This window comes from Genypterus blacodes, unplaced genomic scaffold, assembly GCF_046128005.1.
Source record: "Genypterus blacodes isolate CSIRO-AG114 ecotype Tasmania unplaced genomic scaffold, CSIRO-AGI_Gbla_v1 ptg000156l_1, whole genome shotgun sequence".
NCBI lineage: Eukaryota > Metazoa > Chordata > Actinopteri > Ophidiiformes > Ophidiidae > Genypterus > Genypterus blacodes.
Genome location: NW_027466957.1, coordinates 9410179 through 9548998, shown reverse-complemented (window position 1 = coordinate 9548998; position 138820 = coordinate 9410179). Strand labels below are relative to the sequence as shown.

The following is a 138820-nucleotide window of genomic DNA, read 5'->3' as shown; positions in this document are numbered from 1 at the left end:
TACAAATCCTCCACAGTCTCAGGAAGCTCTGGCAGGTTGGAATGGAGTCATACAAGGTGAAACATGGAGCCCACATGCATTGATTTTGGTTATATTTTATCGATATCCTCATGCTAAATTGTGAAGGTGGTGTGAAGGCTATCAGTCTATCCAGGGCTGGCCCTGGGTGATTTGGAGCCCTGGGCGAAAGTGTAAATTGGAGCCCCCTCGCCCCCCGCCCCCTCATTCAAACCAGCAATGACACACAAATAAATATTTTTTCCTTTTTTGTATTTATATTAATAACACGTCACACAACCTATAAAAACTTAACAAAGAATGATAAATAGATAAATAAATAACAGTGCAAAGTAGAGTGCAGTGCAATTGTTTTGTGCAAACTGAAATTATGTCAAATTATGTGGAGTCATGTATGATATTAAAAATTGAAAAACAAAACTAATACAAATCTAGATTTCTTGTAAACTCTGGTGGTCATTAACATTATTCACACATAACACAAACAGTGTGCAAAAAAGAAAGTCTCTTAACTAACAAAATAACTTTACCATAACAACAAATACTTAAAACTGTACACGCCTGGCCGCCAATAGTCGCATCAAACGACAGCTGCCTGGACACTTCTTGATTAATACTTATAAGTGCAAGTCCATTTAGGCGCTCTTGAGACATTGTGGACCTTAAATAGTTTTTTATGAGCTTAAGCTTGGAGAAGCTTCTCTCAGCTGATGCCACAGTGACTGGGATGGTCGCAGCTATTCTGAGTGCTACCCAGATGTTGGGATAGATCTCCTTGAGTTGTTTTTCCTCAAAGAAAAGTTCCATGATAGTCATTTTGGGTTTTGGCCAGGTGGGAAATGACTGCATCTCCACTACCAGTTGTTGCTCATCTATGTCTGACTGGTCTCCACAGGTCAATGTATTGCACAGTTCTTTGGTTTGTTTTTTTACTTCATCTGGAGGCAGATTGGGAAAGTTGATGAGCACATCGAAGTTATTGGCAACATCACTTATCCTCTCTGTTCTCTCCCTCAATGATGCAATGGTCATATCTACAACTGCATTGAAAAAGGTCACCTCCATTTTTTTCATGGCATCTGTTAGGGATTCATCTGGAGCCTCATAAGAGAATTGCCTCTTGGTAGTTCTCAGTCTCTTTTGTTTCAGTGCAGCAACAACATTCATCTCCTCACACAGATCTCATCTCGCATGGGCAATAGACTATCTATTGTGATATGAGAGTTTCCAGGAGCTTGTACCATAAACAGTGTTTCTTGGTGCAAACAAAAGATTTCAGGGTCAGTGACTGAAACTTCACACCCACACAAGATGGGAAAGTGAACATGTCACCACAAAATGTAAACTGTTTTCGTTTCTTCCCACTGGTAGTGACTTATACATTGAGTGTGTTGAGGTGACTGTGTCTGTTTTGTCTCCTTTGTGCTGCCAGGTGTTTAATGATCCCATCCATGGTCATGTGGCGTTCCACCAACTTCTCATCAAAATCATAGACACGCCACAGTTCCAAAGACTTCGCTACATCAAGCAGCTTGGAGGAGCTTCTTTTGTCTTTCCTGGAGCCTCACACAACCGCTTTGAGCACAGCATTGGGTATTTATTCACACACTCTCTGTATGAAAGTGTGTGTTTACAATGGTTATTCGTGGACTAAATCACAGGAATCTGTTTGCAATAAAGGTCCCATGGTCACAGTAATGTGGTATATGTCGGGACAAATAAGTATTGAACACGTCACCATTTTTCTCAGTAAATATATTTCTTAAGGTGCTATTGACATGAAAATTTCACCAGATGTTTTGATATACAGTATATCCAAGTCACAAGTATGGTCGGATTACATTTACATTTGTTTCAGAACTGTTCCAGTTATGGGACTTTTGTTGTGCTTTGTGCTGGTGCAGGGTGGGGCACCTTGCAGGTGAGCTTGTGAAGGCTCTGCAAAAGAGGCAGCCAGAACTCGATATCGATCACAGGGACATCCTCTGTGTGCAGATCGCTGGTCTGTGCCATGACCTTGGTGAGTGAAACACTGGTGACAAGTGAGAATGGAAATTTTGTCATTGTTTTTTTTTAAATGTATTTCTAAGTGATATGAAACACAATTCTCTGTATCCCTCCATATCAGGACATGGGCCCTTTTCCCATATGTTTGATAAGAGTTTCATCCCCAAAGCACGTCCAGATAAGAAATGGAAGGTAAGAACGTCTGCCATATTACCAGCACAAACAGAAACTTGGACAGTGTTTGTTCATTTTTTTTTATATATATCATAACATATATTTGGCACTTCGCAGCACATTGCCCAATGCCTTTGAGGCACTGATCGAAAAGCCGGAGCTTTGGGCCTATGAGATATTGTATGTGATATCGGGTTATAGAAAGTGACTTGACTTGACTTGAACACTTTATGGCATCAAGGAGAAATTGAAGGAAAAGTCTGTATGAGTCGTGCCAAAAATGAAGTTTGGCACTGACGGATTGGACTCTACCTTACCATACTGTTACAAATTAAACTCTAAAAAGAAATGGGTAGAGGTGCCACTTCTGCACAAGGAGGCTCCGTCATTTTATTCAAAGTATTAAGGTTTTATTGTGTGCTACCCAAATAATGTTGCAAGACAAAATCAGTTAAATATAGAGAGAATACAGAATATAGACTGTGAACATGTTTTCTTTTTGTCTACATGTACACTAATACAAATACACTACTCACAAAAAGTTAGGGATATTTGGCTTTCGGGTGAAATTTCAGGATGAACCTAAAATGCACTATAACCTTTACAGGTGAACTTAATGGGACCTTCTCTAAACTATTGAATGCACATGTCCAACTGTTCAATGTTTCAGTACTTTTTGCACAACTTGCTGTTCTCTAACAAGGAGCTTAACGGTAAAATTCACAACATGTGTTTGATCCATGAATCGACCAATAAATGTGCAAACCCTTTGTACAAACAAAGGGTTGTCTGGTGACAACAGTGGCTGATGCATAGCGCTCTCCTTGACGTCCCCAACATCTTTGGCGGCCATCATTTCTGCTCAAGGTGAATCGACTTTCATCAGAGAACAGCACTAAGGCCCACTGGTCCCTCGTCTAGCGTAAATGCTCCATGGCCCATGCCAGACGACGCCTGTGCCTGGTGGTGTGGTCAGGTACCCTTGCAGGTCGTCTAGCACACAGACCACGCTGATGTAAACGGTTTCGAATGGTCTGACGTGACACTTGGGTGCCTCTCACCACCCTTAAATGTGCCTGGAGTTGAGTGGCATCCATCCTCCGGGTTCGCAGGGCACTGTTGACAATGAAGCATCATCAGTGTGGGATGTGGCTAAAGGACGTCCACTTCTATGCCTTTCTGTGACTCTTCCAGTCTCTCTGTATCTCTATTGCAACCTGCTGATGACACTCTGTGACACTCTAAGCTCAGTGGCCACTTCCGTCTGAGAACATCCTGTTGAAGCCTCGCAATGGCGAAGTACTGTTGATCAGTTGTTAGGTGTCGTCTTGGTCTCATGATGTCAAAATGTGAACAGCATGATGAGGAGGACTGTTTAAATACCAATTCTGATTGAACCAGGACATATTGGTCGATTCATGGATCAAACACATGTTGTGAATTTTACCGTTAAGCTCCTTGTTAGAGAACAGCAAGTTGTGCAAAAAGTACTGAAACATTGAACATTTGGACATGTGCATTCAATAGTTTAGAGAAGGTCACATTAAGTTCACCTGTAACGGTTATAGTGCATTTTAGGTTCATCCTGAAATTTCCCCCGAAAGTCAAATATCCCTAACTTTTTGTGAGTAGTGTATATCTATAAAAGAGCAAGTAGGCAACATGTCACTCTGAAACTTATGACCGCAGACCTGTTGACGCAGAAACGTGAGAGATAAGAGAGCCTGTCTAAGCTCCTTCTGTTTGTCCTGTTAGTCATTTTGGTTTCATTTTGTGTTTGTAAAGGGCCATGTCCCCATACTAACGTTTCTGGTTGTTACAGCATGAGCAGGCCTCTATCAACATGTTTGACTACTTGGTGGAGGATAACAACCTGAAGCCGGTGATGGAGCAGCATGGCTTGGTGCTCCCGGAGGATCTGGACTTCATCAAGGAGCAGATCGCTGGACCCATGGACACCTCCTCATCTAGGAGGAAGAAGGTACCGGTCAGTCATACCAACATGACATCAGTTAGTCAGCAGCTACACCAGCCAATCTCATTTTTTTTGCCCTCATCTCCACAGTGGCCATATAAAGGCCGTCCAGAGGAAAAAACCTTCCTCTATGAAATAGTGGCCAACAGAAGAAGTGGCATTGATGTGGATAAGTGGGACTACTTTGCCAGGTAAAGCTTATTGATCCCCGACATTGGCCCCAACACAATTACAATATTCATAAACAAGATTCAGCATTTTCTGTACCATTCTGTTTTGTGCTTCTCCTTTCTTAGAGACTGCCACTACTTGGGGATCCAGAATAACTTTGACTACCGACGCTCCCTCATGTTTGCCAGAGTGATTAATGTGGACGGTCAGAATCAAATCTGCACCAGAGACAAGGTGCTGAAGATTCATTTCTGCTGTAGGATTCAGTCAATTAATTCAGATGTGAATAAAGTAACTAAAGGGGATTGTCTCAACAGGAGGTGGGCAATCTGTACGACATGTTCTACACAAGGAACTGCCTCCACAGAAGAGCCTACCAGCACAAAGTGGGCAACATCATAGAGTTCATGTGAGTCCCTCTCCATGCTGCATATGTGTGCCTGATGCATCATTCACTGTGTAGTATGATGAACACTGACCATGTGGTGGGTTTGCTCATCCAGGATCACAGAGGCTTTTTTAAAAGCAGATCAATTCATCCAGATTAAAGGCTCCCGGGGGAAGATGTTCTCTCTCTCCACAGCCATTGATGACATGGAGGCCTACATCAAGCTGACAGGTCTACTTTGAGACATTTGTCTGTTTTCTGTTCTGCCTATAGTGGAGGATATGTGTTTGTGTGCCTCTGCTGTGATTATTTATACTGTAAATTGTGAAAATCACAGAATGTCTTTGTGAGCTGGATGGTGATCAGCCTCTCTTCATCCTGCAGATCATGTGTTTGAACAAATTCTCCACTCGCCTTCCGAGGAACCTGACATGGCTGAGGCCAAGCAAATTCTGCAAAACATCGTCCATCGACGCCTCTACAAGTGTCTGGGCGAGACTCAGGCGAAAGAACCCATGACTGTCACCCAGGTGTGTGTTTGTCTTTGTCTTGATGTTTTCTGTCAAAAAGGATTTTAGCCCCACCCCCCATCCTTCTCTTATGCTCTTTCCTCCCAAAGTAGACGATTGAGAAGTGGGAAGCTGATTTGGCTAAATCCTTCCCTCAGGGTGAGGTCCAGCTGCAACCGGAGGACTTTGTAGTTAGTGTAAGGTTTGAGTTGAATTGCTTTGATTCTTATGAAGTCCATTTTCTGATCATTGCAATGATTCCATATTCAGTTTTAGTCGTTGAAGCTTTTCCCTTCTACCTGCTCCTGTACCTAGATGAATATATAAACAGGCATCTTTGTCTCCTCCTCCGTCTTTAGGTTGTTGTGTTCAACTATGGAATGAAGGAAAAGAACCCAATAGACAAAGTGCACTTCTACTGCAAGAATGCTCTCACCACAGCCTATCAGATCCCGCAGGAACAGGTATATATATGTATATATGTACATGTATATATGTGTGTGTGTGTGTGTATCCCACACACAGACTCTGTCACAGATGCCTTTCTGTCTCTGCTCATGTCATTAGTGTTACATTCATGGCTTTGTTTCAGGTTTCTAGGTTTCTCCCAAAATGCTACATTGAGGAGGTGATCAGGTTCTACTGCAAGAAGAGAGACCCCAAGAGCCTGGAGGCAGCCAAGAAGCATTTTGTGCAGTGGTGCAGCAACATGAATTCCTCAAATCATCAGGTAATTTATATATACATGTGTGTATAGTAATTTACAGGCCCTCAATGGTTATTTGGGAAAGTAAAAGTTGCTGTGTTAAGTCCAGAATCGGCCCATGAGCAGGGAACTAGCAATTCCAAAGTTACAATTATCTCAAATATCTCAAACTCTACACAGCTGTCACTACTGCTGCTCTGGGCGACGTAAAACACAAATCTGCTGGTCTAATTCATTTCTTTTCTCACACAGGATGGAGACAGCTGAGCTGGTGGCAGTTTGAGTGAAAACATCTATTTTTCTACCAGATAAATGTTTTCCTGAGAAGGTAAAGGTGGGTTTTACCTCAAAAAGAAATTACATGACAAATAAATAATAATAAATAAATACAAGGGGTGCATAACTATACTTTACTACTTCAGGGCCTTTTTTATATTGTGTGTTTTTAAATACACAAAATAGATCTTTGTTTTTGTTTGAAATCGCAGTTATCTTACTCAGTTCCTCCTCTGTCTTTCTCATTTTAAGTCCTTGTTTGTACCATGTTGGAATCAAGGTGTTTCATATCTCATAATATAATATCAAATTATAATATTCATCCAACAATCATGTTCAACAAAGAGTTCTTCTCAGGTTTTAATAATGTTCTAAGGAGTTGTGTGCATATACTTTGAGTAGTTTCATGATACTGGTGGTGGTAGTCAGGCATTTAAAATGAGTATTTAATCGGGGGCTTTGGTTTGGTTTTTACACAAGTTTATGTTAAATGTTAATAAACTTATTTGGCCCATGTACGTGTTTGAGGTTTTTCAGGTAGTTTGGTGTGTGTGTGCTGCTTTATTTATTGTACTTGTGTTTCCAACAACCTATCCTCATCACTGGCTGTGGTTTTTGTTACATCATTGATAATGTTCTGCTACCAAAACGTACCAATTTGGTTAAATTGCGGTTGACTGTTGCACTATTTTCCCTGTGTACAAAAGAAATATATTTTTGATGGAACATTATACAAAATCACCAAAGTGGAGATTACATTACATTACGATCATTTGGCAGACGGGTTTGGTGCCTTGCTCAGGGGCACCTCAGCAGGGACTTGAACTGTTTAAATTGATCCATCTAATGCACATATGTCAAACTCAAGGCCCGCGGGCCAGATCCGGCCCGCAAATGAATTATCTATGGCCCCCGGGATGATATGTAATTACTATTAGAACCGGCCCGCGGCTGCCCGCTGGTGTTTTGCACGCACCAGCGTAACACTACATTCCCCACAATGCACCGCGAGCGAAAGCGTTTCTGTGCGACATCACGAGCCATCTTAATGTAATGAACCTGCAGCTGCAGGGACGGGGGCGCATCATCTCTGACATGTTCAGTACAGTGAGGGCGTTTAAACTCAAGCGTTTAAACTCAAGAGTCTGTGGGAGACGCAGATGCGGAAAGAAAACTTGAGCCACTTTCCGAGCTGCCAGACCATGAAAGAGAAGCTCTCAACCGCTGTTTTCCCGAGTGCACAGTTTGCTGATAAACTCAGCGTACTTGCCGCCGACTTCCGACGCCGATTTGCTGACTTTGAAGCCCAAAAAAGCAGGTTTGAACTGCTCAGCAATCCTTCTGCAGTTGACATGGAAAGCGCACCACCAAACCTACAAATGGAGTTGATTGAGCTCCAGTGTGATGACGCACTGAAGGAAAAATATGAGAGAGTGGGCGCTGCTGAGTTTGCATGTTTCATCCCCGACACAATGCCCCAGCTGCGCATCCAAGCGGCTCAGACGCTCTCTGTTTGGCAGCACATACCTGTGTGAACAACTGTTCTCTTTGATGAAGCTTAACAAAACATCACATAGGAGCCGGCTTACTGATGAACACCTTCATTCAATCCTGAGGATTTCCTCAACTCAGAGCCTGACCCCAAACATTGATGAAATTGTACAAAAGATGAAACACCACCAAGTTTCAGGCTCAGCCTCAGACAAGTGAGCATCACAGAGCGTTAACATATTTTCAGTTTTTAATTCAGTTAAATGTTTACATTTGTTACTATTTTCTCATTTTACTATTTGAAAGCAGTGATTGGTGAGGATCATAGAGCAGTACAATAATGCATTTTGGGTTCATAATGCATGCAATTTCATTTCTGCATTTATCTTGTTATCTTGTTATCTTGTTAAGGAACATATTTTGTTTTTGAAGGAAATTTACTTGGTTGCTGTTTGCCTGTTGAAAAATGTTTCTGTTGAAATTACTGACAGAGCCATAAGAAAATATTGCTTGATTCATTAAATGATTCAATAATATACACTGTGTGAGGTCTTGGTTCAATAGGCTATGTGCAATCATTTCAATATGTTTTAATAAACATTGAACCAGTCCGGCCCTCGACTTGTAGCAAATGTAGTTTTATGGCCCTCTGTGTATTTTACTTTGACACCCCTGATCTAATGCATCATGCTGTTGCTGTCTTATACGCCACTTGCTTAGGGCGCCACCTGCAGTCTAGACACAGCACAGGTCACAAAATATAAAGACAGTATTGCTCATCAAGACAAGCATTGAAAGAATGTCCTTAATTTGTGATACCTTGTATTGGTGAACATATACACACACTCTCTCATTACACTAACAAGATGTATCATATCTCATAATTTAATGTATAGATGATGATGATGATGATGACTAGGTCCATGCAAAACCATTTTCCCCGAACATTGCAAATGCTCATTAGTAATTATTACAATAATGACGAAATCTGTTCAGATTAACTTCAACCAAAATTTCAAAACATGGGGGGAACGCTTTACACATCTTTAAATTCACATTTCATTTTCTGCCTTTAAACAAAATACAACCAATACCTTCAATACAACAGTAGATGGCGCTACCACATTTACCTTGCAGGTGAGCTTGTGAAGGCTCTGAATGAGAGGCAGTCAGAACTCCTCATCTCTTCCAGGAACATCCTCTGTGTGCAGATCGCTGGTCTGTGCCATGACCTTGGTGAGAGAAACACTGGCGAAGAGTGAGAATGGAGAGGAAATGTTTGTCTTTTTTTAAATTGATTTGTAAGTGTTGTGATACAACATTCTCTGTATTCCTCCATATCAGGACATGTGCCCTTTTCCCATTTTCCCATTTGATAAGATGTTCACCCCCAAAGCACGTCCAGATAGGAAGTGGAAGGTAAGAACTTCTGCCATATTACCAGCACTAACAGAAACTTCATGAACACAAACAAAACACAAATTGAGTATCTGTAATAATGACAAAAGTGACAAAAGTGTCACTCATGATGCTGCAAAACAGACAGAACAGGAACCACCACAACAAAGTCAGCTTGGAAACAGCTGATCCACACATTAAACACAAGTAGCTGGAGTGTTTTGGCATTTGACAAGACAATATATTTGGCACTCCCCAGCACATTGCCCAATGCCTTTGAGGCACTGATTGAAAAGATAGATTTAAACACTGAATGGCATCGAGGAGATATTGAAAGAAAAGTCTGTATGAGTCGTGCCAAAAATAAAGTTTGGCACTGACAGATTGGAATCTGTTAAACCACCACTTCCCCACACCGGATGTGGTGAGGACTTGCTACCTTACAATATTGTTACTAATTACATTCTAAAAAGAAATGGGTAGAGGTGCGGCTTCTGCACAAGGAGGTTCCTTCATTTTATTCAGAGTATTAAGGTTTTATTGTGTACTACCCAAATAATGTATAGCTGCAAGACAAAATCAGTCGAATATAGAGAGAATATAGGAGGCAGTAGTCGAGTGGGTAGAGCTTCCGCTTAAGATTCGGAGGGTTGCCGGTTCGAGTCCCTGCCGAGGTGCCCCTGAGCAAGGCACCGAACCCTCAAGTGCTCCCCCCTCTGCGAAGGGTGGTAATATAATGTAATGTAAGTCGCTTTGGATAAAAGCGTCCGCCAAATGATCGTAATGTAATGAATAGAGACTGTGAACATGTTTTCTTTTCGTCTGTCTACATGTTCACTAATACAAATCTAACTGTAGTGGCAATCGAACAACAAAGAAAGGCCACTTCAAGGAAGGAATTTGAAGGCATTTCCTACGCGTCATGATGCAAGAATGAGGTCCGCCATTTGATATGCGTTTGACAGTTTAATTTGATTTAGATTGAAGAAAGTTTTACCCAAAAGCACCGGGCGCACTGAATATAAAGTCGAGCTCGTAATGTAAAACAAACAAAACCACTAACAAACAACAGGACCAAGCCAAAACCACATCCGCACCAGTACGGTTGTAAACTGTAAGCTTCCTAGTTCCTAATTGCCCGGCCGTCACCGTTCACCTGTGACTCTCCCTTATAGACTACCTGAAAAATTACCTCCAGTGCCCTCAGGTGCGCAAGTGGAGCAGCAACAAAAATGAATACTTACACAGCTTACCACACGCACACACGCAGCATGTAGCACACATCAAATTGACTACAGCATTGGCCTTGCCAGCATATCAGACGCTCTCTAGTATAAACTAAGTCTTATCCGCAATGCAGTTTGCTTAGGGCGTCACCTGCAGTCTATACACAACACAGGTCAAACAAATATAAAGACTTTGACCAGCATTGAAAAGTATGCTCTCGAGTTCAGATAGTGGGACTTTAAACATATACTAGTGAATGTTACATGGAATATTTCCCCAATTCTATCAGAGGGTTGAGTTTATTTGATTTTACCTTTCATATTTTCATTTCTCTGACTGTGATTAGCATATTTTATTTCTATTCATATAATGTGTCTATTAATTAGTAATGCTTTTCTCCCTGAAAAGGGATTCTATCAGGGTTTTTTTCTCGTGGTGGATGGGAAATGACGTTTGAAAGAATGAAGAATAACGCTTTCTCTATTCGGCCTCATGATGTTACGCCTGTTGAACACTAGAGGGAGCCACACACCGCTGTTTCTTCAGCAAGTTGTCCAATCGCCACTGATCCCCTTTATTTAACAACCGATTTCTTTAGATTCAACACTTAATTCATGGGTTTATTTCTTTTAATCACTCGTGTTAATTATTTCCCTTAACACAACATTAATTGTGTATTTATTGTTGACTGAAGGGCCTCTTTGCATGTAAAACTATGCAGACAGTACACATATGAATTATAGTAGCTGTGTGTGTGTGTGTGTGTGTGTGTGTGTGTGTGTGTGTGTGTGTGTGTGTGTGTGTGTGTGTGTGCGCGTGTGCGCGTGCGTGTCTCTGTGTCTGTGTGTGTCTGTGTCTGTGTGTCTGTTGTGTGTGTGGTTTATATATATTTTAAATAGTGACTTTTCTGGACTCACCTATAATTAATATAAACATGGGATGCACCCCTGTTGTTAAACCAGGAAGGTCATCTCACAGGATGTATGAAACGCACCACTCTCACATACACACATTCTCTCTCTCTCTCTCTCTCTCTCTCTCTCTCTCTCTCTCTCTCTCTCTCTCTCTCTCTCTCAGTGTTACATCCTGTGGCACTGATTCACCATGCTTGCTCTCTCTCAGGCAAGGCACCACACACGCACACATACACACACACATACACACCCACAGTGCTCAGGCCGGACCAAGGCCAACTGGCTGCTAGTATTTTTATAATCTTCATCCTCCCTGACCTGTTGCTCCCCTCCTGGCGCCAGTGGTCTCAGCCTTCCCCCTGCGAACGCACACACACTCACACACACACACATATACACTTACACATGCTCCTGTACACTCACCAGCCCCTTCGCGGATAATTGAGACCAGCTGTTGCAAGGTGCCTCTTCCCTCGACCCTGCACCCCTCATTCACCCTCCTGCTGCACTTGCCTTTCTGGCAGAATGTCGCCCCCCCCTCCCTTTCCTTTCTCCCTCCCTCCAGACACCATCCCCCTCTTCATGCCTCTCAGTGTGTTTGTCACTTCCCATCACTTGTGCTGATTGACAGATAGGCATGTATTTGTTTTTTGTTTATTCATTTTCAGATATCAAGTTCAAGAGTTTATTGTCATATCTGCTCTATCTGCTCTATCTATCTATCTATCTATCTATCTGTCTGTCTGTCTATCTATCTATCTATCTATCTATCTATCTATCTATCTATCTATCTATCTATCTGTCTGTCTATCTATCTGTCTGTCTGTCTATCTATCTATCTATCTATCTATCTATCTATCTATCTATCTATCTATCTATCTATCTATCTGTCTGTCTGTCTATCTATCTATCTATCTATCTATCTATCTATCTATCTATCTATCTATCTGTCTGTCTGTCTATCTATCTATCTATCTATCTATCTATCTATCTATCTATAAAGGATACATTATTTAGGAGATATGTTTCCGTCTCAACGCAGAAAAGGGCAGATCACAAATGTAGAATCTGAAAAATGACATTTTACAACTGACTTGTATTGGAAACGGGTAGAAATGATGATGCTAAGTAAGTGTAATTTGTACTGAGAAAATAAATGATGCTGCTGTGCTGGCAGATTTTCTTGAGTTTTAAGAAAAAAAGACCCTAGATTTAATTTGATGATGTAACTTGATAAGATGGAGATTTTATTCAGGCACTACACGACCCACCTGACCTAATGAGTGTTATCAGATATGAAGTTCTGAAGTCTCTCTCTCTCTCCTCCCCCCCCTCCCCTCCCATTCCCTCTTTGGATTAAAGTATAGTTCCTGAGGTGAGCATTCAAGCCCTGACACACACGGGCCAGTGGTGACGGCGAGCTGTCCCAGCAGCCGCTGCGCTGCGACTGGAATGCGTGGAGTTTGGGAGAGGAATGGAGCAGGCGCAGAGGAGGAGGTGGAGCTGGGACAGGCATGTCTGACTCTCTTTTCCAGCTGGTCCTGAGGGGTCAAACTGTGTGTGTATGTGTGCGTGTCATGGCCTCTCATTAGGGGGTGAGACGCTGCGGCTCCAGACCCCCATGGTAGGATTGCTGGGTGAGTCTGCAGTGATCCTGCCACTTTGATGCCCCTGACCCCCATCCCCCCTACCAGGAGGTTAATGAGCCTGAGTGAGATCTGTAGGCATGCTGTTATTGAGTGTGTGTTGTTAGATTGAAGGTGGGGGCTTTAAGACGAGGTTTAAGGAACCACCAGACGGACCACTGATATGCTTACTGTGCTCTCTTGTGGTGGTTAGATAACCAAACTATGTATGTTTGGGCATGGAGCAGAATGTTAGAATATCACTGAAACAGCAAGCCCAGCACCCATTTAGTGGTGTTGTGTGTACTGTATATGGCCACATACCAGGGGAGGGGGAGGAGGTCAGAGGAAAGACACAGGATCAGGATTTCTTCTTAAAGTCTTAAAAACATAAATATAACTACATAACAAACAGTATTTTTAGATTAAGCTTCTCCACCTTTCCAAACCCAAACTATATCTCAATAAGTAATAATAATAATCACAAAGACACTTATTCTAACGTCAGTGAAAGCAAACCTCATATCTTTTGACATTGAATGATACTGTATCTGTCAAATTCCTAGTTAAACTTCTGATGTCTTATTTCAGCATGTCCACTAGAAGTCCAACAAACATATTAAAGACAAAATAAAGAAGTCTTTATGTGAAGTAGAGGTTAACATCTCCCAATTCTTAGTGTAATACAGGTTTGTGTGCGACATAGTGAGCCATACAAACACACAAATACTGAAGTCATTCTGTTCAGGAATTCATGTTGAAATTTTCATAAAAGGCTTCCAAATGCCTTAATCATCCCATAATCTATTCACACACTCCTTAATATGACCTCATAATCTGTAAGATTAGGGTGCAGGACATAAAAATTAACCCAAAATTCAAGTTTTAAAGTTCAAATCGGTTATTGACTCTAGGACATAATCACCATTTAGAGCCTCACTTTAGTCTTTGAAGGATAGCATATTCAGCTCTTTTACCTGTTTATGTTACCTCTTTAATGTACAACCCCCCTTTTAACTGCATATGAGCAGTAAAAAGCTAAACTTGCAAATATTGCTGTGACATTGTTGACCGGTGCACCTGTGTTCTGGGCCACAGTAGATTTGGCCGTTTATTTGCAGCTTTGATGTCTGATGTTGCTTTGACATCTCTAAACTCTGATTATCAGAACTCTTATATAACCGCCAAACGCTGCTATCTGGCATTCAAGATAGATGACCCACCTTTCCACCAGTGATTGTGGTTAAATCAGAGTCCTTATCCACGCACTGTGCTCTGGCCATTTTGTCTCCTCCCAGCACACCTCAGCCTCATGCTTCTGTAAGGTGAACTAAATTCTCTTTGGTCCTGCATGTGATGTTTGATTTACTACCTTAAACATCAGTAATTACAAACCACCATCATTGCTCCTGCTTGACTTCTTTTCCTCCCCATTTCTGTTTATACCCCTGACAATTGACCCCAGCGCTGTAGTTCACATAGCCGAGCAGGCAACGAGATGTGAATGCGTCGTATTGGGCGGGGCAGAGCAAGCCCAGGCCAGCAAAAAGAAAGGTGCTGGAAGCCCCAAAACAGGTGCTTGTGCTCGCTTTTTTTTTTTTCCTTTCTTTTCATCATCCTCTGTTTTTCACTCCCATAAGCCACTGGCTCTTCCCCTCTCTCTGGTCTCCTCCTCACACCTGTTGGAGTGCGAGGACTCACACTGTGTGAGCCAAGGTTTAGCTGTGCTGAGAAGGCTGGGGGGGAGGCGAGGCACAGCGGGGGTAATTACTACGCTTGTGTGCTTTATCTGGGTTGCCACCGTCTTTCTTCCACTAAAGCTTAATGTGAGGTGTTACTTCTGGGATGATTGGATGTGTGTTATTAGGACCGCAGGAGGCAGGGACGGGAAGGCAGAGGGGGGAGTAAGAAGAAGTGTGTTTTTACAGAGGAAAGCTCTTAAATAACTTATATGTGAAGAAGTTAGACTTTGGGCCATCTAAGGGGACATGACATCATCTGTCCTGTCTCCATAAACACTGTAGAAATCAAAATGGCAAAGCAGGATCCCAGAGATTTGACTCCAATCCCAGTATTTTTGTAAAGTCTTACAACTCCTGTCTGTTGTCCCCATGACATGGGCACAGATTTACCCAGCTGTTTAGCGTCAGCGTGTGTGCGTGTGCGTGTGCGTGTGCGTGTGCGTGTGCGTGTGCGTGTGCGTGTGCGTGTGCGTGTGCGTGTGTGTGTGTGTGTGTGGAGAAAGAGTTTTATGATTGTTGAACAGTTTGAAGCTATGAGATCACACAAGAGGCCAATTCAGTGAATCAAAATGTACTTCCCCTCTGTAATTCATGTGAAATGATGACTAGTTGAGGTTTTCAAATAGGTCAAAGGTTAAAGAAACATGTTGACTCGCATACATAAAGGGGAATTAGGGATTCCATGTAGATATTTTCTACAACGATGATGTTGCTTGTCTTTAGATTGTCATTTCCGGATAACACAGAATATCATTTCATAATAATTCCATGTCTTTGCCATCCTGACGCTGTTCACTACAAATGTGACTCTGCTGTTAGTCACAGAGTGTATTTTCATCACGGTCAGCAGTTATTGGTGTCATGCATTCCTGGATTGCCACAGCTCTCCTTTAGGTTCACCCCCTCAGCTTCTTCTTGAAAAATCAGACAGCATTTCACTCTCCCTTCTCCCAGCCTGATGAATCTCCTCCTCCTCTTCACCATCCTCAGACTGTTTTCTCTCCCTCCATTCCTCCCCTGCCTCGTCAACTCCCCTCCAACTGAGTGTTTTCCACCAAATCGACTTAAATCTATAATCCGCGTGTGGGTCTGCTCCTTGATTACAAGCTCAAATGTTCCTGCTGAGATGGACATGCTGCCCTGTGATGACACGCAGAAACATTTCTCATTTCCCAAACTTTGCTCCTGGTTTGTCTCTTCCACCGCTCCCATTGCACCGTTCATACGCAGGAACGACTATGATATATGCTGTTTGTAGCTGTTGCCAGCACTCACTTGGTAAACTTATCTATAAACTGACAGAGCCTTTGTACCATCCCACCACTGGTAGCTAAAACAGAGATGTATAACATAATCACTCACACATACAGCTGATAGTGTTCCTCTGGTATTTGAGCGCCCTGACTTAAACACAGTGTTGCATTAACCCAATCATTTTGAATGTTTCCAGAGCTTTTACCTAAAACCCTAATAATTAAACTGAATACTTATAGAATATTTCTCACAAAAGTAAACAAAAACAAGAGCACCTATTTCAGTAGAAGTTTAAATTAAAATGAAATTACTACGTACATGGATGGACAAAGCTGTGGCGCCTTGGTGTCTTGCTCCAGGGCACTTCAGCAGGTTTTAGTTCCTAACAAGCAGTCAAAAATACATTAGCATGAACCAAAAGTCGTCTGTGACCTACTGAGATGTAGATTGCACATAAAGTAGTTCAATCAATCAATCAATTCCATCAATGAAGCTGAATCAGTCACTCAACTATTGTGGAGTTTGATTGATGCCCTCCTTTGTTTTATTAACCATTAAAGTGCTTATGGTCAGATCTAACAGTAAGACAGTGAAATGGCATCATTCCGGCTAAACTGAAGTTAAGACATCTGGAAAGGCTCTATGAGGAGCTGATGCGGTGACATGGGGTGTGTGTGTGTTTGTGTGTTTGGGTGGCACTGGGGGCAGTCATGTGGGATTCCTCTCAGCAGTCTCTATAGGTGGTTGTTTTCTTTGGGTAAGAAAAAAAAACAAGGACTTGGGGTAATGACTTCAGGGTGCTGCTGTGTTTTTATCTGATTTAATCCACAACTTCTGCTCATACAGGCGAAGAATGTCAATATGCTCCGTGAACCTGCAGCAGCACCCACACACACAGCACGCTGACATGTTGATGCTCTCCCTCGATTGTGTATGTGTGCGTGTGCGTGTGTGTGCACGCATGCCATCCTGTTCTCCTCTCATCTAGTCGGGCCCTCTAGCTGGTAATCTGAGCATAGAGATTAGAAAGAAAAACAGCAGAGAAGAATGTCTTTGGTTGAGCCAGCGAGGAATTTACAATGGTCTTCGGGCTGCTTTGACCTCTCCCTCCCTTTCTCTCCCACTCTCTCTCTCTCACACACACACACGCACACGCACACGCACATTCGAAGACACTTAAGGAAAAGGTTGTTGCTGTTGGACAAGAGAAGGTGTGTTTTGATACATTCCCATCTGTTGCTAAAGACTGGCAGTCACCGTGCATCTGGAGACGACAGCACATTAACAGGCAGACAGGGAGTTTAAAGCCGGCGCTGCCTTGGAGTTCTAGTTTCAGATGGACAGCTGTGCGGATACTCAAAGTGGCCACCAGGCCGCCTGATCCCCCATCGCTCCGTCACAGTCCAGCAACCTGCCCTCCTCCCAGAAAAGCCACTACTGTGTGTGTGTGTGTGTGTGTGTGTGTGTGTGGGTGGGTGTGTGGGTGGGTGTGTGTGTAGGGATATACAGGTCCTTGCACAGACGAAGGGGACAGGTGTTAGGGACAGGAGGTGCCGTGAGGCCCGGAGGTGTGGTCAGGTGGTGACACACCTGTCCCTACTTGCACAAGAGGTTCTTGTTACACACACTAACACACACACATGCACATCAGTCTGACCATGTGCAGTGTTGGACTGGCTGTCCAGGGCTGATTGTTGTTTTGCCAAGGAAAACATGGCAAGCTCATCTCTGCAGCTAACTAATGTGATGTGATGTGATGTGATGTAATGTGATGTCGTGGTGTGAGTGGAACGTGACAGTAGATCTTATTTCTTTAGGGTCTGTCATGAGTGCTCCAAGGGTTATGTGCCAATTTTCATACATTGGTATGGACCAACCAGGTGTATGGACCTGGTTGGCCTGATGGTGGCGCTGCAATATCCCAAAGTTCATCGTACGTCACCTGGATTGCTTGCGTCTCTCCACCCTCACTTTCCCTCTCTCTTGGCGTTTTAACTGGCTTATAAGAACGCAATTCCAATCTTGAATGTTTCATGTTGATTTTAGTTTCAGCATTCGGAGACACAGTGGACAACATAGCTTGATGTCCCTGTGTGTGGAACCCTTTTAAAGAGTGTAAGGGGACACCGGAGTGTGTGGCACATGCAGCGATTCTGTAAAACCTTTAGAGATGGGGGCAGATAGGCGTCTGGCCCTGGGGTGTGGATTTCAGGCAGGTGCATTTGCCTGCCCTCCGGCTCCTCCAGGGACAGGAGAAGATGGGACAAGACGGGAGGAGGAGAGGGGAGGCAATCTGTGCTCTCTACATTCACACCACACACAGACACACACACACACACCCACACACACATACAGACATACACACAACCTGCAGCCAGTTCCTCCAAACTCGAATTCTGAAAGGCTGATCTCCCACCATCTTCACCTCCCTGTACCCCCCCACCTCCTCTCACACACACACACACACACACACACCATACCCTTTATTGATTGGAATGCGTTGGGACAATAGATGTGTCCCCGGTCCTTTGCGGGCCCCCCCAACATCCCCCCGGGCCCATACAGGCCCTGACAGGAGAACAAAAGTGCACCTTGCACCTCTCAGCACAACCAGGAGCACCCCAAGGGCAAATACCTGAATACCTGCGGTAAGAGAGAGAGAGACAGAGAGAGAGAGAATGGATGAATGGATGACAGAAAATTAAGTGAGAGAATCGGCCCAAAAAAAGGGCAGCACAGGTGATTTTCTGCCCCCAGCAGCCAAGTTTAACACAGACTGATCCAGAGTTCCAAGCACAACAAAATATCATTCTCGACCTTCCTATTTTGACACCCTCCCTCTCTTATTATTTTGCCCCCCCTCCCGCCCCCTCACTCCGCCCGCCGGTATGCACTCCCCTGCAGTCTCGCCTGTGTTCCCTTTGCTGTCGTTCTCCTCCCCACCGCCCTCATGTCCTGACTTGCTGGCCTCAGCTTGCTTCACTCCGTGTGTGGCTAGATGTAAGCACATTCTGCCCTGTCACTCCTCTCCTCGCCCCACGTAGTCAGTCATAAATAACGCCTGTGTCGTTTCATAGTGAGGACACATCAAAGTAGCTACTTCCCCTCGCCCCCCCCCCAAAAAAAAACTATCTGCATGATGAGAAGTTAATGGAATTATCTAATCACTTTCTGAGCGAATTCTGTATTCCCCCCTCCTCCTCCTCCTCCTCCTCCTCCTCTGTATGAAGTTGTACTAGTCAATGAAATGAGCTGTGTTAAGACATTACCAAATCACCCACCAAAATCATTTGGTTCCACTTGACAAACGTGGGCGTAGTGGAAAGTACCAACAACCAGCTGGTACCACACAGGGCTGTTTCATCATGAGGTCATATTTCATCAGCGCTTGATCCTTTGAGTACAACCTAATCAAAGAAAAGCACTCACACTGAGGGAATACAACTATAATACAACTCAATATAACTGATCTAAGATGTATTTACAATGGGAATCACATTATTGAATTAGAACCAAGCAGTATGAAACTAATAAATGGACTGGATCCCATTATAGGATTATACAATCTACTCTAGTTCACTGCAATACAACCACCTAGTGTCGCTTGGTGTTTTCATTGTTGATGGTGTGAATGTTAAGTGTGTCCGTATGGTCAACTGAGTGTAAATCACCAGAGACAAAAATGCCACGTGGGTGGATTGCTCCTGTCTTGTGCATATAGAAGCAAGTAGGAAACAGAAGTGGAGCGCAGCCGTGCCTTTACACACGTAGGCACACACACACACACACACACACACACACACGCGCGCGCATTCAGCCCAGGCTGGATGGCACAAGGTTAGAAACCTCTGTGACAAACAATGTATCTGGTGTGTTTACCCTCCTGTCCCTTTATGGCTCTTCCTCTACCCTCTGACCCGATGGGACACAGAGGGTCTGTGTTTAGGAGGAAACAACAGCACCAGCCATGTTACAAACACACACACACACACACACACACAACACAGAAGGGGACAGCAGGAGTGCGGAGGTGGGCAGGAAACGGCGTGTACCCCCTCCTAGAGGCCATATCCTGTCCTTGGGTAAAACTGTTTTATTTGTCCAAAGATCTGAGCACTTTGTGTGTGTGTGTGTGTGTGTGTGTGTGCATGTGTGTGTGTGTGTGTGTGTGTGTATGTTCAGATTCTTGACGGTGTCCAGAATTTGACCAAAGGGAAAGCGGGGCAGCATCTTACAGTGAGCATATCTCTCTGCCCTCAGAGCACATGTCATTGATCAAGTCTACATTGCAACATGTGGCATTCCTCAGCAAATTCTACTCCCCACTGATTTGATAAACAGTTCGCAAACAGACTCACTCATTCTTCACCCGACACCTCCCCCCCTCCTCCCCCCTGTAATGTCCATTCTCTTCCCCTCAATCTCTCCCTGATTGCTTCACTCGTTCCTCCTCCTCCCATTATTATCTTCTTATCCCTAGTTCACCTTCTCTCTCTCTCCGTCTGGCTCGGCCGTCTCGTTTGTGTCGTCACACGCTCCAGGAGAAATGTGCTCATTCCGTCGCATGATTTGAAGAAATCTCTCTCCTTTTCGTGAAGACAAAGGCAGGTGATGGATTGATGAGACTGGGGGACATGGAGGCTCCAGCAGAGGAGGTTGGCAGGGAGGATTTGGGCAGCGCCATTGTGTAAGAGCACTGCTGCTTGTAAGAGGGTTTGAAACTCTAACCCAATGACTTAACCCTCCTGGCTTGAACCTGATCCTCCAGTGATTCAGCTCTCCAACCTCTGCCAGCGCCGCTTCCTGCAATACACTCTCTCCTCTTCGCTAACAGCCAGGCTGAGAGACACCTACGCTCACAGAGACACATAAACACACATACGTGTCCACACACAAACAGCTGTAGCCTCGCCCAGATGCTTTATATCAGCACTTTTTGGAAGGGTTGTGTTTATGCAAGACTGACAGGCTACTTCCTGTGTCCCAAACATTAACACACACACACTGACAGAGAGTTACACAGAATTTCAGCCCTCTGAAAGTTTCTTTTTGACATACTCAGCTCCTTTTACAGCTCAGCTTACAGATCAAGAGAATGGATCTTTTCTGATACACACGTTCTGACTCTACACTGTTTAGCATCACGTGTTTGACTTTATCTTGTGTTAAAGTTTAGAGGAGGCGTGTATTTTTTCTCTCAGAAATGACGGCATTCTATTTCAAAATCCAGCTGCAAATTGTCAAACAAGCAGCTTATGTGTATACAAAAACCAAAACCAGAGTATCCATTGTGAATGAAACAACATCCAGGGGGCGAACTGGAAATGACCAGACTATCTGCACAAAACAGAACTATTTCATTGTTATTGTTTGAATTTATTAGCGCAAACAGTTAAATTTCTCCCCCCAGAATAACGTGTGAGTTATTGAATGGAATGGTAATCCCCTCTTCTCTGTAATTAGGTCAGCATAACATTATTTCCTCTTACAGGAAAATGTAATTATTAGTTTGACTCAAAGTGTGTGAGGACCATCTCTCCTCTCTCTCTCTCTCTCTCTCTCTCCTCTCCCACCTCTCTCCCTCCCTCTCCCCCCTCGCTCGCTCAGATGGCAGTATTGTGTGTCTGTCACTAATGGCTCAGGAATGTCACATTAGTCAGGGGCCGCATGCGTAACGTTGTGAACATTAAAAACACTTTGAGGAGGCCGATATGATATTACACGCGTGCACACACAAACACACACTTAAAAAGAACACTGACAGCTTCGGTGATCTCATTGCCTCAAAGCTACAGGATGATAGACTGCCTCCTACGCGCCGCAAAAACCCAAATATGCCCCCTGAGCTACATGTCAGAGTTAGATTTCAAAAAAAGACTGAAACATATTGAGATGACAGACAGGTAGTAGCACAGTTTTGTAATCATTTGTATCGAGTGTTCAGGGGGAATATCATCCCCATGTGCGGCCATATTGAGCATTTGAACCATCTTTTTCATCTACCGACCCATCCACACCTGCTGCCCCTTTTCTGTGCCCACCATAGTGACTGTCGGGGGGTTTGGAGCCGACTTCAGCCCCCTCTGAGTCGCTGTCTGCGTAGGTGTGCAGAAGCCAAACTATTCTCTCACCTCTCGCACAAGAGCGAGACACAGGAGCCCACGGAGGTTGATAGACAAATGAAAAATTCCCCTTGATCTAAGTGATGCTCTCTATTCACCTCAGTGTGTGTTGGTGTATGTGTGTGTGGTAGGTGTGGGTGCACATCGGCTTGTGCATGCATGCAATGTGTCTTTCGGGTGCTGTTGACACTGGACAAGCTAAGTCATGCAATCTGATCCCTGGCTCTTTTTCTGAGTGCCTCCCCAAACCCCCTTTACACACACAGACACACACATTTACCTCTCAACACTGTTACCTACACAAGACCTACGGGAGGAAACACGTTGTTACCTCACTAAGACATGTTGGCGTCAGCTTGAGGGTCAGCGGGGCAAAGAGGGGGGGGGGGTTCTTTGGAGACACATTGCAACCATATGTGCATGTTCACTCTCAGCTGGGCTCATTAAGAACAGATTGTGTGCAATTGTGTAATTGTGTACATGAAGCACAGAGTGTGTGCGTATGCGCGAGTGACTTTCCATGCTGAACTGTCCAAATCTGGCTTCTTCAAGGTCTGTTAGTAGGTCCCGGGCCGAGGTTCCCTGCTTACATCTGGAGCCCCGCCTGCAGCAGGAAGTGCCTCGATAAGATAGCCACAAGCTAAATTTACAGCAACTGCTCTGACCCGTCCTTCCTCAGCATCTTCCTCCTGTTTTTTGCCTGTACACTTATTCCCTATACTCACCTGCCCCTGCACTGTCCCCCCGTCCAACCCACCCCAAAGCTCTCAAAACCTATTGTGCATGTGTGTGTGCCGATAGGCTGGCAGGTGTGTGCAGGTGTTCCACTCATCAGTCATTAGTACACAAACCCGTCCCCGTCTACAGAACAACGCACGACTCTGTCTTCCCATTCAGACGCTGGCACGTCTGTCCAGATGAACTCATATGGAGAGAATGATTGACGCTGAAATGTTTGTTTACGTAAAAAGAAACAAGCACAAGGCAGGATCATTTTAAAAACATCTTTATTATTTACAAGTGGAAAGACAAATTGACAAAGGTATCACATCATGGTTTCAATTAAAATGGCTTGTTTTTAAAAAGATGGTGCATAAAATTTGTATCCGCACCACTTGCAACAAAATGTCCCGTGTTTGCAAATCAACCAAGAACAATGTCACTGACATATAAAGGCAGGTTGCAGTTTTGGTCAATTTCAAGTGGTCCTTTCATGTCCAACAACAGTGTGTGTTTGCTGGGAGCAGAGGGGGCGAGCGGAGGGTCACCTGTCGTCGAGGTCACAGCTAACGCGTCTCTCAGCACCCTGCCTCCCCAGTTCGTCATACGCAGACAGCTGTCTCAACACAGGCGCACACACACACACACTTGCTCATATACACACATGCCATGTATGTATAGTATGGTGAGGAATGACATCCCCAATACACACACACCCCAAGCAGCTGCAACATGGCCAGAGTCCCGGACCGGCCGGCACCGATGGGAGTTTCCTGGGAATTAACTGCATGTCCAGCTGCCCTCACACACACACTTGACATAGCCCGGCAGAAAAGTTCCAGCCGATATCAACGTCATCTAAAAATATACAGACTCCTGAAAAATTTAAGGCACGTTAAGTCCTTTCATGAAAGCGACACAACAGTTTTGTTTGCTGTCCCGTCATGGCTTCTGTAGATTCTTCTTGCACACTCACACACACACACACACACACGTCAGCTGGCCCCCAGTTAGTGGGGAATCTATGGGGCAGGGCAGCATCCGGACGCGTTGTGTTTGTGCAGCAGCGACATGCGGCTGAAGGTCCGGGAACAGGAGCCGCACTGGTACTTCTTCACCTCGGAGTGGGTCTGCAGGTGGGCGCGCAGGTTGGATCGGTCGGCGAAGGCCCGGTTGCAGTGTTGGCAGGAGAAGGGACGCTCACCTGGACGCGGGAGGAAAAGGAGGGAGAGATACTTGTTAGCCTCAGGGAACCATCAGCTTAAAAAGTCATTTACAGTCCAAAAGCTCAGTCCTCTGGTCATTGTTTTTCAAATGTCACCTGACAGCCAAACAAAAGGATTCCAGCCGCTCACCTGGGAGCTCTATCCTAACTGCTGAGGACTGACTTTACCAGGCTGGGGTGAAGATAAGATTGTGTCGTGCTAAGCAATAACATTTGCTCACACCTTAGGGGACATCAATGAATATCAATGACCACTTGTTGCGGCCGACTGTTACATTTACAAGCCAATAGATCTCCACTCAGTGATCAATGTGAGAAAGAGGTTTGTTGTTGTTCTTACCTGTGTGTGTGCGGATGTGTCCTCGGAGCAGCCACGGTCTGGAAAAAGCTTTCCCGCAGGTGGGACACACACATGGCAGGGTGTGTGAGCGGATGTGCATCTTCAGGGCCCCCAGGCTTGTGTACTCCTTGGGGCAGTGTTTGCAGTAGAAGGCCGGGCGCGGTGAGGCCTCGCTGGGCAGAGATGGCGTCTGCGTCCTCTGGGCACAGTGGGAGGTTTGGTGACGAGACAGAGAGGAGAGGCTGCGGTAGCTCTTAGTGCACTGCATGCAGTAGAAGAGGCTCTGGATGGACTCTGTAGGACTGGGGGGGTCTGAGGTACGCCCGCCGTCCTCTTCCTCCTCTCCGCTGCTGCTGGACGGCGAGCTGCTGAGGTCCAGCGGTGCCGTAGATGAGGGGGACAAAGCGGGTGACACAGGAATGGGGGAAATGGGTGCAGGCAGGATGTCTGGGAAGATGGAGCTGGTGAGATAGCAGGTCAGGGCAGAACTGTTGTTCTGGGTTGGAAGTTCGGCCAGGGGGTAGCATTCTGGAATCACTGCTGCAGAGAGACAGGAAGTCAGGTTAATGTATACTTGGGACAGATAATGTCAATGTCGAACATACAACTAACTTCTTTCACAACTGTCTTTTGGCCTGATTCACACTTATGTGTGAACCCATGAATGCAATTAGTTCAATTCCTTTCCACTCCACATTCAATTCAGCAACAACTTTATTGCATGATGCCACAACATCTAAAACCTCAGTCCTTCTCAACTTGATCATGATTGAGTTCCAGATCAACTTACCAGTCTGGCTCTCCAGATGACTCTCTCTGTAAACCGTCCTTTTGTTGGAAAAATATTTCTTGACAAGGAAAGACCTCGGCATGTTAAGATCTTAAGATTCTCGGAGGGAGTGAAACAGATTACTTCCTCCGAATTCCTTCTGATGCTTTTCGTGCTGCCCTTCCTTCTTGATGAATTTGCAAACCACAAATGGTAAAAACCACTGATAAAGCTCTGCAGGCAAGAACTGCGTCTTGTTTCAGGGACCGTAAAGTTGCCTCCTCATATACTGAGCAGAGGGGAGACGGAGTGGGTGTGTGTGTGTGGGGGGCGGGCAGGTCTCCGCCCTCAGACACACCCCGTGCGTCAGGGTGCCACCAGCGCCTCGCCACAGGTGCCCAACGTGCCAAAAGCCCCAGCGACGCACAATCAAGCCTCTAATGACTCAGTCGTCACCTGGAGGCACAAACACATTTGAATGTGAATTGATGATCAAGCTATTCAAACCCAAATCTGCTCCAAATGTGTGACTTCAACAGAAAAAGCAGCTTTGTCTCACGTATGACACCAAAACAGGAAGTGTGTAGCGTCATTTCTGTGTAAAAAAAGAAGAAAATTAAAACGTGGAAGATCAAAGCGGATTATATCAATGTTTTTAATTCCTTCATCATTCCTGCATCTTCTTCCTCACTGAAGTCCAATGACAAATTGAAGCTGCAGCGCCCTCTGTCGGCTTTGTCCTAAAATCTTTATTCTCTGTAATTCTGCTACACACCAACCAACATTTAGAGAATAATCCTGATATTTTGTGAAATAGTTGCGAGCTTTGATGTGTTATTGTGACTTCGTTACAACCATGAGCTCATTGTTTACATCCCGTGGTACAACTTGTGGGAAATGTCTAATTAAGAATCTAGCTGCAATGATTTGATTGTTCTGAAAAAGATTTATGAGTGTGTGTGTGTGTGTGTGTGTGTGTGTGTGTGTGTGTGTGTGTGTGTGTGTGAGAGAGAGAGAGAGAGAGAGAGAGGGAGAGAGAGTGGCAGGAAACAGATTTTGCTCACTTTGCTCCCCTCTCCACATAAAACTTCTCGATTCGTCCCGACTGCTGCTGTCTCTGCGGGAAACGATGTTTAGATAAAAAAAGAGGGCACTGTTCTCCGGGTTCTCTCGCAGCGGGATCTGAAGCAAAAATTAACCGAGCCTAACGTAACAATGAGCTGCTGTAAGGTCGGAGCAGTAAACCATAAACCCCCCCTGGCACCGCGACGCATGATGTCGCCCTGAGGAGAGAGGAAATCCACTCCGGCTCCCCCTGTGCGTAATGTGCGCAGATCTGTGCGTAAAAGTGGCAAGTAACGGTCATATTTCTGCACCAAGCTTATCGTTCATTTAAAACTGATCGTATAGCAGTTTATCATCGTAGTTTAGCGGAGCAAAGGCGAAGAAAATGTTTTTAAAAATCATCATTAAGACATTAGAAATGATGGATCCGGGAGTGTGGAGTCATTTTGGGGGGGCTGATGTGTTGCTCGTCGGGTCTGAAACTCAGGTGTCGCGCATTAAAATGCAACGTGACCGTCTTCAGTGGTCCTGTTTAGCATTACAAGGGGAGTCGACAGCTCTTCGGCGGTGGACTGAGTGGTGGGTGGCGGGTATGTGCACCTGTCGAAAGGCGCCATTGTCACTACGTGCCCAAATGTTCACACGTCGTTAGATCGCTCGTTGACGCCGACGCCACGTAGACTGGCCTGGGTGTGTGTGGGGGGGGGGGGGGGGGTGTCATGAGGTCAAGGCAGCAGGAGAAACAAAAGGCACTCAGCAAAGACACACGTGAAAGTAATCTGAAGGTGTAATTGGGCTGCTGTGGATGAAACTAGTGTCACTATCTGACACCCTGTATTAGATTTATTATAGCGCTTTACAATCTGTGTGGTTCATCGTAACACACAAACACCCACACGCACACAAATGACCAAATGAACACCCACCTGACCAGACAGACACAAGAGTGAAAACAGCTGATTTGTTCAAGCAGAGTCAAAAGGCTCGTGGTGTGACTGGAGGACAATTTGTGTAAGGACAGGGGTTTGCGCGACCTCGTGACCCGGAGGACGTGAGGAGGTGACAGGATTGCTGCTCTGAACAGATGTTCTGTTCTCTGGCCTGGGGGACAAATCAGCCTGCGTTCACACACTCACTCACACACACTCACTCACTCACACACACACACACACACATATTCAAACCTCTTCTTCTCACTAAAAATAGAAGACAAATCTGCTTTCATTCTAATCTTAGGGAGGATTCATACACTCTTGCCAAAAATGTACTGCAATCAAAAGCAAGTCAGAGTGACTCTTTGAAATTAATGATGATGCCTTCAGGGGCGTAAGAACATACTGTTAACTGGCTGAGAAACAAGTGCAGCGCTTACACTAAATGATGGCAACAATTTATTGATTACTGAAGAAACCTTTGCTCAGATCAATGATCAATGGCCTGGTTTTGGGAGGCAGTAGCTCAGTGGGTAGAGCTTCCGCTTGGGAACCGGAGGGTCGCTGGATTGAGTCCCTGCCAAGGTGCCCCTGAGCAAGGCACCGAACCCTCAATTGCTCCCCCCTCTGCAAAGGGTGGTAGTGTATTGCAATGTAAGTCGCTTTGGATAAAAGCGTCTGCCAAATGATTGTAATGTAATGTAATTTTGGTGCTTAACTGTAACGATTAGGTCATCCTTTGACAATAAAACTTTTTTTATTTTGAACCTGTTAGATTTGTCTCTTTAATGTGTTTTAAAAAGGTTTCCTACAAAACATTTTAACAGTAAAGGTATTCATGGTATGGTGAGATTTTATCACAAGTATTATATTGATATACACTTTAGGATTGAACACAAGTAAAAGATGTTAATGATAAAAATTTAATTGTGAGGGTTTTTTAATGAAAGTGACATTTCATCACATCTTTAATTTCATTTCCCTGCCGTTCTCTTTTTAAATCAGTAAGTTCATGTGTGTTGTTGCACCTTTCAGTTTGACCTTTGCTGATAATCCCCCAGCACTCAGTTGCATTGTTATCCTTCACTTCACCGAGACAAAAGGTGACGACCACTCAGCTGCATTTACATCTACACATTAATGTGTATATGCCTTTCATTGTGCAGACCGCTGTGGAGGTACGACCCTCTGCATAGCTGCGTCCTGACATACCGCTCATCAATGCACACTGAGCTCGCTGCTCAGAGCCCCTTTCAAACATCACAACACCTTCATTTGTTGTTCAAAGGAGACTGCTCAGCGGAGTGGGTGGGTGTGATGACACGGCCATCTTCCTGTTGAATCTGAATGAAAACAGTTTGTTCTGATTAGCTGCCAGGGCTGTTGGACTCTACCATCATCTCTTCCAGTTCAACCAGTTGTTTCTGGCCCCCACTTGCTCATTTCTGGCTCCTGTTAAATTTGTGTTTAAGGGTAAATGCAGATATGGACAAAGTAAGATTTAATCATCACACACAGCACCATGTTCTATTTTGGAAGCTGTTTCTTTCTGTTGTGGTGTATCAAATGTATGTATCACTTTGTTTGTATGTTTATTTGTGGCTATGTGTGTGTGTGTGTGTGTGTGTGTGTGTGTGTGTGTGTGTGTGTGTGTGTGTGTGTGCGCGCGTGCATGTGTGTGTGTTGCCCTACAGTTCAGAGGTCCATAAGCCCAGCAGGAGGGAGATAAGGTTATCCCTGAGGAATGCAGACCTGCTGTATGGATACACACACTCCCACACACATGCCATGTACATTTGCACACTTACACGCTCATTTTCAGGCACTGTCTTGATCAAAGATGCTTGAACCATACAGAGGGCTGGTGATTCTTCATGAAACATCTCTCTGCCTCCATCCTCACACATTCTGAAACAATAGAAGTACATCTGTACACTCCAGACTGTAACATGTTCATTCAAAGCCCTCACAAGACCGAGCGTATACGTACAATACCTGAATATATTTTTTAAAGACCAAATCCCTTTTACTGATTCTTTCTTGCTATGCTTTTATTGAGGCGCTGTGATGCTTCTGTCGACTGAGCGATCTGCAGAGACCATACGAAGGTCGGAAATTCAGCCACTGATGTTCACAGAAACCAGACCCTTTGACCTCTGAGCTGCCAGAAAAATCTTAATCCCGGCTGTCTCTGGTGCTGTTTGCTGCAGTGACCCCAGAGGAGGATAGTGGGGAACATCATAGGCTTTACCTGCTGTCACATCTCCCTCTGTGCCCATCTGTCTGCACTCTGGCTTGTAGAGCAGAGCACGGCTCCTGGAGTGGAGGAGGGAGGTGATTGGTGATTTGTGTATTTGAGTATTGGCATATAAGATTATATTATATTGTAAAGAATTCAGTGAGATTATTTGTTCTTGATTGTGGTCAAACGTAATCACAGTTTATTTCCAAAATGCTATTGAAGCTGTGACATATATTATTCAATTGTTAGAGGAAGAATTAGATGGAAAAGCAGTTTATTGTTTCTTTTTGTGTGCGTTGTCTCACTGTGACGAATAGATTTAGCATCAACAGCAATATTCGATGCTGTGCACTTGTTTGTGTGTGTGTATGTGTACATGTGTGATAAATTGTGGCTCTAATGAACCTCTGCTCTGTATTCATCAATCACCATGAGATAATAACACAGTACAATATTTGTGTGTGGTCGGAGGTCTGAGTGTGTTTGTTGCATGAATCAGTCCGCACACATTTGGCAGGATGACATCAGGCGAACACAATTGCAGGCGGAAAGTAAATATTTCAGTTTTATATTTGAGGTGCTGAAAAGCTGGTGTAAATTTAGGACACAATGTGGAAACTTGAGACTTAGAGCATCTTTATGGTCAAAAGATGAACATTCACAAAGAACTGCAATGTTTGTTTGTCTTTCCCAAACCTCTCCAGGAAGGCAGATGTTGCTTGGGATGGAATTGTTTTGTGTGTGTGTGTGTGCGTGTGCGCGTGTGTGTGTGTGTGTGTGTGTGTGTGTGTGTGTGTGTGTGTGTGTGTGTGTGTGTGTGTGTGTGTGTGTGTGTGTGTGTGTGTGTGTGTGTGTCCATCTCCAGTTTGACCTTATCTGGACAGCAGACACTACAGACTGCAACCTTTGAAGTAAAGTATGGCACTATTAAAGGACATGTAATGGCCAGGAGGTAATTAAAAACTCCTGATTACAAAATGTGTGTGGAAAACATCCTTCAGTGACAGGATTACTGCTACAGTTAGTTTAGTTACAAAATGATTTATACTATGAAAGTTCAAGAAAAGTATCACAGTGGACAGTTCTATCATAGCAGGATTACAAAGTAGAAAAATGATTTAGAATGTGGTAGTTAAATGATAAACTATAATAATTAAAAGAATAAGTAGATTTGACAAGTCAAATTGAATGAACTGTATGTTTCAAGAAATTATTATTGGTATTTTGTTTTTATTTTTATCTTGATGTTGGATTTAAAAGAATTGATAGAATCTTGATAATAAAAAATAAAAAAATAAAATAAAACTGAAGTAGTCACATCTTTACTGCTGTGACAAACCAAAAGTCTGACAAGAATCCTACATTTCTAACAAGTTATCATTTCTAACATCATATCAAAAATAAGCCTTAAAAAGAAACTCAAATTAAGCCAGATGTGTTTTTTCAAAACAGCTGGTTAAATACTGTACCTAAAGCTCTATTGTGATGATTTTGGAACAAATTATGAAGTGGTGACATCTGGCGTTCGCATTTTGAACTGATCTATTGAGTGTTATTTTCTACTTAACCACAAGAGGGCAGTCAAAGCTCAACAATAACCGAAAAGGTTACCGACGTGGTGAGGAATTGGGCGGATAAAGAGGTGAGCAGAGGTTAGTAGAGTCACACCCGCGATGCTACAGTCACAATATGCAATACGAACTACAGCTGATGCATTTCCTTCAGTGACATAATGTGTCTAAAAAACATCTTGCTCGCAGAGTAATGATTCAAAACTCGCAGAATTAGAGAGGCAGTGTCGCGTATAGTTTGTGCAGGGTTGGCGTTAAATGTAAAGGCAGGCAGGCACAGGCATGAATGGTTTGTTTGCTCTATAGATGTAGTACAGTAACAAAATTAATTTATTTGAGTACACTTCTTCACAATAACTTCTATTACCTTTGATGTATTTGTAAAGTTTACTCCCAATCCTTCTGCAAATGTACATGTTCCATTTCTTCTGTGTTGAACTGCTGTATTGCACATTTTTTCAGAACTGGGTCATATGGGCTCACGTGTATCCTGCAGTACAGTACTTCACCTCTCTCTTCAGTGAGTTTGTGTAACCAGTTATGGTCCTTTAAACTGGAGTTTTAGGTCAAGACGTTGACACAATGAGCAAGTGGGTTAAGGAGAAATGGTTAACCCACACGCTGAGATGGTTATGAGTGGTGCATGAGAGGGTTTGACCCTCTGAGTGGTCTCATTTCATTGCAGATACTGTGTCCCCCTGTGCAGACAGCCTCGGCTAAAATGCTCCTTGCTAAAAGGAGATGACAGTGTCTATGTCAGCCTTATTTTGTCTAGGCTAGGACTTTGCATTGCATTGACCACAGGGTTTCTGCCTGAATCCTTATTCCTAGAGTTTGATTGTTGTCAAATTGTCAGTAAAAACATAAATCTGTGATTATACCTGCAAAATGTGACCCTGGTCCTTTCCTAGACAAAAGAAAGTGGACAATGTGGTCATAATTATGTTTAGAAAAAAAAGTACTCTCTTACTCGGTGAAGAAAATTGAAAGATTCCATTATATTTCTTAATTTTTCCCCCACAAGCGAAAAGTATTCCATACAAATGTGAAAAGGAGTGGAGATGCCGGGGATTGAACCCGGGGCCTCATACATGCAAAGCATGCGCTCTACCACTGAGCTACATCCCCTACTGGACAATAAGGTGCTCTGCGGCCTATATAAAGTACTGTAACACGCAGCTTGCGCGTAACAGGAGACAGTTGTTGAACAGGATATTTCTGCTCGCACTCAGAGCAAATTATGTAACATGAGGTTTATCATACAAGCTTCAACCCTTGAACTTTTCCGTGTATTTTGAGCGCGCGCGTGTGTGTCTTTTGAACACACACGCCGAACAGACAGCTTTAATTTGCCCCACAGCAGACAGAGTTGATTTGGGTCGTGACGTCAAACAGGTATTAAATGTCACATTAAGCGAATAAAGACTGGCAAGAACAGTGTTGAACATGTTGATTTTCTCAGCCCAAACCACATTATATAAGGCTTACCTAACCTGTCCAAAGTGCACTAGTTTAACAATGAAAGCCTGTTTTCAAATTTATTTCATATTTGTAATGAAATTATAATTCAAAACCACATAAAACCAGATAAGTCCAGGTCAAGACCACCACTAGGATGGGGGTTGCACTTGTCAAACCTTGACCAAATATACTTTGAGAGCCCTGCTGCAGCCCCGCAACAAATCTGAATTAAGTGCACAAGGTCAAGAGCGTCCAAGCTCTTAAGTGGCGGGGTGTAAACAAAGGCCTGAATTAATATCACTAGGAATTAATGGAAAAGTAAAAAAGGTATGTGGCTGTTTTTTACTTTGATTTAATCCTTTCTGGGGGGCTATTTTTAACCCAGGCTAAACCCTGACCATGTTGTGGTCCCGAGTTAGGGGACACAGCTGAGCAGGGGGACTCATCTTCCCACGCACCCTGAGTGAGAAACACTGTTAGTAACAGAAAGAACATACACACACAAATGCACATCTACATCGCACGTGCATGAAGGATATTTGAGTTCTGAAATGTGTCTCTTCTCGTTAAACCAGTATCCTAATCCGTGTATAGGGAGATTATAATAGCTCACTGGTTCAGTTCCATAATATCCTCCAGGGGAGCGTAAACGAGGGGCCGTCCTCCCTCTCTAGAGAGCACAGCCTGTCCTCGTGCTGTGTTTTGCTGCACACCACTGCCAAGGACACCATTTCCAGGCCCTGTTTGTTTTCGCCTTGTAGGGACAGACCCATGGGATGGCATGAAGGCTTAGGAGGGCTAAGGAAATGAATGGGTGAGAGACTGACTCCTTCCCTGCCTTGTCTTCACCTCTGGCTGCAGAATGAAATGCACCTGCAAACCAAACTCTGAGGGGATTCCCAGGAGGAGCAGGAGAACAGCTGGCTGATATCAGCTGTGTCTATGGATGGAATGATGACACGAAATGATGAGTGTTTGCTGAGTAAGACGCAGCAAAATGTAGGCGTGTGTACAGAGGGGTCATCTAAGGACAGAAGGGTGGCAGTAGTATGCGACATGACACCCAGCAAGAAACATCTTTATCCAAAACCTCAACATGATATTATCAAACCAAAAAGGAATGATGAGGACAAAAATTAAAGTTATGAATTGACACTGTCATGCAAATCAAGTTTTGAAGATGCAAATGAGAGAGTTTTGGTTTGGATTCAAGCTTGTTTACATGAATAATTTTGTAAATAGAGCAGAAAAGCAAATGTTTGAAAGGACAAATCACACAAAATGACCCTTTTCCATGAATTAATATAACTCAAATGCTTCTCTTACTTATGTGAATGTACAGGACATCATACTTTTTTATAATGAATAATTAACCTGAAATCGCCTCTGAGCCTATGGTGTTTGAATTAACAGAAAGTTTGTATTTGCATGCCTTTTGTATTTTCCTCCATCTGTCCTTTGACATACTGCCTTTGGAGTAAACCTGGGAAAACAGATGTCTGACACACAAACACACACAAACAAACATCAAGGGTTTGCAGCATTAAATGCTCCTTTTTTTGGCAGCAACAGCCTTGAATTGGCCATTGAACTTTTAGCGGATGTTTCCCCCAATTTCCCTCTTTGTTGTCTTTTGTGGTCTCTTGGTTTCTTTTGCAAAGAATTGATCAGCTCAGTGTTGACTTGGAGATGCTCAAAACTGAGATGCAGATATAAAATATGTATTGATGTTTGAAATCGCAGTTTGCTGTGCTGTATGCAAGTCATATATTCAAAGTCCGAACTGTAAGCCAGTGTGAGGGACAGGGAGCAGGTCTGAGCTATCTCCTGGGGCCATCTTCTTATCATCTATCGGCAGCCAGTTATGCTGGCCAGAGAGAAGAGGAGATCAAGAGGCACCTAATAAAACTCTCTCTCTAAAGTATTAGTTTCTGAACATAAAAACATATCCCTCAAATTTGGTTACAGGATTGCAACTGTCAAAACTGTGACTGTTAAAAGTAAATGAAGCTAAATTAATAAATGATTTGGTAAAAATATATGCCTCCGTATTCATATATCAATGTGTGATACAATAAATCAACAATGGTAGTAGAGCAGCACATTTGTATATTCCAGCCTGTATGTAGGAATGCTTTTTCATTGCACATTAAATGCGTCCTGATCAATGACAAAAAATAGGCCACAAAAACCGAGATGACTGGAGGGGCCTTTACTTTATTGCTCCCAGTGTTTGTTTTATCTCTTATTGCTTTTACACTTTGGTGGATTGGCTCCTCCACACACACTTCGTTTTGCTCAGAAATAAGGAAGCAATGAGCTGTCGGGTGACTTTAACAACAAGCTACTTCACTGTTTGTTTGAAGTGACGCCACCAAAAATGCCTCTGAAAAATGACTTCTGAGTCATCCTGACTGTCGCCACACCTCCACCAGCTGTAACCACAAGCAAAATAGCTGTGTTTACAACACAAGGTTAGAATGGAGGCTCTTTGCCACTTGCATGACTTAAATGTAGTCCAGCCGGGGCAAGGTCAGGCATGCCATGGACACAAGTGCCACAAGTCACATTCATGAACATGTACAGGAAGAGAGGGAAAGAGAGAGGCAACTAGAGGGAGAGAGAGAGAGAGAGAGAGAGAGAGAGAGAGAGAGAGAGGCAGTGCTGTGACCTTTCACCTATTTCTCCAAGCAGCCTGGGAAACTGCAGGATTCCTGTGAGGGCAAGGAACTTCAGTGAAAGCGCTCCTCTATCTGAATAATGTAAAAGGCACAATAGAAAACCACATTACATACTGTATCAGTCTCTTTACTGTGTCTTTATACTCACCCCAAAAGAGGTGAACACCATGGTGATGATTGTTAAAACGGCACTGCAACTGAAACATTAAATCACATATACACTATAGATAACTTAAATTGTAATTGTTCTACACTACATTTTTGACATGTCAACATATGCCATGAATAAAGGCGGTAATGTGTTCCACCTGGCCTGTCATCCCTGATTCATTTCAAAATACAAACATTAACTCAAGCACAGATGCACAAACCGTTCTTGCCAAATGTTTGTGTTCACTGTGTTACCAGGGTATGGGTGTCATTATCAAAACAGGGTGCACTTGCACACTATTGCCGGTGTGTGTGTGTGTGTGTGTGTGTGTGTGTGTGTGTGTGTGTGTGTGTGTGTGTGTGTGTGTGTGTGTGTGTGTTTGGTGTGTGTGTGTGTGTGTGTGTGTGTGTGTGTGTGTGTGTGTGCGAGTGCGCGTGTGTGTCCAAGCACCTGGTAACTGTAGAGGCTGAAACCTTATCATCCTGCCTTAAGAAAGCTCACACTGTGCTGGACTCTTGGTATCGTCTCTCACTGACGTCGTAAATAGCACGACAAAGGAAAAAAGCAGAAAAAGAAGCTTAGTAAGGAGTCTATGTGAGTAAGCATGAGCTGTAGACACAAGGTGTGGTTCATTTGTTTTCAATTTGCATTCATGCAATTCAGTCTCACTCAGCAATCCTTCTTCGCACAAATACTTCAAATACTTTGTTCTGCTACAGCCTTGTGCATAGATTTGACCAGCTAAACCATAAATAAGACGGATTGATCAACCCGGATCAAGTAGAAGGTCTTAGTTTGCAAAAGCAAAACCATTGCACATCTCAACATCAGTCATTCTGGCCAAATTGTGATAATAATTTCACTTCACTTCAAAAATAAGTTTGGTAACAACTCATATAAATGTGCTGCTGCAGTCGCACATGCACACTGAACATAAACATTGCACACACTGCATACACAAGCAGTAATTATAAGCTACAACTGTACCCCAAAACAAATATAGAGTTGAATAACCCATATACCATACTGCAAGTAAAATAAAATGCAGTGACACTCGCACAAACACACACATAGTTTTATCAACAGTCACCAGTGTGGATCTTCAATAATGTCAAGCAGTGGGTACCCTCAGACTGCAGAGTGGAAAGTGACCACCAGGGGGTTTCGAAACCCCGTTGCAGCTCATTGGTTCCTCAAAATGCTGCATTCAGAACATAGTATCTCTGATTGGCTGAGAAATGGTGAGTGGCACTTCAACATCTTGCCCACTGGGGGGGGTGACAATGTTGAGGGGGAGGGGAATAGAGAGTATTTACAAATAATATTCAAAGAAACATCAGTGTGGCGGCTCATTTAGATCTGGTTTGTGATCAAAATGTATATTCATGGACTACATCAGTGTTTGCTAGTCTATTGAAACTATGTAAAAGGAGGTAAATACACATTCTCTTAATTGTAACTATATTAAGATATGATAATCCTTCATCCGTCCCACAACGGGGAAATTTACACCTGATTGTCAATCAACGCAAACTGAAAATGATGCACTCTGACATTTAGGCACACGTTTCCACAATGCAATAAATGCAAATGAAAGGCAATTGCTGAGCTCTGTGGATCAAAGTCTATTCAGAAGGTGAATCTATCAAGCGACACAGCGGGCTTTGTTCTTCTCTGTTTGTAATTCAATTTGACTAATTATACCAAGCTGAAAGTTTTCACCACCTTGCTTTCAACAGCTCTTCATCTTTCCTGGTTTTCTTTGACTCCAGAAGGACACAGACCCAGGATCAGTTTACCCTCCCCCAGCAATGACCTCACACAGCTGAGAAGGTGAGAGTGCAGGCTGATCACAGATCAGACTCCATGTAATGTCACCATCTTCATCAGGGTGCAGGTTGACAGCTGCCTTTCCCTGCCCCCATCCCGTCACCAAGAGGCCTGGGCTCTAGCTTGTGTAATATTCTGATTGGCTGTTGGCTCGGTATGGGCGTGGAAAGGGACGGCCCACAACATATTGTGATCTCACAATCAGCTGTTTTGTACGTTCTACATACTGATCCGACGATCAGCTGGAGGAGCAATAAACAGAAGGAAATTCTGCAGGGGGAAAGACCGAGAGGAAAAGCTGCAGATGTCATAATCTGAAACATCCGTGTAAAATTTTTACATCGAGACCTTCTTCTAAGAAGAAAGCCTTTTATTTTTATATTTTATGGTGTTATAGCTACCTCACTTTAAGGCTACCTAAAGCTATGCTTTAAGAATTATTGTCGTTTCTACTGTGTCTCATCACGTTTACAACTTGAATTACATCGCAAAGGCAGGTAAGACATTCTTATCGACGCTTAAATATGATGCTAAGGGTGTTTTGTGTGAACTGGGCATCCAAGTAGATCCAAACTACATCTGTCCGTGGCAGTGGGAAGGATCTGGTGCATTCCTCACACATCTGACCACATAAAATGTCGTCTTTCATAACGAACCATTGAACCTGCATTATCCGACCCTTTGCTTGTTTTTGCCTTTGCCTAGGTTACATCGCCAAAAACAGATTATACTGTAGCATTATCGATTCGAAAGCAGACTCAACCAAATGTCGTAATGTTCGGGCTCTTTTCGACGTCCTATAGTCTGAAAAATGACACCAGCCCTGCACACGTAGCTTTATCATAGATGATGACAGCCTTTTTTAAGATCAAATGCACCAAATGCTGATGTGGAGTCGATGGCGGATGTTGACGTTTTTCTGTGAGAGGGACGCTGTAACTATGGTGTTTACTATAAATACAGCCACAGTAGCTGCCCACTAAGGTAAAAATGATGACGGTATTGTTGCAGGTATTTATCTGCTCGATGGCTTGCGAGTACCGCCGCTGAGCCAAACTGTCATTGCTTTGACCCTTCAGCTTATACGGATAATTCAAGTTTAGCCTGGATAACCTACAGAAAGACGTCAATTCCATCGACTGTAGTGGATAAAAGGTCGTTGATGATATTTTAATTTTATGACATATGTTGAGGGTGTCTTTCGGTGTTTGAACTGTAAACACTGCTTGTTGTGGGGTTTTTTCCCTTCATAACCTCAATAGCTTTTCAAATCCAGACGAATAACCACTGACATCAGCCTCATATCGCGATTCTTCGGTGTAACTTGTCTGACAAATTGCAGTTTAGATGCATCGGCATATACATATAGGTTTACATCACCAGAACATCTTATATTTTCGCTTATATTTGCCTTTTAGACATTTTTTCCCCCTCTGTTCGCCACATACACCGAAGCCTCTCTGTCAGCGTCAATGACGTCAGAGGCGTCTTGTTTTTATTTTGTTAGTCCCGCCTTCTTTCCTCACTCAGCCCCACCCACCCTTTTAAAGGACCATTGCCAAAAGAATGAGCCAAAGAATGATTCAGGCTTGCGTGTCAAGAGCATTAGCCTTGTGTTGGTTTAAATAAAGGATGAGTGAACATGTAACATGTTACTAAAGTGTTCATTTCGAAGGAGACCCATTGACACTCGGGCATGTTATATCATTATATTCCTGGTGTGAATGTATGGATATCTGGCCTGTATTGCAGAATACCTTGTGTATATACTGTATATTGGTCTATGTCATACATTGTTTATTAGCTTCCGTTTTATAAAATAAGACAACAAATATTTATTGGGAATTCTTCTCAGTAATTGTCTCATTTTAACCACACTTTGGTGAGTGTATTGCCGCTATCAATGGCTATATTTACACAAGCGAGATAGCACCAAATTAGCTTGTATATGCAGGAAACTGATAAAAGTTTGTTTTATCAAGGAAGTACTCGATGGCAGTTTCTAAATGAGTGTGTGTGGGGATTGGTGGGTTAATCTAGAATGCTTTATGTCTTTAACACCTCTCTCTCCAAACCTTTCTCTAAAATTAAGTTTTTTTTTTGGATTTGATTTCGTCCTTGTGACTTATGACTCACATCTGTGACTGCAGGAATGCATTAAAAACAATCGGCAGCAGCTCAGCTCACCTCATATGAGGGCTTATAACCATACAGGCTCTTGTTAGTCAATTGGTTCAAATTCTAGCACATGACTTATGAGTGACTCCAAAAAGCTCAAGTGACCCTCCATATGAAAATAAACAGCCTGCAATCAAGTAGGCACATGATTTCCATTTGCAGCTCCTTTTTGATTTGTCTGCCCATTCCTCTCTGCTTCCTTCCTCTGTCCATTCCTTTCTTGCCTTCAATTTTTCACAACAGTGTCATAGACAAATAGTATAATTGCTAATGCAATCGTAGCAAACGCCTTCAGAGAAAATGGAAGTCACTGAATCTGATGTGAGAAATCTTAGGGTCCCGTGTGGTTTTCCATGTCAGCATCGCCATGGCGACACTCCAAATAAGGACAGTATGTGTCACCTTCCAAACACACATCCACCCATATTCCCTTTTATGTCTCTCCCAACAAAAAGCTGTCCTTTGCATATATTTCATCATTGGAATTCAAATTAATCAATGTCTTTGTTATTACTAATTTAGTCTTATTTACCAATCAATCATTTCACCCAACTTATTTCGTAGGTTACCGCTGTCAGTGACAATTGGCCTTGCCTTGGCTGTCTGTGCTCCTTTTTTTTGAGATAGCGCCTAATATTGATTGTGTTTGACAGTTGCATTCATCATCACAAATTAACAGAGCATAAGAGACTAAGCAACAAGACAGCCAATCGTGCGGAGGTAATAGCACACAATTGTGCTAGTACAAACTGGCACAACAGTACAAACACTTTCTACACTCGTACAATGGAGGTTGTTGAAACATCTGTGCCACATTACATCATCATTCTCATATTGAGGTTACGTAGCCCTTCTGCCCTAGTATCCCCTCCTTTCTTGTATTTCAACATAATGTACATTCACTTTGCTTGACTTTTGAGTCTTTATTCACCACCACCACCCCCCTCTCCTCTGGCCTGTCCATCTGCCCAGGGGCTATGCTGATTGGTTGTCAAAATTGAAATGGGGGAGGGGAGTGTAGGCATTGTTCACTTGCCCTTTTAGGTTACTTATTGTAGTTTTAAAGAAGCTTACTTTATCCATAAAATGCCTATATGCATTACCACATAGTACCACCTCTATGCTGCTGAATTCTCTTAAATAAACCGGAAAAACTGCTGCTTCGTACAAGCAGGCTAAAGATTCAAGTTACTAATGATATTGCCCCAAGTAATATATTATGCAGGCTACACAGCAAACTGTGGAAAATCAACACGAAACAGAAAAACAGGTTGCTGTTTTCATTAGCCTTTGACACATTTTGTTTCATAAGCAGTATTCAGTCTATCTCTGTTGTCTGATGTTTGAACTTGAGTCTATTGAACAGGTTTCTACATGCTGTAATGTGCCACTGGCCTTATCTGAAAAAGTTTGAATAAGAATGTAGGAAATAACCCAGACTGACGTATCTCTTATTTCAGAACTGGAGTGTGGGACAGTGAAGTGGTGTGGTTGTATTTACACTGACCTGAACACTATCCCCCCTCTCTCCTTGCAGGCCTTTGCTCCAAACCAAGTGAAACCTTACATTTGCACTAAAGAAGCCTGTCCAGTCGTGTTTGTCAAACCTGAGATCCAACTAAGGGCTTCAAGTGAAAGACGAAGAAGAATAAGTACAACTATTAGTACAACTACAAGTAATAAGTAAACACAATTCAAAGGCAGCTACAGCTTAGTGCAGCGCAGAGGACATACAGCACCCGAATCACCAAGACTTCGACCACAGTCATGTTTCAGCGCCTGACCAGCCTGTTGTTTGGGGAGGTAGAGGAGGTGGCTGCTGAGCTGAAGGGGCCCAACCCCTGTGTGACGGAGGCCGACGAGGAGGGATGGATGCTCGTCAACCTACCTGGTGAGTCTCCCAATAGGAGTGAAGGGTTGGAATGGTGGTGTTGGCTCTGAAAATGTGCATACCTCCATTCCCTCCTGAATAATGTTTGAATTTTAGATGTGAGGGATGATGGGAAGCCAGGGTGCAGGTATACTAGTGCTTAACCACATAGCTACCATTTGGAAGGTGTTGTCTGTCAGATGATGGAAACACATGCATCTCCCTACCTCTTTGTTTATGATTGCGATCATGACAAAGGCGTTCGTGAAATTTTCCATTGGTGTCTGATCCAAAGCAACTAAACAGCACAAAAATACTTTTCAGCAGAGTCGAGACAATGTCACTGACATAATCACAACCTTAGAGGGTCAACACAACTAACAATGTGACGCTTATGTTTTGTGTTTCCCTACCCCCTCCTCTTCCCCTCCTCCAATTTAAAAAAAACACCCCCATATTCCCCACACTGGTATGTGTGCGCGTGCGTATGTGATCCCTTGAAAAAATGTGCCCTTTAACCTGCATGTCATTTTTGATCATGTTTTTTGATCAACATCCCTGTCCCACCGTAAACATTGGTCCTTAAATGGCCATCCCACCCCTGATTCCACTGCTGCCATGTGTTCAGGAGCATCTGATTGCATGATGCAGGTTGAAGGGGAAACCGAAGCCCCACTGATTGCACAATCTTTTCCAGTGACTTATCAATCAAACCATCAAGACACACTTATAAGAACTGAGTTCCCAAACACTGTTTCCCATCCACCTCACAAGCGCCGTAGGACACATAAAGGTCGGGCACGAGGTGCAGTAGTAGCATCAGACCCCTTGTCTTGTCCTAACGCTAGCCCATCAGACTCGGGTGCCACTACACCCGTGATCCCGAAGAGACGGGCCAAACTAGGCACGCCCTCCTCCACCCCGTCCATGTCACCTGGCTCTGGGAGTGAACGTGGAGGCAGTGGGGGTAGCAGTAGGGCAGGCTCAGAGAGAGGCTGCATGGATGAGAGCTGGTTTGTCACCCCTCCCCCCTGTTTCACTGCAGAGGGAGCAACAGCGGAGGCCAGCCCAATGGAGGATCTCCTTATCGAGCACCCCAGTATGTCCGTCTATGTCTCCTCGAACAACCTGTCCATGGTCTCCAACAGTAATCTGTCTGTGTTGGGAGAGGAAAGCATCGTTAGCAGCGTGAGGTAAGAAATGTCCCTCTTTCACTCTGAAGTGCTTCCACCTCCAACTTCTTTTCAGTATAACAAACAGCCACACATTGATGTTTCTCTCCTCCTGCAGCAGAGTAGCTGAACCAGCTGCTCCTCCAGCCACCCGCACCTCTCTGCCCACCAGGGTGAGCCGTGGAGCAGCTGCACAGGCTGGAGCTCTGGCCAAGGTCACTCAAGTCGCCAGGGTTCAGCGTAGCAAAGCTCGCTTGGAGAGGCGCAATCTGAGCCGTAACCGCATCCAACGCCAAAACCGCACCAGGGAGCAGGTTCCTCGCCACGCAGGCCTCGCCAGAAACACTTTCCTTCACCAGCCCAGCAAGCGTAACGTCTGCCACTAAACCCTGCCGCAGCCAGGGGGCATTGTTTACTCTGAGGGCATTAGCAGTGCATAGTCAACACACACGTCGAAAAATATATACACCCACAGAAAACTTGCTTTGAGTTATCCACATTATATGAGTAGTTTTATGCCCCGTTCTGCACATATGAAGCCCTCTGAGATAATCAGGCAAACTTTCTTTGCTTATTGTCCATTGCAGTATCCAAACAACAACAAAAAGTCTTTAAAATATTTATGGAAGTTATACTTAGTTACAATTATATGTGAGGGGAAAAACAAAAAAAAATTGCTCTATTAAGTTCCTCTTAATTTCTCGTGAGATATTCTCTTTTTTCACTTTTCCTAAAAGCATGTTTTGAATTAATATTTTTGATCCCTGAAATTCTAAATTTAAAGATAATGATCATTTTTAATAATCCAGTATACTTCACTCTGACTGGACAAACAGACTTTCTGTTGGAACCAATGCAAGACAGAGACATTTTATGCCTTTCTGTACAGAGAAAACATCTCATCATGTTCTATAAGGTCAGAATTAGATTAGGTGGAATCAATATGTACTTTCTTTTTGTTTGGAAATGGTGGAGGTATACCGTTTATGATAAGTGTGAGATGAAAATCACTAGACTTTAGTTTCGCTTGACTTTGGTCTGCTCATCAATGTTTACATTGCAACAGGCTGTGATGAAACACTGAGCGACCAATTTCATCACAGGAAACAAAAGTTGAGAATTTCTCTCGTCTCACTTTATGAAGGATACAAGCAAGTAGAAGATGGTGAGAGGATGAGCAAAACAGACTAAAGAGTAAAAGATAAGACACAAGGAATTACACCTTGATAGTACTCGAAGGAACGTGATAAAAGGAATTTTGGTCAAGTGTACTGTGACCCTCTGTGCAGCCTCCAAGCAAGTTTGCACCTTGTTACACCAAATCACCCTTGTAGCTTTATATTTAAAAATCAATTTTGTTACTATGGCTACAGGATAAGTTAAGAGAATACGAGGCTTGCCTTTGGGTTACATGGTATGGTAGGTTATTGCAGGTGCAGAGCGGTATTGATGGTAACTCTTTATTTTGTTTTGTTACAGTCTTCTTTTCATGTTGCTTGTTACAACCAATTGTATCTGTCTGCATTGGGTTCACGCCAAGAATAGCTGTTCTGCAAGATCAGAGGGAAGTAAGCAACTAGTGAAATAACTTCCTTGTGAAGTATCACAGCATGATGAGCATTGTAAGAATGAAAAAAACGTGACTGTGTGTGCTGTGACCTCATATTGTACATGAGAGGATGCAGGTATTATCCATATTCATTGGTCACTCACTCCCTAAAAGGGCTGGGAAATGTCCCAGGAGCACACAAAGAAACACAATTTACTCCCAGAAACACCTTGTTTATGGACATGTGTGTGAACCCATTGCTCTCTTTTATTAATCATTTGTTCCGCCCTTTACTTTCTGCCTGTCCTCTCTATTTGTCTCATTAGCACATCCAGCCCTAACAGTGTCCACTTGAAGATCTAGCTTACTGATATGTATTCGACAACAATAGTAAACAATGGTGCTGAAATGTATATGACTATATACTAATGTTTGTAAATTATTTGAGACATGGATGTAAGTTTGCACTTGTCATACATTTTGTGAGTCCCAAGTTTTAGCTGTGTGCTGTGTGCTCGAAAATATTCTTTTCTTTTTGTTTCAAACTGTGTGTGAGAATGTGTACTGACAAGTTAAATGCTAAAAACTCTCAAAAACATGAATAATTGTCATTTATTTCTCTTGTAAATATTGCAGTACAGTTTATAATACTCTGTTAGATGTCAAAGCCTCTCAGGACTTGAGTCCACAAAGTGGTGTCCAATGGGACTGATGAGAATCCTCTCTCTGCCTCACCTCTGTGCTCATTATCTAACCAGGAGGGCATTCTGATGGCCAAACATGGTGTCTTTGCCCCAACTTGAGTCTCATTTCTGTGAGATGGAAAGAAGTAGACTCAGAGTTTATGTGCCATTGGCAAATATTGCCCTCCAGGGGGCACTATAGCACAGTACAGCTGTTTAAATTCGGGTGGGAATACAGTACATTGGTTATGGGTTTAAATACAATCATGTACTGTGTGTTTAAAGGACAAAGAGTGTGAGGATTCAAATAATCTGTCTTGTAAGATCATATTGATAGTTGTACTTAATTATAAATCACATACTATTATTTTCCTGTCAATAATCCCTACGAATAGCTGGTTTATTGAGAATAGTTAGTTTATGATAAACCTTTGAAATATTATATTGGTCAGCTTGAAAGATGACTATGATTATGTTGCTGTTGAATCCTCATTCGTCTTTCCCCCTTTTCACTCTACTCCCCAATGTCATGTGAAAGTAAATGTGTTCTCAGTATGTAGACTGTGTTTACTGAAAGGTGTATGGTCACTGCTAGAGGAAGTCGTCATCAGGTGTGTTGAGCCAGTGTGTTGTTAGAGATGTGGGCAGGGAAAGGATCAGGCAGGAAACAGAGATTATATATACATATATTTAGAAATGAAACTAAATGTTTGAACTTCTTTAAATACAACACAGTTGTAATAGAAAATGCTTGTATTTTCCCATATAGTTTTTAGAACAGTGGTTCACCATAGGATGTTTCAAATGAAAGCTGTTGAATGTGTGGGGAGTCTCTTTATGTTGTGCCCTGAAATAATGGCAGCTTAAAAACACATGGGGTTTGTCCATGTTTCATCTCAATTAGTGCACCCCTCCCCTATAAAAATGACATATACTTCACATATAAAAAAAACAAGGTGTATCTGATATCTATGGTGATTGTGCCTTTCACTATTTCTGCATGGTTTTTGTGATGTATTGATTTTTCCATCCCCAAAGTGGACAGACATCCACTGAAAGGCAAGACCTATGCAAAAATCAATGGATGGGTTTTCCAGCATCCATTCAGAAATCACAGGTACCCGCCAAAAAAACCAACAACAATAAATACTCAGGTTAACGCCTGAATCTTGTGTCATTATTTCATTATGGGCGACTGGAGGGAGGGGACGGCCTTAGAACAAAGGGTGCGACGTGTATAAACACAGGATGAACTACCTCAACGGACAAAGGCGTGTTTACAGTTACTTCTGGTTATAAGGGGGACGTGATAGATTGGAAGGGAGAAAATCTGAATTTAGAGCGATAGTATAACAACAAATATATGATAAGTGAGTCAAATGTTGATAACATCTTTATTGGCTTGGGCTGTAGCCTTCCCAGCTGAGGGTGTTACCTGGAGCTGACATCTGACCTTTCTGTGGGGACAGGAAAGTAGAACAAATGTACAGATAAGATTTTGACACATGAGAATTATCTTGACAAGGAAGACAAGTATGTTGTAATTGGAGCCGGTATGCCAGAGCGTTGCTCAACCAGTTTATAAACGGGTTAAATCTGTTTTCTTGACGCACGAGTGAAGTCTGGTAACCCAAAGGGGAGGCCAGAAGGGAGGCTTGATGCAGAACTCTATTTGCAGGTGAAAAACATTCATTTGTTGCCCGGAGTTAACAGGACATCCGTGTTGGAACTGACATTAACTGAGTCTTGACGTAAACCAGAGTAAAGCCAGTTTGATATTGGTACATAGATTCCCACTTATTTTGGAACTAATGGGAGACAAAGAATATTAAAAATAATACAATAAAACTACTATATATTTGGTTGTAGCAACAATATAACCTGGAATAAACATGTAAATACACCAAGAATCAAACGGGAGAAAAGCGCGTTTTATATTCGTAATCACCGGTACTGCGTGACGTGTTGCGAGGAGGACTGTCGTGACATTTTAAATCAAAACAATTCGCAGTCAGCTCTCGGTCATTCAGTCACAGTCACACTTACAATAATCGATCGACTGACAAATAGGTTCAATTGTCCAGTTTCCTCTCGTTGAGCCGATTCTTGTCATGTGAAACTAGCTTCCCTCCGCTGTGACGTCACGGCCCGGTAGCGAGTTTGTCTTCCCCGGCGGATATTCCTCAATTCACCTGCTTCACATTTATTCCAGACACTATCTAAAAAACAACAGCTGATTACGCGAATGGCACGAATGGTAAGTTCGTACAGCATTATTATCGGTTGAACTTATTTATTTATTCATTCGTGTTTTTATTTATCGTCAACTAGACACGCGAGATACGCCGAATCATGTTGACATCCGCATCTTGAAGGTCTCTGGTGTTTTGTTGTGCGTGGAAATTGTAATGCTGCTTATTTCAGCATGACAGCACTGTACAAGGTTTAGGGATCTGTTTCAGAAGGTGTGCCGCGGTCAGGAGTGGCGTCGTCCTGTCAATATTTGCACTCGTCTGTGTTAACTTGGTGTTATGACTATGCAGAGCTAATGAAAACGATCCACGCAGGGAACATAACCCCTGTATTTTGTTGTATTCCACAGAGACTAGCGGGGGGAATGCATCATCATCACCCCCGAGTTTGGGCCTTATGAGAGTTAGATAACATCCTGCAGTGATTCTGGAAGCAGGCTGAGGATATCACAACATACCTACAATCCTCAGAGGAGAAACAACACCCACATATCAGAATATTACAGCGATTTCCCTGATTCAATACTCAGTAGTTAGTGTTTTTATGATCCCAGATCTGAAATATTTGTGCTCCTGGCTTCACTTCCGGAGTGATTTAGATTTAAATTAACTGTGTTGCTGTGAGATTAAGAGCAGCCATGCAGAGCCCCTCTCATGAAATTGCGACAGGGTACCCTAGTGGAAGTGTGGCAGATAAAGATGCCAATCCAGAGATCAGCTTCGGGGGTGCTTACTCCCCTGTAGACTACATGAGCATCACCAGCTTCCCCAGGCTGCCAGAGGACGAAATGCTGTCTGGGGAGAACACGCTGAAATCCCGCAAAGACGATGACAACTTCCTCAGTGAACAAGATACAGGTCAGTCAGATCCAGTTTTGCAAAACATGCATTTGCATGTCTTCTCTGAGCTACAGGATGCTTGAATTTCTTCTAAGGGATGAATCAAGTATTTCTCTCTCTATCTCTCGCACCCACACACACACACACACACGCACACGCTTGAGAGTATGTTTATAATTTATTGATTAATATTATAATATTTATTTTGACATGGGCAGGATCCAGCATGAGGAAAATCATAACATGTAGGCATCTTTCTGCTCACTTTTACTCCTCCTGGTACTATATATTTGGAGTTGTAACATGATAATGCTTCGTATTAGTTCAAGGATTGGGTGTGAACAGCTTTTGGGCGTGAACTGCTCTTGTGTTTGATCTGTCCCATGAGTAAACTTTAACATTTAACCCTAGACCCAGATCTGTTTTTGAAGTCGGCTCGTCTACAGCGTATCCCATCCTCTGCCTCTGACCTGGCTGGTCAAGACATGGCATCTCTGCGGGAGACCACCAAAGATCCCTTTAAGGAAAGCTGTGCCTGCCAGCAAGATGGACTCACAGTAATCATCACAGCATGTCTCACTTTTGCCACAGGAGTCACTATAGCTCTCATTATGCAGATTTACGTTGGAGACCCACAGGTAAGAGTGTGTGAGTTATTTATTTGTAAAAGTGCATTTCTGAGATGATTGTATCTCTTCCTTCATTCCTCATTTCTAAAGTATTTCCATTGAAGAGCATTTGGCATTGGGCACAATGCACAATGAGCATGTGGTTATGCTTTCATGCATAGACAAGAAAAGAAAAGAAAAGAAAGCCATAGGCAATGGTACACATGAAGAGGACAGAAAATAAACAAACTTCACACAGAACATGATGTGCCAGCATTTAACAAAGAATCCTTCAGTCCTGCAGAACCTGTAAGTCTGTGAAATGTGATATAAAAGGTTGCCATTTGTGGAAAAACACATCAGTTTACAGACCTGTAAACGTGTTCCCATTATGGCAGACATTTAAATAACCAGGCCAAAAAGGATGTCAATATGAGGAGGAACACTAACACTCTATCACATTTATCCTCTACTTCTGTGTACATTTCAGATAAGGCAACAAAGTTATAAGTCATTTACCTCCAAAGCCAAGTTTCTCCTATTTTTGTCAGGTCTTTAACCAGGGCGCAGTGGTGAGCGATGTGGCTCAGTGTACATCTCTTGGCTTTGCTGTTCTGAGGAAGCAAGGGTCCAGTGTGGACGCTGCCATCGCTGCTGCACTCTGCCAGGGAATTATCCACCCTCACACCTCTGGCATTGGAGGGTGAGTCATATCACAAGGTCTCACTAAGAATACAAAGAGTATTTTATATTTTCTTATCTGCTTTGTTGACTTTTTCTACAGCGGTGGCGTTATGTTGGTGCATGATATCCGAAAGAATGCGACAAGGGTAATTGACTTTAGAGAGACAGCCCCATCTGCCATCCGTGAGGAGATGTTGCAGGCAAACCTTCCTCAAAATGTAAGGCCTTTTCCATTTTCCATTTTCCTGTTTGTGTTCTTAACTCTGGCTGATCTGTGCACCCTGTCCTTGTTGTTGCATTTCAGCCTGGCTTGCTTGTGGGAGTACCAGGCATGCTCAGGGGGTTGCAGGAGGCACATCAACTCTATGGCAGGTAATGTAACCCTCACTGAATCATCTTGATCTTCTGTGTACCTCCCCTCTGACATTTGTTATGTCACATATCTCTTAATTTTGGATGAATGTGTCAGAGATCCAGATACTGTGAATGTCTCCTTATACAGAAAGGCAGTAATGCTGTTATCAGTGACGATATCACCAGCTGGGTGCAAAGAGAAAGAAACGTGTGCTCCTTTTCTTTGCTGGGCTGCAATTACTCTGAATCTGTGTAATTATGATGCCTAGGTTGCTAGGAGAATGACGTCACAGCACTAACAAAAGCTCTACATGTTAATCCAACGCTAGACCGTTATGAATGATGAACCGAACAGACTAGTCTCTTTGAATAATGTAATGTTGAGTTTAATTACATGTCAAATAAGCCAAAGTTGTGTGACCTTATTTTTTGCCAGAATGCCATGGAAAGATGTAGTTACTATGGCAGCAGATGTGGGCAGAAATGGGTTTAATGTTACTCATGACCTAGGTAAGTATTGTGTAACATACTAATCACTACACACTGACCTCAGTGTATGTAATATATGATATCAAGTTAACTATTATAAAGAAACATCTACCACCACACATGAAACTCTTTCATTAAAGCAGATGCAGTTTTGTTTCACTTGCCCCTTCCTGCTTTCTCCCTGCTTCAGCTGACGCTCTTGATAAAGTCAAGGACCAAAATATGTCGGACACATTTCGAGACTTGTTCCTCCCCAACGGCCACCGTCCCCTCCCTGGGCTGTTCACTAGACGCATTGATTTGGCGGCCATTCTGGATGCTGTGGCAGCCAATGGGATATCAGAGTTCTATGATGGAAACCTGACGCAGGAAATGACAGCTGCAGTAAGGAAGCATGAGTTTTTAGCAACTTCATCTGTAATCATCTATAATATTAGTCATGGAAATGGCATCTCCATTGGGATAGACTGTAACTCTAAATTGAACTTTACTGTGCATTTTTTATAGGCGCAAGCAAGAGGCGGAGTGCTGTCAGAGGAGGATTTTGGAAACTACGCCACAATCACACAGGAGCCTGCAGAGATCACCTATCAGGGTAAATATTCCTATGAGACCAACAGAGCTCTCTCTCTTTCTCTCTCAATCTCAGAACCCATTTCTCATCACAGTTGTCAGGGGGTTTTCAAAGGAAGTCACACAGCACTTTAAATGGGTAAATGCTTGGCCTCTCTAAGCAGATGGGGCCCTGAAAGAACAGTTTGTAAGAACTGACCCTTCCACCTTCTGGCTCCAAGTGGTCTCTGAGATAGCTTTCCCAGGTCTGAAGAAAGTAGCCTTGTACAACTTGACCATGTTTGGCTCTACATTCAACTGTGAGACAGCTTTCTTCACAATGAACATAATCAGACTAAAAATGGTTCCAGGCTCACCAATGAGCACCTCCACATGTGTATGTGAATGGTCCTGACCCCATTCTAGCACAGATTTGTTTTTAAATCCTGGCAGGACAAGCTAGAGCTCAATTCTCTCACTGAGCAAAAACGTTTCTCTAACTGGACCTCTTTAAATGTTAGTTGAATACCCCTGCTCTAGACACACTAGGTGAGTTGTATTCTTGTCAAGTTTGGGCTTGTGTTGGCCCAGAAATGCTAATACAATTCACTTTGCCTTTGTATATGTTCTTTGACCTTCTTCACATCGTTCCCAGGTTTCTTATCTGATATACAGAAAAATGCTTACATTGTTATTTTCTGTTATTAATGCCACACATTTGCTCCACTATTTATTTATTTTCAGCTTTTCATGATCTCATTATAGGGTTTCCTTCAGCCACTGACATAACTTGGTTTGTGATGGATTTTCTTGCCTTCTATGTAGGGAACCATGTGATGGTGACTCCAGCCCCACATGCAGGAATCGCCCTGATCACTGCTCTCAACATCCTGGAAGGTTATAACATTACCAGCCAGGTCCCTAGGAACATCACCTACCACTGGATTGCTGAGGTACTTTACTAAAAACTCCCACCACCTCTCAAAACCATTGACACTGTAACAAAGTGCAATACATCATGTGGAATATACTTCCATGTTAACACTGTGTCACTCGTCCAGTCTGTGAAGATAGCTTTGGCCCTGGCCAGTGGGCTTGGAGACCCGAAGTATAACACGTCTGTCTCAGAGATTGTCGCCAAGATGTTGAGGTTGGTTTCATCTTGTTGCCTGTTAATACATAAAGTAAATGTTAGCCCTCCTAATTCAGTGCATGATTACTATTGAACCCAGCATTATTCTTATCTCCCAGCAAATCCCAGGCATCCCTACTTCGCCAGATGATCAACGACTCTCAAGCATTCCCAGCAAGCCATTACACTCCACCGTTTAGCTTGGAAGAAGGTGCAGTAGCTTCTCAGGTCACAGTCATGGGGCCTGATGACTTCATTGTGTCAGTCATGAGGTATGCCTGCTATCTTGTAACTGCTATTGCACATTTTCTATTGATGCAATGGTGGTTAAGTATGGGTGGTTGCTACTGTCTTCAAAGTCTGTTTTGTTTGTTTTAGCTCCTTAAACAAACCATTTGGCAGTGGGATAGTGACTCCATCAGGCATCCTTTTGAATAGCCAGATCTTGGATTTCTCCTGGCCTAATAAAACACAGAGCTCATCTCCACCTAATCCAGTAATTGCACCTTTGACTTCATTACTTCAATACATTTTGTGCTGTCTTTAACCAACATTTTAGCCATTTAAGAGACTTCAGAGTTTGCTCTCAGTAAACTGGATGGAAGTCTTTGTGTTCCTCATGGGTTTTTTGCTCTTTGTCATCATAGCATAATAGAATCCAGCCTGGGAAGAGGCCCATGTCTTTTCTGATGCCCACAGCAGTGATGCCTGCTGTGGGGCAGTGTGGGACATTTGTGGCCCTGGGCTCGTCCAACGGAGACACAGCACTTAGTGGCATCACACAGGTTGTTATTGTTATTAGAAGTTTACTATAAGAAATACTTAAATTCTTGGTTGATTGTTGCTATTTAAGAATATTCTAGAAATGCATTTTGGTTTCATTCCTCTTCCTGTTAAATTTCACAATAATGTATCTTTGTTCTTCTATGTTCTAATCTCTCACAGGTGTTGGTGAATGTTCTGTCCTCCCGTACAAATTTGAATGACAGCATAGCTTTTGGGAGACTCCATCCACAGTTACAGCCCAACATTCTTCTGGTGGACTGTAAGTTCTTCTTTCAGATATACTTGTTTATTTTGGTCTTTTTTGGAACACAGGTTTTAAGGTTTTACTCGTTCAGAGACTCTTGAGTTTCCAATTCCAATATTCTTTGACTGGTTTTAATGGTTTCAGTGCAATATGTATCTGGGCATACAATGTACATTCTGAAAACTACAATAGTACCATTCTGATCACATTTGACACATTATGAAAGCAGATTTAAGCTTATCTTGTGTTATTCCCCTCAATGCCCCATTCTCTCCTACAGCTGACTTCCCAGAGGAAATTGTGGAGACGTTACAAGCCAAAGGTCACAAGGTCGAGAAGAGAGATGTTTTGTCACTGGTTGCAGGTACCAGGAGAACCAATGATCTCATCATTGGGGTGAAGGACTCACGCAGTGCCGATGCCTCAGCTCTCACTATGTCCACCATGCCCAAGTAGCTCATTTCCCATATACACATACACAAAATGAAGTAGGGATCAGAGTGTACAGTAATAGGAATGTGTTTTGTAGTTACACAGCAACACATCTGTGAGACTATGGAGTAAAATGATTAGTCATTTTGTGAAATGGAAGTAAGAAATGTTGTGGCATTTGAGGCAAAGTGTTGAGTTGTAGGTGGGTTGTACATTTGTTGCACTGAAATACTGTATGTTCAGGACATTGTAAGGAAATGAATGGAACTATACAATATACATACAGTAAGATGTTATACCACTATTTATTGGACCAATGTTTGTGCTTTTCCCATTATTGTAATTCAGACATTTAAGATCATGTGGAAAGATGAAGATTGTGATCATGTGTAAGCCTGCGGTTAAACCTTGTGATGACACACCCACGCTAGACTGCCCTAAACTGAACAAAGAGGCTAAACCATTTACTTCCCTCCATTTCATATGGTGCCTGACTGTGCTTAGATGTTGTTTGGTACAATTGCTTATGTTTTAACCTTTTGCAAACAATCAGTGGTACCTTGGGACCACGTTAAGATTAAGACATATAGAAGGATAATAATATATGCCCTAGTTGTTTTCCTTAAACAAAACAGTTCAGTTGTGTGTTACATTTTAGTAACTGTAGACTATGTTTGTGTTTTGTTTGTATATATTTAAGAAAGGTTAAGTTTTACAATGATTTTGCTAATTTAACGTTTGTGCATTTTTATTTTTTGAGAGTGAGGATAAATGTGTTTAGGAAAGGGATGTTTGATTGATTGTAGATGGAATCAGCTATCTTATATTAACATTTGCTGCGCTGTATATATAATTTGTACTGTTGTTACACAATGTGAGCATTTGGGACTATTTTGAATATGTTGTTTTATTTTGTTGTGTGTTTGTGAAATGTTTTTGTCCAGTTTATAGTACAGCCTTTTATAAAAATGGTTCAATACAAGTCCAGAATATCTAATTTTGACAAATCAAACATTTCGTTCTCAATCTAACTTCCTCTCATATGGTTACTAGTGCATTTGACTGTTTGTTTATGCTTGTTACCTTTACCGTACATTTAATTGCATGGGGCACCTGGGTCTTGTTCCAAATAGCAGTTTTACCAAGTTATCTAGATAACTTTGCCAATCAAAACCCAGAACTGATGTAAAAGCACCTTTCTCAGCATGCAGATGACTTAGTAAAACTGCCTGTTGGAGCAGGCTGTCTTTTGCACAGCACCTAATGATCAAACCCACTTGGATGTGAGTGTCATCAAAATCAGCACTTTTCAAGAAATAAAATGTTTGAGCACATCTTACTGTTGACTTACTGTTGTGTCCGTCTGTGTTTTTGTTGCTTCTCATATGGGCATTTTGAGCATCTGACCTACTTTGTGAAGAATACTAAATAGATAATTCCAGAATTGTTGACAACAGAACATCTACCTGCTGGTGCTTCAATTCTGCAGTGTACTGCCTGCACCCCTGCAATATTGCAGTTATCCCCCAGCCATAAAACACTGTATGCGTTTAAGACTTAAAATTTAGTGTCCAGATCATAGAAACATAGATACGTCGTTGATACGTCGTTTTCAGTTGAGAACAAAATGTTTATTGGAATATCATACAATAAATCACATTTTATTATTTTGTACGGCTTCTTTTTTTAAATAGCATTGGGGTCATCGTGCACACTCAGATTTTACTGTGAAAGTTTAAGCCGGAAGTAGTAATATTTCATTCCGGCTAGCCTGACCGTTTTATTCTGTTTTGTTAGCTAATATAGCTAGCAGATGTCGAATGATTGCACTTATTTTTAGAATAATATGTGTGGTAAGGCTTTCTCTTTCCTATTGTGTAATTTATTACTGATTGTATCAAGCTCGTTAAAGAGTCCCAGACTTACCCGCTGGCTAAACAATAAGTTGTGTTTCAGTGTGTTCATGATGGACTACAGCACTTAGCTAACATTTGCTAACTGGAGCTTTTTGAGGACCCGCCTTGAAATGGGCTTTATCTGCTTACATATCGGCTGCGAACGCATGAATTTGGGTTGTTCATTTATCATGTAATACTCGTATCTTTGTGAATTGAAGTATTTACATCGTTAATATTTGTACGCGCCGTGCGGATTTTGATGGCTTAATGTTTGCCTAGGTTTTACGCTAAGGCCCGTGCTGCCCGGCCGATCATGTTATCCAGTCGGTTATCATCACTCAAGCTGACGGATACACAGTGTACATTATAAAACAGCTAATTTAATGTGATAGTACTCAAATGGTGAAATCTGTGTCGGGCTCTCAGGCTGAACAGACTTGTCAAATGTTTGACATGTCTGCTAATGTAGCTTCAGCACTAGCGGCCATAGTGATGCTGTCATCCCTCCGCATGTAGCATGGACTGATGCGTGCGGTTACATACACTGTCTTGATGATGAAGAGAGAGAATTCGTTAAGTTAACGTAGTCTCAACAGAAATGTAAATCACGGTTTGCCAGTTAAACGTAGCGCTTTTAAACTCTTAACTGTTTGTGTACAGGCTACTTTGTCACCTCTGCTGTTTGTTGTCTGTTACAATTGAAGTGAGTACTGATGTTTGTCTCTGTCTCTGTATTTTAGCATAAACGGTTCAGACGCCACTCCTTATAACACAGGAGGATGGCACAGCCACACACTCCGCTGCAGCTCACCCAGGGGACGGTGTTCCTGGAAGGAAATAATGATTCCAGGGACTCAGGCGTTGGAGATGATGCAGTAGAGGATGCTGACAGTTGCCATGGATGCGCAGTAATGCAAGATGACCAAGTCAACATTCAACATGGCAAAGAAGAAAGCAATGGGGAAGGAGAGGATTTCATCGTTTTTGTCGCTTTTCAAGGAAACATGGACGATGAGGACTTCACTGAAAAACTTAACGCTGTTCTCAGTGGGATCCCAAGCGTGCTAGACATGGGTTAGTGTTTTTGTAAAATTCATCTGGAGCAGCCTGGTACACAAGATCTAGCTGGTTATTGAGCAGCCACTTGAAATTAATATTAGTTAATTTATTCTCTGCTCAATTGAATATATTCATATTTGAAACACTGCCCTACTTCTCTGACGTCACACGTCCCAGTCACATTTGCAGAATTTATTATACTCTTTCATATCCCTGTATTAGGCCCAGAAAGTTTGCAGCCACAGCATGTGGAGCCATGGAACAGTGTACGTGTAACCTTCAACATTCCCCGGGATGCTGCTGAGCGACTCAGACTGTTGGCCCAGAACAACCAGCAGCAACTGAGAGACCTGGGGATTCTATCTGTGCAGATAGAAGGTACAGAACAGCTTTGAAGAAACTGAAGCTCTTTTTTTTGTCTGTGATACTTGCAAATATGGTAAAAGCTTGTTTGTAAATGTGTATTCATCTTCTCTCTGTTCAGGAGAAGGGGCCATCAATGTGGTCACAGGACCAAACAGAGGGCAGGAGGTCAGAGTCAATGGACCAATTGGAGCAGCTGGCCAGATGAGAATGGATGTGGGATTTCCAGGTCAGCCAGGCCCAGGTATTGCTTTAGTGATTATAACAATGGTGATGAACAGCAACCTACCTACCTACAACAGTGCCTTTCCCTTACCGGCTCAATTTGTTAAAATGCACAATTTTCAAGGTGACCGGAAAGACACCCTCCGAATTAGATTGAATTCAGTCTCTACGATATTTCAAGGCTTGTTGTGAACCTTATTTGACCGTACTCACAAATATTTAAAGATACACCTATTTCTTTCAGGAGGAGTGAGGATGGCTAATCCATCAATGGTTCCACCCGGACCCAGCATGGCAAGTCAGGCTATGGTGCCAGGCAGCAGTGGACAGATGCACCCTCGTGTTCAAAGACCGCCTTCACAGACAGGTTGATGTCTTTTCTTTGTTTATCTACTGTATGTATTTTATGTTTAATAAGATGCAGTCGTTTTTAATATGCATTCATCCATAAAAATATTATCTTGCTTTGTCCCAGATGTAATGGATCCAATGATGCCAGGCATGTCAGTTCAGCAGCAACAACAAATTCAGCATCAACAGGCTGGCCCCCATGGCTCAGGCCCCATGCCTCCTCAGGCTGCCCATCACCTGCAGGCTCTGCAGGCTGGGAGACCACTTAACCCTGCTGCATTGCAGCAGCTCCAACAACAGCATCACCAACAGCAACAAGTCCAGCAACAAGTCCAGCAGCAAGCACAGCTCTCTCAGCTTGGACCCCGACCTCCATTCAACCCATCAGGGCAGATGGCTGTACCCCCTGGCTGGAATCAACTGCCCTCAGGGGTCCTGCAGCCTCAAAATGCCCAAGGAGGCCCTGCCTGGAGGAAGCCTCCGCCCCAAGCACCAATGGGACAACGGCCACCCAATCTTGCTACAGTTCAAACTCCCAGTCACCCTCCACCACCTTATCCTTTTGGCAGCCAACAGGCCGGGCAGGTATTTAATGTGATGGGACAGGGGCAGTTACAGCAACAGCAGGCAGGAGTAGGTCAGTTTGCAGCACCACAGCCTAAAGGCCCTCAAGCTGGACCAGTTGGTGTCACAGGGCCGCCCAGGCCACCACCACCTCTTCCACCAACTTCAGGACCACAGGGTAACCTTACTGCCAAGTCCCCTGGTTCATCCTCATCTCCTTTTCAGCAAGGTTCACCAGGGACTCCACCAATGATGGCTCAGAGACCTACAACTCCACAGGGTTTCCCACAAGGTGTTGGTTCACCAGGAAGAGCTGCCCTTGGACAGCAGGGTAACATGCAGCAGGGATTCATGGGAATGCCTCAGCATGGCCAGCCTGGGGCACAAGTGCATCCAGGTGGGTTTCTCCCCAGACAGAAATGCATACTTAATGGGTTGTTTATGGTCATTGTGTAAAACTGTCCACAATGTTGAAGTAACAGCTGTAAGACAAGGGTTAAGATAAAATGAGATTCAGGGGAGATTACAATGTTGTAATCTCATTTTAATCCTCTTACTACTACTACTAACTCCTCTTACAATGTTGTATGACAATTGAATTAATATTGATTACAGGCATGCCCAAGCGTCCTATGGGTTTTCCAAATATGCCTGGAAACCAGAACTTTGTCCAAGGTCAGGTGAGTGCCAGCACTCCAGGAACCCCTGGTGGTGGGGCCACTCAGCAGCTACAGAGCAGCCAAGCAATGACTCATACAGGTAAAGTGACGTTGACACAATATTTGTCCTGCCTTCTTCTTGCTGTCATTGAGGGTAACTGTAAATTCTATAAAACAAAATTAGACACAGCCACCACAGAACGTATACATATCTTCTTCTATCTTCTTTTCTATCTAAATCTTCTTTCTTGAGTGGAGATGGTTTATTCATATCAGCTATCTCAACAGATGTGGAATTGACAATCTGTCACCCAATGAAGCCTTTAGCTTTGCCATTACAAAAGATAACCTTTCCCCTATGATTTTTCAGGAGGACCTCAGCCATTGGCCTCTACACCGAACACAATGCAAGGTCCACCTCATGCTCAACCTAATGTTATGGGTGTCCAAAGTAGCATGGCTGGCCCACCACCTGGTACAACAGCTGGGCCTAGTATGGGTCAACAACAGCCTGGCCTACAGACCCAGATGATGGGCCTCCAGCATCAGGCCCAGCCCGTGTCCTCCTCCCCCAGCCAGATGGTTCAAGGCCAGGGTGGAGGTCAGACTGTCCTCTCAAGGCCACTGAGTCAAGGGCAGAGAGGAGGGATGACCCCACCTAAGCAGATGATGCCTCAACAAGGCCAGGGGGTGATGCATGGGCAGGGTCAGATGGTTGGAGGTCAAGGGCACCAGGCCATGCTCCTACAACAGCAGCAACAACAACAACAGCAGCAGCAGCAGCAACAACAACAACAGAACTCCATGATGGAACAAATGGTTGCAAACCAGATACAAGGCAACAAGCAAGCATTTGGGGGCAAGATTCCAGCGGGGGTCATGCCAGGCCAGATGATGCGTGGCCCTTCTCCAAATGTTTCAGGTAACATGGCTCAGTTCCAGGCCCAGGTTGGGCCACAACAGCAGATGACCCCACAACAGCAACAGCAAATGGTTCAGCTCCAACAGCAGCAATTGCAACAGCAGCACCAGTTACAACAACAACAGCTTCAACAACAACAACAACAACAACACCAGCAAATGAGCCAGCAACAACCGCAGCAGGTTCCAATTACAGGGAATCCTAATCAGGCTATGGGCATGCATGGACAACAAATGAGACTCCCTGCAGGTCATCCTCTCATTCAACAGCAGTTGCAACAGCAGCAACTCCAGCAGCAGCAGAAACAGCAGCAGCAGCAGGCCATGTTGCAACAGCAGCAGCAGCAGCAGCAGCAGCAGCAGCAGCAACAACAAGCTGCTCAACAGCACCCACATGCTTTGGGAGACCCCACTGGTGGGACTGGAGACGTAAGTGTCCAACAGATGATGCCTGATATGCAGTCACAGCAGCAGCAAGGCATGATAGGAGGTCCTCAGCACATGCAGATGGGAAATGGCCACTTTGCAGGTCACAACATGAACTTTAACTCACAGTTTCCAGGTCAGATGCCAATGGGGGGACCCTGTGCACAGGCTGGTGGCTTTCCTGTCAGCAAAGACGTAACCCTGACAAGCCCATTACTAGTCAACCTGTTGCAGAGTGATATCTCTGCCAGCCAATTTGGACCAGGAGGAAAGCAAGGAACAAGTGGAGGCAATCAGGCCAAACCCAAAAAGAAGAAGCCAGCACGAAAGAAGAAGCCTAAAGAGGGAGAGGGACAGCAGCAAGTAGAGGGACTTGGGTATTTGTTACTGTTTACTTTTACTTTTGCCATTTCTGCTGCATGTGTTGAAGAAACATGTTGTTACATAATGTATTTAATCCAGTTTTATACATTTTACAGGGGCCTTGATGTGGCTGCTGGTCTGGAGGATTCTGATCTGTCAAATATGGGAGGGGATCAGAGTTTGGGCATAGACAACTCGGGCCCTAAACTCCCTGATTTTGCAAACCCGCAAAGGCCCGCAGGTATATCATGACATTGTTTGCGCAATTGTACAGAGCCTATTTGCATATTCTAGAATTCCAATATTCTATAACACACCAATTTTTGTATACATGTACAAAAACTGTATTCTACTATTTTCTTAGGCTTTCCTGGCCCGCCTGGAGACCAGAGGGTTTTACAGCAAGTGCCCATGCAATTTATGCAGCAGCAGCAACAACAACAACAACAACAACAACAACAACAACAACAACAAATACAGCACATGCAACAGCAGCAGATACAGCAGCAGCAAATGCAACAGCAGCAGCAACAAATGCAACAGTTGCAACAGCAACAAATGCAGCAGCAGCAACAGCAACAGTTACAACAGCAGCAGATGCAACAAATGCAAATGCAGGGCCTCCAGAATGCTCAAGGGCAGCAGGGGATGACAGGGCCACAGGCTCCAGGGCAAGGCCAGCCCCAGATACACCCTCACCAGCTGCAGCAGCAGCAACAACAACAACAGCAGCAGCAGCAGCAACAGCAGCAGCAACAACAACAACAACAACAACAACAGCAGCAGCAGCAGCAAGCTCCACCGCCACACCTACAACAGGTGGATTCATTAATTAACTTTTTATTATTAAATATAGTTATTACACCGTGTAATATGTATCACTATAATAGTTATTGATTTCTCACTAATTTTGGTTCCCATTTTATATTTCAGCAACAGCAGATGATGCTGATGCTGAAAATGCAGGAGCAGGCTAAGAATCGAATGTCCATACCTCAAGGAGGGCAGCTCCCTCCTCGAGGGATGGGCAATGCGCCTGAGGTCCAGAGGCTGCCTGTCTCCCAACAAGGCAACATGCCTGTTATGATCAGCCTTCAAGGACATGGTGGAGTACCGCCATCACCTGACAAAGCCAGAGGGATGCCCCTAATGGTTAACCCACAGGTGAATATTGTGTCCTGAAGCATGTATAAATATAATCTATGCTAAATATGGCATGCTTTAAGGTTACTTTATTTGGGAAACCTGTATATATGTTAATGTTATATTTGTTAATGTATTAGAACAACTATTTTTAATCTCTCTTCATCTCTCTAGTTGGCTGGAGCAGCACGGAGAATGTCACATCCTGATGTAGGACAGGGTCCCCAGGGCACAGGACCTGAAGAGGCCCCTGCAGGGGCCCACCTAAAGCAGGATAGGCCTGGTGGCCCAGACATAGGGTCACAGCCTGGAAATGGGACTCAACCAATGATGACCAATCAGGGCCCCAACCCTCACATGCTGAAGCAGGGCTCTGGTCCACCAACTATGCCCCAGCATACTGGAGCCAGTCCCCAGCATCAGCTACCCACTCAGCCTCAACAAGGAGGCCCCATGACTAACCTTCATTTCCCCAATGTCCCAACCACTTCACAGAGCTCTCGCCCTAAAACCCCCAATAGAGCTAGTCCTAGACCATACCACCATCCCCTCACACCAACTAATCGCCCACCTAGCACTGAACCGTCCGAAATAAATCTTTCACCTGAGAGGCTAAATGCTTCCATTGCAGGGCTGTTTCCTCCTAAAATCAACATTCCGCTGCCCCCAAGGCAACCTAACCTGAACAGGGGATTTGATCAGCAGGGTCTCAACCCAACCACTCTGAAAGCCATTGGACAGGCCCCTCCTAGCTTAACTTTACCAGGCAACAGCAATAATGGTAGTGCAGGTGGAAATAACACTAACAATGGTCAGCAGTCTTTCTCAGCTGGAAGTGGGGCAGCAGGTGTAGGCTCTAAGCAGGACAAACAGTCTGGAGGGCAAGGCAAGAGGGCAAGTCCGAGCAATAGCCGAAGGTCAAGTCCAGCCTCAAGTCGCAAGTCGGCTACTCCAAGTCCGGGAAGGCAAAAGGGAACTAAGATGGCCCTAACTGCTCCTCCCCACCAACAGCAGATGGTCAACCCTCAGGGGCAGACCATGATTCTAAGCCCTGCCTCAGTACCTGCGAGTCCTGTATCCATGCCTTCTCAGGCTAGTGGAAACATGGAGGCACAGCAGACCCAAAGCCCTTTCCATGGGATTCAGGGTAATACTGCCGATGCAGTCAGGGATAGTCAGGGAATGATGACAGCAGAGCAGCGTCAGGTGCCTCAGCCACAACCACAGTCCCAGATTTTGAGGGAGTTATCAGCTCCCAGAATTGCAAGTCCCCGTGTCCCAACAACTCAGGAGCCTAAAGCTGGCTTAGAACTGCAGACTGGGGTAGCTGATAGGCTACCAACACACACAGCACCTCTGCAGGATACTGAGGCCTCACCATCTCTCAGGGAAGCTCCAACCTCCCTCAACCAGTTATTGGACAACACAAGTATCCCAAATATGCCTCCACGGCCCATACAGAGTAATATTGTCAAGGATGTAATGGGAAAGGAAAGCCCTAAGTCTACTTCAGATCCTGATAGACCAATCCACAGCAGTTCCCGAAGCTTAGAAATGCCATCTCCTATTGCTGCTTTTTCCACTTCTAATGAATCGGAAGCAAAATCCAAACCTGCCACCCCAGTCCCCACCAGCAATCCTAACTTGCAGCCTGCTGCGATTCCAAGCTCACATCCTAGCACTAATGTGAACTGTAGTACTACACCAAGCTTTAACCAAAATCATGTGTCGACATCAACGGTTAACCCTAGTATGAATGTCAATCCAACACCTACCCTTTGCCCCACGCTCAGTACTAACACTAATACCACCCAAAGTGTAAGCCCCAACCTTGTCACTTCTGTTCAGACTAGTTCTGCTTCAACTGTCAATACTAGTACTAACTCAAGCTCAGCTGTAGTCTCTAAACCAAACCCCAGTTCTAAACCTGTGGCCAGTGTTCACTCACTCATACAGATTCCTGCCTCATCCAGCACAATTTCACCCAGCCAGATCACTGTTTTTGTCACGTCTAACCCTATCACCTCTGCCCCCACCACCCACCAAGCACCCACACCCATGGTCTCCACCATGGTAGCTGTGCCTAATAAGAACATTAGACCTCAGGATGTCCGGCACCAGAACCCTGTCCCTCGACCCCCTCAGTTCATCACAACTACCCCTGTATTTATTAATCCAATTTTCCAAGTCCCTGGTGCATCTGTTCAACCTAACACCACAGTGGTTTCCCAGTCACTTACAATGGTAGGGCCTATCCAAATGTCCACTACAAACATCCAGCTCTCTCCTGCCCCAGGATCCACCCAGCACTCAGGTTCTATCATGACCAACACTCAATCTGTAAAAACAGCTGTTGGGCAGGTCCAAATTGCCACTAGTATGCCATCATCGCTCCCAGCTGCCACCCTCCCAACTCCTCAGCCAACTAACCCAGCAACTCTCAAAGCAGAAAATGTAGGTGAGGTAGCTCCTGCTCAGAAATCTAGTCCCCCAATCAGGCAGCAATCTCCACATCCCAGCCCTTCTTCAGCATCATCTCCATTTCAGCCCCCTCTGACTTCTCCCTGCTCCAGTCCTGGAGTTGTAAACACCCTCAGAAAGAGCCCGCTGTCCCCAACCTCTACTGCCCTGGTGAAAAATAAGCCTGTTTCTAGCACTGGTGACTCTCAGCACGGCTCTGTAGACAGACCCACTGGAGCTGTGCCACTCCAGGCCTTTCATCCTCCTGCTAGTCCTGCTGTTCAGGCAGACTCGCTACCTCTCCAAACTCCCGCTTCTGCTCCGAAAATCATCACTCCACCTCCAGTCTCCTCTCCAGTCCCAGCTCCTGTTCAAACTGCTGTCCCTGCTCCAGTCGTTAGCCAGGCTCCGTTACCTGCGCCAGCACAGCCAGCAATTTCTCAAGCCCCTGTTGTAAATGCGGCTGTTGCTAGCAGCATTGCCTCCTCTGCCATCTCGCTGACCACTGTTCTATCGGCACAAAGTTCAGCACCATCTATTGCTCCCGTTGTTGCTGTACCTGGGCCTGTTAAGGATGCTCCTCCAGCCACATCCTCCCCAGTTTCTACATCTAGCGGAGTACCACTTGCCCAATCTGACCGACCACCCTCGGTACCTCCTGTGCTGCCAACCACTCAACCCGTTGAGACCACTCAGAACACCCCAGGTAACTACACAAACATGAGCTACTTAGTTACCTGCTATATATTCAAACTGAGTATTACCACTGCTGTCAGGTGAAGTTGCTCAATGCCCCAGGAACATGTAATACTGGACAAAGTTGTGTTTCCAGTTTTTACTGGTGCACCTCTGGGGAGAAAATTCCCAAACCAATTCATCCAATGCCTTCATTGGCAGCATGTTTTCACACGTAGTAGCCACATCTGTATTTACTACTTGGTGATAAACCAGTGTTACATGTTGCACCCTGACTGGAGCATTGTTTCTCATATTAAAACTGAACTATCCCACTTTTCACCAGCACCCATTCAGCAAGAGGTTTCACAGTCACAAGAGCCTGCTCCCAGTGAGAAGATGGGTAAGTGATGTTGTTCTGAAGAGAGTAACAATGCCGTAAGCAACTACATGTTATCAGCTATAAATACATCTCTTGAACCTTAGGTGACATTAAAGTAATATTTGCTCTTTATATTGTAGGCGAAGAGGTCTCCACAGGTTCAGAGCAGGGGTAAGATTCTTTGTTTTCATTCTTTCAAGTGCTGTTTTGGTGAATAACTGTGATTTGCCTCTTGTGCTGGGGATTAATCAGGTGTTCCATGCTATTGATCTCTGAAAAGTTGGCCTAGGATCAATTATGCTTTTGGAGGAGAAACACTTAGACATTTCTAACTCTACTGAAACTCAGGGAGTTCATTTGGTTGGCCAAGGGGGTACATGGTGCAATCAATAAGCCACGTGGCCTCAGCACTTGGTATGTATAATTAGCATGCCGCAATATAAAATTACTAATGCATGTCGGAAGATAAAACAATCTCTCGCAATCAAATTCTACCGCCCCACGGACCTTTATGGCTACATCTCTTCTAATTGGGATTGTCATAATATGGTGGGGGGAGTGAAGCCTATTTTTGAAGCACAGTTTATAGTTTACCGCTGTTTTTCCACTTCTATCACAGATGGGCAAAGAAAAGAAAGGCGCCCATCAACTTAGTCTCAAGGTATGTATGTTAACACTTGTTTGTGCTGCAAAGACACAAGCAGTGATCATGTCGACCTAGCGGATGCTGTCAACATGAAGACTGACAGTATCTGTGGTAGACGAGGAAAAACAGCAGAGTCCCGAGTGGTATTCCATCTTTCTCCAAGTAGAGCAGAGTTGACTCGCACCCTTGCATCTTGAGTAACGCCTATCTTTGTATGCTCCCTCTTTCCTTGTGTGTTGTTTTTCCTGTCTGCTCCTCCCAGAGCTGCTGTGGAGAAACCCAAGGGACCGAGCAGACGCAGCTCCCGGGCAGAGAAGGAGGTGGAGGAGGAACCGGTGGCAGACAGTGGCATTAGGAAGAGATCAGCCAGGCCTGGAACCAGTGCTGCTGCAAAAGGTAACACAAACACAACGTTTATCACTACAGCAAAGCCATCCATTGAATTTATTAGTATCCTGTACCGTGATTGGTCCAGCATTGCAAAAAGAAAATAATACATATGACTTGTGCAATTTCCCTAACACTCCCATTTTTTCTTTTTAACAGAAACTGGAGCAAGCCCCACCCAGGCCAAACGAAGGAAGTCTAAATAGGCACAACTGTAGTTGTGGAATCATGTGAACTGTACTGTAAATGTAATATTTTCCCGCTGTGAATCATTTGATATTGGTTTCTCTGTCCCAAATCATGATTTTTCAATGGAGGAAGAAACCATGTACAGATTGTTTTAAAATTAATTATGGTATTTGTTTTGTCCATGCTGTTATGTGAGATTGTAGTTAGAATGTGTGCATATGTGTTTTGTGTGAATGTGCTTTGTTTTGTTTTTTTGTTTTTGTTTTTTTTAATGAAATGCTGGATTAATCATCTGAGGATTGGTCATGAAGCTTGTCATGATTGTATAATTATGTAGTAAAACTGAATTAAATTTTCTACCGCTTTTGTCCTGTGAGTAACGTAGTTGATGTCTCCTGTAGTTTCTTAGGTTGTGGGTCAAAGGTTGATAATTGCCAAACTACTGAGATTTATCATTATAAAGCACTAACAATTTTAACTAAACACTAGTTAGATTAAAAAATAAATTCTTAAAATTTAACAAATATGAATCCGTGTTATTTGACAGGTTTAGGTGTTCACGCTGACATAAAGTATTTGCTTGGTGGTATGCGATAACGGGTCAGGTGGAATCCACGCAGCTCTTTATGTCAGGGTCAGGTTGGTATGAGCATGCGCACTCGGTCAATAGTAGGACTCCATTCCAGACTCTGGGAGGTTTTGTGAAGCTTCGCATCCTGAGCTGCTGTCTGCTCTCATCCTCACCTGCTCCACAACTACCATGAGCGGAGATCATGGACATAAAGACTCTCAGGTACATTTTGGATCAATAAAATTAGATGATGTGTTTATCAAATGTTTCTTGTATTTCCTGATCATTACCAGCTAGTATTGTGATTTCGATAAAATAAAGTATATGTATGTGCCCATATTCTCATTGTTATTTAGGTGACAACTTGGAAGTAGGTTAAGTTTGTGGAGTTCATGGTCGCTTTTAATTTGTAGGATATATTTGTAGCGCTGGCAATTGAAACTTGATTACCTGTGCTACCGGCATTTTCAAAATTGTTATATGTAACACCTTTGTTTTCATGGTTTGCAGGTCAATTCTGGATCTAAAGGAAGCGGTAGGTCCTCTGATGGGGATTTTTATTCATACTGTCTTTGATTTCCGCTGGGATTCGTGTCCTGTCTACTGTTAGTTTTTAAAGGACAGAAATGGCGTCCCACAGACTAAGTCCCTTCTCCTCCACTCTCTTGCGTCTATTGTTCAAAAAGAGGCATTCAAATTCATACTTGCGCTAGTCGGTTTTTTATTATGAAAGGTGATCCTGAACGCGCCCGGCATCGTGTTTAATATGCATATTTTAGTTTTGGAATACATCCGTGCAGTCGTGGCGAATTTTGGAGCCGAAAGTAGCAGAAATGGGGCTGAGGACTTAGTCTCTGCGCCATTTTCTTTTTCTGTATCAAGCAGCCTGGGCGCCGACCGACCAGCGCAGCTACTGTCTGCCGTGATATGGAGGAGAGAACCGGGCGTGAACGCCTCTCCCCGCCCGTATCACCTCCTCCAGCGGTCCTCTGCTCTCATCTTTAGCCAGGACACGTTTGTCTGCCCCCCACTGCAACCAAGATATTATGGTCTCAAACTTCATGTGGCGTTAAACAAAGTTGCAGTGGTTTATTAAAAACAAATGCCTCCGGCTGTCATTAATGCACACATTATATCAAGAAGTTAAGAGTACTTTATTACTTTGCTGCATGTTTGTGATGGAGAGAAGAGAGGCGCCCTGGGGGAATAGTTTGGGGACGATAATTGCATGTGTGACGTTATATGATAATAGCACATATATTAAAATGCCATGACAACAGCTAGCCTAGGTCCTCCACAAGATGGATTCAGTAGTTAAGGAACAAATTATGAACAATTCTAGCAATTCCAAGTGACAAGGGTTGATTAATAAGTTCTGAGCCTTGTACAAGAAGAAGAAAATGTCTTGTTTTCACTTTGAATGTCCATTTAGGAAGAATTCCCATTTGCATTGGTGTCAAGGGAAAACAATCAAAAAACATTAATTACAATTACAATAATAAAAGTTCTCCTAATAAACGTCCATGTCAGGCAGAGCAGCATTCAGTAGCTTCAAAGACAGGCTATAAAACATTCACCCAATTCACCCAACAAGCAATTACAGTATGAAGCGTTTTTGTGGAAACTAACTGCATTCAATTGAGTGAGGGTAATGTATTAGTTGTAGATGAAGCAGGGGTGTACAAGATAAGCTGGCTGAATGTACAGAGATTGTACTTGTGTGAGTGATGCTGTATGAAGTTGCTTGATGCCATGATGGGTGATCGCTGCTGTGAACCTGTCCAGGACCTGCTCCTGATGGTTTCACGTCTTTCTAGCGTTGGGCATGGCACGGCGAGCGTCTTGTGCATTGTTTAGATAACATAGGACTAGATAATCTTACTCTCCCCCTGCTGTGGCCTCTCTACCATCCCAACCCCACTTAGCCTCCCACTCTATGAGTACAACCCTCTTTTGTGAAGTGTGACCTCAAAAGCAGGGGGAGATATTGACAGATTTGTGCAAACATCAGTTATTCGTATCTTATTCTTCCTCACACTCAAACACAGCAGTATCTATTTTGTATATTAGATTGTGTGTCAGTAATGTTATCCACCTTTTAATTTGTTTGTGTACATCCCAGCTCAGACTTAGCCAAGGTTCACATCTGCACATGTTCATATTCAGCCAGATATGGAAGATCCGTTCTCAGATCACATTGCTCAGAGATTTTGTTTGGTAGAATGCTACTAAACCAGTCGATCTCTCCTTTGTGTAGCAGACACTTACAAGCATAAAGACAAGCACAAAGATAAGGAACTCAGACACAAAGACCACAAGAAAGACAAGGAGCGAGAGAAAACCAAGCACAGCAACAGGTACAATGCCATGTTTCCAATCATTTCTGTCTCATTTGGTCTAATAACGGACCATAATGACGTTTTGTTGCATTACTTTTAAAATATACCTCAAGCTAATATGGGTTCCAAAAAGCAATATACAGCTTACTAATGCTCTCCAATGGCTTCTTCTACATGCTGGTTATTCCTGTCCCAAGTTAACCTTCATGAGGAATGAAATGACAAAGGTGATGAATTAGTATTCAGCTCCCTGGATTGACCCTCCAGCCAAAAATCAAACAACACCCAGTCGTTTCTGCAAACATGAACAATTACCAGAGGATAATGTTGATAAAATGGAAACGAACAGAACCCTGCAGAGTGAAATCGACAAACATAAGTCAGACACATTCTCTGAAATCCTTTTTTTATGAATGACCACTGCAGAGCATCTGTAATATGATCCACTGCTGTTCATTTCTAATTAATTCTTGTTGAGTGGTTGAAAGCTGCAGCATGTTAGCAGAGACACAACTTTGGCCGTTTTAATGTCAATTGTCCGTGACACTGTCAGTATTTGTCCAAAATTGTTTGTTATGACGCTTGCAGTTAGTGCTTTGTGGCTGAAAGCCTTTGTGTCTGAGCATCTGGACACTGTCTGACCCCAGAGCACCTGACCTCTGACCTGTCTGCTTGTGGCCTCTGTGTTCCAGCGAACATAAGGATCACTCTGAGAAGAAACACAGAGACAAAGACAAAGAGAAGCTGAGGCATAGCGACGGCAGCTCAGACAAACACAAGGAGAAACACAAAGAGAAGAGGAGAGAGGAGAAGGTTTGCTCACTGATGGTCACTCTGACCTTTATGGATGACATTGGATTTTATATTAAGATGTGTTTTTCTGTCTTTTTCATAGATCAAATTATCACATGTAGATAAGCCTAAAAAGGAGAAAGAAAATGGACATGTAAGGTAAACTGACCTTGAATTTCAACTCAACAATGTCACCTGAACCATAGCTCTTGTGAGGAGTCTTAGCCTTTATTATTGATCACATATTGCTGTACCAATCCATAATCTCTGTTTTAAATGTCTAAATCAGAGATTCCAGCCCTCCTGCTATTAAGAGTGAACCTGAAGAAGACAACGGCTTCTACCCCTCTCCCCAACACAAGACCAAACGAGAATATGATGATGAAGAGTGGGTGTCATCAACTCAACCCAAATCGTGTGCTTATAACCGTGTGTGATATTCACATGTTTAAGGCCTTTATTTGTTTCCCAGATATGAATACAAGCCCAAAAAAGTCAAGACAGAACATGGCAAGAAGGCCAAGAAGAGGAAACATGAGTACGAAGAAGAAGAGGAGGATGAGGTTTATTATGTTTTGTACATGAATTTGCTGAAGACATTCTCAAAATATCCAGGCTGGAATAACTGAAACGTCATTCCTTTCTACTCCACTTTTTAAGGACATAAAGCCTAAAAAGAAGACAAAAGACAAAAAGGTAACAGAAGGAAGGAAGGGCAAAAAGGAAGAGGAAGAGAAGTGGAAATGGTGAGATGATTGCGGAGACAAAATAGATCTTTTCCTCAAGGAGTCACACACCGAATATATTCAGCTGATACAGTAGCTACTGAGCAGCATACAGCAGATTCTCCTCTGTCAGCATCTGTCCTTTGTTATTTGTGGCCTTTAGGTGGGAGGAGGAGCGATCCACCGACGGCTCCAAGTGGCGCTTCCTTGAGCATAAGGGTCCAGTGTTCGCGCCCCCGTATGAACCCTTACCTGATAAAGTCAAATTCTACTATGACGGTGAGTTTTGTTGCTTGTGTACAAAATGACAATTATGACATTTGTGGTATTTATTGGTCGTGATTCCCAAGTCAATTGGCTTTGTAGGTAAGGCCATGAAACTTAAGAGCCCTGCAGAGGAGGTGGCCACGTTTTTCGCAAAGATGCTGGATCATGAGTACACTACTAAGGACATCTTCAGGAAGAACTTCTTTAAGGACTGGAGGAAGGTGAGGAGCTTCAACGTCAAAATGTCTGAATGCCATTGAAGGCTGAAGACCTCCAGGCTCGTATGAGTTGATCCTTTCTGGAAATAGGTGGCCTCATTACACTGTATATCTATATTGTAGAAAATATAAAAAACAAGATATACAGTATATATTATGTACGTTAACATTTAAGTGTTAACATTAGGCAATTGTTTTATGACATTTGTGGAGATTTGTTTGATAAATGGTGCAAACATTTTATCTTTAGGGCTTTGTCATATCTTATAAACAACTATGACATTATTGATGATACCATTCATGTTTATAGTACTTTGATTTGGTAAAGCAATTTAAAAAAAGCAAAGAGCAAAACTGCCAATTTGTCTGTAAATTAAAGTCCAGCATGTCACAATGGTTTCATTAACCATTGTGACATCATTCCGGTCCTGCTCACATGCTCTTTCTCCCACTACTATGCTTCAGTAATGCAAATAAAGGTGAAAACTGTTTATCTTAATGTTTACCAAATGAAAAGCACCTTATGCAACCACTAAACAATGTTTCTGGCACGTTGTTTGGAGGTGATAGGAGGAATATGGTGCTGGTTGTATTGATGTACATACATGTACATACACACACTTCAATTACAGTGGTGATGAGACGAAACCATAGGATGTAAGGAATTATGCAAAGCTTAATTCAGCAGACTTAAACACTTTGCTGTCTTACTGCAGGAAATGACACCAGAGGAGAAGTCAAAGCTCACTGACCTGAACAAGTGCAACTTTAGTGAGATGAGCGAGTACTTCAAGGCCCAATCAGAAGCTAGGAAGCAGATGTCAAAAGAGGAAAAACAGGTAGGCACATGTTCATGTGGACATTGAGAGCACGAATCCTCCTCCGACACTGAAAACACAGTGGAATTTGTGAACAATGTGTTGTCACTCATTCTTCTGCAGAAAATAAAAGAAGAAAATGAGCGGATCCTTCAGGACTACGGTTTCTGCATCATGGATAACCACAAGGAGCGCATCGGAAACTTCCGCATTGAGCCGCCGGGGCTGTTCCGGGGTCGAGGAAACCACCCGAAGATGGGGATGTTGAAACGTCGCATCAGACCCGAAGACATAATCATTAACTGCAGCAAGTTGGTGATCTCACTTCTACCTCTGCACCTCTGACCTCTGACCTCTGCATTTCATTTTCTAGAAATTGAGAGGGCTCACTATTTATTAAGAGAGTTCTGACAGAAAAGGAATCACACTTTTACAAACTATATTACTGACGCTGACATTATGTGTAATTCCTCGTGTTACCACTAGGAGGCCCTGTCTAACCATACACACACACACACACACACACACACACATATGAGCGAGCATGTGAGGGCTACCGTCTGTAAATAACGTTATGAACAGGGAAAGTGTAAATAATATTTTAAGTTATTTGGGGAGGATTTTGCTCTGCCAAGAAACGCACAACTCCCCCCCTCCCCACACACACACACATCCACACTTTGATGTTCTCTCCCTTTCATTCCTTCCCTTGTTTCTCCCCCCCTGTCTTCTCTCTGCTGTGTTGTGATTTATTTATAGTGGCTGGGAATAATTCTCTTTTCATCACCTTCCTTTCCTGCCTTGGCTGCTGTGTGTGTTGCCAGTCACATACACAGACACAAGTGAAAATAATGTACCTGCCTTCACACACACTTGCCGGCAGTGTGTCAAAGGTGATCTTCCTGTCGGAGCGCTCAAACAATAACACGACACAGAGAGGACGCGATGACCTCCACACGGGTTTTGTTTTTCTGTCATTTTTTCTTTCTCTTTTCCAGCAGCATTTCCCATATTTCATGTATATTTTGCTGCCATACACATGATTTGCATCTGAATCCGAGCCGCACATTTCTTCCCATGTAACTTGCCTACAGAAATCTGCAAACCTGTGCTGTTGTTTGGGCCCATTTCAATGTATCTCGTTTTCCACAGGGACTCCAAACAGCCTAAACCCCCACCTGGTACGCGATGGAAGGAGTTGCGCCATGACAACAAGGTTACCTGGCTGGTATCTTGGACGGAGAACATCCAGGGCTCCATCAAGTACATCATGTTGAATCCCAGCTCTAGAATCAAGGTACGTTAATTTTTTTGTTTACAATGCAAACAAAAAGCATTCAAAACACATAAGCACTAACCTGTGTTTGGCATCGTATACGACAACTTATCCCACAATGATCCGTTTGTCTTCCATCTCAACTCTCCTCTGTGTGTCTGTGTGTGTAGGGGGAGAAGGACTGGCAGAAATACGAGACTGCTCGGCGTCTGAAGAAGTGTGTGGATCACATCCGCTCCCAATACAGAGAGGATTGGAAGTCTAAAGAGATGAGGATCAGGCAGAGGGCTGTGGCTCTCTACTTCATAGACAAGGTGAGCAGACATACTGTATACTGCTTATTATGGTTCAATGTTGGTCTTTAATCTTGGTGAGGGTCTTGATGATGTGGCGCCTCCCCTGCAGCTGGCTCTGAGGGCGGGCAACGAGAAGGAGGAAGGCGAGACGGCGGACACCGTCGGCTGCTGCTCGCTGAGGGTGGAGCACATCAAGCTCTACCCCAAGATGGACGACCAGGAGTACGTGGTGGAGTTTGACTTCTTGGGGAAGGACTCCATCCGCTACTACAACAAGATCCCTGTGGAGAAGAGGGTGAGAGAGAGGAAGAGAGGGGGCAGAGAGAGAGAGAGAGAAAGAGAGAGAGGCGGGACAGATGAGGAAAAAACTATCATTATTATTAGGGTTTTGTATATATGACAGATATGTGACTTAAGTGTTAATTTGGTTATTAAAACGCCACTGTGCAGAAGTGTGTGTGAGTGTGTGTGTGTGTGTGTGTGTGTGTTATTGCCTGCGTGTGTGTGTGTGTGTGTGTGTGTGTGTGTGTGTGTGTGTGTGTGTGTGTGTGTGTGTGTGTGTGTGTCTGTGTGTGTGTGTGTGTGTGTGTTAGGGAGGATGTTTGCACAGACAGGTGATCCATGCCCTAAAGGCTTTCCGTCAGCTCTGCCTCAGGGGGTGGTCTGTTTCCTGCTATTACAGAAGTCCACTCACACACACACACACACACACACACACACACACACACACACACACACACACACACACACACACACACACACACACACACACATCCTTAAACACACAACTGGACACTGTTTATTTGGCCTCACTCCCTCACTGCATCCCCACATGCACATACAGTACACAGAAAGCACACTGGTCTGTAATAAAGCACCTACACTTGGTATCCACGGCAAAAAAAATAGGTCGGCACCCTCATCTGGTAGAAATATGATCCTGCAACCATGAGCCGTCTGCTATGGTGAAGTGTTAATACATCCATTTTCCACCACTTATCCGGGACCGGGTTGCGGAAGCAGCAAGCTTCAGATTTCCCTCCCCCATGGACACATTCTCCAGCTCTTCCTGTGCATCTCAAGATGTTCACAAGCCAGATGAGATACATAAAAGTTCTCCAGTGTGTCACATGTCTGCGCTCTGGTCTCCTCCCAGTAGGACTTACCTTCAAACCCTCCAGGAGGCATCCTGATTGGATGTCTTTCACTGGAAGGGGCAGTGCGTCCACTCTGAGCTCCCTCTTGATGTCCGAGCTTTTCAGTCTGTCCCTAGGGCCGAGTCCTGACACCCTGTTGGAGGAACCTGATTTCCAAACCACACAGGGAGCATGCTGGACTCACTTTGGCGCCCCAGCACCCCATATTCCCACAACACACCCAACAATATACTGGTTTTAATATAAATAAATGGTTGCTTCTTTCTCATTAGGTCTTCAAAAACCTTCAGTTGTTCCTGGAGAACAAACAGCCTGAAGACGACCTCTTCGACAGACTCAATGTAAGAGACACATCCGAGAGAATTCCTTACATTTTTAAGATACCAATGCTTGTACCCTCACTCATTTTCCCTTCTATGCTTAGAAATGCCACATCTCTCTCTCTCTCTCTCTCTCTTTCTGGACAGACATCTATTCTGAATAAGCATTTGCAGGAGCTGATGGATGGCCTGACAGCCAAGGTCTTCCGTACCTACAACGCCTCCATCACTCTGCAACAGCAGCTCAAGGAACTAACCTGCAGTGAGTGACAGCAGTAACACCTTCTAAACACACAGCAGATCCACTTACTCACTTTACACACACACAAACATACACACACGTTGAAGTTAGTTGTAAAACGAGTTGCAGTTACCAATATCTGTGTTCATTAAGTTACCAGCAGACTGAACTGTGAAGTGGAGTGAAATACCATCTATCAACAGTTTTCCTCTCCTAAAATGTTAGTTTGTTTGTTGTTTGTGTTTCTTCAGATGACGAGAGCATCCCAGCTAAGATCCTGTCATACAACCGAGCCAACCGGGCGGTGGCCATCCTCTGTAACCACCAGAGAGCTCCACCCAAAACCTTTGAGAAGTCCATGCAGAATCTTCAGACAAAGGTAATCCTCCGCACTTGGCTCTTCTTTATGTAACTGCAGGTTTGTGCACCGTCACAACAGGTGCAGCTATGCCCCTGGCTGTGTCGAGGGCAAAGCACAGCCGTCCCTTTTTCACCACGACCGCTGATAATCCTGTTCATTCTGCGTGTTTTGTTATGATTGCAGATTGACGAGAAGCAGAATCAACTGTCTGCAGCCAGGAAGCAGCTCAAGTCTGCCAAGGCTGATCACAAGGCTTCCCATGATGACAGGAGCAAAAAGTAAGAACAACAACAAACTGATCCACTCAGCCACAACAACCAACAATTTTCCTCTCAACAGCAAATCCAAAACTTGTTTCAAGCATCTGTAGAGTTGGCTGTAGTTGCATTTGTGTCTTCGTGTCTTCCCACCCGTGTCCATCCCAATATGTCCTCGTCTCCTAGGGCCGTGGAGCTGAAGCGTAAGGCCGTCCAGAGGATAGAGGAGCAGCTGATGAAGCTGCAGATGCAGGCCACAGACAGAGAGGAGAACAAGCAGATCGCCTTGGGCACTTCCAAGCTCAACTACCTGGATCCACGCATCTCTGTCGCATGGTATTTACGTGGCACTTATTCTTTCTCTTTATCAAGCATATTTAGGCCTCCTTGTCTTCTGCTGGGAAGGGTCTGTGTTTGAATATCCTTCATTGTTGTCTTTATTTCTTATTTCCAAGGGCAAAATCTGAGGTCTCCTTGTGTTTTGAATCAGTCCAGTCCATTGTTTGTCAGGCTATTGGTGAAAACACTAAAGAACCCAAAACAACAAGCTTTAAGTGTATTTGACTGCAGGTGTCAGTGAAAAAAAAAGCCACTGACATTAAATGAGTCAACCACCCACTGTTTAATAGACTGGGTTTCTGTGTGTGTGGGGGGGTGGGAGGGGGGTACTTGTCTACCTTGGTGACAGAAAGGCAGGAAATGCTCTTGCATTGTAGGAAAAGGAGCAGCACAAGCAAAAAAGCTAATGGCTGCAGAAGGAAAATAAGAGGAAGAAAAGCGTGTGAGCGCGAGGAACAATGGGGTTTGTTTCTGAGAGGCAGGGAGGAGCGTCCCCAAACAGCGCTCCTTCCTCCATGTGGGAAGTCCGCGAGGAGCAGCCTGTCGCTGAATGGAGGGACAGGCCACAGAAAAGGGGAACAGTGGCCCGCCCTCCCTCACCCATGCCCCACAGCTATTTATGGAGAGCCCGCTCCTCCTCAAGCACAATGGATACAGGAATGCTCTGTGTTGTGGTGGTTGTAAGGCGTAAGGGATGGGGTCCCCCCCTTCTAGGGTGGTGCATGGGAATCTGCTGTAGTTATGTGTGTGTGACTATGGCTAGAGTGCTTTACATTGATGGCAGGGGCATACAGTGCAAGGAGCCAACCTGCACAGTTAGGGGTTCTATTGGATCGAACCTGCAGCCTTCTGATCCCTAGACGACTTATAGGATAGTTTTAGGAAAAATTGCAGCAGTTCAAAGCTAGTACCACCTGACTGTTTAAACAATGCTTCACACATCATCATCATCATGCAATAAATAAGAGCCTTGAGGGTCTGTCTGTCCGGCATTTGAACGCAGGAGCCCTCACACTCAAATCAAGAATCATACCCCTAGGCTAAGCCAAGCTCTTATTTGAAGTAATGACAAAAAAAACAATGGCAGAGCAAACATGTCAGACCACAGTGTTGTTCACGCTACCACCATTGACACAAGCACATTCATATTTATATGTAAATTTTAATTTATAATAAAAATAATAGATTTAATAGCTAATGGTGACTATTACTAAATCATGTATTCATACATGTCATTGGTGGTGGTGTGAATAGTCAATTGCAGGGTGAAACAGTAGCCTCTATTAAGATAAGATAATACTTTATTAGCCCCGAGGGAAATTGCTGTGCAACAGTTACAGTACAGCGGAGAATGAAATATCAAACTCAACAACCAAGTGTGTATGATTGCATTTTAATGTATAGTTTGTGTGTATTTTTCAATGGGTGGCGCTTCATTTTCCTAGCAGGGCCTCATTGAACACTCAAAACCATTATTGCATTTACATTTACATTGAATCATTTGTCAGAAGCCTTTTCCGAAGTGATGTTCACATAAGATTTGTCTTAAGTGTCCATGCTGATGCGTCTTATCTCCTCTAGGTCCAAGAAATGGGACGTTCCTATTGAGAAGATCTACAACAAAACCCAACGAGAGAAGTTTGCCTGGGCGATTGACATGGCCGAAGAGGACTATGAGTTTTAAACACTTTTGCTACCGTTTTCCTTTTTGTACCCATGCCTTTGATCGTCAAAATGGCTTGTAGTTTATGTCAAATGATTCCACTGTGTGGTCACTGCAGAAAGCAATCGGATGGGGTCGTGACTGCTGGTTAATAAGTGTGTTATTTATATGGATTGGTTGTGAATCGCGGAGTATAACTCCATTCATTACACCAAGCTGCCAAAGGGCATTGCTCAACTGAATTTATAGTCGTATATACAATATGTAGCTGCAGCTGTCTGCCTGTAATCAAACCACTATGAACACGTTAGTATTATCTTTTGTCTGATATTATTGTACTGCAATTTTTAAGCCATCGGATTTATTGATAAATTCTATATTGTAATAGAATAATGAATTGATAAATCCTGTGTGTGAATGGTAGACTGCGACGAACACCTTGAGAGAATTAGTAGGATGAATTTTAAATAGGGGAATTATGGAAATGTGTGTGAACGATGGGTCAACCGAGCCTGACAGACTGATGATGGCGTGAAGAATGATATAGCACTATGCTTATGTAATAAGTTACACACGGGATGTCATTTTCCCATTTTGTTGGATTTTTACGTTAAGTTCAGGGATGTACATATTTTTGTGTCGTTTTTCAGTATCTATGATTCTGTGTTTTTTTTTTATGTGTGCTGTATGCATTGGAAGGAAAAAGCTCTTAGTTGTGCACAGGCAACTTGTATATGTCGATTTTCCCACTTTTATCACTGAAGACACAACATTCCTCTTGCTTATGTGAATGTGGCAGTGGTATAGATTCTGTTTTCTGTAAGACTATTCTTCCAGACAAAAACAGTGGAAGAAGGATGTGGATTTTGCCAAAAAAAAATGGAAGTCCATTTTTGTGTGTTGCCTTTTGTATTGCTGTGATTAAGCAGAAGATGTCCTCTTTGACTTAATTTTCAAATGTGAATAGATATTCTGACTTTTGTCATTAACATTACTCGCCATGTGATCATTTGACACACCACTCCTGTTTGGTTAAATGCTTATTGTTTTGAGCTTTGTAAATTTCGGAATAAAATGTCAATCTTTCAAATTCTTCTTTATTTTTATATGCACGTATCCCCTTTTTGGGTCTACAGTTCCATTCCTTCATAAATAATGCATTTCTATGTTACATGGGAATTGAAAAAGAGCCGCTACAAAAAGAAACTTAATCTCATCAAGTAATCAGCAGTGATCAGTCAGGTCAGAGGATCACTGTTCTGAATAATGGGCCTGACTTGACTACAGTGATGTGATGATAAAGAAGGAGGCTGGAATGGAGGAAAAAAAGAATGGCTGAAGAGAAGCAAAAGGTTTTATTTTATTTGAGAAAACATCAATTGGGCTCACATTTATTCATACATACATGTCATTAGTGGTTATTCTTCGCTATTTCTCTCCAGTTGTGAATAGTTATTTTATGTGCATTGTGAGACAGTAGCCTCTATGAATGTCAAACTCAACAATCAAGTGTTTATGATTGCATTTTGATGTATAGTTTGTGGGTATTTTTCCAAAGGGGGAGCTTAATTTTCCAAGCAGGGCCTCGTTGAATACTCCATTATTACCATTATTGCATTTACATTTATATTTACATTTAGTTATTTGGCAGAAGCCTTCTCAAAGTGACATACACATTAAATTTAAATACAACTCGGAATGAACATAGGTTACTTTTGAGTGCAGTGTAATTTATAAGTAGGGAAGTGAACAAAGCAAATTTATCTGTAACCTCTGGCTAAAAAGCAGCATTGTATGATCAACGGGGCTGATTACCAATGTTTACCACTAATTGTGAACTTTGCAAATACCCCCATATACTAAGAGCTGCGTGTGTATTTAAGGGGCAGAGCTAACGGCGCTTTGTGTACAGCAAATAACGAGCAGTAACGCTGAAAGTTTAAGAGTTACCTTAAAAAAAACAGATTAAACCTACAGTGGAGGGAGACTGTTAAATAATGTTAAATTATTTAAATATTAGATGTCAGGTTTTTAAAGACTGATGTTACATTTAGCGTTGCATACATTTCAACTTTATACATACATAATTCCTTTAGCTTGGTTTAAATGACCAACCATTTTCACCAGATAGTTCATCCCTTCGCTTTGACCGCTTCATCAACAACCTCATCGAGCAGGAATCAACTCTGTCTGCCTTGAACATTAAACATAAATTTAGCAAAAATGAATAAATACAAAGAGCGTATATATGTCACAATTCCAACAAAGTAAAAGTCAAATAATTGTACTTACAAATATAACTGGGTCATAAAGCCACTGGGTCCACCACTTTAATTCTGTCCTTTTATTACATTGACATTCATGCATAAGGAATGGTCTATGCCGATGTTTATTGTTGCACAGCAATTTCCCTCGGGATAATAAAGTGTTATCTTATCTTATCTTTTAAAGTGAAAATTCGTAACGGAAGTTGTGTTGTGACTCGTGCGGGGGATGACGGTGCTTGTGGTCGGGCAGCGAAGGGGGGGGGAAGGGCCTGGGCTGTGTGTGGCGCTGAGAGCGGAGCGACTTGCGTAGTCTCGGCACGGCTCCCTCTCTCTATGGACGACTGGGGGAGAGGAGAGAAAACGGGGAACGTTTTCATCGGGACTGCAGCGCCTTCTCGGGGCCCACCGATGATTTAATCACGGAAGAGCGGGTGGGGGGAAAACGAGGACGCCGAGAAAGACGACGGGCAGCGGAGACGAGCCAAGCCATCAGCCGTAGGAGATGTGCGGTCGGGGCCGAGATTGCGGCGGTAGGTACTGGAGTCCCTGCGACGTGTTGTTTTTCCACCTCATTTTGTACCCGCACGGAAAGGCGAGACGCGGAGGGAGGGAAGGAGGGCGAAACAGCCGCAGCTACCTGTGCTTTTCCAGGGGTGAAACCATTCCATGATAGCTACTTTCGACCCGGCGGGGCGCTAGCACACATACCGGCCCTGTTTCCACGCTGTGACGGTAGCCAGGCTGCCTCTTGTTACACCGTGTTGTCCCGCTCCGCTGCCATTCCATCGCCGGTTTCTTCTCCAGAACGTGATGCGTCTTCGTCCAGAGTCAACCTGGCAGCCCAGTACAGGCCTGTCGGTAGCTCCAAACCCAGAACCGGGCGAGTGCTCGTTAACCTCCGAGCTGAGAACCAGACGAGGATTTTAATTTAGGAGACAAAGTTATCTTATTTGTTTAATAAGCACTTTTTGACTTGAGAAACTTCGAAAAAAATCGTAGTTTGTAGTTGCCATGTTTCTGCATTGCAATCGATGAAAATCATGGCAGTATTGATCCTTGTTTCAGTGCTAAACAATAGTGAACACTAACCTTTACCGAAGAAAAACAACCCGCATGTGTAATGAAATGGTAAAGCTACATGCCTGCGCGTATATGTAGGGCTTTAATATGATTATACTCACTTTATCATTCATTATATATTTGTTCTGATCCTTTTGTACCCCAGAGTTTCCTTACACATGTTTTACTTGTGAACTAACTATTTGATTATTACATGATAGCAGTAGATAACTATTTTTTACTGTTATTGGTGTAAAATCCCACTCAAATCCAATGCCGTTTACCATTAAGACTTTGGAGAGATGTTGTGTTTTTTTACATGTAGAAGTTTGACTCAATACACATTCAGGCTTTTGGACAATACCCATGTTTATGAAAGATAAGGCATAAATCAGCACTTTTTGGTCAGAAATGTTATTTAAACACATTGATGACAATCTTCACAAGCATTTTGAATTACATACATTCCCCATGTGTGTTTGACAACATGCCAATAGGCACTGTGTACATTTATGCACACATTATGACTGAATCCTATGGACCTGTTCAGGTTTTCTGTCTTTGTAAAATCCAATATACATATGAGGTGACTGACTTGTGATTTTTGTGACCCGTCTTGTGATTTTTCTCTCTCTCTCTCTCTCTCTCTCTCTCTCTCTCTCTCTCTCTCTCTCTCTCTCTAACTCTTGTTTGTGGTAAATTTGTGCACAGGACTGACACACACAAAGTCTCTAGGGAATAGTTGTTCACAGATTTCCCCTTCTTCTCCTCCTGTAGGTATCCCTGTCTAAGCCTGGACTGAGCAGATTGTTCTGAAAGGAAAAGGATAACAAACAGGGGAAGTGAACATGGCTGGGACCTCAGGTTTCTTTTCCAACGGACCTGTTCCGTGGATGGATAACGACACAGAGATGAACAACCTCTACCGAGATCTGGAGCTGGGAACAGTACTGACGCTGTATTATTCAAAGAAATCCCAGCGGCCAGAGAGAAGGACATTTCAAGTCAAGCTTGAGACTAGGACAATTATCTGGACCCGGGGCACGGATAAAATAGAGGGCGAGAGTGAGTAGTGCGCACACACACACACAAACACACATATACACACACACTGTACTGCGTGTGTTGTAAAGGTAGCTGTGGTAAGGTGCTTAAATAAGAATTTACCTTCCTGAAGGCTTTAGATTCAAATCAAAGTACTGTGTAGGGCTTGACGATACAATATTACTGAACAGATATCTTATAACTGGTAATGGGACATTATTAGGGATGACAACTACAAGAAATTCCTATAAAAGTTTTTTTGGTGGCATTGATATAAATACAGTAAGGTGTACATTCAGGTTAACAAAACATTGTGTCTAATCTGAGGACACGCAGGCCCTCAGCGAGTGGCTGGTGTCTCGGGTAGCAGGATGCCTTGTGCACAGCTGTGCACTGCTCCGGATGTAGCAAAGGAGCACAAAAAGACAGTAGGCTTACATTTTTCTTTCCTTTTTTTTTTTACTCGACAGTATCGTCTTCTCTGCCACAAAGGGTTTCATAGGCACGTGATTTCATAGCCGTCATTTGATACTCCTACAGCGGCAAAATTGGCCAAGGCGGCTCATTAATGTACAGAAATAGATTTTTTTTTTACTGGAAAACGTGTGATCATTTGGGAACAATTTGGCTGTCGTATTTAACCCCGTATCAATGACAGGGAGAGATTTGTGTCCATTAACCGCAGAAACAGTACTCTCATTTTTTCGCTAAATGTACATTATAATGCCGAGCTTTGTACCTGTTTGGCCTCTAAATCACAGCGTATTTGGCACATTCTCTCATTCAGATTGATTTCACTTAAGGGAGCCTCTCATATGGTGACCTTGTTTTGTCTGGATCTTTCCTAGAGATGCTTGTTGTCTGAGGAGTCACTACACGTGTAACCGGGCCAATGCAGCCAGAGTTCAAATAATTCACAGCAGATATGAATTGTTATCTGCGTCCTTGCATATGCATATGTTGAGTTGTTAGTTGGTTACCTGATTTGCACAATTACTCAAAGTTGTTGGCTCCGATTTGGAAAATTGGGAAGTACGCTCTTCTTCCAAAATACTTTTTTCAGTTTCTCTACACTGATGTCCCCAATGTCAATGGAAACGTTCAGTCCAGATCCAAATCAATTTTCTTTTACAGTTTCTTATGACAAATGAAGCCTTTCGGTTTTATTATGATTATAGTCATGTCCTCCGTACCTCTTTCTTCCCTGTTTTTTTATAGTTTCTTTGTCTTTAGGGCAGCACAGTGGAGCAATCAGCACTGTCGCCTTACAGCACAAAGGTTCTGGGTTCATCTTCCACTTCTGCGAGTTTCCCAACTGAAGTTAAAAGCGCTAATTTACAATAATAGCAATACTTATTTGATGCTCAGCTTGTTTGGCCTTGTATGTCCTCCATTCAAATCCCTCTTAGTTATTATGCAATATGCTAAAAGTTGTAGACCAGCTTGACAAATCAGGATGTGGTCTCATAAAAAGTGGTAGTTAACTCCAGTGTAGGCAGTTCAAGGCATGGAGTTCATTTCAAGGCTTTCGCTATAACTTTGGTAAGCTGACATGTACAAGTGAGTGGAATTGTTTGTCCAAACCTCTACATTACCTTCACCACTTTGTAGATCGTTTTGAGTCCAGATACCCCCCAGGTGGGAGAGTAGATCCTCGTTTGTACTTCCTATAAGCTCATTCATTGTTGTATCACCCATGATTCTCCTTCAGATGTTCTATTGTCTCCTTGTGCAGGTAAATTCAGATAACACTTTGTTTTGTTTTGCATCCGAATCCGTCATATTGGTGTCACACATGATTAAGCAACTTGTTAAGTCTCGGCTTACTTCCTCTTTCCATACGCTCCGCTAAATGAGGCTTTTAGATTTTTATGAATGAGTTCTCTCAGGCTGAGATCCGACTTAAGTATCCTAATGGCGATCAGCCCTGGAACTGGACCACACTGGGATCCTCTTAGATTGCAGGAAAAGGTGACTGATTCGACTGATAAGAACCATTTCAGGCAGGAAGCGTGAATCGATGCAGTGAAACTTGATATGCTGCAGTGCATGAACCACTGCACTGAGGATTATTACAGAAAATACCCCAGATGAGTCCATAGTGTAAACTCTTACTCATCACTTTACCTGGGAAATACAATACAATAGAACAGCCCAGCAGTAAATCAATCTGCAATTTGTCAATCTTGCATGCTCATTTTTTTTTATATGTTGCGTCAGAAAGGTGCCGATTCAAATCTGCGGTGAAGGCGGAGGTGAGGTAATGGCGGCGAACAGAATATAAGACGCACCTACCGATAGCCAGTTTGACAATTCAATACAACAGTGACGCTACCACAATGTCTAACCCATATTATAAGATGCTAGAATGGAATTGCAGTGTGGACAAAGGGTGCTAATTATAACCGTCACATACTGTATGTTGGGTTTTATTGCAGTGCGTTGTACAGGTGTACCTAATAAACTGGTAACCCTACATACAAGCCACTGTAAACACTTGAGACAGAAGAGTTTTGATCTGTATGTTCAGATTCCCAGGAGGGACAGAACCAGGTTGTTCACACACAACCGTGGTGCTTAACAGGAAAATTTAGCACGTCGGAAAATCTGCAGGTTTTTCCCACTGAATTAAAACAGTGACAGAGGATTAGATCCACTAATGTCACACAAGGAAAACACACACGCCAACAAACAATCACATCAAAGCAGTGAGTCTTAGTGGCACTGATTCTCCAAGTCGCACTATAATAAAAGGCGACGTTAACTAGCTTTTAACAATCTCATCCGGCGGGGTTGCTGAACATGGTTTTGAAAATTGTAAACAACAAAGAAATATTCAGTTATTTCTCTTGTGTTGGCTGAGTTCAGTAAATGAGAATGAAATTGCCTGCGCGCCTCTTTGGAAACTGTCACCATTCTGACATTCTTTTTCCAAACCTCCCGCAAAGGACAACCACACACACACACACACACACACACACACACACACACACACACACACACACACACACACACACACACCCTAGTTCACACAGCTGCATTTTCTGTTACACACTGGACCGTTCAGCCAAGTGATTAGTGTGACATAAACCCACAGGAGTTGACGGGTTGCACAATCCGCATCTGCTTTCATACTTTGTCTCTGTATGACAACGCTACTTAAGCGATTGTGTGGCTGAAGGTAGAAAAAAAACCCCGAGCACTACCGCAGTCTGTTTGCTCCATTTACAGTGTTCTAAAGGGAAACCATGTTTGTTGTCAAATGTTTTGTTAAAAGGAAACTCCTCTGCTTGTCTTGTTGTACGTGACATCAGAGGAGAAATATGGTTCAGCTGTGGTTGAAGTGATTCAGTGTCGCACTTTGCACTGCACAATTACCCAAAAAGGAGCATTGCAACATGAATTACTTCAGTTTGATAACCGCTAAAGTTGTGTTGCTCGCAAAGATGTTTTAGGTCCACAAGCAACAACACCCCAGCTGTTAATTTGTGTGATAAAACATCAAAATATTTAGTAAAAGATATCTCTACCTGTTACCTATTGGTATTGCTGTTGGTGCTTCTCCTGCAGCACACAACTGCTGGGCTCTGTTATCAGTTATCGGTACAACTGGGTGAACGTGGTGCAGTTTATTAAATTGCTGTGAATGAGTGATAATGTGGAAGGTATAGCACAATGAGCGGCGGAGGAAGCGTGGGAGTGTGTAGCAGGATGCTTCCTCTCCTCTCCTTCACTAAGGTTACACCTCTATCTCTTATTTCCTGCATCTGTCCAAGGCAGCCTCCAAATATTTTGACTCGAGTGTCTCGACAATTTAGCCCGTCAAAGCCAGTCTGCGTTCGGCGGAAGTCTGCCGGGCCGTATAACCAGTAAAGTAAACTGAGAGGTGGTGTGTGTGATCAGAGGACTCATCTTTTCTCTGAGATGACTCGCCCAGAAGTGTGTTTTTTTTTTTTGTTTATGTTTTTTTTGTTTCTGTTTGAGAAGAGAACACACTCACCTATACGCAGGTCCAGATGTGGTATGTAGGCGACTCAAGCACAGGATGTGTGATTTCAGGGCAGGAAGAGGAGAAGGAGCTGAAAAAAACCTGTGTGTGTGTTAGCAGGAGTGCCCCTAGGTCTTTAACTGCAGCTAATACAAGGTTGTTAGGAACCTGCTGAGCTACATTACAGTCTGCACACTTTGTTCCCGACTGCTTTAAAAAGCAGACAAAAGAATGTTGAACGAGTAATTTCTTAACACCCTTGATTGTTTAAGAAATCAAATGTCTTACGCCTCAGATTTGGCTTGACTGACTTATGTGCACTCCAGTATTTGTGATTCTGAAAAAACGCAGTCAATCCGCATACTTGAATGGCGTCGGTCACTATTGTGCTGTCGTGGAAATGCGCGTGGAGGCGGTTTACTCAGATAAAGATGTTTCCACACCTTGGAAAAACAATTTACACACGTGACCTGAGTCAAGATGAACCACACTTTAATTTCTGCTGATTCAGGTGTGTACGTCAGAGAAAAAGAAAAGAAAAATAAACCCAATTAATTGCCTTAATCGCAGTATTATCACTTTTAAAGTGCATGTAAACAAAGTGACTGAATTTATGATGGGGTGTGTGATTGTGCAATACAGGTTACTTTCTCAATTTAATGATGTTAATGTAGTTAAATCGTTGAAGTTGTTGATGAACGGATCATTTGGAGTCCTTTCAACTTAATCCATTTTATGTCTAACTAGCAGTATATTCATGTGGCTTGAGGTTGTGGCCTCAGGCTCACTGAAAGGCTTTATGTGGTCAGTGGCTTAAGACAGCAAAAGGTAATGTGTTGGGCTGTTTGAGTGATTGAGTGCTAAGGAGAGTGCATCAGAAAAAGAAAGAAAACCTTCAGCACATCCACACAGAAAAAACCCTCAACCACAACAGACTCACACCAATGTGGACGTGTTATTTTCTGTGTCTGTCTGCTCTTAGTTGACATTCGAGAAATCAAGGAGATCCGTCCTGGACAGAAGTCCCGGGACTTTGAGCGCTATGTGGAGGACTCGGCGGCACGGCTGGAACAGGCTCACTGCTTCGTCATCCTGTACGGCACCGAGTTTCGCCTTAAAGCACTCAGCTTGGCAGGTATGTACACACGGATGATGATGATGCTCCTTCCATGTGATACTGTTGATAAATCCCTTTATTCTTGCGTCATTTGGACCTCTTGTTTTTATCACTTATACCTCTCCATTGTTGCAAATTTCCTGCAAATGCAAAGTGTCAAGTTTTGTTTTGCCCGTAGCAACATCTGATGAGGAGTTGACCATGTGGGTGAAGGGGCTGAACTGGCTTGTTGCCGACACACTGAAGTCCCCCACACCTCTCCAAATCGAGAGGTAATAGGAAAACACAGACGCACACTTTGCTACACAATAAGCTTTCCTTACATGCGACAATATGCATTTGCCCTTTTTATCCGGATATTTTTCCAATGTCTCTTCATTCTCTATCTCCTAAGGTGGTTACGCAAGCAGTTCTACGCTGTGGATCGTAACAGAGAAGACAGGTACGTCAGCTCTTTGAAAACAATCTAAACTGCAGAGTTCACGGCGATACGTCTTGAGTGTGCATGCTTGCGTTCACTGTGCCGGCGGGTTTGTGTCTGAGGTGTTGCGACGGAACTAACTTCTCAGCCGCACACCAGCACCTCTTCCTGCAGCAGGAAGTAGACTGCAGAGGATGGAAGAGATGCACAGAGATGTGTGTCTGTTACTCTTAGACAAAGGGTAAGCCTTTGTTTTTGCTCCTAGGGTTACTGTCTCTCCGAGCCAAAATCGCAGCCTGCACAGTTAAAAATAAATCCAAAACAATTGGCCGTCAGCTGAGGGAAATACGGGTCTATGTTGTGATTTTGTCCAATGTTTCTATGTGCTCAAGTCGGGGAGGTGTCTTTGCTGGTAGCCATGTTTCTGTTTCATTTTTTTTTGATCAACAAATTTGTGTATGTGTTTAGGATATCCTGTAAAGATCTGAAGAGCATGCTGAGCCAGGTCAACTACAGAGTGCCCAACATGAGGTTCCTCCGAGAGAAACTTCCGGTAACCTCTCGCGTCTCCCTTCCCTCTTCGCCTTTCAAAAAAGATCAGAGCCCTAATGTTGATGCGATTAGGTCATTTGGGTTCACAGTCGGTTGACTTTCTCCCCTCTCCTTCTCCGTCTCTGTCGTGTAGGACTCCGAGTTGAGGAATGGCGACGTGTCCTTCAGCCAGTTTGCTCAACTCTATCGGAGCCTCATGTTCGACGCTCAGAAAAATGTAAGCATACGTTGCGCAGTGATGTCATGTTGCTATGGATACTCCCCCCTCCCCCGTGTGTTTTAGCCATTCCACCTCCCAGCACCCCATCTGATGCCCTGCCAAGGCACCCTTCCTCCTCCCATCTGCCTCTTCTCAAATGGCTGTAAGATCAATACAGGCCAGTTAAAAACCCACCAAACCCCTCTGGTGGAGGCCATTAGGACGCACACACACACCCACTTGCACTCACACTCGTATAGATGGAGAGACAGACAGGCAGGCTGGCTGGCATGGGTCAGATTAAATGGATGACCTCAGTGCCCCCCCCACGTCTGAGCACCCAGCCCCCCAACAAGACGGCTATTTCTGTACACTTAGATTGATTAATTATGTTAAAATCTCCTTCTGCTCTCATTCTTTCAGATGGAGATCCCATTTCTTCAGAGGTACCACTCACACTCTCTCTCTCACACACAGACACACACACACACACACACACACACACACACACACACACACACACACAGCTCTCTGTTTAACACCTCTGTGTGTTTTCTTAAGTGAACCATTTTTATTTTATCTGCCAGGTTCATTGACGGACCAGAACAGAGGATCTCTCTAGAGGACTTCAAGAGCTTCCTTCTGGAGTCTCAAATGGTGAACCCCCCCCGCACCCCTCCTCTCGGCCCCTTCACGTCTAGATTGTGTCAAATTGGTTTGATTTGCACAGCCCATTAAATTTGTATTTGTGTGCATACAGGAAATGTGGGCCACAGACAACAACAAGGTTCAGGAGTTTATGTTCGGATACCTGAAAGACCCCCTGAGAGAAGTGGATCAGCCTTATTTCCATCAAGACGAGGTATATAGTCTCACTTCCTCTCCTCTTCTCTAAGTGCGTCGTCCTCTTTTGCTAACTCATGGAAAAGTGTTTCAAAGGTGTGTTCTCGATGTCTGCTTTTCAATAATCCCCCCTCTGTGTTTGGGGGGTCTTGGGCTGTGTGGGTGGGTCAGGGCTAGTGAGATTGTGCAATAGTCAGTAGAAAGAGTACAGGCCTTGATTAGGCAGTGAGTAAACTGTTTATAACAAAAATAGTAATGATAGGCCGACTCCAGAGGTTCTGTGCTGTAGCCTTTGTTTACTACAAAGGGTCATGGAGCAGCTGCTGCAGGAGCTTCTGTGGAGTCATTGTCTCTCTCAAGGACGCACATGCTCATGTCCTGAAAGGCAGGGGAGAAATAAAATCTGTTATTATTGGGTAATTTTAGCCCTCAATGACCAATGGGCACTATGATTAAATGAACATAAAGCGCTGCTGCAGGTGTGTGGTTTACTTACAGGTCACTCACTATGTCTAATGTTATTGCTACTTCCGTATGGACTCGTTAGTTCTTGGTTATATCTTGTTCCCTTGCCGCCCCGGGTCATACCTGCCCTGTTTTCTCAGGAATGAGCAAATTCCTGTTTCCATCAAGTCCAGACCATGCTTGGCCAGCTAAAGCCAATGTCATTCGGTCACATTGGTTCATTTAAATTACGAGTTTGTTTATAACAAATAATTACATCAGTCACATATAGAGGGCTCATTTTCCCCCCTTTATTGAGTTTTTATTAGCAGAAATACAGAATATGGAGGCGATGTTGCATTTGCCTTTTTCCCCTTTAGCTCCTTCACTGCTGATACTGCCCGTCTGCTGCAACAACAACTGCTAAACACTCCACTGCTCTTTTCTCTTTTCTCTTTTCTCACCATCTCCTCCGTGTAGTTCCTGACGTATCTGTTTTCCAAAGAAAACACCATCTGGGATGCCTCCCTGGATCAGGTGTGTCCCGAGGATATGAACAACCCCCTGTCTCACTACTGGATCTCCTCCTCGCACAACACGTAAGGATGGCGGGACAGACGAGTGGGCGGAGGGCTGATGGAAGCGGCTTTTGTCAAACTAGTTGTTATCAGGCCTTGTAAACACTGCAGCCTGGCATCTCTCCCATCCTACACCTCTAACTGGAAAGGCTCTCTAACTGGCTTCATCCATCAGATAAAAGTGTATTATTGAACAATCACATTCCACATTGAGAGCTATGCCAGTATTTTGCAGGAAAATCTTATTTTCCTCCAATTGAAAAGTGTGTGAATGGCAGTTTAAATGATAACCTCCTGTACTAGTTGGGAAACAATAGTCATTCCCGCAGCGGAATGCAAACTTCAATTTTGCTTTGATTACGTTTAAATTGAGCAGCTGAACGAGAGCAGTGTTTACTTGAGTGACCACGGCAACTGAGCAACACTTTTCATCTATGTGTATGGAAAGTGTGTATGTCTGATTCGGGGTGAATCCCTTGGTAGACAAATCCAATACGTGTGTTTATTTTCATGCCCTTACTTTGATGTCACGCTCTTATTTATAGCTACCTGACGGGAGACCAGTTTTCCAGCGAGTCGTCCCTGGAGGCTTACGCTCGCTGTCTGAGGATGGGCTGCCGTTGTATCGAGCGTGAGTATAAACACACACACACACACACACACACACACACACACACACACTCTCTGAACCCCCCCACCGCACACTCACACTCTAAATCCCCACCACTCGACTCTCAGTTTCTCAGTAATTGTCTCACCCCCCTCCTCCTTCTCCCAGTCAGCTCTGCTTACTGGAACCACCACCACACCCATAGCTGCACACATTAGCACAGAGTCACTTGCTGGCTCTTTCACAGGTGCACTAAATATGGCCTTTGCTGCAGATGCTTGTCAAGCAGGTTTCTACAACTGCAGCTGGTTTAGTGTGGGTCATGGGTCACTTTGCCTCAGACAGTCACAAACAAATTATGTAAGCCTGTTCTTGTAATGGTTCTTGTAAAGCTCATCTGTAAATCTGTAACCCTTTGCCTTTTGCCTTTGTCTTCAGTGGACTGCTGGGATGGACCAGATGGAATGCCAGTCATCTACCACGGACACACCCTCACGACGAAGATCAAATTCTGCGATGTGCTGGCGACCATCAAAGAACATGCATTCGTCACATCCGAGTAAGTCTCCATCAGACAAACCTGCTCGCTCTCCACGTCTGTGTGTGTAAGATTGTTTGCTAATGACAGCAAAAATAAGAGGGTACATTAACGGCAATCCACATGCAGCCACTTTATCGGTCATCTTATCAACCAAAGATAACAATCTGGCTATAAATCCTAAAGCTTTGCTATAATATTTGTCCAACCCAATCGCAATGACAAGGGCAGAACATTGGAAACACAGAATCGATACACTGCAGTCTTATGGAGCTGTCGTCCTGCCAACCGCGTTGGTCTCCTCCATGGGGACATACCAATGCTCTGATTGGCTAAAACTTTGCGTCATAACAAACAAAGCGGTAGAAAATAGAGACACCATGTTTAAGTACCAGAGACTTTATTGCTTATTACTTCCATTTTGCCAAAGACCAAATTCAATGGGATTTCTATGATTCTAAAACAAGAACCCGTCCTCCGTTTGGGATACATGTTATATACCAAGCAGTTGGATTGAGCTGAAATTACATGAATTGAATCATACTAATGTTAAAGAATGATATGAAATGAAAACATATTCACAGATAAAGATGGAGGCGATTCAGTTATCATGTTGTAACTCTTACTCACTTCTCTGTGTTTTTCCCAGGTACCCCGTCATCCTGTCCATAGAGGACCACTGTAGCATTGTACAGCAGAGGAACATGGCCACGTTCTTTAGGAAGGTGTTTGGAGACATGCTGCTGACAAAGGCAGTGGATATCTCCGCAGACGGCCTGCCTTCACCCAACCAGCTCAAGAGAAAGATCCTTATCAAAGTCAGCGCTCTCATCTTTTGTGTTTTGTTTATGGCCGTTGTGATTGTATAACTTTACTGATTTGCGTGTCATTCTTCAATCTGTCCAGCACAAGAAACTTGCTGAGGGCAGCGCCTATGAAGAGGTCTCTACCTCCACTCCCTACTCGGAGAACGATATCAGCAACTCCATCAAAAATGGCCTCCTCTACTTAGAGGACCCCATTAACCATGTAAGTCACCATGTATACCTGCATTTTGGATGCTGCCCGAGGAAGGATTTCTAGGTTTTGTGTGCTCTCACTGCTTTTTAGTTTTTCATTCTTCAAAAATGTATATTAAACTAACACTGTAACTTGCTCACACCTCTTTGCGGGGCAATGACGTGATAAAGTCCCGTTCTTGATCATTAAGTGAGGACTTGTCAGCATTGGGCCTCTTCTTAATGCAGCGCAGCCACTCACTAAATATTTAATCTCCCCCAGATTAGTGTGGATAACCGTCTCTCTCCATCCTCTTTCTCTCTCTCTCTCTCTCTCTCCCTCTCCCCACAGGAGTGGTACCCTCATTTCTTCGTCCTGACCAGCAGCAAGATCTACTATTCAGAGGAGACCTCTAGTAACCAGGGTAACGACGATGAAGAGGAGCACAGAGAGGTTGGGTTACATTTCAATGATTTCGTGTGTATTATTCGGGTTCCCTTCTGTTCAGCTTGAACTGTATCGCCCTGTCATTTCCTGTTCTCAGGTTACCAATGGTATGGACCAGCATGTGACTGAGAAGTGGTTCCATGGGAAGCTGGGCGCTGGGCGCGACGGGCGGCAGATAGCTGAGAGGTTGTTGTCTGACTATTGCCAGGAGACTGGAGCTCCTGACGGCTCCTTCCTGGTCAGAGAGAGCGAGACCTTCGTGGGAGACTACACACTGTCATTCTGGTACAGCTCCCACCGCCTTACTTTCATCATTTGTGTAGAAGTTTATACCAGGCCCCACTGCATTTGTCAGTGAGGGGCCTTTCCTTTTGCACTTGGCAACAGAACTGCTTATCACAGTAAAATGTGTCACCATGACGATACTGTTCAACGATGAGTTATGAAACTGAATTGATGGTTATGTGCCTGCAGGCTTAACATAGTGTGTTGTTTGTAACAGTAGTCTGTCAGGACATCTTGCTTGTGCCATTTAAACTGTGTTAACTCTTTCTCATGCAAATTGCAGATCTATCAACATTATTGATTGGCTGTAGTTGTCATGGTCTGCTTGTGTAATCATTTGCTCTCTGTCTGCCTATGCCTATGCGTTCTCATGCCTAATCAATCTCTGTTTATGTAGCTTTGCACACACTAAAGAGGGCAGTGTGTTCAAGGTTAATCGAGGGGTGTGAAGCTTTTCAGGGGATTAAATTCATGCAGGGATGATTTTTTTTAAATAATGTGCTGTGGATAGACGGTGACAGCGAGCAGTACAGAGAATAACGTGTTTTCAATGTCTTGCCCTCTCTGTCATCAGGCGTTCCGGGCGTGTGCAGCACTGTCGTATCCACTCTCGTCAAGAGGCAGGAAGCCCCAAGTTCTACCTGACCGACAACCTGGTGTTCGACACACTCTTTGGCCTCATCACTCACTACCAGCAGGTGGCGCTGCGCTGCAACGAGTTTGAGATGAAACTGACTGAGCCTGTGCCTCAGACCAATGCCCATGAGAGCAAGGAGTGAGTCTGAAGGAGCTTTTACAGAGATTCTGGACAGATTAGCAATACTGACTGCAGAATGATCAACTCCAGAACACGTTCTTCCATACGCCCTAACCTGCTCTGTGTGTGTGTCTGTCCCAGGTGGTACCACGCCAGCCTGTCCAGGAGCCACGCTGAGAACATGCTGATGAGGTTTCCACGTGATGGCGCCTTCCTTGTCAGGAAGAGAGCAGAACCCAACTCTTTTGCTATTTCCTTCAGGTAACTCAATCCTAATAAGAGGACATATTAAGAACTGTATCTACAATATTGCTGCTGTGCAAAACGAACCAGAGAAATCTTCTTGGGGCAGGAAATGTACATAAATCTATACATTTCACCCAGTATTGTTTTGTACTTTTGTTGTAAATATTAACCTTGCCACAATTCAAAACATATTGCCAGGCATATGTAGATGTTAACCCCAAAATAATGTGTATTTTCAATGAATATGCGCTCACTGAGGTTATCTCTGGTGTCTTTACAGGGCTGAGGGTAAGATTAAGCACTGTCGCGTGCAGCAGGAGGGTCAAAATGTGGTGCTGGGTACCTCAGAGTTTGACAGCCTAGTAGATCTCATCAGTTACTATGAGAAACACCCTCTGTATCGCAAGATGAAGCTGCGATATCCAATCAATGAGGACACACTGGAGAAGATAGGCACTGCTGTAAGTACCACACTGTACCGTCTATGAAAGAATTAGAGATGAAGTATATCTGATCTGTTTTGGAGGTTCAGTTTGACGCCATGATGCACCTTAGTTCAAAGATGCAATCTGTGGTTTAACTAGGAGCCGGACTTCGCGTCACTGTACGAGGGCAGGAATCCAGGCTTGTATGTGGAAGCCAATCAAATGCCTACATTCAAGGTGAGTGTGCAATCTGGAGAAGATCTAAGTGTGCCACACCTCAGGGTTGACAAGATGTGTGACCTCACTCTCCTAACCTTCCGTCTGGTCCTTTTCAGTGCACGGTGAGAGCCATGTACGAGTATAAAGCCCAGAGGGACGACGAGCTCTCCTTCACAAAGAATGCGATCATCTCTAATGTGGACAAACAGGAAGGAGGATGGTGAGTGACTGTCGTTACGTTCAGGCAGGAAGAAGCTCTTAATAATTCATTTAAGCCAATAATGTGGGCGGGGAGAGAGAACCAAGGGGAAACGAGGGATGAGTGACTGCTTGATTACCTGGAATTTCATTGTTAAAGTATCAGCACGTTGTTCTGTAACGTAATCTGTAATTTTAAAGCATCATTAAAACAAATTACGGTCTCTCTTTCTCTTTGACCGCATCGTTGTCTCTCAGGTGGAAAGGCGACTACAGAGGGAAGAGGCAGCTGTGGTTTCCTGCTAACTACGTGGAAGAGATGAGTCCTTCAGCTGCCGAGCCCGACCGAACTGTGAGTGTACAGCCCACAAATCGATCGGGCTGTAACTACACATTAGTATATAGCGAGCGAGATGTTGGTTAATGGCAGGGCGCAGCTTCAAAATGGGACATCTACTTATTTTCATTCTCCCTCTCTCCACTGTCAAGCAGGAGATGACAGAGAACAGCCCACTGGGAGATCTGCTGAGAGGAAGTGTGGACGTGTCTTCCTGTCAGATTGGTGAGTAGCCCCTCCACTTCCTGTTCTTCCCTGCATGCTTTGCTGCAGGGCTGCAGAGCACGCAGTCACCTTGCCGCAGGGCAGCCTTGTTTTTCTGGCTGTCACGTGCAGGCGCCCAATCTCTGCCCTCTTCGTTTTTACTTGCAAAAAGAGACGGATGCAACTTTCTTTACTCCCTTCTTTGTGCATGCTCAGTATTATTAATGCAATAACTCCATAATTAATGATTCTGTATTGACTTGTATTGCTCTTGTTGGTCTCACTGCTGGTCTGTATCTGGCAGTGTATTGACTTTCACCAATTCAGTCAATAGTACTCATTAGTGTTGGCACATGCTGTCATGTACTGCTGTGGCCTCTGCTAAGCACAGTGAATACCTGAGCCCAATTTGACCTCTCTATCTGAGTGTTTGGCTCCATCTAGTGGTTATCTAATGTTTATTATATCTTGTGCAATACTGTATAGTCTGCTCGTCTCACCATATCTTTCCTGTCTTAATTGTACTTGTTAAACTGGACCTTTGCATTATGGTTTTGTTTTAAAGCTCTAATCACATGATGCTCCTTTTCCACACTTTCTCTTTGTTTAATTTGTAGTTGAGCACCATGAAGCGAAGGGCAGCAGGCCTCATGTGTTCTCCCTGCTGCTGACTACCTCTCCGCGGGCGGGCCAGATACTTGACATCGCTGCCAACACCCAAGAAGAACTCAATGAATGGGTGTTAAAGATTCGTGAAGTCACTATGACCTCCGAGGCAAAGGTACAACAATTGTAAATCAAAGGGCAAGACCAAAACTAGCTTACCTTTATATTAGCCCTAACATGTAATTTCCCATGGAGTGTTGACTGAGGCGAGCACACGTGATGTTTGTCTGTTATGCCAAAGATCCACACCTGGAATCTGGGGCAACCACCTCAGCAGTAGCTGTTGATTGAGTGAAAACGCTTCAGGCTATAATTGCCCTCACACTCGGCTGTGAAAATACACAAATGGAAAAACATTTGGCAATGTGTGTGACAGTTGTGTTTTCCTGTGCTTAGCTGGAAGAGGGGAAGATGATGGAGAGGAGGAAGAAGATCGCACTGGAATTGTCCGAACTGGTCATCTACTGCAGACCTGTGCCTTTCGATGAAGACAGTAAGTGTTACGCTCGCTCTCTGGACTCGAATCTTGCCTACCGTTATCACATGATGCGAACACGCACACACACGTTACCAGCACACACAGGCAAGCCAGATTTGCTTTCTCCCTCTGCAGAGATTGGCACAGAGCGGGCGTGTTTCCGCGACATGTCGTCCTTCCCTGAGACAAAGGCGGAGAAGTACGTCAACAAGATCAAGGGGAAGAAGTTCCTGCAGTACAACCGGCTGCAGCTGTCCAGGATCTACCCCAGAGGACAGAGACTCGACTCCTCTAATTACGACCCTCTGCCCATGTGGCTCTGTGGCTCCCAGCTGGTAGCGCTCAACTTCCAGACTGCAGGTACGCGTCTTCTTCTCAGTAATGTTAAGTGGCACAACGGATCACTACAAATGTTAAACATTTATTCTTTTGTGTTAACCTTGGTGTCTTCCTTGTCCCACCCCCCAATGCAGACAAGCCCATGCAGATGAACCAAGCCCTGTTCATGCTGAACGGACGGAGCGGCTATGTTCTCCAGCCGCCCATCATGAGGGACGACCGCTTCGACCCTTTTGACCGACATACGCTCCGAGGCCTTGAACAAGTCACTCTACAGATAGAGGTACTATGTGTGTGTAGTGTGTGCGTCATTTTGCAATTTCAGTTTGAATTGGTGTGGTGAGAGAAAAGGACGCAAAGGGTCCCAACATTCCTCTTCCTCTCTTCTTCAGGTTCTGGGCGCCCGGCACCTGCCTAAGCACGGACGCGGCATCGTCTGTCCGCTGATCGAGATCGAGGTGTGCGGCGCCGAATACGACAGTGCCAAGCAAAAAACCGACTCAGAAGGTAAGAAACGCTCTCATTTCACACTGTGGGTTTTCCTGCCAAACACAGGAGGACTGGGTAGTCACTGTTTACCGAAACCCATTCATCTTGTGTCATTTCCTGTCCGGTCTAGAAAAACAGGAAGCTCGACAAACAACCAAACCATGTGTCAGGAATATGAGCGGGAAAACCTTCATAGTAAACAAAGCGTTGGGCGATGACTTATGGACTGGATTCAGCCAAACGAGTATAATATTTTGGCGATTAACTTGTCTTTCTTGTGTTGATAGTACATTTAGTGACCACTTACATTAACGATGGCTCTGTTCCATTTAGTTCTGCCGAGTCAGTGCCACACAATATATGGTGGCACCGATCACCTAAATGGAACCAATACTAATGTGTTGACATTAGGCTTTATCTGTAGATTCTGATGGATATCTGCTTTCATATGGTCAGTTAATTTCTTTTCTCCCCCAGCTGATAATGGTCTGAACCCCACCTGGCCCAGAAAGCCGTTCCAGTTCACCGTCTGCAACTCGGCCTTTGCCTTCCTCCGCTTTGTCGTGTATGAGATCGACATGTTCAGTGACCAAAACTTCTTGGCTCAGGCCACCTTTCCGATTCACAGCTTAAAGACAGGTACACACCATCACCACAGACACACACACACACACACACACACACACACACACACACACACACACACACACACACACACACTTATTCAACCCCCAAACCACACAATGACCCAAAAACCTATTGAATTCGCTCCTAAGTGTGTTCTGTGTTTCTCATGGCCTCAGGTTACCGCTCAGTACCTCTGAAGAACAGCTACAATGAAGACCTGGAGTTGGCGTCTCTGTTAGTCCACATGGACATCACCAGAGGCAGGGTGAGCTGCTCTTCATGTCTTTGTTTGACCATAAAATGTTCATTTGGGTGCTGCAAAGAAAACGTTTGCTCAGCCTTTCTTCATCTTGTTCCATGTTGTCTTCAGTATTGGCAACCACTGCAACATGAAGGACAAGTAGAAAATCCATGAATGCTTGAATCAAAGTGAACCCTGGAGGTTATATTGTGCATTGATGTTATTCCTCCGCCCATCAGGATGAAAATGGCGAGGTTCTGAGCCCGTTACTGGGAGTTGGGGCCACGCCGGTCTCAGTGGCGTCGTCGCCACCTGCGGCCGCGGCGGCATCCTCCCAGGCAGGACGGGAGCGTTTAGGGGATCTGGGCTCCACCTCCTCTGCTTCCTCCACGTCTCCTTTACCCCAGTCGCCGGCTCAGGCCATCGCCTACAGGGGAGGGGACGGCTCCTTTGAGGCACGTTACCAGTCCCCAATGGATGACTTGAGAGCGGCCCAGGAGGCACTGTTGGACAGAATGTAGGTGTGTGTGTGTGTTGTGCTGCATCGTAGCTACTTTGGTGTGTTTTTGGGGTGTGTATGCGTGTGCATTGCTGCCATAGAAGATTCTCGACTTTGGTCTGTCTTTGTCTCTACCTCAGGATTGTGCGGAGGACCAGAGTGGGCGGAGAGAACCGTGTGTAAGTCCAGACCAATCAGGACACATTTTTGTTGCCCCCCCCCCCTCGCCCAGTCACCTCTCCCCGTACTGATGATGTCACTGACTGCTGTGAACACTGTTTCCATGGAAACGCCCACCACCGCTTTGGCCTACATTTCAGGCAGCTCTCCCTCCCTCCATTCTCCATCCCCTCTCCCAGTACACACACACCCCCCCCCCCTTACCTCGCTTGAAGAGAAGGAGGGACTCCAACATTGTAAGGGGAGATGGGGGGGGGGGGGGGGGGGGGGGGCTGAGAGGAAGCTGACGGCTGTGGGCAGGAAGAAGAAAGGGACGTAAACAGGGGAACAAAAACACATCTGAGAAGTTCCAGCTCTGGACGTGTAGTTTTGTGGGGCGGCTTGTTTTCTCTCCTGTGTTTTTTAGGTTTTGCGTAACAGCCGCTTAGCTGGGAGGCTAAGCGAGGAAAGAGAGAGCGGTGAAAAGGCATCAGTTTGAAACTGTTTCCAGGTTGAGGCGTAAAGTTTCTTTGCTCTTCTCTCTTTGGCGTATATGAATATATATATTTATTCCTGCTGTGCTGTTGGCCAGAGAACAGCAGCAGCTGACCTGCTCTCAAAGAGCTCCTGTCTCTATGTTTTTAATTATTATAATTATTTAAGCCTTTAAACATTCATAATGTGACTTTTCATTTTTTAATGTATATGTGTAAAACACGAGGGCTCTCAATGGCTATCTGTAAATGTCTCTTCTCTGCTTTGTGGAGGAGATTATTTGCCTCTAGTCTAACTTGTAACCTGATCCTGGAGTGATATTTAATTCTTTCTGATGGCTTCAGGAAGACATCAGGTTAGCCTGTTTACGTTGGATGAAATGAGAGAGCAGAAGGCATCATATAGCATCATATGTCTGTATACACACACACACACACAGCCAGATGGTTTTATTTTCCATTTTTCCATTCCAAAAACTGCACATCATTCCATTTCCTGCCTTTACCGGACCGTCTTGACACATTCTGAGTTTTCACTGGCTTGTTCACCGATCATGCCTGTAAGGAATTCAACCCCACACTGTTAAACACAGGACCAGGGAGGAGAACTGTTATTCCTAAAGCAGATTGTAGACCGAGTGTGAATGATGATCATGTTCTTTATTTTCAGCTTTAGTTGAGTTCTTGCCCCCGGACCTTTGTTGTTGCCGCGTCCCCACATGTTTACGGAGGTTTTGTGATGCAGCACAGAGTTGTATTGTTTACTCGAGGACTCGCAAAATCTCAATCAGTTCCAAAGGGCTGCACAGTTAGAGGAACACAAATATGCACTCACATACACTGTAACATGTTCAGTCAAAGGGAGACGTTGCCAAAGTTTCAAAATTGCCACTAAAAAATTAGTAAGATGGTTACATGTGATAGTGCAGCCGTCGTTCTCAGCATTTGGTGTTCGTGACAGTTTCACATCGATCTCCCTCTCGTCCAGCGTCTTGATTTGTTGAACACAACTGACAAAGCCGGATGAAGACGGCGATGGCAGCGGCTACATTTGAATGCAACGGTATAATTGAGGCCCGACAGATGGCTGTGGCTTCCTGCTGCATCCAGCTTCTCAGCGTTCCATTTGTTGACGCATCTGTTTGGCCGTCTCCCATGTGTGTTAGGCTTAGCCTGCTGCGAGTCCTCACTAGGAGGTTTCAGGGTGTCTTGCACAGTTGGGACTAAATGAAGAGACATCTGGTTTTGGATTAGCGTCAGCCATCATGATTTGGGACTTCTTGGTCTCTACCTCAGGATGTTGTGGTGGGCAGTGTTAACTTTTTGTGTTACTTCTTGGCGTCCCCCATGGTATCGTATTGGGCATTAGTGCAAGGTGAAGAGCTGAACCTAAGAAATGCAGTAGTGGTGTACGTCATTTCACGTAGGCTGTGACATGAAGAAAACATACCAGTGTATGAAGCTGCAAAACAAAATCCAAAACGATTCTGCGCTGTTAGTTTAGTCAAGGGATTTGGTTTTATTGCTTTTCAGACACCCACAAGAGGTCACATCCCATCTTGAGGTCACAATACCATGATGAAGTAGTTTTATTGCCACTGCCCATGAATTCAGTGCAAGTATTCACATTGTGACATTGTCAAGCTTTAGCTCTGAAGGCTAAATACTACACTTCATCATTCTTAAGTTAAGATTCTCATTCTGGCTTTTACTAAATCTGTCTCGGTAATGGAGATTTCTCTTGTGCGAAGCGTCAGTGTCCTCAGACTTGCGGGGAGCTCTCATTTCCTGTGTGTTTGGGAGGAGCAGGCTGCGTGGAGGCTCTGGCTGTAGCTGCGTCTCTGCGGCTGATGCTCGGGGGTGGATGTCTGTGGTTTGATTCTTCTGTGAGCTCAGACAAAAGCTTGTGTATAACCGATGATGTCGTCTCACCAGGTTCGCGTCGGAAAAAGTGTTTCGTCTACCTAAACTCAGTATTCTCAGACACACCTAAGCCATATGGTTTGATTCCGTTTGGGTAAAAGCAGAGGGCGGAAGTCGGCGCTCGAGAACTCAGACATTTCTGGCACCTGTGTCGTTTGCACCCTAATGTTTCCTCAAGAGCTCTCATGCCCTTGTTTTTCCCTCCAGTGGTCAGTGAACGATCTCTGACGTGGAGAGCTCTCCCTCCAATGCCACGTCGCTCTTATCGCCGATCTGTCCGCTAAATGTCTACGTGCCTCCGTCTGCTTACGCCTCACTTAAAGCCACATCATTCACACAAGTGTCATGTTTTTGCTTCTTGTTTTTTTCTCCAGTCTTTGCCTGTTTTATTACCGATGGTCTCATTTACAAATGCCTTTCTGTAATGTGCCTAAGCTATGGAGAGGAGAAGTATTCATTTTAATTTTGCCTTTCATATGAAACATATTCAAGCCTGAAAAGTAAATAAATACTTACTACTTTATACTACTTTGTCTTATTGTCATTGCATTCGAATGGTAGGCGTGAGTGCAGCTGCAGATTGGTTACACACCATGTGGAGGATTGATGCCGGCGATCCAATGACACTCGGAGCCGCCAATTTATTACATTCTGTTTATTCTGCAAATAACATCTGTAAAAATTATACATCAGGCCTAAGTATGGAACTCTAGTAAAAGTTCACAGTTCTTTTACAGTCAAATTAAGAAAGTTCCATTAAAAACAAACCTACGTACGTCAGTGATGTAAAGAAGCACTTGATCCTAACACAAACATCATTTTTTTAGCCTAATATTGGTTCGGTTTTTGTTTAGACACAACAGGGTGCTTTGCCCTCTTTGGATGACAGACATTTCCCATTATGAACAATTTTCAATGTCCTATTTATTCTGAAAAGTATGTACAAAGAAGAAATGAAAAAGCCGGTACAAAGACGTCCAAAAAAACAAACAATGATAAAGCAAACATCAGTGCTGTGTTTCACGTGTGTCTGAACAGCCCGGCGAGCACATTCCAAGGAAGCTGCAAGCGTCAACTCAAAAGTGTGTGAGTGCATTACAGCAGAAGTGGAAAAAGGGAGTATAAACATGACGCAAAAAGGGGGACGTTTGTTTTGACTTTTAAGGCCTCAGCAAAGCACCCTGTGGGAAAGAGCTGTGCAGCTTTCCCTAGCCCCCCAAAAAACAAACAACGCTATCAACAGTTTCTTTTTTGCGATTCTCGTGTGAGAGTTTGCTTGGTCGATAAGTATCCAGTCGGGATTCTGCCACCGCCATCGACATCTGCCGAGGTTTCAATCCAGAGCACGCTTCTGATTTCCCAAAGTCCCTTTTTTTCTTCCCCTTCCCGTGTCGGCGGACGGGAGGAAAAAAAATACGACAGGAGAAAAAAAGAATTTTGAAAAAAGGAACCGGCCCGACCCCTCCTTCCTTCCCTCCTTCCCGCCACCATCATCCAGCAACTCCGTCTCTACTAGAACTTCCTTTCAAAGGGAAAATGGCGGATGGGAGGATATTGGAGGGGGGGGGGGGGGGGGGAGTCGACAAAATGGGGCAGAAGGAGTGCTGGGGATTTGTCTGGTGGGCAGGCAGAATTAGTGGCCTTAGCGTCCATCTCGCGTATTGTGGGGCGAGGGCGGGGGAAGGGGTCATACCTACCTCGAGTGTTTGTGTGTGTGTGAGCTTGTGTGAGAGAGAGGGATGGGGCGAGATGGCTTCAAGGTCCATTTCCATCCAGTGATCCTGTTACAATCGCATCTGCCGCCCTCTGCACAGAGACCACCTGCGTTGTGTCACATTCAAAAGACTCCCCTCTTCAATCTGTTCCTGTAATTAAAAATACATAAAAAAATCCATTACTGATAAAGAGACGGTGAGTATGTGTGAGACGGAGACGCAGGAGCGCGGCGGCGGCGGCGGCGGCCTACCTTGAGTAGAATTCACAGTCTGGTCACAGTCGGCCTTCTCTGCCTGGTTTGTGACGCCGCACACCGACTGCTCCATTTTCTCCTCCTTCCCTCCTCCCTGCTGCGGCTCCAGGGGGGAGGAGCCACACGCTGCTGTCGTTTGCGGCTCGGAGGCTGTGCCTGGTGCCACGGCGGCGGCCGACTGTTCCACCCGGGGCAGAGCCTTCTTGGCGGAGAACCATTGCCGCACCAGCTCCACCGTTAAACCGCTGGCCTCGGAGAGTTCCTCCACCTGGGGGGGGGAGGGGAGATGCAAAACAATCATGACGTCATGGAAAAGGCAAGCGAGTGTTTCCAAAGCGATGACACAAAGGATGAAGAGCTCATTGGAACCTGAAAAAAAGAGCAATTGTGCTCTTCTGTCAGTGTCTGGCACCTACTTGTACTATTATAGCATCACTTCTATTCTGACTGTGAATGACATCATCCCCTTACATTCCCCCGATCTGTCTGCACATTGACTTCTTTAGCATCAGAGAAACATTTTGGTGTTTTGATCTGACAAAAGCATGTTGTGTATTCATTCATGTGTTTATCCTTAGCGTGTAAGGGGCGTCTACATGTCTACATTTCTACATCTCTCACTCCTGTCTGTGTGCCGTTTATTTGAGCCCTATTTGTTGGGTGTGACTCCAAAAGCAATTTGCCAAGTTGATTTTCCTGTTTGGATAATTTTACCAAAGCAAAACAAATATAGAAACAGTTATCGTCCAAACAAGATGACTGCCAGAGGGGAGGATGCGTTAGGAGCACTCAATAACCTTTGATACGCAACACCAGTTCCCTCAAAGATAAGCTTGTATTGCTGGTCTCTCTGTCTGTCTCTGATGTTGTTTCGCAATTAAAAATGTGAACAGACGTAATGCACGTTTAAACTAAATCAGCAGAGGGGGACAGCGAGCCGGTGTCCAGAGGGAAGAGCGTCCCTGCGACCAGATGACTTACATTCAGGTGTTTGTTGGGTGTGAGTGAGCAAGACTATGGCTCTGGTTCTATGGCCGAGTCAAGACGCCCCAAACAGAGGAACAGTGTCTCATTACTATTTTTATCAACATTGTTACTGTGATTAATATCTGTGGGGATCATTTGCTGGTTTTATTACTGTTATTAAAAACTAAATTTGTGTGTGTGTGTGTGTGTGTGTTTACAGCGAGATCACAATACGTTGATGCACATTTCTGTACTCAGACGCATAGCAGCAAAAGCGTCCATGAAGCAGCGCTGAGAGAAGCAACATAAAGACAAGTGGGAGCTTCTTACTTACAAAGAGTAAATATATTGATTATTTACGCTTCTGGTGATAAAGGAGATGCACACAAAGCAGAAAAGGAGGGAGAGAGTGGCTGTAGTAAAACAATCGGATGGGTCAGACGACATGTTTGGGACTCGGAGCTCAGAAGCTTGTTTTATAGCCGCATGTAAGGAGCTTTCACACGTCCTTATGTCACTCTTTCTTCTCCGCATACATGTGGACATTTACTGGACAATGATGGGATTCTCTGGTGCTGTTCACTGTTGTGTGTGTGCACGTGTGTGTGTACCTTTGACTCCTCCAGGCAGCCGTGTGTGTCGTGGTGAGCCTGGAGGACCTGCATGTTCCCCTTCTGCAGGTCCTCCTCCAGCACCATGCTCTGATAGGCCTCCAGCCACTTCAGCTGGCTGTTCTTCTGCACATAGCGACAGTCGCCGAACCAGCGCACCACCTCGGGCCTGGGCAGCCCCGTCCCCGTGATGAGGTCGTCGTACTGCGCCGCGCTGGGCCACTGCGTCCGGGCGTACACTTGCTTCAGCAGGTGCAGCTGCTCCGCCGTCTTCTTTCCTCGAATGGGCGTGGGTTTGGGCGAGTGGGAGGATTTAGGTGTGGGAGTGGCGGTGGACAAGGTTTTGGTGTTGGAGGACTGTGCGGGCGTGGGCGTGCTGCTGGGCGGAGGCTGTGTGGTCGGGCTGTCCGACCCTTCTTTGTTCCCGTTCGCCTCGGTCACCTTCAGCATCTTCAAATTGATTTTAATGGGGTTGACCTTCAGCTCGCCTAAGCCGTCCTCCTTCTGCTTCTCGTCCACTCCCCCGACTTCCATCTGCCCCTCATCCTCCTCTTCCTCTCTCAGAGCACGCTCCGCCTCCTCTTTCTTCTTCTCGGCCGCCACCCTCTTTCTCTTCTCGGCAAACCAGCTGTGGATCTCCCTGCGGGTCATCTTGGTCTCGGTTCGCAGCCTGTCCGCCTCTTCTCCTGGCAGGTCGGAGTCCTGGGCGAAGCTGGCCTCCAGCGCTCGTACCTAGACACAACACAGGAAGGACCAGCGTCAGAAACACAGGAGGACCGGGTCGTCGGGTCGGAGACAGAGGTGTGTGTGAGGCATGTTACAGTACTCACCTGATGAGGTTCTCTCTCTTTGTAACGGATGGCGGTGAAATCGGGGGAGGGCGCTCGGGGCGTCCGCCTCGACGGGGTGGTGGGCGAGGTGGGAGTGTGTGTGGTCTGTGTGGCAGAGGGGCTGAGGGGCGCCGAGTTCTGCTGCGGTGTCTTTGCGCCGGGCGAGTTGCTGCTTTCCGACAAGTCGACGGGGTTGGAACCGCTTCCCGCCGCCGCGCCGCCAGATTTACCCGACCCGCCCGGGGTCGAGCGGACGCCTTTCAGGTTGCGAAAGTGGTAGCGCCTGTCGCTGAACCACTTGCGAACTTCCCGCACGGTGAGCCCGGTCAGAGAAATGAGGCGCTCCACCTCCTCCTGGTCGGGGAACTGGTTGGCCAGGAAGCTGTCCTTCAGAGCGCTCAGCTGTTCCTGAGACTTCTTGCCTTTGTAAAAAGTGGGGTCCAGGAATGAGTTGGGAAGCAACCCGGAGATGCCGGGGGGAGCTCCGGGAGACGGGGAAGAGGATTTGGACGCGGGGGAAGAAGACTCGTCTCCTTTGATGGGCGGGGAGTCGCTGGCGGTGCTTCTCAGATCTGCAGGGGCGACCGTTCCCGGGCTGCTCGGCTCGTCTTTGTTGCTGCTACTTTTCGGCTCTGCGGCGCCATCTTTGCTGCCGTTCTGCTTGTTGCCGTTCTGCTTGTTGCCGTTCTCCTTGCCGTCTGTGTTGCTATTGTCCTCACCCGCGCTAGCGTTCTTGACTTTGCTTGTATCAGTGTTCTTATTGTCACTGGTGCCTTTAGTAGCATTCACGCAGCCGCTCACGTTCCCTTTGCTCTTCACGTCACCGGGTTCAGCTTTAGCGCTGCTGTGTTTGCCGTTGACACTGCTGACCTTTGGGTTTGTGTTGCTATGATTACTGCCGCCCAGGCTCAGGTTGATGACACAGGCCTGAGTGCTGTTACTCACAATACCGCTACTTCTGCTAGTTGTACTACTGATAATACTGTTATTGTTCCGTCCCGTCCCGCTCCTGCTGCTGATGACGTTTGTCCCGGTGCTGCTGCTTCCCACCGTGCCCACCACCATGCTGATGCCTTTGTCCGCCACCAGCGCAGCCACGGGTTTGGCCTGCATCATGGGCCGAGCCGCCGCCTGGGGCTTCGGCGTGACGGCCAGAGCCACGGGAGCGTTGCTGACCTGGATGCCGTTGGCCATGACGGGCTGCGTGACGATGACGCCTCCTTGACTGACAAGCGACCCCTGGAGGATGTGAGGGATCCCGGCGGCGCCCAGCGATGCGGGCAGCACGGTGATGGTGTGCTGCGTGGCGCCTTGGTGACCGTGGTGGTGGTTCTGATGGGAGGGTGCCGTCTGGATGATGGTGTTGAACATCTTCCTCCTCGCCTCCTCGATCTCCTCGGGCGACCAGCTGATGCCCTGCTTCAGTCTCTGGGCCGTGAACCAGATCTTGATCTGCTCCTCGGGGAACTTTGTGACGACGGTCAGGTAGCAGAGCTCGGCCTTTGTGGGATACGGGAACTTGCTGAAGGAGGTTTTCAAGAACGAAGAGGAGTCCATGGAGGCACTGTAGGTAGGGATGCTGCTCAGAGGAATCATCACCTGAGATGGAAGAGGAGGGAATTGAGTTTCACATCATATGCAGTTAATCGTGTGAGAAATGTAAAAATAAATACTGACCTTGGGGAGATTCTTGGAAGAGGAGGAAGAGGAGACATTTGTGGAGGTTGTGATGGGTGCAGACTGTTGAAAAGTTCTGTTCTGGACCACTGAGACCACCTGAGGGCATAAAAAAAAAAATATAAAAAAAAAAAATATATAAAAAAAAAAAAAGAAACCCAAATCTGCCAGAAAACAACAATCTGAAAAACTGAAATGAGAAATGTCAAACTCAAACAGAGAGTATTGGATGAGGGTCAAACCTGTGTGATGGCGCTCTTGAGCATTGGCAACGCCCCAGAGCCGTTGACAATCTGGATCGCTGAGGGCAGAGTGACCTTGGCTGTGGTCCCATTGTGGACTATGGTGGGGACATGCGTGATGGTCACTGCAGGACTCTCTTTCCTCTCAGTCTCTCTGGAGGCAGAGACACAGAGTGGGTCTGAGGTGACCTCGTCTGTGGCCGCGTGAGACACCACTATTCGTTTGGACTCGGATTTCCCCTTCAGCATCCTCATGATTGGGGTTTTGGTGATGGAAATCTCGTTGTCCTTCCCCGTTTCTGTCCCTGCCACCAGGTTCTGCTCCACCACCTCCCTCCTGTCCTTCCTCCTCAGCTGCAGAGTGGTGTTTAACGTGCTGGGGTGAACCCTGGCGTTGTGCAGGGCCAGCCCCTCAAACTTGGGTGCCGAGGCGCCACAATTCACGCAGAGGAAGCTGGGGTCGGCGCGGAAGTCCGGGTGCCCGCTGTACACGTGATCCAGGAACAGGTTGAGGTCGTGGGTTTCAAAGTTACAAGGCCTGCAGGTGTACGTGCCGGCGTCCTCCCTGAGACAGTCCCCCGTCTCTGATGCAGAAGACTCTCCTAGGTCTAGGGGGCTGTGCCGGCCTCCTCCGTGGTTCCTGGCTTGGCGGTAGAGGACGGGAGGCTGATCCAGCTCCTCCTGCAGATGCACAGTCTTGCTGGGGATCATACAAGGAGTGGTAGACTTCCTCTTGCTGGCCATGATGTGACCGCAGACTTAGGGGGGGTGGGGGTGGGGGGGGCGTTGGTCAAATGGCTGCGAGGTTGGGTGTGACTCTGAATATGGGTCGTTCCGTTCCTGGCCGACTATGCACCAGTCAGGGGGGGAGGAGAATGGCAGGACATGACCATGCGTCTGCTCATTCACTTGTGGTCCTGGCTGTCTCGGGGAAAACCTGTTAGAGAGAGAGAGAGAGAGAGAGAGAGAGAGAGACAGAGAGGGAGAGAGAGAGACGCCTTTTTAGTTGGAGTTTTCAGCCATGGCACATTGTGCAAACAGAGCAACAGAGGCATATCAGTACCAGTTTGTTCCTCAGCGGGAGGAAATTTCCCGCAGGCCTGAATGTTTCCAGGTAAAATTGTTCAAAATACAGGTGAGGGAAAAGAAAACAAAGATTTTGCCCTGTTAATCATTGATTTAAAAAAAAAAAAAGATCCCAAACTCAAGACTGCCTGACTGGAACGAGCTCAGCCTCTGCTCCTGCACTGGAAGCGAACTGCTTTTTGAGAAAAGCTCCTGTCCTACCAGCGTCTCTCCCCTCCCCCACTCAACTCTGTCCCTCTCTCTCTCTCTCACTTCCCCTCGTTCAAACACACCCCCACAGAGGCAGCATGCTCGGTATTTTTTTAATGCAGAGCCTCTATAGGCCCGCTTGCCAAAGATTTCTGCGGACTTGTGAATGTGTTGTTAGGATAGGGTCTACTTGACAACTTTGCAAGTGGGCGGCTCAACAGATGTTCACTGGAAAGGTGGCGTCTCCTTCCTCACAATGGCGGCGGCGCAACAAACAGAAAGGCGCCGACCCGCATAACTTTGTGAATGTTACGGTTTTAAAAGAGGCGTTGAGTCTGCGGCTCTGTTCCAGATCCCGTCTCTCCACAGAAAATGGCGACGCTTCCTTTGGAGGAGCCTTCTCCCTCCCTCCCTCCCTCCCTCTGACACAGGGGAGGTGATGCAGTATTGGAGGACAGCTCTAGGGCAATTACTCTCCCAACCGCTCCGCGCTGACGTGACACCTCACACACACACAGAGGCCAGAGCTCAACGTTTCACCAAAGTGCACGGTGAAAACCCTCGGCCCTCTACATGTCCAGCCCTGCTTCTACGCTGATACTTTACACACAAACCCAAAATCAAACGCTATTGATAAGACGCCCGCAATCTAAAGTAACGCTTCTCTTCCCACGCACAAACAAGAATAAATCCAGGCTAATGTTAAAATTGCCCAGTAGGACTAGACATAACCTCCTGATACCTAGATTACTGCCCCAGCTCAAAACACACACACACACACACACACACACACACACACACACACACACACAACCGACTCCTCACAATCAAATGTAACTTACTCAGCTGCAATGGCTCGTTCTCTTTCACTTTCTCTCCAGTACCAACACATGCATGCGCAGCCAAGCTTTGCCAAAAAAAAAAAAAGGTCATGGTACATTAGCTCAGAGCCCAGTTAACCCTGACAGGGCTGCAGCGCCCCAGATGCCTTTTCAAACACACCAACTGAGCAAAGATAGTCCCAATTTGCATTTCTCCCACAGCAAGGAGTACAGCTCGGTCAAACCTCAAGCTCCATTCCTCTGTAGTGTGTGTGTGTGTGTGTGTGTGTGTGTGTGTGTGTGTGTGTGTGTGTGTGTGTGTGTGTGTGAACTGAAGGCCACGTTTATGAACCAATGGCAGAAATGAAACACGATTTGCTTTTGGCCTTTAGGAACAGAGATCTCGTATTATGTCCTGCAAACGGAATCGACATTTTATTTTGGCAAAGACAGGAGGGCTTCTCCTCTCTTGGCCCGGAGTGCGAGGGGTTAAATGAAGTTTGTCACAGTGGAGGGAACGTGATGCCCCCTTGTCCCCCCCCCACTCCATGCACCCCCCCAGAGAGAGTAACTGCCCTTGGCTTGGGCTGTTGTGCTCCCCTCCTACACCCCTGCCATTCAGTTCTGCATCAGGGGGCACAGCTCTGCCAAGGCAAGCTGGTCACATGACCCACACAAAGGCTTATGGGTGGGCAGTCCCAGCCATCCATCACGTGGTTCAGTTGGGTGTGTGTGCGAGGGGAGGCAAACGAGAGGAGAGGGAACCGGAGAAATTGGTGGGGGATGGGTAGCCGGGGTTGGGGTGAGGAGGCAAGGGAAGGGGGGGGGGGGGTGTTAACTGTTGTGGAGGAACCACTGAGGTGTTTCAGGGAGGAATTTTTCCTCCATGATACCCCCCTCCAACCAGCCAACCCCGCTCTACCCTGCCAACCCCCGCTCTTCACCACCCCTTCTTGCTGCAAAGTACAAACTACAATCACACAAGTCGCTCCCTCCTCCCACCTTCCTCGCTGCTCTGCGAAGACTGGAATGTTCCAGCCCCAGCTCTTCAGCCAGTGGACATAACCTGGGAGTTCAGCTCCACTGTCGTTATGTGCAAACACTACATGACTCAACGTGAAACACATTAAGACACAGTATCCCCAAAATCATAAAACGAGGTTCTGGAGAGCGTTAAGGCTGATTGGAAGCGCCTGCACCTTTGTGGAAGCATCAGCAGACAGAAGCAGGGGGATTGAGCGTGGCCCAGGACAGAGCTCTTACCTGTTACACACACAGCTGTCCAGGCCTGACACAGGTGAGCACATTAAATAAAACGGTGTGTGTGACGCAGGCGGAGCTGTTATTTGGCAGTCAAAGCCGGCCGCTCATTTCACAGCAATTAAATACGCAGACGAGTCTTGTTGACTCACCGCCATCGAATGCCATCAGCTAACAACTTTGGATCTGAGGTTCGAGCGCGTTCACACAGCCGCCACGTGACGACGGCGTGTGTGTGTCGGCTATCTGCCTCGCATTTGCATGTGTGGGTTTCCTGTGTATCTGTGAGTGGAGGGAAGGGGGCACATGTACTGTGTGCTCGCATTTGTGTGTGTGTGTGTGTGTGTGTGTGTGTGTGTGTGTGTGTGTGTGTGTGTGTGTGTGTGTGTGTGTGTGTGTGTGTGTGTGGCGTGCGGGGGTGGATGCTTGCATGCCTGTGTGTGAGGCTTGTTTGCCGAGGTAGCAAAGCTGCCATGTTTTTCTCCTGAGCGAGTGTGAGGAACCTCCCAGTGACACACAGTGAGAGTGTTGGTGCCCCGGTGCATAACCTACATTATCTCAGCCACGTCACCGGCTCTGTGAAGCGTGACCTTCTTCCATCCCGTGGCCCGACTCTTGTCTAGGCCTGGGCTATATCCTCTGAGCACAGGCCAATAATAGCACTCACACGCTCACTCATACACACTGGAAAGCCTCCTGCTTAATGCTGGACTGGCCGGCCTGCACGGTGTGTGTGTGGCTGGCTGCCTGACGCGACTCCTGTGCTCACCTAGCAGAGAGCACAGGTGTCACACTGATATCTGCCGCTACATCTGTGTTCTCTCTCTCTCTCTCTCTAAAGACACAAAATAGATGAACGAGTCACACAGGCCTCCCCTTGTTTGTTCAGTTTCTGGATCCTCCACTTGTCTTTTTCCTCTCTCGCCCTCTCTCTTCTCCTGCCTCTTCACCCTCACCAAACCAAACCCCACCCCACCCCCCACCCCCACCATCCAACGTCTCTGCACCCCCGCTCCCCACCCCTCCCTCCCTCCTTTCCTCCTCCTCCCTCTCTGAGCAAGTTTGGCCCAGGGAGACAGGTCGGCAGCGCCACTGGTGTGTTACCATCCCCATGGCAACCACCTCCCACCCCCCACCCCCCTCGCACCAGCTCATTTCTCCACAGCACATGCATGCGGGTAGAGGCGCATACACACATTGACACAGACCTGCACACATGCATGCACCTCCCATGTCATCCAGTCCCTGGCTCTAGCGGGGCTTGTTTGTTCCACACACCCCAGTGAGTGGTATTTGGAGAGTCCCTGCCCTGCTCCTATTTCAGTGCCTCCCTCACGCGGTGTTGATGTCTCCCAGCTAGGTGTGGTCGCTGTCGCCAAGACGCGCTATTGGCCAGAGTCGATGCCGTCTCTTCCTGTTAACTCAGAGTCCAGACATTTGCCCTGGCTACTGCCCTGTTCCCCTGTGGCCATGGCTGAGGTGCTTGGCTTGGTCTACGGCGCTCACGGGCCACCAGGGATCCTGTAGGAACTCTAGTCAAAGGGGACACGGAGACAGGAACGAGTCTCAAAGCCTGACAGATGTCATCTCTTGTCGAGAGGACAAAGACCCACCTCTATTCCCAAGTGTGTCCAAGCCAAATATCAGGTCTACACCAAAACACAATCCTTTCCTTTCCCCACTGGTCCCTATACTCAAACACGAACCCTTTGCCATCTTCTCCTCTCCACAAAACCCCTTTACTCCATACCTCTACCTCTCCTTTAAACAGATGCAGCTACAGCTAAGCACCTTCTGTTGATCCACTCCATGGTTTTTGCTCACTTACACCGCTGCTGACAGCCACGGCTCATCACGAGAAATCCTTACACCACTCGTGCATCAGAACTTTCTTCGCGCCAACGCTTGATTGCTTACACACTAATGTACACTAATAAGAAAGTGACAGTGTTCCTACAGTGTCATTCCAACTGCTCCTGAATTCTATTTGGGCTCTCAGGTCAGATTGTGGATTGACTGCGTGGGTTGCAAATGGCTGCATTGCTGTGGCCACTGCCAGTGCATGCGTTAAAACTGAGTTGGTGAGAGGGGAGGGAGAGAAAAATGGCGGAGCACCATGCTCTGTGTCCAACCTAAAATGGCTGACATCACAAGCTGTTAACCAGCCAAGCAGAGCACAGGCTGCTAATGCTGACCCAAACCTGCTCGCTCTGGGCCTATGAGAGGATCTCACTGCTCCCCCCAAGGCTGAGAAAAGACTCTGGACTAGCAGCTGACTCTGTTTTAATGGTCGTACTTGGTAGAGATCTGAAAGTGAATAATCATTACATGGGACAACACAGATAGGACATGGAACCCAAGGATGAAATGTAATTCCCGAAGAATTGATACTACAAACAGTCATTGCTAGATCATTAGATACTTGAAAAGCAAAATGTTAAAGCAAAAGGAAAAGATCAAGCGTGACCAATATCTGATTCAGGGGAAGCTTGTACTGACTAATTCTTACACACAGACGGGGTGAAAAAGAATCTGTGTCAATATAACACCTGGTGTGATCATACTTGAACTGAAAGACACAAGCAGAGGAGGAGGAGGAGAAGGAGACGCGCTGTGATGGGGTGAGCGAGGCTGATTAGTGAGATGCACGGCTGATCACCTCAATCACCACAGCAACAAAATTAAAACACAGCCACAGAGCAGTAAGAGTACTGATAAAAAAAAGAATTGATCACTCCTCTTATGTACACAAGACAAATTCATAGATTCATGTATCCAGAGTAAGTGTCATTGTTCAATTTAGGATAAGGAACCTGGCCATGGCATTGGTGAAAGGTGTGAATACACATCTGGATTCAACTGTACGTCCAAACCTGAGACCCATGTGGACATCAGTCACAACTGAGCTGTCTGGGAAAAGCTTTGCTCTAATCCCTGTAGTTACTGACTCATGACAACACAGACATGATAAATAACCAAGGCATCAGCTTATAGCTCATAATTGATAGGCAACATTGTATACAGTCTAAACGTTATGGAGGCCTATATTTTATGACAATCGAGCAGATGTCAGGCTAATTTTAAATCGTGCTTGTGAACACAAACTATGATGCAGTTATCAACTTGCAAAAACAACAATAACAACAATATCAGAACCTGAGCTCATGGGAGCCCAAGTACTGTGAATTCAATGGGATTCCATTAACAGCCATAATATTGATTTCGAAATGATTTCTAAGATACACGGACTTAATAATAATAATCATCATCATAACGATAATAACAACAATAATAATCAGAATAATAATAATAGTGAAACCTCGGCAGCTGTTTACGCTAGAGTCCTATATTCCGACTCAAACATAATCCGACAGCGGGCAATTGTTAATCAAATGTTAATATTCTGTTTTATATGAGCACGTAACTGCAATTAGTGGAATGGCACAAAGACAAAGTGGTTCGGCTGTAACGTCAGTCCCACAGCGCAGCGTCAAACGTTTCTGAAAACGATGCGTTCATCTTCCGCTCAAGTTAGGCGGAGTAAGCCCCAACTTAATAGGCACGTCTACGTTATGCTGTAGGTCTCCGAAAAACTGGAACCAATTCAGAGAGAGGAGGCAAAGACAAGCCCACCGCCAGCCCCAAACTACTCTCCCCCTTTCAGCTGTCGCCATTTTAAGCAGGCGACATGCAGCTGGCCAGCAGCTCAGCCAAAGGTAGGCTTCACGATAACCCGGCCAACTTTGGGAAAGGTGAAGCAGATGTGGATGATAAAAGCAAACTCACCTCGCTTTGTCCCGGCTCCCTGAACGCGGCGCAGGGGTTAGAAAGTTTACAATGATACGGGGCTCAGCGCAGCCACTCACCGGCGAGAGGCTTGTTTTAGTGATGGTAACTTAGGTGTAAAGCCCCCTCTCTCCATCGACCGGTGACTACTACCGTGACACCGGATTCAGAGTGGTCGCCACGGCACAGCGGCCCCTTTTTTGCGCTTGTTTATTTCGAGTGTCTTCTGTGTGGAAGCAGGCGGTGCAGGGAGGAAAATACGACCGACGTACCGAGGGAAGAGGCGGACACGTGACGCCGACGTCACTGACGGTGGAGTTGGCGTGAGAGCTCGAGCTCCGCCGTGGAGGGACTCAGGCATCTCGGCCTGACTGTAACCCGGCCCAGAGCTCCAGAACCGGGGGGCTGAGGGTAATCAAACCTCCCTCCGCTCCCAGTTACCGTCACATTACACCGACGCACACCTGTCCTCGTCCCAGGTGACTTCTCTTAAAGAAATAGTACACATACGTTTACAAGAGCTAGCATGTGTTTACCCCTTTAAAACATTCACTGTGTTCATAATAGGTAAATATGTGTGTTATATACAATATCAAACATGTAAGTCAACTCAAAGTAAATGCAAACCTCGCATGATGCATCAACACATTAATTGTAAACTGCAAAGAATCACAAACAGACGTCTCTCTAAACCATATCTAACGGTTTTGAGGCACCCTCGCAGCATATAAAGCCATGTATCATTGCTGAACACTGCAGCACAACTTGATTGTACTTTTTATGTTCTCTTCTATCGTGCTCACATTGTTAACCTGGTGTCTTGAATCATGTCTAGCTCATGACATTATATCTTTTGATAAAATCTCATACTCAAAAGTCACATTTCAACCCACCTTCATTCAGGATTGGGATGATACCCTTATATCGCATTTATTAGTTAAGAGATAGTGTTTAAACTTGTTAATAAATGAGCACTCCCGTTTAATTAATCGTTAATTAATAATTTATATTAACGTCAGAGCAGAGAACTGAGCAGAAGAAGCTGGAGCTGGATTCTTTACCAAGCAGCCAAAATCTGAATCTCAAATGACGTCCTCTGCTGGACAACAGGAAGAAGAACTGAGACGAATTAAAGTGATAATGGACGACTCAAAACAGTCCAAAAGGCTCAATGTACATGTAATGCTATGAAGCATTAAGTAAGTGATTCTCCATTAACTGTCAGTCAGTAATTGAGAGAGAAATTGGGTTCCAAGTTAAACTCAAAACATTGGGTGGTAGAGAGACAGAGTGCATATATGGAATAGCAGATCTCCACCACTAGGGGTCCCTGTAGACTTTTTGGAGTTTCTTCTAAAAGCGGCTCGTGAACGTCGCACTCGCTCATTGGCTGTTGGCGGCCGGGGTCAAACGGTCTTGCGCATGCTCAAACGGCCCTTTTTCATGTTAGCCCCAGAAAATCTTGTCAGATCAGCGGAGCTTATATTACCGTAACACCAAATTTCATAGTACTTTACTCCCGCAGTAAACGCTTCGTACTTTATCATTTGTAGAGTTGTTACCGCAATTGAAGTGTTACTTTTTATAGCGTCAAGCTCTCGGTAACGGCAAAGAATGACGAGCAGTTCAAAGCGGAAAGAAGAAAGTCATCTGGTGAATGGGGGTGTAAAACAGTCCACATGGACCAAAGCGTTCAACAGCACTGCTGTCTGGGAAGAGAAGGTCAGTGTGTCCCGATGATATTAGTACTCCAAACATTATGTAGTGGCACTTCCAAATGCTCTAAACTTCAATGTAACCATAGTTTGCCCACTGCTCGTACCAACGACTATACGAGCATAGCAAGGGTTAATCTGATTTCAAAGCTGTTGCCTACAATCGCTGCCGGTACAACATAACATCAGTGTGTGAATATAATCAACAAGACTGATTATCAGCGTTTCCATAGTGTTTTAATCAAGTGTCTTTGTTTTCTCCTTCAGGATGAGTTTTTAGATGTGATTTATTGGCTTCGGCAAATAATTGCAATAATCCTCGGTGTGATATGGGGAGTTGCACCACTGAAAGGATTCCTGGGAATAGCCATGTAAGTATTTGTACTCGTCTCTCCTCTCCAACTAAATGCCTTTTACTGAACATGTAGAAGTTCCCTGCATTGATTTGAGATGGACATGTAAATGGACTGTGCTTATATACCGTACCTTCACACTGACCTCACATTCACCCATTCATACACTGATGGCAGGGTCATGCAGCTAGATGATGATGGTTCTGCAGGCACCATGTGGTTAGTAATAGCATAGTAAAGCACATACCAAAACACTAACATCCCCATGTGTTTGCCCCACCAGATTCTGCATCATCAACGCCGGTGTCTTGTATGTATACTTCAGCAGCTTTCAGCAGATCGACGAGGAGGAATACGGTGGAACATGGGAACTTACCAAAGAAGGCTTCATGACATCTTTTGCGCTCTTTCTGGTGGGGATGCAAATATTTATGCAAACAAATGTAGGCTTCCTTGAGAAATAGGCCTCACCATTACAGCAGAGCCTGGTTATAGTATGAACCTCTTTCATCTGACCCGATCTGATTTTGATGATCATTCTGATTTGCTGTCCTAAATAGCACAAGGGAGTATCTAAGATAAAATGCCAGGTTATATTTTTAATGTTTTACTCTTCAGTCTTGTCAATGCTGAAAGAAGTGACAATCATCAAAGGAACACAAGAGAAGAAAGAACACGACACTTAACGAGCATATTTAGCTTTTAAGATCAAATCTTGGTTTGGTCAAATATATCTATATTGTAATTTCTCGGATAACAATTACCGACTTATTGCTGCATTTTGGTATTTGCCAATGATTTTGGTATTGGTGTCTAATCCAATATTTCTCTCTAACAGGTGGTGTGGATAATCTTTTACACAGCTCTACATTTCGACTGAAAGGAAACCATCAGACAATAAATATGGACGTTTGTGTTGAAGTAAATTGTCAAGACAAAAGGAACTTTTGTTGAAGTTTCAACACTCCCAAGAATGACGTTTCAGTGTGCAGTACGTCATTGGAATCCTAATTTGAATAGCGCAATCCTGCAAGAACGCCGTGATGAACATGTCACTTTTGGTTTTACCTAATGTTGTATTTCCCCTCTTCACCCCGTTGATGTTAACTCTGAGCAAACACTAATGGAATATGGGAAGCATGTGGTTTTGCTGAGGCCGGTTGCAGTTGTAATCATGCTAGAGCATTTAATCGATTTTAAACAAAAATGCACCACAAGGTTTTTTTGCATATGGCAAAGTATTTCTTCTGTTTTAGAAGAGCACTGGTTTTTAGATCAAGAAATCAAAGAGTCTGTATGTTAATTCATCCCAGATTGTCATGTGTGCTGCTGAATGAAATTACAGGAAAAAGTGGTTAAAAAAAAAAATCATGTCATAAAATCATTGGGCCTGATTGATACAAGAGTGTGACTTTTAGTTTGTAGTATTACCTTTTAATTTGACAACAACAAAAATGTGTCTTTTGTTTTTAAATGTCTGACACTGACAAAATAATTAAAATTGCATGGCAGTAAACATGACCACCTGTGAAAGTCACAAGCTAAAGGCCTTTATTTCGAAGGATGTCTACACCATCAGAAAGTTAATTTATCTGCTTTATACAATACTATATTGTATTTTGGTAGAAATCAGTCACTTGTTTCCGTCTGGTGTCCAGCACATGTGAAAATCCTAGATAACCATGCTTCAATGTGCTGAAATCACTATTTGGTATTCATTTTAACAGTAGAATGGCTTCTGATTGTGTATACATCAGTATCCTTTGCCAATATATTCTGGTCTTACTGGTGCACTGTCAACTTCAGTTAGGAATTCCTAACATTGTTCAGCTGCACAAATTGGTTATGGAGAGAGATGTCCACCAATTTAATCTAAACTGGTCTGTGTACTTCCACGTTTTGCTGTTAAAATATCTTGATGTCGTCTGTCATTAATGACATTAACGCATAGAGGATAAAAGTTTAAGTTTAAATTAGGTTTTCTTCACATGTAGCTTCCAGATCAAAGTCTTACCTATTGTACTGAAATTTATTTAACACGTCTGTATATTCTGTATATTGTCCCTTTTGTCAAATTCCACCCTGTATTATGCAGATTTATTTGTATTTATGTTATATCAAGGTTGATGTAACATATTTCTCAGTATTTTATAGTGGGGAAATTTTCAGAGGCTCTAGCAAGGTTATTGTAATGATGCTGTTATACTAGATCTGCAGCTGGTGTGGGAGGATTGTATTTTCTGATCAAATCTTTTGGGAATCATTAAACATGGGCTTTATATAGCCTCCATTTTCAAAGATATGGTCTCAGTATACTTTATCATTGTTAATTAGTATTTATTAAGGTACAAATCTTAATAATCCACTTGATCTTATCAGTGAAAGATTCTATTCACTAAAGTGCAAGTGAATGTCGTTTATGCCTGATATCACATACTTGTGCATTGCTGAATGTTCTAAAGCATATTCAAGTACAGATTAGATCACTAACTGATTGATTACATCAATCTAAAGCTGACAAAGCACCACAAGCAGACACCAAGAGCAGACGAGATCAGCCAGACAACATAAACAAGCCAACTGAGAAACCCTAACACCAACGGGACAAGATTAAGAAGACAAAGTGAAAGCAGATGAAATCAAGCAGGAAAGTTGCTGAAAGATAAGAAAACAGGAAAAACACAGAGTTATTAGTGAGAAAATAAAGAGCCTACATGAACATGCTTCCTTAGGACCTTTCCCTAGACAGTTTTCAAGTTTCCTGTCAATACATCAAATTACGACCATAAGACCACCACTGTAGACTTACATTACATTATAATAATATTAAAGAAAAGCAATTCCAACAGCTTTGGTGTTTGCCCCTGACTTATAATTTAATGCTAAAAAATTAGTTTACCTGGTTTAATTCATGATACATCCAGACATTTAGTTAAGTTTTTGTGGAATTTTAAAAGAAAATGTATCCAGCTGTGTGTAGAATCTACATTTGTGATTATGAAACAATGTCAATGATGTGATTTCAACATCATAAAACATTCATGACCAAAACGCCACGTCGTGACGTCACCACCAACGAAGCAAAAAAAACATGTGACGTAGAAGCCAAGATGGCGGCTCCCCTCTCCACGATGAAATTCTGGAAGCCGGGTAAGTGGGCCAGAAAGCTTTAATGAAGACATTTAGCGTCAAACTCACATCTTTAAGTTGATTTTCGTGCACCTGCTCGCGCGAAACGACGAGCCTCCGTGACGCAGCGACTCGCGCTCGGCTGCTTCGCGGTATCTGCAGACGGGTACGTTCGATATGCGGAGCGGGTCGTACCGAATGTGAAATGACAAGCTGCTAACGAAAGAAAGAACATGTAAGACATCAAATTCCCCCGCCAAAGAGTGAAAAGCGCTTAAGAATACGCAGTAACATCGTTTCCCGCTTTCGTTTCTTTCATTCGAGTCGAGGAATTAAAATAGCTCCCTGCTGAATAAAACATGCAGAGATACTGTATCTCCTCTTAACCTTCATCATCTGCCCCTTGCAGGCTCTGAGGCTCCTGGGATCTCAGAGGAGCGGGAGCTCACCACCGAGACCACCGGCTCTCCCATCGTGTTCAACCCGCACACCACGCTCTCCATCGAGAGGCAACGACAGAAACTCCCCGTTTTCAAGGTGGCTACCCCTTACTCACTCATGACTGACAGCTACGCTCACAAAACGACCCCCAAAACTAACTGACCCCACATGACTGACGCTGGAACTGAAGGCCATGATTGACAAGTGCCTTTTGATGTAGATGTGGTCTAGTGTTCTCTGAAACATCACTTAAAGCATCTTAATATCATTGAAAGTATCAGATCATTATATCCCCGAAGGTTTCTCCATCCTTCTTAACTTCGAACCCAACACCTTCATTGTCTTGTGTGTGTTTATGTGCTCAGCAGTCTCGCTCACCCTTTGTGTTATTTGTTTGCATCCAGCACAGAAACAACATATTGTACTTGGTGGAGAGCTTCCAGACTGTTGTCATAGTCGGTGAGACAGGATGTGGGAAGACGACACAGATACCTCAGGTCTGTATGATTATGCGCATGTCGTGTGTTAAGTTGATAATTAAGTGAGGGACGATTAGTGACAAAGCTGAGCCTGATGCAGCTCAAAGAAGGGAGGAAGTATGCAATCCACCATCATTCCTTTGAGCCAATGTCTGTACAAAAGATGAGCAAAGTAGGCGAACAAGGTGGAGTTCTTAGTTTCCCCGCACAACAAAGCTAAATTTCAGAACTCCCCTATGAAGACATGACTGCGACTGTAGGACGGACATCTACTAAAAAAGCCAAAGTAGGAAGTTTAGCAGACTTGGATATCAGAGGAAGGACGAGGAGGACCCAGAGGACACCAGAAGGACTAGAAGATCTATGATGCAGATAGTTTATTGTATCAGTTTTTGGCCATGGATGACACTTGGCTGCATCATCTTATAACCAGAGTCCAAAGAAAACAACACTCAAACCATGGCTAGAATAGAAAAAGGTAAAAGTGCAGACCTGTGAGCGCCTCACCACCAAACAAGGTCAGAAATGTCCCACGACCTGGCAAAGATACAGCGTCTCTTTTTGTAGGACACTTAAAGGATAATGGCGCATTATCTCCCAGAGTGCCATGTGGTTACTGGAGCATTTTATGCTGCACTTTTGAGCAAACCCTGAGAAGAAACGAGGACAGAATCAGGACACTGTTCCTGTACACAGAGAAGCTGTCGCCGTGGCTGAAAGGAGGAATAATAACAATAATAATGGAACAGATATTGAAACTTTTTTATAATGGACAGGACAGACATCTCTTTCATTCAAGGTTAGTGCATGAAATCTAACAGCTGCAAGGCCTCGCATAGAATAGAATAGAATAGCAACCTTATTGTGCTCTGGGGGAAATTAGTTTTACACTTTGGTACTGTGGTTTTGTTGGAATCAAATCAGTTACGGGTTCATTTATGCACTCTGCTACATGGTGATTCTCATTCTAGCACCCCTCTTCTTTTGCCTCTGATCTCCCTTCTCTATACTTTCTCTCTCTCAGTACCTGCTGGAGGCCGGCTGGGCAGCAGAGGGGAAGGTGATTGGAGTGACGCAGCCTCGGCGAGTGGCTGCCATCTCTGTAAGTACTGTCATTTCTCAGCCGTGCCATGTCTTGCCAATGCCATTTCCAGGAAAGAAACTGCCGTCTATGAAGAACACATGCTGTATCTCCCTTCTGTATTGTGCTGGTAGGTAGCCAACCGTGTTGCAGAGGAGCGGGGGGCCCTGCTGGGACATGAAGTGGGCTACACCATCCGATTTGATGACTGCTCTGATCCCCAAGCTACGAGGATCAAGGTATACCTGTCCGACCTTTGTGGGTCCTGCTGTCTAGTTTAACTTTTTAGGGGTTTGTAGTCGGTGTTTAATTGTGCCCTTGTGCATCAGTTCCTCACAGATGGCATGCTGGTGCGAGAGATGATGGCCGATCCTCTTTTGAAAAAGTACAGGTAAATGTCAGGGAAGCTTAAAGCCGTTATTGGACCACGTTTTCACGTTTGGTAACTAATGCTTTGCTGTGTTCTCATCCTCAGTGTGTTGATTTTAGATGAAGCACATGAGAGAACTCTCTATACAGACATAGCCATTGGTTTACTAAAGAAGGTAATGCCAACTCATTCATCAAGAAATAGCTCTTTTAAATCCAATTTCGAGTATAGCATTGATTTCTTTCCATAAACAATGCGTGCCATGTTTTCCTTTTTTTGCTCAGGTCCTTATTCTTTGTTTCATTAGATTCAGAAGAAGCGGCGAGACCTGAGACTGATCGTGGCCTCAGCCACTTTGGATGCCAAGGTGAGCATCATTAAGATGAACAGATATGCTTGAGTTGAGAGCAAACGAGAAACAATGAGACACAAATGGCAAGAGTGGATGTCAGGTCAGATCACATTGGACTAACATCTGCTATACACCGATGAAACAAAGACACAATCAGGCCTCGAGTGCACGCAGCATTCGGCGCGTCAGCTGATGTGCCATATCAGAAATCTATTTTCGGTTCACAAAGTCTTTTATGTACTCTGGCAAGGTTTCTAGTGATACTGCAGTATTAAGTTGCATACTCTTTAAAACGTCAGCTTGAGGGTGACAAGGGAACGTCACTGCGTTTGTGCTGCAAAACATTGGGAGTACAATTTGTTTAAAGAATAGAAACCTCATGCCAAACATACACATGGTCTCATATTGCAGTGACTGTTCATTACAGAATCAACTTAGTAGCCCAACCCAACCGAGTAGAAGCCAGTTGGTTCGACAGAGTAAATGTTTTTGTATAGAAAATGAGTGTTGTGTTGTCTCACTAATATCACTTTCATCTGAAGAAATTCCATGAATTCTTCAACTTGAATGAATCTGGGGATCCTAATAAGGACACTTGTGGGATTCTGACCGTGGAGGGACGAACCTTCCCAGTTGATGTCTTCTACACTGTCAGGTACTGCGTGATGACTCTGTCCCTTCATGGTGTATTGGTTGCATATTTAGTCCTGATAGCTTATCTTATATCTGCTTTCCATTTGCTGTCAGTCCTGTCCCTGATTACGTAAAGGCCACAGTTGAGACAGTGCTGAAGATCCACGAGACTGAAGATGATGGAGATGTCCTGGCTTTTCTTACTGGGCAGGTTTGTCACACGAACGTCGCATTTGCTGACTTTATAACTATTTCTGTGTGGTAGGGGCTTTTTTAGAAATGAATGTATGCTTTATATGCTCACTTAGGACGAGGTGGAGAAGGTGGTGTCCCTCCTGCAGGACCAGGCCAGGTCTCTGTCACGATACGGCATGAAGAAGCACCTGAGAATTCTACCCATGTACTCTGGTCTACCTTATGCAGAGCAGATGAAAGTCTTTGAAAGGGCGCCCTCTACTGTTCGAAAGGTAAACATGCTGTTCTCTTGTATTTCTGTCGGATGTGAAGTGGGATGTTCTTGTCCAAAATCCCTTTGGACTGTATCCGACATTAGAAGTTTACCCAGGCATTTGGATCATAAGGACTTTATGACACTCTTCTTTAATATTTAGAGAATGTGACCACACTACATGAGAGTGCTTTGTGTTTCTTACAGGTGGTGGTGGCTACTAATATAGCTGAAACCTCAATCACCATCAATGGAGTTGTATTCGTCATCGACTGTGCATTTGTGAAGTTGCGAGCTTATAATCCTCGCACTGCCATTGAATCGCTGCTGGTCACACCCATCTCCCAGGCCTCAGCCAGCCAGAGAGCCGGGAGAGCCGGACGCAACCGACCTGGAAAATGCTTCAGGTTATACACAGGTATGTAGGAACGGATAAGAATGTTTACCGGGAAGGATTGTGCTTCTAGCTCGTCTCCTCTAGCTCTTTGTCGACTCCTCTCACATGCTGCCTCTCTAACTTCGATCAGAGGAGGACTTTGAGAAGCTGCCCGCCTCGACTGTGCCAGAGATGCAGCGCACCAATTTGGCCCCTGTCATCCTGCAGCTCAAAGCGTTAGGCATCGACAACGTGCTGCGGTTCAGCTTCCTCTCTGTGAGTAACTCTCTGTGCATCCACAAGGTGGCTGTGAAGTACTCGTGCACTGTGAAAGGAAATGTGTTTCACATTTTAATTAGCAGGGAGCAGCCAGTGGGTGTTTACTATTTTTACTACTATTACTGCACTGTGTCTGTCTAATCTATGAAAGGGTGATTTACAGGTTCCAGTCCAGTGTTTTGTGGGTTAAATTCCAGTTTGTCCCAATAACATGATGTTCTTCGTTCTTATGCTGTAGCCTCCTCCAGCTCAGACCATGGTCCAGGCTCTGGAGCTGCTCTACGCTCTGGGAGGTAAGCAACAAGTTGGGGAAAACGTCTTTCATTTAGCCGATTGATGTTTAAAACTTATTGGTGGCTCCTGAAGACATGCAGATGATGCTGAATCCTTAACTGCTGAATTTGTTGGCAGGCCTTGACCATTATGGCCGTTTGACTGATCCCATGGGTGTGCGGATGGCAGAGTTTCCTCTTAGCCCCATGTTTGCCAAGATGCTCCTTGAATCGGGAAACTTCGGCTGCTCCAAAGAGATTGTTACCATAGCAGCCATGATGCAGATCCAGAATATCTTTGTCGTGCCACCTAATCAAAAGAAAGCTGCCGTAAGTGAAAACAGACCTTGAAAAGAAGCGTGTTGCATCGGTGTAATGTGCCGAAATTTTTGTCAGCGTTACGTTTCTTCACTTTATTGCAATCTCACCCTGCAGGCCCGTGAGCACAGGAAATTTGCTGTGGCGGAGGGAGACCACCTCACCATGCTGAATGTGTATGAGGCGTTCATTAAGGTTTGTATGAAAGTCACGAGTTTGACACAACGCTGCGAGCAAATGTCAGGGAGAAAGTCTGCTCTGACCACAGCCGTGCCTCCTTTCTTCTTTACTCCTCCACAGCATCAGAAGAGCTCTCAGTGGTGTCAGGAGCACTTCCTTAATTACAAGGGCCTGCTGCGCACTGTGACTGTGCGAGAGCAGCTCCGACGACTCATGAACAAGTTTAAGGTGCCGAGGACTTCCAGTGAAGGTATGCATGTGGAGGTTACTGATGGAAGCATTTTTATAATTGTCAGGGTCACGTCAAACAAAGCTATTCTCAGCGTGTCTGCGATTGTCACGCAGGTAATTACAGGTAGATATAATCGCTGCAGAAGTATGAAACTATGGCTACTGTCTTTGTCCAGGTGATCCTGATGTGATCTTGAAGTGCATCGTGTCTGGATTTTTTTCCAATGCAGCCCGTATTCACCATTCCGGTTCCTACAGGTGAGGGCGCTCTTAGATGTTTGCTCTTGAGTGTACTACAGCACGACTTGTTTGTTATGTCTTTGTACATTTTCAAACCGTGTATCACACTCTTCTCCTCTCTGTCAGGACTTTACGAGACGACCGTGAGCTTCACATACACCCCAACTCTGTACTGTTTGGAGAGAAGTCTCCAAAATGGTCAGTGTGTTATACTTGTACTTGTTATACTGTGCGTCAGCTGTGTTACAAATGCAGCTAGCTGTTTGCTTTTATCTCCTTTATTCTTGAAACGGTCGGTATGCCGAGAGTAGAGATAGTGATTCTCAGAGTTTACACATCAAGTCATTTCTCAGCGCCTACTTTAAGGTGTCCTTGTCTCCGCTCCAGGGTTGTCTTCAATGAAGTGGTGCAGACTTCAAAGTACTACATGCGGGATGTGACTGCTGTTGAGTCAGCCTGGCTGGTTGACTTGGCCCCTCACTTTTACAAGCAGGCTAAGGTGAGCCAGAGACCTTGTGCTACATTTTTACATGCACTTTAAACGTTGATTATACTAAATGTTTTCAATCTTCCAATGTGCACGTGTATGCCTTTATCAGATTTTGCCTTTATTAATTGCAGTAAGGACAAAGTTGTGTACTGAGTGCATGTACTATCTGTTTCTTCCATCAGACAGTAGCACTAAAGCTCCAGTGGGGTTGTACTGGATAGAATGATGCTTGTTTTTTTTGTTTATAATCCCTTTGTTCCAGTCTGCTACCTTGATATCTTTGATTTAACTGATCCTTGTTTTGTTTGTTTCTTTCAGCATGGTTCACTGGCCAGCAAGCGATCTCGGGTGCTCTGAATGCTGTCTATGGGACGCCACTGTAAGGCAGGAAGACTGTTGAACGACGGTTGAACAAAAAGGAGAAAACCCCTCTTAAATGCCACTGTGCCCCTGCCCATTTCATTGTATATAAAGATGTAATGTATATCTACTGTCCACATCCACCTACACAACCTCTCCACACTGGAGACACTATGCGGCCATGCTAGAATGGTGTAACGGGGTGTTATTTTAGTGTTAATAGTAACACGTGATTTGCTTACATTTGAAAGCATTTGAAATAGTGTGAATGTTTGATATCTAATCCATGACCCTGTGCAACTGGAGGTGAAGTGAGAGTAAACGGTGATGGATGCGAGCTGAGTTCAGACTGTGCCTGATTTGTGTCCATTCAAGCAGGGTTACATAAGGTGACCCTTCATACCTGTACATAGTCAGAGCAGGCTCAGGGCCCGGGGGTGGTCCCTGTGTTTACAGGTCCATCCCTCTGGCTCCTGCCTTCATTATTTTTTTAATCATTGTATTTTCTTTCTGTGGCATGATCAATAATTGAAGGCAATGGAATGTGAGGATGTTCCACATCGAAGGACTTGTTATGGTTTTAGGTTTTGGTTCATTTGCTATCCTCATAACCTGGGTGCCTTTATGTTTGCATTGGTTCACAATATGTGACGCTCAACAGAGAAATGATAATTGATCTCCATTTACTTAAATCATCTCAACATTCATTCAGTCCCTTTTGTGCCGGTATATAAAGATTTTCAAGACTTGGCTGCGGAGGGAAAATAAATTCATTTATTTGATTCATTTTTATTTTTTAGCCCGCCCCAGTTTTTACATTGAACGCGATACTGTGAAAAGACCGATTTTACTTTTGCATTTTTGTTAAAGGCAATATTATTATGTTCTAAACTATATTGCCACTTTACCACTGTCTAGCTCAGACACAGTGGCCTTGTCACCACTCTGTGCCAATTTTATAAAACAGCCTATTTCACATTTCGTTTTGCAGATGGAATGTGCAATTATACCCAAGCATTGTAAATGCAAAGCTGTGAAATCAAAAGTGAAAGAAGTGCCATTTGTTCCTATGATGACATAAAGTGCATTCAGACAAGCATCCAAAGCCTCAAAGAAACAGTAGCGTTAATCTGTTTCAGCATCTCTTTGGCCATTATAATTGCCTTTCCTTGCGTCACTGTTTTGAACAAGGCCTTATTTGACTCCGTTTACTGCTACCGTCAATATCATCTACCAGGTGTTCAGTAAAATGGCCAATGTTATGTTCTTTCCATTCCATATTTATTGCATATGTTCTACATTTATGCTTTAGTTATGCTTTATAATTCTCCTTTTCTTCCGAGGTATTCAGTCTTGAATACTTCAGAAAGTATCAATGAACAATCGATTAAAGGTTTGGTCTTTTAATCAACCAGGAATTGTTTTCAAATCCGAATGGTTACTGTCACAAATCTCACTCAAATGCATGGTTTTCCATAGATATCTTGCTCTTGAGGTTACTACTGTAGATTCAGCAAAACTGTAATCAAGCTGCAGAACACACCATAGATGGATAAATTAAGTCAAATTAGAAGAGTACACAAGTGAAGTACCCTTGCATGTTAAATTGTACTCTGATATAGGCCTATACTTAAGATCACCTCGTAGATGAATTGCAAATGTAGATTATTGCGAGATGACTTGTTTATTCTCATTTGTGCTGATACTCTGAATATTTGTGCAGTTAATCTGTAGAACTGTGTAGGTGCTCACCTGAGATAAAACTATTTATCACCTGACATTTCCTCCTCACATTCTCAAATAAAGCCTTATTGTCATCCACTGAGAGTTGGCGTTTCATTTTATTCTCGGCAGTGAAGCAATTGAACTGCTATTCATGCAGTGCTTGATTTGGCCGAAGGGTGGCAGTGTTGCACTAGAAACAAGTTATTCTTGCCTAGTAATTCAGAGAACCATTAATCAGATGATATGAGACATATTCACGTTTTTAATGCATTTATCTTCTCTGCAAAAGTTAAACACTTAAAAAATGTGTTAATGGTTGACCTCCAGAATCCAACCCACACCCGAATCTTCTCAGAAACGATGAGCATATGCCTGTTTACAGTGATTTGCTCTAATGTAGACAAAGGAACCCCAAAGATATTTTGTGCCTCTAATGTTCCCATTTTGCGTTTGTGTCTGTGGAATATTCACTCACCGATTTGTTTCTTGAGTGCAGTATCAAAACCATTTGTTTACAAAATCTTGTCCTATAGGAAAAGTGGTGTGGGCACTTTCTTGAAACTATAAAGTATCTTGGAGTGATAGCTAATATTTTAGAATTAAAAACAAATGTTCACATAAACTTTCTTGGAATATACCTGTGTTTGTGCATCTAATCTAAGGCTTGCTTCTATATTTGAGACTTTTGCATTAGTGATAAGTGAAGAAGAAGATGAACACTGCAGGTAATTTTACTGTTATTTTGAAGATTTTGCAGAGATCATTTTCCTTCGTCATATAGGTCATAATGTACATGTTGGAGAAAAAGTTAACATCTCCATCATCAGGTAGCTTCTTTGTTTTGTTATGTTTACTTCTATTTACTTTATTGAGCACAGACATGCAAGAAAACAACACGAAGAGGAATATTAAGAGCAAAAACACACTTTTAAAATGTTTTTATTATTACATTCAGCCATTGTACAATTTACTGGGTTGGTTTCCAGAGTTGTGTAAAATTGTAGTTTGGTATAATGACACCAAATAAATAAATAAATAGTAAAAATACTATCTGTATTCCTCACCTGTCCTTTTTTCCGTGAAGATACTTTATTAAACAAGCATAAGGACAAAAATTATTAAATGCTGCATATCTAAAAGAAACAGTAATGGACTGCAGGGAAGAGATTCACAACACTTACATTTATGAATATTATATTTTCTTTGAATACTAGTTGGCTATAAATCGATTGGCAGCTGAAGAGCTTTGAGCTCATGCTGACGATATAAGAAATAAACAGATAAAGGTAAAATTACAGCCGCTGTTCCTCTTTGCCAAATCAGGTGTTTGTCATTTCCGGCTGCCATCTTGTTTCGTGAAGTCAATCATGAAATAAACGTGTTATGATGAATGACAAACAACCTTAATCAGTGTGAAAATGAGTTTCTTCACGGGACGAATATTTAGTTAAGCTCGATTTTAGGATTCGTGGAGAGAAGGCATTTTATTGAAAACGTTGGTAAGTGTAAATCAACTACCTGCTTGTTTGTCAAAGTTTGTTTGTTTTGTATTTTCTTCTTCGACGTCCAAACGCGTTTTATTCACCTCCTGTTTGTATCAGGTTCATGGAACAAAACATTCAGCCTTTTTTTAATTAACCAAGACTATTTTGTTAAATAACAGAACTCAAGTCTTTAGTTGAATGTGCTTACAACTAGTTGTACTGTAATCCCACTCAATTTTCTTCAACATTTCAAAGTTTATAAAAATGGAGAGGACATTTTACTTATCAAAAGGACAAATAATTATGTAATCATCTGTGAAGTTTAATGGGTATGCACTGGATATGTTATAAAAAGCCCTGGGTCAAATACATATTTAAGTTTATGTTTGCAGTTTTTGAACTGAATTTGGTACGTCCCATTTTATGGAGACAGTTGGTTTCTCCCTCTTAATGTCAGTCTTTCCCCTTCTAGAGCATAACCATAGGCACTCTTGCTACCATTCTCATTATTACACATGTAAGACTTAATGGCGGCTTGTGTTAGTCAGTACAAAGCATTTGACAGTGTTTGCCGAGACAAAGACATGAAATAAAACCTGAGAATGTTAAAATCCACCTTTTATAAAGACCGAAGTCCAAACCAAGAGAAGAAGAAAGGTGCTGCTGTTGGATTTATAAGCTCCTTTGATTGCGTGAAGTGGAGGCAATGAGAGTCCAATGAAGAAATTACTTCTAAAGTCTTTGTCTTCCCTGTAATCAATGGAGGCTTTGCTCCAAAAGAATGGATTCCTACAGGTCAACAAGCTTTTGAGTCACGATTAGCTCTCTGCAGGAACCCGGCTGGTAAAAACTGCCCTAAGCTTATCAAAGGAATTCGTTTTGGTCCCGTATACACAAATAACTCTTCAACTTCTTCAAGAGGCAAGTGAGGTCATGCTATCATTTACCCTACACAGGTGTGAGCGTTACCCTGTTGTTTCAGACGCACTGGATATGAATTGGTGCTTTTGTTGCACCTGCTGTTTTGGGTTATGATGCAGCACCCCTGCAATGAACCCTGGGGCTCTCATTTCCTAAGTCTCCAGCCAGTGCGTGCTTAATATCTTCTGGGTGGGTGATCATCCATCCTCTGGCGTTTGCTTTATTGTGTTTATTTAGAATTATTTGTTGATGCCCACCGATACTAAGATAATACAAGAAGGGATGAATATTATTACTGTGAGTATAGAGTATTTAGCAGATGCAGTCATGTTTGGCTTTAAGTTCATTTGCCTAGATTAACAAATTAAATGTTTTAGGATGATTTACTTGATCTTGTTTTTCAGGGATCCCTCTGAAGACGATGCAGGATGAAGCCATGCTGCGTTTGTCTCAGTCTCACTCATCTGACGGTGAGGAACCCTCATTCTACCGAAATGTGCATCAAAGCAAGTAAGTGAAGGAAAGCGACATTTCTACACGTGTTTTTCAGTTCCGCTCGATCGCTTACTGCCGTTGTGTAACCACATTGATGTGTGGCGAGTACAAGGTATCAGTGATTAATCGCGTGCATGTGATTTTTGACAAGGCAGCAATTTGGACTGGTTTGTGTGAGTGCATGTTTTCGAGTGTTCCTCACCGTCTTTCAGTACCTTCAAAAATCATTGACACGTCCTATCCATTGTGAAGAATGTTTAACTGTTTTAAAGGGGTTGATGGGAAAACAAGTCATGTATGAATTGTAATTACCCCCAGTTCAAAGTTTGAACATGTTTTGAAAGAAAACAGTGTGGTTAATATTTCGCTCCTCAGTGACCAACCAAGTGATAAGTGCCTGCTAACAGTTTTTGGATGTCTCTGTTTTTGAAGCAGCTCCCGCTCTATGTTATATTTATATTTCTTTTAGCGCAAAGGTGATACCAGTTTGAAATTCCATCAGTGTAATCGTGATATGAGCATATGAGATTTGAGGATAGTGTTACCGCTGTCATTGGCATAATATTAGGACTTACTGCTTGGACCAGATAACAGTTGAGCAAACCTTTCCTGGCCGGTAAACCTGCAAAATGACGAGAATTAACAATAATACTATTAGTCGTGTGTCATATTTGATACAATATTGATTGATTTTAATGGTAAAATGTAGAAAGCTCTTTTTTAATTAATTTGGTAAAATGGTGATGAAGTGGTAGATACACTCTTTCTTTGCCCGTGCGAGAGTTTACGACAAGGACTTGCAAAAAATCATCGTAAAATAACTTAATTAAAAAATTAGCATTTGATACCTTTATTAATAAAAATGACATGTTATGGTCACAGTTTGTAGATGTGAAAGGTTATCATGCCTCACCTAATTTATATAGTATTTATAGTGAATGAGAGTCTTTACTTCCAAGTAGCTGTACGTATAAATGGAAAAAAACGGGTGCGATTTTGAGCATGGGAGGAATTTTTACATTTGAGAGGGAGGAGGCAATCAGTAGCATGGGACTTGCAGAGGCCTCCTCGGGTGACAAATTGAAAGTGTCTCGGTCTAGTTTATAGCCCTGATCAGGTCAAACGAAAAATATTGGAGGTCTGGGTGAGGAGACAGGCCCGCCTGGTGCAGATAAATGGACTGATCATTTCTTATTGAGAAACAATTCCTAAAAGGTAGTTTACTGTGTGACTGGGGAAGCGGCGAGCGGAGAGCAGAACACGCACCCACTGCTCCCTCCCTGACCCTTCCTCCACTGCCGGAATTAAATGGATAGAGAGAACGCGCGTTTCTGATGGCACTCCTCCGCCAGAGAGACACTCCATTTGTTATGAAGTAGGGGTCCTGATGAAGTGTAGGGAGCTCCTCTTTCTTTTTTCCCCCTTTTTTTCATCCTTCCTTTCTCAGGCACTACAAGGCCAGCCTTCAGTCTGCTTCACATGAAATGGATGGAAGGAGCCGATTGAATTTTACACTCCCCTGGTCATGATTAATGTGTTTGGTGCGGGGCGTCTCGGCAGTGAAACTCCTCTACCACTAGCTGGTGCTCAAACTCCTCTGCGCCGGTAAGCTTGATAACTTGGCAGAGGGTTGGGGGGGGGGGGGGGGGGGGGGGGGTGACTGGTGAAGCGGGGCAGTTTTGATTAGGAGCTGGTCCTCTCATAGCCCACAACCCTTTTAACTCCTCTCCCCTTGTGTTAATAGAAAATCTCTGCTCTCGCCCGCTCCCTCGTTATTATTTCACGGTCAGTTTCTCAGTGTGCTCCCCTACTCAGTGTAACTTGGCAGGCTTCGCTGTAAATGTCAGTTTATCACTTAACCCATTGTTAAAGGGTGAGAGGGCCTTATAGAAGATACCAGGTCGTGTCCTTAACAGATGCTCATGATGTCGGTTTACATATTCAGAGTTCACACCAGAAATTCCACCAGATTTCCCATAAATGAACTATTTGTCTGGGAAAACATTGTGTTTATTTATTTAGAACAGCTTGTTACAATGTGAAGAGTTGCAAGTAAATTGATGCTAAAGTAAAATGTTAAGTTGTTCATTTACAATCACAGTGATACGGTCATTTTTATTATCCTCTGATTTGAAAATGAAGTGTGGAGTATCGCAACCTGGATTCCTGCAGCCAAAGCAGATCCAGACATCCTCCAAAGCATCTGGTGATAAAGGCCCCATATTTAATGGTATTAATTGCAACAAGGCCACTAAGAACAGACTGGATTTACAGAAGTGCCTTAGATGAGAGATCAATAAAGAGGTAACTGAGCGGATGAGCCAGACTAAGCAGGAATAGGAGTAGGTTTAATTTTGCATAAATAATGTACCGTCTGAGAAGGAACAGAGAGATAGAGGCAGTCCAATCAGATACCAGTGTTTTATCATTTGTTTTCTCCAATATTCAGACACTTTGCGTTGTGTTCTATATCAGAAGTCCACAATATATTTCCCCCCCACTTTGATTCAGTTGTAATCTGATTGCTTCATCACTGGCATTCATCCACTTCCACAATAATTTCACCATCTACTCTTATCAAACGTGTTCATACAGTTATACCTCCGTCGCAGGCCTTGTAAGTGAATTGTATGATTCCCTGCTGGAACACCCAGCGCCTCCTGCTCCATAGTCCAAACCCTGCTTCTATCATCAGGACTACCACCAGATGATGGATGGAGCTGTCGTCCTCCAGGTTGTCGTAGCATCTGTTGCGCGGCGCTCACTGTGTCCTGCTTTGTCGGCGCTTGGCTTCCCAACACGTTCGCACAGAAAAGGTCTTCTACAGCTACAGCGTTATTTGTGTGCATACTTCTAATCCTGGAAAATGAGAAACTCTTACTCCTCTTTGTTCAGTCTCAGCACAAACCTCCCACAGCAAGTATATGAAAAAACCACCGTCCTAAATATTATGCGTAACGGGTTTGAGCGGTAATCCAACCTGACACAACAGGCCCAAGCTCCCTCTCAACGGAATGAGTGTCTCTGATATTTTTTTTTAAAAATGGCTGTCAGGGCCATGCTGTGCTTATGTTTCGGCGAGTGAAAGCATGGGTTGAGAGGGGGGGGGAAAGGGGAGATAACTGAAGATAAAAACAATGGGAGAGTGACGAAGGGAGGAATGAGGGAGAAATCAATAGGAAATCAGTGTTTGGGGAGGGCCTGTCGTTTATCAGGTGACACGGTTAAACAGCGTTAAGGCACTAAAAGTGAGAAAAATACGGGCTATCCCCATGCCGGTATTGATCACAGTGGAATGGGGCGGCAGAAGGCCGAAGCCACTAATAAAATAAGACGTATCTGAGTGGGAATCAGCCAGGGATCGATGGGCACGGTGATCAAGGCCAAAAACATCTTCACTGGGATTTAAGCTTGCACCCCCTTAAAGAGGGTGGGTGGCTGTGATGGAAGTGGCGTGGTCGCTTTTGAGGTGTGACAGGCGATGCATGCTTGTTCTGTCAAGTTCTGTCGAGGAAGTATTTGTGTAGAAGCAGGAGTTGGTTGAGAGAACTTTCAGAATGGGGATAGCGAGAGCAAACCTCACACACTAGTTCCTACTCTAGTTTTTATACCCCTGGCATGGTTATGAAATATCCAATTTCCACAGGTAGTCAGTATTTGCGACTGCCAAATAACGAGACGGATCTGCAAGTCTCATTTCCCAGGTCTGCACACATGGATTTGCCGTGTGTGCCAAAACCTCCGTCAGATTGGATCAGTATCGATGTTGAACTGCATTTTTCAGACGTGCAGCAAGTGACTGTAGGGTTTGAGGTGAGAATTGACGCTGTCTTCACTGACATATTAGTGCCGTTTAAGCCCGACAAATGGAGGCGTTTGTTTTTCACCAGATGTAGTGTCGGGCATTCAAACAGAGAAGCTCAATTTTGTGTTCCCTCCATTTGTTTTCCCCATCCCCTTAGCGGTGTACACTGGCTAGCAGGTGTATTGTATTAGAACAGAGTGTAACTTGCAAAGTCATTTTATTTTCTGTTCAATGGCTGATGACATTGAGGTTGAGCAGGGAAAACCCCCACTGTATACATCAGCCAGTTAATCCCCTCCAAAACAAGTTGTGTTGGACTTTATTAGCCCTTTTACACACATACACAGTAAGATCACATGTTAATGGTTCCAGAATGCATTGTGAACAAAGCTCTATCCCATCTGCTTGACTCTCTGATGGGATCTCCAGGTGCACAACAGGGATTCAATCTGGGCACTCGTTCATAAAGCTGTTTGAACCAATTGGACGTTTTCATTTTATGATTCTTGGGGTGATTTGATGTTCCAATCTATCTTCAATGAGGTAAGAAACGGAACAGAATGCGAGAAAAGTCGCGTTAAGATCAGAGATGACAAAAAACTTTGTCAACAATAAAAACCCTTCTTCATCTCTCCCTGCCTTCATTCTCTTCTTCTTCCTCCCACATTTAAAAGTTGGTGTTACGGCGTCGTCAGTGCCAGAGGTTTTGTCTCAAAATGGGCCATAACAAAGCGGAGAAAGGAGTAAAATTAGTTCTTCTGGCTGTTGAACATCTGGCGCTAATTCCAGATTCTGTATTCTCTTTTAACATTTGAGCAGTGGAGGAAAGAGGCGGAATGTTTGTATACAGATTACCTTTTCCTAACTGTTCCTCCGCATTCGCTCTCTCCCTCATTTGTAGTGGAACAGATGGTGTGCGCAGTGCGAGAAGTTAAGAGCCACAGTCCAAAGGGATGCTCGTTCCAGTAATTTGGAAACATCATCCGTTGTTTTGGTGTGCTATTAGTTCTTCATAAACAGATTTCAGTGGGATAAGTGTCCTGAAGTAAGTGTGAATGAGGACATAGGATGTTCTTTGTCTTTGAGCCCCCATAGGCTTCCCCTCTCCCTGTACTCTGCCTGTGTATCTCTCAACACATAACCCTGCAAAAACATTCTAATGTGTGATAACCGCCAGCCAGCTGCTGTAATTCTTGGAAAGCGCTGGTCACTGTTGGACGCTCTGTCTCTCAGCAAGTCGACCTGCTCGCAGTTATGCTGTTGACGGGATTTAGTGTGACGTTTCCTGTGCCGAGCAACATGCCAACTGGCTAGCGTAGGCCAGAGACAGCAGAGGGTGAAAAAAAACAAGAATAGCGAAGAGTTTTTGCAGAGGACGGTAAGGTTACGCGAGCCACAGAAGACTCACAAGGAGCAAGCAGTAATACTAATGACCCCACGTCCGGAAACGGGACATCAGCATCAGCACAGAGACAGTGTTTTGTATTTTGTGTGTTACATCTATATTTTTTCTTTGCCTCTTACTGCAGTATGTTTAACAAGTGCTACAAGTGAGAGACGACTGAGGAGGGAGCAGAAGTGTGACAAATAGCAGCAGATCATGCAGAAAATGTGCAATGCTAAACATCAGTTACTGCACATGGGAGAAATGGTGTGTTTGTGCAGTGTTTGCTGTCCAAGGAGTTCTGGTGGGGGAAGTAAAAAAAAAAAGAAGGAAAAAAAGAAGCAGGGTCGCTTTCACAGCTGGGGACTTGGAATTGAATACATGGCTTCATTTTCACAGTTTAAAAAAATTATGTTGAGGAGGGCAGAAAATCTTGCTGGGGTTTTGAGTTTCTTTTGATGTGTCCTGATGACGATTATGAAATCCAATAAAAACTAATTAGGAAATTAGGAGAGAGATCAATAAGGTCTGCTCTGATGGAGCATGGTGCGTGCGTGCCTGTGTGTGTGAGCGTGCGTGCGTGCGTGCGTGTGTGTGTGTGTGTGGCGGTCAGTTCCTCGCCGACCCCGTTCTGCCCGGGGAGCGAGCCGCACAGCTCTGACCTGGCCAAAGCAATTGTTACTGATACTCCTCTGTGGATTCAGGCCGCTCTACCCTCGTATAGCAGTAATTTATATTTTGTTGACTGCCGGTTTCTTCGTCCGTGTGTAATCTGATTCTACGGCTTCTCAGTTTTGCTAATTCCACCCCTCTAATGTTACGCCTAATGTACCCTGAAACCTCTTTATTGCTCTTTATTGCTCCGGCTTTGCTTTACTCACTTAATTCATTTATTTAGAGTCGGTTTGAACACCGCAAAAACAAGTGACGTAGTGGTGCAGCATGGAGAGTTGTATGAGGTTTCAATGGTTCATATGTAGTAAGGCACAATGCAAAAAAGTTTGATATACATGAATTACAATTTAACAGTTTGACTTACGATGACTTCCAAAGACCAGTGGCTTTTTAATTTAGACTATAAGATGAGCCGTTCTTCAGCTGGCTCCACTCGGGGATGGATGGGTGTGAGGGGTGCAGCGGTGTTGGAATTAGGGTTGAGTATGTGGGTGTATGGTTGAGCGGAAGGTTCAAGCCAAGGGGCCGGGAGGATAATAAATGAGTTGCCAGGCCAACCCAGGACAAGAAGACGGTAAGGTGTATTGGACAGTACCGACCCCTCCCCGCTTCTCTATCCCGCACCCCAGTCCTCTCCTTGGCCCGACTTGCCGCCCACCGGTCGGTATGGAAACGGGGCCTTATTTAGCGGCCGGACCCGTCCGTGTCCGCGGCCGGCGATTTGTCCTTGTCTAATTACGGCTGCTGGCTGCTGCCCGCGCGCAAATGACTAATGGAGTGGCCGAGGACGGGGAGGGGTGAGGTTGGGTGCGGGGACGGCGGGGGGAGGAGGAAGCAGTGGACGAGCAGAGACCGGCCGCTGGTGATTTGTGGACCAGGCACTCTGTCATTGCCCTGGACCCATTTGTCTTCAAGAGGAGCAGGGAAGAAGAGGGGTGGAGATGGAGGATGGTAGTGGTGGTGGGGGCTTCGGGGCAGAAAATGGTTTACAATGACTCCCATTTTCCAGCACTTTCATCCTTGGCCACGACTGCGCGCACGGTTTGCCAGCGGTGGAATGGAATGGGCGGCTGATGTGATGTAGGATATGACAGAAACCTTGACAGCTTGCTGCTGCTATTTCTTTTTAGGAGGTTGGCTTGATGGCCGCCCTCCCTCTCCCCTGTGAGCAAGCCTTATCTGTTTTCTCCCCTGTCATATGGCAAGTGCAGAGGCTTTGTGGATTCAATGCTCCGCTGTTTGGACTCTTAACGTTGAGGCCATTTTTAACTCACATGTCACACCGGGCACATACATCATACATTACTTGGCCTGCTTGCTTAATTTCGCCATTTAACAGCGGGCATATGTCATCCAAAGACAGCATCGGGTATAGACGGTGTATTATATGGAATGGTAGTATTATCGCCCTAGTGGGAATTTAATTGGTTAAGTTGATTAAATGTGTAATAAAGTATATGTTCGGTGCATTTTGTGCTATAGTAGCTCCCCGGTCCCTGCTAGCCTTTTCCCTGCGTTTCCCCTCAGCGTTGGTCAGCCTCCTGCAGCCACCTGCGTCCCCGCTCCACCTGGGCTCCTGATTGGACCCGATGCTTGCAGCGGAGGTTTCTCAGGCCCCACAGTGGAGACGGAGCAGCAGCGGGGCAGGATCTACCAACTCTGTATTGATTTTACACAGTTTTTATCTGCCCCCCTTTGCTCTTTCTCCAGGTCTTTTTAAGTAAATAAACACCAGATTTGTCATGTTTGTCCAGGGAGAGGAGGGGGTCGATGGGGGGGAGGGGAGGGTGGAGAGAGGCCGGTCCCAGGCCTAGCAGTGGCTTAGCCATGATTCATTCTGCCATCTCACGGATGGAGGGATTCGGGTAGGATTGTTGAGGGGTGCCTGTGGAGCGTCTCTGTGACCCCCCTCGCTCCTGTCCCTCCCCTTACGCTCCTGGGCAGCCCCGGTCCTAAATCACCGGCTGTCAGCGCGTTGGCAGAACAATGGTGCAGGGTCTTCTGCGGCATCTCTGGCTCCAGCCGACCGGACACAGTTTCCTCCATCGTTAGTGTGAGCTTGCACCCTCTCTGGCCCTTGCTGGCCCCGGAGCCCCACAGGGCCCTAAGGAAAGCCAGGGTTAGGTTCAGCCCGACGGTGTGATGAGTTGCGGTGTTTCGAGGACTGTTGGTGTAGAGGCAGGGCAGAAGAATGGCTTACTGGGGCTGCATCAAGGATATCTCACGTCTTTGCTTGTTCTATATGTAAGTATTAATAAATTGAGGGGTGAGGAAGAAGAAGGAAGCTCACTAAAG

At 44.4% G+C, this 138820-nt stretch overlaps 10 protein-coding genes, 1 long non-coding RNA gene and 1 other non-coding gene across 25 annotated transcripts in view; 8 read left to right on the top strand and 4 right to left on the bottom strand.

Moving 5' to 3' along the window:
- The window catches only part of LOC143013529 (deoxynucleoside triphosphate triphosphohydrolase SAMHD1-like), a 7311-nt gene extending 569 nt beyond the window's left edge, over nt 1–6742 (top strand). The window contains exons 2-15 of one of the 2 annotated variants that reach the window (XM_076167196.1): nt 1–56; nt 1451–1611; nt 1923–2038; nt 2147–2217; nt 4022–4186; nt 4265–4365; nt 4471–4579; nt 4663–4754; nt 4849–4964; nt 5118–5263; nt 5356–5439; nt 5602–5706; nt 5835–5972; nt 6201–6742. The exon at nt 1–56 is cut by the window's left edge and continues 17 nt beyond it. In XM_076167196.1, the coding sequence (XP_076023311.1) occupies nt 1–56; nt 1451–1611; nt 1923–2038; nt 2147–2217; nt 4022–4186; nt 4265–4365; nt 4471–4579; nt 4663–4754; nt 4849–4964; nt 5118–5263; nt 5356–5439; nt 5602–5706; nt 5835–5972; nt 6201–6215 (1475 nt within the window). In that variant the 3' untranslated portion in view covers nt 6216–6742. Of the gene's footprint in view, nt 57–1450; nt 1612–1922; nt 2039–2146; nt 2218–4021; nt 4187–4264; nt 4366–4470; nt 4580–4662; nt 4755–4848; nt 4965–5117; nt 5264–5352; nt 5440–5601; nt 5707–5834; nt 5973–6200 lie in introns of those variants that run through there. The other variant, XM_076167197.1, reaches the window with a different exon arrangement.
- A 16285-nt stretch (nt 6743–23027) lies between these two features.
- On the bottom strand, nt 23028–25297 carry snai1b (snail family zinc finger 1b). The gene is made up of 3 exons (XM_076166806.1): nt 25073–25297; nt 24283–24822; nt 23028–23921 (listed from the first exon to the last, which is right to left on the bottom strand). The coding sequence occupies exons 1-3, from the start codon at nt 25152–25154 to the stop codon at nt 23740–23742; spliced, it is 804 nt and encodes a 267-aa protein (XP_076022921.1). The 5' UTR covers nt 25155–25297; the 3' UTR covers nt 23028–23739.
- Nucleotides 25298–28000: 2703 nt separating this feature from the next.
- Nucleotides 28001–29484, bottom strand: LOC143012828 (uncharacterized). Its single transcript, XR_012965087.1, has 2 exons — nt 28857–29484; nt 28001–28500 (listed from the first exon to the last, which is right to left on the bottom strand). It is a non-coding gene; the product is annotated as an uncharacterized LOC143012828 (long non-coding RNA).
- Nucleotides 29485–31917: 2433 nt separating this feature from the next.
- trnaa-ugc (transfer RNA alanine (anticodon UGC)) lies at nt 31918–31989 on the bottom strand. The gene has a single exon. It is a non-coding gene; the product is annotated as a tRNA-Ala (tRNA).
- A 5206-nt stretch (nt 31990–37195) lies between these two features.
- Nucleotides 37196–45552, top strand: tp53inp2b (tumor protein p53 inducible nuclear protein 2b). 3 transcript variants are annotated; one of them, XM_076167225.1, is made up of 4 exons: nt 37196–37477; nt 40700–41053; nt 41661–42225; nt 42323–45552. In XM_076167225.1, exons 2-4 carry the CDS (start codon nt 40930–40932, stop codon nt 42588–42590), a joined length of 957 nt encoding a protein of 318 aa, XP_076023340.1. In that variant the 5' UTR covers nt 37196–37477; nt 40700–40929; the 3' UTR covers nt 42591–45552. The 3 variants fall into 3 exon arrangements, with proteins under 3 accessions (XP_076023340.1, XP_076023341.1, XP_076023339.1); XM_076167226.1 differs by having other exon boundaries at nt 37196–37481; nt 42078–42225; XM_076167224.1 differs by having other exon boundaries at nt 37196–37481.
- Nucleotides 45553–45971: 419 nt separating this feature from the next.
- On the top strand, nt 45972–54143 carry ggt7 (gamma-glutamyltransferase 7). Of its 2 annotated transcripts, none has more exons than XM_076167223.1 (16): nt 45972–46114; nt 47039–47546; nt 47940–48166; nt 48688–48839; nt 48921–49038; nt 49125–49192; nt 49611–49684; nt 49854–50047; nt 50171–50258; nt 51041–51168; nt 51277–51365; nt 51467–51619; nt 51726–51843; nt 51995–52132; nt 52293–52392; nt 52658–54143. In XM_076167223.1, exons 2-16 carry the CDS (start codon nt 47327–47329, stop codon nt 52831–52833), a joined length of 2043 nt encoding a protein of 680 aa, XP_076023338.1. In that variant the 5' UTR covers nt 45972–46114; nt 47039–47326; the 3' UTR covers nt 52834–54143. The 2 variants fall into 2 exon arrangements, with proteins under 2 accessions (XP_076023338.1, XP_076023336.1); XM_076167221.1 differs by lacking the exon at nt 45972–46114 and adding an exon at nt 46574–46693.
- Nucleotides 54144–54570: 427 nt separating this feature from the next.
- On the top strand, nt 54571–65896 carry ncoa6 (nuclear receptor coactivator 6). Of its 4 annotated transcripts, none has more exons than XM_076166238.1 (18): nt 54571–54662; nt 55448–55781; nt 55989–56144; nt 56251–56373; nt 56599–56721; nt 56830–57290; nt 57495–57666; nt 57885–58028; nt 58299–59652; nt 59755–59879; nt 60003–60457; nt 60572–60802; nt 60956–63947; nt 64263–64319; nt 64439–64469; nt 64918–64959; nt 65207–65340; nt 65491–65896. In XM_076166238.1, exons 2-18 carry the CDS (start codon nt 55487–55489, stop codon nt 65535–65537), a joined length of 6942 nt encoding a protein of 2313 aa, XP_076022353.1. In that variant the 5' UTR covers nt 54571–54662; nt 55448–55486; the 3' UTR covers nt 65538–65896. The 4 variants fall into 4 exon arrangements, with proteins under 4 accessions (XP_076022353.1, XP_076022352.1, XP_076022349.1 ...); XM_076166237.1 differs by having other exon boundaries at nt 56830–57666; nt 58299–59278; nt 59405–59652; XM_076166234.1 differs by having other exon boundaries at nt 56830–57666.
- A 267-nt stretch (nt 65897–66163) lies between these two features.
- On the top strand, nt 66164–78222 carry top1b (DNA topoisomerase Ib). Of its 2 annotated transcripts, none has more exons than XM_076166759.1 (21): nt 66164–66313; nt 66602–66626; nt 68352–68448; nt 69123–69243; nt 69326–69381; nt 69512–69610; nt 69695–69785; nt 69883–69968; nt 70111–70226; nt 70314–70435; nt 71149–71271; nt 71374–71561; nt 72403–72547; nt 72697–72840; nt 72932–73117; nt 74252–74320; nt 74447–74561; nt 74792–74919; nt 75085–75179; nt 75345–75494; nt 77079–78222. In XM_076166759.1, the coding sequence occupies exons 1-21, from the start codon at nt 66281–66283 to the stop codon at nt 77179–77181; spliced, it is 2292 nt and encodes a 763-aa protein (XP_076022874.1). In that variant the 5' UTR covers nt 66164–66280; the 3' UTR covers nt 77182–78222. The 2 variants fall into 2 exon arrangements, with proteins under 2 accessions (XP_076022874.1, XP_076022873.1); XM_076166758.1 differs by having other exon boundaries at nt 68349–68448.
- A 1456-nt stretch (nt 78223–79678) lies between these two features.
- plcg1 (phospholipase C, gamma 1) lies at nt 79679–101377 on the top strand. Of its 3 annotated transcripts, none has more exons than XM_076167185.1 (33): nt 79679–79957; nt 81264–81551; nt 86501–86653; nt 86814–86907; nt 87030–87077; nt 87525–87609; nt 87742–87825; nt 88231–88253; nt 88395–88464; nt 88568–88669; nt 89575–89693; nt 90218–90303; nt 90721–90841; nt 91470–91638; nt 91727–91849; nt 92171–92272; nt 92364–92551; nt 93126–93326; nt 93450–93569; nt 93835–94015; nt 94139–94216; nt 94315–94418; nt 94655–94748; nt 94889–94958; nt 95555–95718; nt 96000–96096; nt 96217–96441; nt 96555–96703; nt 96813–96927; nt 97387–97548; nt 97713–97801; nt 98017–98294; nt 98417–101377. In XM_076167185.1, the coding sequence occupies exons 2-33, from the start codon at nt 81335–81337 to the stop codon at nt 98457–98459; spliced, it is 3954 nt and encodes a 1317-aa protein (XP_076023300.1). In that variant the 5' UTR covers nt 79679–79957; nt 81264–81334; the 3' UTR covers nt 98460–101377. The 3 variants fall into 3 exon arrangements, with proteins under 3 accessions (XP_076023300.1, XP_076023299.1, XP_076023301.1); XM_076167184.1 differs by having other exon boundaries at nt 94886–94958; XM_076167186.1 differs by having other exon boundaries at nt 94886–94958; nt 98017–98298.
- A 333-nt stretch (nt 101378–101710) lies between these two features.
- Nucleotides 101711–114709, bottom strand: zhx3b (zinc fingers and homeoboxes 3b). 4 transcript variants are annotated; one of them, XM_076166359.1, is made up of 7 exons: nt 114290–114709; nt 107148–108084; nt 106906–107004; nt 105229–106827; nt 104399–105130; nt 102819–103089; nt 101711–102717 (listed from the first exon to the last, which is right to left on the bottom strand). In XM_076166359.1, the coding sequence occupies exons 2-7, from the start codon at nt 107889–107891 to the stop codon at nt 102707–102709; spliced, it is 3456 nt and encodes a 1151-aa protein (XP_076022474.1). In that variant the 5' UTR covers nt 107892–108084; nt 114290–114709; the 3' UTR covers nt 101711–102706. The 4 variants fall into 4 exon arrangements, with proteins under 4 accessions (XP_076022474.1, XP_076022475.1, XP_076022476.1 ...); XM_076166360.1 differs by having other exon boundaries at nt 114370–114709; XM_076166361.1 differs by lacking the exon at nt 114290–114709 and adding an exon at nt 109265–109716.
- Nucleotides 114710–115695: 986 nt separating this feature from the next.
- Nucleotides 115696–118657, top strand: rab5if (RAB5 interacting factor). The gene is made up of 4 exons (XM_076166364.1): nt 115696–116011; nt 116272–116375; nt 116641–116770; nt 117196–118657. Exons 1-4 carry the CDS (start codon nt 115904–115906, stop codon nt 117235–117237), a joined length of 384 nt encoding a protein of 127 aa, XP_076022479.1. The 5' UTR covers nt 115696–115903; the 3' UTR covers nt 117238–118657.
- A 789-nt stretch (nt 118658–119446) lies between these two features.
- Nucleotides 119447–127454, top strand: dhx35 (DEAH-box helicase 35). Its single transcript, XM_076166993.1, has 21 exons — nt 119447–119507; nt 119896–120023; nt 120332–120424; nt 121431–121508; nt 121622–121726; nt 121817–121878; nt 121963–122032; nt 122165–122224; nt 122752–122864; nt 122957–123053; nt 123151–123309; nt 123498–123708; nt 123818–123942; nt 124184–124238; nt 124357–124547; nt 124653–124730; nt 124836–124965; nt 125123–125204; nt 125313–125384; nt 125574–125685; nt 125995–127454. Exons 1-21 carry the CDS (start codon nt 119468–119470, stop codon nt 126031–126033), a joined length of 2100 nt encoding a protein of 699 aa, XP_076023108.1. The 5' UTR covers nt 119447–119467; the 3' UTR covers nt 126034–127454.
- Nucleotides 127455–138820: the final 11366 nt, after the last annotated feature.

Excerpts from the sequence above, each read along its gene's own strand:
- ncoa6 (XM_076166234.1), top strand. The coding sequence starts at position 55,487 with ATGGCACAGCCACACACTCCGCTGCAGCTCACCCAGGGGACGGTGTTC. Across the intron at positions 59,880-60,002 it reads AAACCCGCAAAGGCCCGCAG|GCTTTCCTGGCCCGCCTGGA; the intron begins GTATATCATGAC and ends CTATTTTCTTAG. Across the intron at positions 60,458-60,571 it reads CACCGCCACACCTACAACAG|CAACAGCAGATGATGCTGAT; the intron begins GTGGATTCATTA and ends TTTATATTTCAG.
- tp53inp2b (XM_076167225.1), top strand. The coding sequence starts at position 40,930 with ATGTTTCAGCGCCTGACCAGCCTGTTGTTTGGGGAGGTAGAGGAGGTG. Across the intron at positions 41,054-41,660 it reads GATGCTCGTCAACCTACCTG|GAGCATCTGATTGCATGATG; the intron begins GTGAGTCTCCCA and ends CCATGTGTTCAG. Across the intron at positions 42,226-42,322 it reads AGCATCGTTAGCAGCGTGAG|CAGAGTAGCTGAACCAGCTG; the intron begins GTAAGAAATGTC and ends CTCCTCCTGCAG.
- top1b (XM_076166758.1), top strand. The coding sequence starts at position 66,281 with ATGAGCGGAGATCATGGACATAAAGACTCTCAG. Across the intron at positions 69,969-70,110 it reads GAGGAAGAGAAGTGGAAATG|GTGGGAGGAGGAGCGATCCA; the intron begins GTGAGATGATTG and ends TGTGGCCTTTAG. Across the intron at positions 72,841-72,931 it reads CTCTCTACTTCATAGACAAG|CTGGCTCTGAGGGCGGGCAA; the intron begins GTGAGCAGACAT and ends CCTCCCCTGCAG.
- plcg1 (XM_076167184.1), top strand. The coding sequence starts at position 81,335 with ATGGCTGGGACCTCAGGTTTCTTTTCCAACGGACCTGTTCCGTGGATG. Across the intron at positions 90,304-90,720 it reads GGGCTGCCGTTGTATCGAGC|TGGACTGCTGGGATGGACCA; the intron begins GTGAGTATAAAC and ends CTTTGTCTTCAG. Across the intron at positions 97,549-97,712 it reads GATTCACAGCTTAAAGACAG|GTTACCGCTCAGTACCTCTG; the intron begins GTACACACCATC and ends TCATGGCCTCAG.
- dhx35 (XM_076166993.1), top strand. The coding sequence starts at position 119,468 with ATGGCGGCTCCCCTCTCCACGATGAAATTCTGGAAGCCGG. Across the intron at positions 121,879-121,962 it reads CCTCTTTTGAAAAAGTACAG|TGTGTTGATTTTAGATGAAG; the intron begins GTAAATGTCAGG and ends TCTCATCCTCAG. Across the intron at positions 122,865-122,956 it reads GATGTCTTCTACACTGTCAG|TCCTGTCCCTGATTACGTAA; the intron begins GTACTGCGTGAT and ends ATTTGCTGTCAG.
- snai1b (XM_076166806.1), bottom strand. The coding sequence starts at position 25,154 with ATGCCGAGGTCTTTCCTTGTCAAGAAATATTTTTCCAACAAAAGGACG. Across the intron at positions 24,823-25,072 it reads TCATCTGGAGAGCCAGACTG|CAGTGATTCCAGAATGCTAC; the intron begins GTAAGTTGATCT and ends GTCTCTCTGCAG. Across the intron at positions 23,922-24,282 it reads ACACATCCGCACACACACAG|GTGAGCGTCCCTTCTCCTGC; the intron begins GTAAGAACAACA and ends TCCCGCGTCCAG.
- ggt7 (XM_076167223.1), top strand. The coding sequence starts at position 47,327 with ATGCAGAGCCCCTCTCATGAAATTGCGACAGGGTACCCTAGTGGAAGT. Across the intron at positions 51,169-51,276 it reads CCTACCACTGGATTGCTGAG|TCTGTGAAGATAGCTTTGGC; the intron begins GTACTTTACTAA and ends TCACTCGTCCAG. Across the intron at positions 51,366-51,466 it reads ATTGTCGCCAAGATGTTGAG|CAAATCCCAGGCATCCCTAC; the intron begins GTTGGTTTCATC and ends CTTATCTCCCAG.
- zhx3b (XM_076166359.1), bottom strand. The coding sequence starts at position 107,891 with ATGGCCAGCAAGAGGAAGTCTACCACTCCTTGTATGATCCCCAGCAAG. Across the intron at positions 107,005-107,147 it reads TCAAGAGCGCCATCACACAG|GTGGTCTCAGTGGTCCAGAA; the intron begins GTTTGACCCTCA and ends TTATGCCCTCAG. Across the intron at positions 106,828-106,905 it reads CTTCCAAGAATCTCCCCAAG|GTGATGATTCCTCTGAGCAG; the intron begins GTCAGTATTTAT and ends CTTCCATCTCAG.
- rab5if (XM_076166364.1), top strand. The coding sequence starts at position 115,904 with ATGACGAGCAGTTCAAAGCGGAAAGAAGAAAGTCATCTGGTGAATGGG. Across the intron at positions 116,012-116,271 it reads CTGCTGTCTGGGAAGAGAAG|GATGAGTTTTTAGATGTGAT; the intron begins GTCAGTGTGTCC and ends TTTCTCCTTCAG. Across the intron at positions 116,771-117,195 it reads CATCTTTTGCGCTCTTTCTG|GTGGTGTGGATAATCTTTTA; the intron begins GTGGGGATGCAA and ends TCTCTCTAACAG.